This window comes from Hypomesus transpacificus, chromosome 9 (genome assembly GCF_021917145.1).
Source record: "Hypomesus transpacificus isolate Combined female chromosome 9, fHypTra1, whole genome shotgun sequence".
NCBI lineage: Eukaryota > Metazoa > Chordata > Actinopteri > Osmeriformes > Osmeridae > Hypomesus > Hypomesus transpacificus.
In genome coordinates, this window is record NC_061068.1 from 5,424,898 (window position 1) to 5,569,076 (window position 144,179).

The 144,179-nt window shown below is 45.2% G+C and overlaps 3 protein-coding genes across 3 annotated transcripts; 2 read left to right on the forward strand and 1 right to left on the reverse strand.

The window, feature by feature from the left end:
* The first annotated feature begins 15,960 nt into the window (after positions 1-15,960).
* kbtbd8 (kelch repeat and BTB (POZ) domain containing 8) lies at positions 15,961-20,036 on the forward strand. The gene is made up of 5 exons (XM_047025915.1): positions 15,961-16,007; positions 17,240-17,447; positions 17,725-18,031; positions 18,185-19,004; positions 19,127-20,036. Exons 1-5 carry the CDS (start codon positions 15,992-15,994, stop codon positions 19,588-19,590), a joined length of 1,815 nt encoding a protein of 604 aa, XP_046881871.1. The 5' UTR covers positions 15,961-15,991; the 3' UTR covers positions 19,591-20,036.
* A 2,512-nt stretch (positions 20,037-22,548) lies between these two features.
* On the forward strand, positions 22,549-30,772 carry LOC124471433 (monocarboxylate transporter 2-like). The gene is made up of 5 exons (XM_047025916.1): positions 22,549-22,613; positions 23,357-23,574; positions 25,245-25,388; positions 26,987-27,838; positions 30,448-30,772. The coding sequence occupies exons 2-5, from the start codon at positions 23,361-23,363 to the stop codon at positions 30,765-30,767; spliced, it is 1,530 nt and encodes a 509-aa protein (XP_046881872.1). The 5' UTR covers positions 22,549-22,613; positions 23,357-23,360; the 3' UTR covers positions 30,768-30,772.
* A 26,969-nt stretch (positions 30,773-57,741) lies between these two features.
* On the reverse strand, positions 57,742-118,322 carry suclg2 (succinate-CoA ligase GDP-forming subunit beta). Its single transcript, XM_047025236.1, has 11 exons — positions 118,183-118,322; positions 106,293-106,434; positions 92,016-92,115; positions 90,744-90,834; positions 89,313-89,465; positions 88,387-88,476; positions 87,206-87,302; positions 85,576-85,737; positions 82,569-82,711; positions 63,014-63,134; positions 57,742-58,772 (listed from the first exon to the last, which is right to left on the reverse strand). The coding sequence occupies exons 1-11, from the start codon at positions 118,264-118,266 to the stop codon at positions 58,660-58,662; spliced, it is 1,296 nt and encodes a 431-aa protein (XP_046881192.1). The 5' UTR covers positions 118,267-118,322; the 3' UTR covers positions 57,742-58,659.
* Between the last annotated feature and the right edge of the window lie 25,857 nt (positions 118,323-144,179).

Sequence of the window (144,179 nt, forward strand, 5' to 3'; positions counted from 1 at the left end):
TGGACCCGGCTGTGCGGGGCACCTGGCCTTGCCAGCTCCAGACAGTCACTGCGTTCTCACGAGATTGTGCCATTTCACAGCACCTGTTGGTAGAACCATCAGCAACAGATGTTCCAGCCACATACCATGGGTAAGGCATGGCTACTGATTTTGAAGGAAATGCCTGTCAGGATCCATCATCCTGTTTGCTTTGGAGAGTGAACACCCTGACTTTTTGCCTTACTCTGAAACATAATTCCCCAAAACTATGAAAGCTGTCTCCTGTACTGTATGTCATGATAAAAAATACAATAAAATACAAAAATAAACTGAATCCACACACACACAAGGCACAATACAAATATATCTCATTATTCCTGAATAACCTGGAGATGTTTTTGCCTGCATCACAGATCATGTGAAACAGAAATACCACCATCAGTAGATTTGGATCCCTGAGAGGCTATCTGATAATGGACGAGACTGTCAGAATGAAGCAGGGCTGAAAACCAAACAAGTTGGAAACTTCTAGAATAATAGAACAACACTTTCTTTTCATTCAGAGCTACCTGACAGACAGAGAGAGAGACAGTGTGTAAGAGAGAGAGAGGGGAGGGAGAGAGAGAGAGAGAGAGAGAGAGAGAGAGGTCAAGAGAAAGAAAGAGAAAGAGAATTAGAGAGTGGGTGAAAGTAGAGGTTGTGAGACTTGGCAGACAGAAAGGGGAGTGAGGGAATATAAGTGAGAGATTGAAAGAAACTGATTGACAGTGATTACACACATAGGAGAGGGAATTAAAAAGAGGTGGTGGGTAGGGTTAGTGATGGGAGGCAACTTTTCAAGCACAGACAGGGGTAAAGCTTTCCTTTCTGTGACCCTTAACTGTACATTCACCCCAATAGAGGAGACGCTACAACTGCAAAGCCCAAAGAACTTACACATGCACACTCTGGTTACCTTGGCAATGTTGTTTCTGAAAGAGGCATGTCAATTTTCAAACTCAATAATGTGAACACTAGATAAATACAAACAATAGCCTATTCACCATTGGTTTTCTTTATTTGGTTTTTCTTCCAAAAATAATGCATTCTTCCAGGGTGACTTTAAACAGAAGTGTTACAAAAACATTTTTGGGGGGTCCACAAGATCTTTTCTAGTCATTGTGAGCCATGAGTGGGGTCTGGAATGGCTGTGTGACATGTCATGCAGACTGAGGGTGAGAGAGTGTGTGTCCTCCACGCACACAGACCCCATCTGTTTGGTGGTCGGACACAGTTTGGGAAAGTGTGTGTGCAGGCGGAGAATTCACACACTGCACAAAGGTCCAATTATGAGCCCCCATTCGGAGGAGGAGAGGAGGAGGGGTGGCGGATGAGCTATGGAGCAGGGGAGGGAGGAGGGGGGGGGGGGCAGAGAAAGGATAATAGGAGCTTGTCTATCTCAGAAGGAGTATGATGGTTTCCTTGCCTCTCACCCTGATCCCTCTTGTAACCCCCCCCCCCCACACACACACACACACACACAAACACACACACACACACACACACACACACAACAACAACAAACAATAAACACATATACTAAGACCTAGTTAAGAAACAAAGAAAATTATTCTTGACAATCAAATAATGCTTTGAATGCTACATTCCCTTTTCAGCCTCAGAGCCGGAAGCCCAGTCAGTGTCTGGCGTCTATAAACCTTCACCTCCAGTCTCTCGGAACTCTCTGAAAGCTGATTAGATAGCTTCTATTGGCCAGGAATGATAGCGGTATACAGGCGTCACCTTTCATCAACCGTGGCCACAATACAGCGACAGAACCTGTGCCAACTCTCAACTTTTTACTTCTTATCTCCAAGTTAAACAACATCTGACCTTTTGTTTCTCTCTTCACGGCGTATACATTTCATCTGAATGAAATTTCAAGTGCCTTTTTTCTTTCACACTTCATTGTGTTGAGGGACTTATAAGGTTGTGCGTTCTTTCATCCCTGGACCTTGTTTAAACGGGTCAGAATGATGGGTCCCCTGCAGTGATATCAGAAGCTCAGAGTGTGCACTGCTGGCTTGGAACTAAATAAACAACTAGAGCAACATGACCAAGTTAGGCAGCACAACGGCATTGTGGATCATTTCACTGTGAAAGGCATTGTAAAAGTTTGCCTATCTGACACTGGCCCGAGTTCGGAAACTAAGTAGATCCATATATTTGACTGAAGTCTCAGTGTGTGTTTTTCCAATCTACAGTTTGTATGAACTCCCTCAGGGCAATAGTATGCAAAACACATTTCACACTTGAGACATTCCAAATGCATCTTTTTACGAGTCAGTTCAGCTGCAGAACAGGCTCCCCCCAAATGTCCCTCATGAGCACTCATATCATATCTCCGTTTTGAGCCTCATACTTTGTTGCAGTTGTGTATTGAGAATCTTCTGTTCATGCATTCTGAATGGCAAACTATCATCACAGAGAGCACATGTGTGTGTGTGTGTTGCATGTGAACAAATGTATAAGATGCATAAGTATGCCGTGCATGTGTGTGTATGTGTGTGTGTGGGTCCTGCCTCTGACATTGGAGCGTCAGCAGCTGGTGAACTCCTCTCACACACCAGGTGCAACCTGTAGCTCTCAGCGCTGTGTCAGCACATAGCCTGGCAACATGACACTGTTTGACACACACATACACACGTGCACACACACACACACACAAATACACAATCTTGCATCAGACCCCTAAGTCACATTCAGTGTGTTACCTCCTAATTCATTGATCACATGATTACAGCATCATTAGAAGGGTAAGGAATAAGGCGGAGCTCGGTAGTGTGAAGAGGAAGGTTAGGATTCTAAATACAGGGGATGATGTGTGGTAGTTCCAGCTCTGGTGGGAGCCATTATCCATAACTTAAGTGGCGGGGACACACAAGTGGCAGAGGCAGTACATGGCAATTGGTTTCATCTGTTCAGAGGCATCTGTGTGCTGTTCCTCATTCCACAACAACACAACCAGCCAGGAGATAATATTTTTTTTCCAACTGTGTTTAGTTCTTAAACCCATAGGAACATGACTGATTTGGACTGTCACACTATAATGGACAATGTTCTAAGTAGTTTACTACACCCACTAAATATTTATGTTATTGTGCTATTGTGCAAAGTGTTCAAGTAGACTATAGCCTTTACTTCACATCAAACCATTGGCTGACTGGCTCATTTGATATTTTTTTTTACCAAGACAAGGCATCAAACTTTTCTCAATTACTGGTTTAAAGTAAGTAGCCTACTTTATTGAAACCACGATAATCTGAAGAATAATCTTTTTCTTATGAAGAAAACCGCGGTAAGCGCGAGAGACTGATACGAGCGGGCGCTGACAGACGCGGTAAGGATACGACACTGCAGCCTGGGCTTTAGATCACGCTGCAGACTTCCCAATCGTCTCCAAATACACATAATCCTACCGTCCGGATTTAGAGGTTATTGCCTTGTCTGAGTGGACTGACTGGTGACCATTCGAGGTTAAGGTGACTGCGAGGTGAACTATGGAGGGCTGTAGGCTACCGCTATTATGTCGAGTTGTTGTTTAGTACAGTATCCCACTTATTTAGTTAATGGGAATCATCTGTGATGACAAGCATGTGAGGGGTGTTGTCTGCTTTGCAGTAGGCCTACTCTCTTTTTAAAAGTAAACGTACAAGTAGCCTCTTTAGCGGTCAACCACACACACAATGGGGTTTACAGCCGGTAGGAGTGCACGAGAAACTATTGTAAAGCCAGTTGTTCTCAGCGCTGAAGGTCATGGGTGACACCTGCTTCCCGTCTCATCTCCAACGTCAAGTTGAGCCTCTACAGGGGTCCTAACCCCCACCCACTCTGTCTCAAATCGTTCTGAGATCGCTTCCTGACATCCTCTGACATTAAAGCACAATGAACATGAAAGACTGTCCACTTTCTTTGTCACAGTCGGCGGTTAATTTAAAGAAAGAAGGCGGTTTAGGTTTATGGTAACGTTTGAAAAACATCAAAAGGCAAAGCGTATTTTGGTCATTTGAATTCATTCTTATTCGAATACAGCACATCTTACTGTATTACATGTCTGAATGGAGACAGTTTGCCCCCTTGTGGGCCCTGTGAAAACACTAGCTTTGGGGAACGGCGAAGCACCTACAAAGAATTATGTCCAGTTCCACAGAAATTGTTTTTTTCCCAAGAGAAAAATTCAATGAAGATCTCTACTGAAAACGTTTTTAGGCTAAGACTAAGCTTAATCCATGTCAGGGAAACTGGGCCTCAAACACAGAATAAAACAGTTTTCTACATATGCAATTTTTGATCAGCTCAATTCAGTAAATCCTTATCAAATGATCAATTATCAAAATGATCAAACTGTATTTTTCTAAAGAAGTGTAAACAACATCTGATGAAAATCGTCATGTGAATTTATTTCTACGATGTTAATTTGTATTGAAGATACCTATGTGTACTGCAAGCAGACAGAGACCCATCTGTTTTCTGTTGTCATGGTCAGAGAGTTTGACTTCTACCATATGGTCTTGTATAATGCTGTGTTGCACACCCTAAAGGCAGGTTTGTGTTGGGAACAGTCGCAGTAAAAGAGGAGAAAATCATTTGGTCCTAGTCTCTTTACTAGACCCCTGTTTCCTAGTTCAGTTCTCTGCAGGTGAGGCATGAAACTCTGCTCTGTGTTAGCCTGGGCCATGTCACAGCTGCACATTGACTCAGGGTGTAACCCTTCCTCTGACTCCTCCCCCCCCCTCCCCTCTCTCTGTCTATATCTCTAACTCTGTCTATATCTCTAACTCCTTCCGAGTTGTTTGTTACAGACCAAATCACTTATGATGTGTCAGCAGTTAAATGGGTCTCTCTCTCTCTCTCTTGCTCTCTACATGGTTTTAGAGTGCATCCATATGTAGACCAAAACTGGGTGAAAGTTTTTCATTTCATGTTCTGCTTACAATTACTTGCACAGACAGACTGACACATGTTACTAATTTTGAACATTGAAAATAGAACAGGCTTACCCATTGCATTTAAACAAACATTACTACACAGCATTGACATGTATCTCCAAGGCAAACCTCATGACTTAATAGGCATATAAACACCATTATACACGGGTCCACATCTGCAGTGTAGCACTCATCAGAGTGTCGATAATAATACCTTTGGGCAGCAGATGGCATCAGTGCACCACAATTTGAATAGGAAAAACATTAGCTACGTCTGGAAAATAACCAGAACTCACCGAAGATTGTGTTTGAGTATCGTTAAGAAGAAACATGCTAACAGAGATCCTTGTTGACAGTTGGTAAAGAAGTGTGTGTGTGATCTTCTGGAGACTTGTATTCTGTGTAAGTCATTGTCCAAATCCTGATGTTGATATTGATATTGACATTGTTTCTGCCCCCTAGTGGAACAATACTATGTCTCTACTCCTATTTCTGCAGGAAGCTCGGTGCCGCGTATGGCCCAAGTGTTGTCATACTGTAGTGTCATAGCTGTCACATGCAAAAGTGCTGGGTGGAAGAGCTTGACAGCTGTGGCAGAGTAAAGTCACTCAGCCAAGCTGGCTGCTCAGTCCTGTTTCCAGATGGATGTGTTAGCTGGGCAGTGATCAAACTTAACACCACCACAGATTACTGTGCATTTGCCATCCCTGAGCCTAGAGTACAGGCCAGCCTGTTGACTGTTAATCTATTAATGACATCACCATGAATTTATTATCACTGTTATGTCAATATTCCTTCTCAGCTACGTTGTTCCCAACACCTGCACTGAATTATAACAGAGTTTGGACAGTGTGCATTCATTTAAGTCATCTTTTTTACAAAATTCACCAAAAATATAGATAAAAGTTTCAGCAGAGTACACACCACTCAACGTATTCAGTGTCTACTGAGAAGTTGTACACAGAGGTGTCTGAGGAGTGATTTAAAGTGAGCGTTTTTTTAAATTTGTCTCTTTGCAGGAGCTTATTGATGAAGCTGCCTGGACCTAGTTTGTTTCCCACTCAGAGAAGTGTCAGATGACAGGAGGGTTGACTTTTTCTTCAGACAGAGACAACATATTAATCAGACCTCACCCTGCATCCTCCCCCCACACCCTACCCTGTGTCAACCACTCTGGGTCCCTCCAATTGAGCCTCTGCAAACGACATTGGAAATGAGCCTTGAAAGTGTAATTAATGACTCTAATGGTAAGATAATTACTGGGGACAAAAATATTGATCAGAGCCGTGAACCCCTGAGTCGCAGAAAAGGCAGCGCTTCAATCAGCAGTTACCTCATACTGACCTCAGGAAGTATGGTGTGAGGTAATGCAATGCTTCTGACCATATTTGGACATTTGTCTCCAGCGCAGGGTTTACAGTAGGGCCTGGAGGAGCGTTGATATGCAGAGAGAGTTCTCACTCTGGGACGTGATGGGCTCTGGTGAACTCTTACTTGTTTTGATTTTACAAAAAAATATCTTGGAACAAAATGATTGCTGTTTTTGAAAAGTCAACAAGCAACATTATTACTGTTTGAAAGTGCCAAAAGCCATTTGGCCAGCCTACGAGATGCCATTATAGTTTTGAAATGGCCAAATGAACATGAATAAAGAGCACTACAGTAGAGCTGTTGAGGAAGTTTTAGGGTCTGAATCTGTGGTGACCGTGGAGGGTCCTCAGTGAACTCTCTCCGTAGCTTGTGCATAACAAGCACCCAGGGTTTCCTGTTTGACTGATGAAATGTACTCTCACACTGGACACGATCAATGAGAGGAAATGCACAAACAGAGTGCAACAAACACAGGCCAACCAAACGCACTGATACTCACGTGAATCAAATGACTTCAGAAGCAACACCACTCTAATATGACCTTGTCTTAGATAGACAACTAAGATATCAGACTAAATAGCAGTAGCTATCCCAAACAATACAGAATTTCTGTCTAAAATGTATCTGAAATATTGATACAGAAAAGAATGAGAAGAACATTGATTTTGCCAACAATTAGATCAAACGTTTGGCCAGCAGACAATGATCCATGCGGCAGACTGTGTGTGTGTCTGTGTGTTTTAATGTGTGTGTATACATGTGTGTGTGCATGTATGGGTGTGTGTGTGAGAGAGTGAAAGAGATCGAGAGAAAGTGAGAGAGAGAGAGAAGGGGGGTTGGATGTGCGTGTGCAACCGTGCTTGTGTGTCCTATCCTCCTCCACCTGGCTGTGAGGTAGCTAATGAGCCTGAGAGATGATGGCCAGATGAAAGATGGTTGTAGGAGTGACAGGTTTATTTTGGAGGCATCATACAGAAGCAGGCATGAAAAATGATGTGCCAGACTAAATAATTAAACAGCTCTCAGTTCTACTGATCCCTCGTCCAGAGATCAATAGCCACCATTCAGATGGAGCACGCCATATGTCCTCTAAAGGTTCACCACAACAGCTTGGTGATCTCTTGACCTGCTGGTGCGAGATGCTTTGGGTTAAACACGTCATAAACACAAACCAATACAATTCAATTAAAGCTGTTTTTTCCTGGAATACTGTATATATATATATATATATATATATCATTTATGTTATTATATTGTTCTTATTATATTACTTGCATTTTTAACATTGACATATCGTGAGGTCATCGTCTTTCTTCTTCTCAAATGCGCGTGTCTTTATATTTTTGCGATGTAACTTTTCTTCTAGTGATATAGTTGTTTTTCCAACACCTCCATCCCAACAGTCGTCCCTGCAGCCCACACGGATCAGTACTCCTGTTATCTCTGTCTGACTGAATACCACATCCCCATGTGTGTGTGTCGAACATCAAATACGCTGCTGATTCTTGCTGTGGGATTAGAGAGCTTGTTATTTCCTCAAATGCCCCTGACCTCTGTGGCTGGCTGACAGGGCCAGGCATTAGCCCCTTGCGGTGTCATCCACGCCCCGGCCCCTCTGATGCAAATTTCATGTCACAACATCAAACGTTCAGCTGATCAAAGGTCAGCTCTTCTTTGTGTAGGTGTTTGATATAGAAATGTATATTTCATCTTCAGCTGTCAAGGACTGTTAGGATGAAGAGAGGAATAGAGGGAGAAGAACAGACCGGGGGAGAGATTTGGTGCATGGGGCAGAAAGAGAGAGATAGAGATCAATTATTTCTGGAAAGAGGGGCTAGAAAGCTTGATTAACGAAGAGTTTGATTTTAATGAAATATATATTTTTTTTACCAATGATCCTACTTCTGTTTATTGTCTCTTTCCTTCACTTGATTGTGTTATTTTCACATGTATTCCTCAAGAGCCCAGAAGCTTGCAGGGAAAGAGAGGAAGGAAGTGAGAATCGATGCATCATTCTGATTAATTAGGGGCAATATTTGCCGCTGCGGCTCTGAATCAACCGATCTGAATGTGGAATTACGATTCAGAAGAGAACAGCATGACCGGGGATCATGCAGATCTGGGACATTATGCATGAAATGACGTTGAAAAACGGAACTCTCTCTCAATTAGTTTGAGTCAGACGGATGCCAATCCGTGTGTGTTTGCTAGGTATGTCTTAGCATGTGTTCAGCAGGTGTACAGAGGGTGTACTTGTCTGAATGAATGAATGAATGAATGAAAGAGTGAGAGAAAAAGAGGGGGGTGTTGCACACATTTTGTAGTGTTCTGCAACTGAACACACACACACAACTGACAACTGCGTAATTATCTGCACCACCGGTGGTGTTCTATATTCTACCTGAGCTCTTTAGTAATATTTCACTGAGTGTGACCACTGTGAGCTACACTTCCTCCATATTAGCCTGTCCACATTGAATAAGATTCATACCAGGCACCAGTGGGACTCCAGAACCCAGAGCCAAGCAGTATTATAATTTCACTTTAAGGCAGTGCCTCAGCTCCCAATGCAAATCTACCACCTCGGTAGTGTGTGCTCAGTGCAGGCCACAGGAATAAATCCCAGCCCGCTTCATGAGCCTGGCCCACGGTGGGGTTTCAGCCGTCTGCACTTCTGACTCCCAAACAGTTTGTCAGTCAGGACAGAAGGTGCGGTACCAAACGGGTGTGTGTGTGGTGAGAGACTGACAGATTGTTCAAGTGTGCTGCAGGATCAAGAATCTAAACAAGTTCATTGTGACTAAATGGATGGGAGAGGTCGTTTATTTTTCTGTCCCTCTCTTAGTGGATGTTGAAACTGTCCCAGAGGCTTGACACAAAGCCTGCTATTGCTTTTTGTGATGATAGATGGCAATGTTGCTCTTCCATAAAACCCAGTTCACTGGTGGGGATGATGACACCTCTTAAGTCACTTTGATCATTCAAATTAGCTTTTTGGGAGAGACAATAGTTAGAGTCCCTTAAAATGTGGGATATTGTTGTGTTGAGATCAGCTCGTTACGTTACCTCGAAGAGAAAAAAATGAGTTTCAACAAGGAACGTTGCACATTGGCATAAAATGATATCACTGTCAGAATGACAACATAATGACCATTATAAGGCTGATTTAAAGGGCAATTATGTAAAAATCTAGTGTAAAATATAACTGTTCAAACACGGTCCAAAAAAGTTATTGGATTCTATCTAACAGATTGCCTCATCATCACATATACAAACCGAATCAATCAGAGAAGATACATGTTGCAGCCCTCGGTGATTTATTATCTCTTTTTCAAATGAAGTCCTGGGTCTCATTTCAGTGCAACTGAAAAGGCTTTGTTTATGACTGGGGCGCTGTGCTCAAAGGCAGCTGCATTAATCGCCTGCCAGTCCCGCACTGACCACGCTCCTAGACAGAGACGAGGGGCCCAGGATGCTGCGGACACCACAGAGACAGGACAACAGGAAATCACTCCCTGTCTTTTGTTCTCTCTCTCTCTCTTTCTCTCTCTCTCTCTCTCTCTCTCTCTCTCTCTCTCTCTCTCTCTCTCTCTCTCTCACACACACAGACACACACACATGCACACATGACCACAGCCTGTATTGTATAGATGCAGAGACAAAAACAGAGACAAATACAAAGGGACAGAGACATTGGAAAGAGAGAGAGATTGAAAGAAAGAGTGAGACTGAGAGAGAAAAAGCTAGGGGTGGGGCAATAATAAAAAGAATGCAGTGAGGAAAGAGTGAGAGAGGGAATAGACAAGCTGAAAATATGATCTCAGCACAGCTCCAGATGCTGTTCCATCCCTCCATCTCCACTGAGGAGGCTCCAGTACTTGTCCCTGGTGTGGGGGCCGCTTCTGGGGCTGAACACTTCATTACAATAACACACACACACACATGTGCATGTCTGCACATATTCATTCGCACACACACACCACACACACTCAAACACAGGAGAGACGGTTTGCCAAACACATGATCTCCACCAGGTGGGGTATTGCATCATTCCACCTGTGTCAGGGTGTGTATTGCTGTGTTGGTAAGGACTCTGCCCCCGTGCACCCCAAACCACTCTCATTAGCACCACTGGGATCGGGCGTGGGCCTAGTTTATGATTAGCCTCAGATGTTGGGGGAAAGCAATGACTGAGGTGATAGTGTTTGACATTTCCTGTCTGGTTGTGGCAGGCGCTGTCTGGCTGAACAGCTCCCTGCTACTGGGTCTGTGCTCTTTCTCTGCACCTCAGGTCAGTGACTCTGACTCACTAAGCACCCTCATTAGTATTCCAGCTAGCTCCGCAGCAGACAGCCTGAATCTGGAGGAAAAACAAAGGCTGGTGTCATTGTAAGATTCGCTTCCCAATTGTTGTGATATGATCATACCACACCACGGCAAGGGATGGAAACAGAGGGAGCAGGGAGAGAAAGTCAAATACATTTATCCTTCTAACAGTTGCCGAATAATTCCTGAAGACAATTTAGGGAGATTTATCTCTTCACATGGTCAAAATCCCAAAATGGAATAGCGCACCTCGGGGTACACGTATATACACAGACACACACAGACACACACACACATACAAACCATCGCTAAGCTGTCATGATGTCAACTGAGTGGCATTTAGCTAAATTAATGAATGTTCCGAGCTCTTAATGCCATGTTAATAGTCTCTGCATGGCTGGACATGCTCAATACACAAACCTAAATACCAATGGGTGCTTTTTCCACGCATAGAATGTGGATTTCTCCTACCTCACCAGACAAAGGACTAATGTCATGTTGGTAGGAACATAAACACATGAGTTTGTGTTTTTATATATGCCTGGAATACAGTAAATGGTCTCTTATAATAGACCATGCAAACCTCATGGTCTGTAGTTCCAGACATCCAATATCATTTTGTAGATCTAGACGACCCAGACTTTGGTCTCTACTGCTCTGTGATGGACCACACAGAGCTCTTGTCCCTACTTGAGCAATTTGTGGTGTGATGCTGATCCTGTACAACCCAGCTCTGTAGCTGACACCTGCCCATACTGACAAACATCAATGTGAGGGCTGCAAATGCTTGATTAATTCAAAACTCTGAATATCTGTTAAATGTTTCGCCATGTATTCACTTGCACGTTTTTAGCTGTGACCAGCAGCTCTGTAGCTTAGTCGGTCCACAAAATCTGCTTACGCGTACGAGGTTGCAGCTGATGCTAATTCGAGCTTGTTTACTTTATCTCTATTCTTACTGCATAATTATTTCCAGCCCATGGTCTGCATCTCTCGATCACCAACTGTATCTGGAGGAGGGCATCCTAATACACATTTCTCCCCCCAAGTTGTCTTCCAGTTTTTCTCTGAGTTTTCCTGGGAGTTTCCCTGTCTACATTGAGGGTTTAAGGTTGGCAGTTATATGGCCTTCTGTGACATTGCCTGTAAAAATAGGCTATGCAAATAAAAATGTATTTGATGGACAGGTAAACATGTCCTGCAAACTGTTTACCATTTCCCTGCAACTCAGTTCTGAAGTCGCATCTTTTTGCTGATAGTACCTTTATAACTATTTCTTACAAACTAGGTGCTGCATGGTCCTGTATAATGACCAGAAGAGCACCACAGCATGCACTATACCTTGTGGGAGGTTGTCCATTTGTCACCTTCTAAGGCCTGTGAATGAAATATGTGGTTGTCCAGCTCAAACACAGTAAACCAAGGGCACTTGCCATAAAAAAAGTATCGCCCTTGTCCAACTGGTTAGGCATCCCTGAGGCTGATTCAGACAGGTCTATTTGGAACAGTCTTGTTTGACCTCTCAGTGTGTCTTCCCCTGGAGCCAAGCATAAAGCAGATCAATCACAGGATAATACACACCTCATTATTCACGACCTCACCCCACACGCGCACACACACACACACACGGGCACACGCGCATGCACAGTCACTCCAATTTGGCTGTCCCCAAACTATATGCCATCTAGTGTTGTATCCATCCATATAAAAACTGTTTTGACTGCAAGGCCCAGCAGTCAGCCAACAGACTGTTGAATCTAAATGTTGCAGGATGTATGAAACATTACATCCAGCTAAGGTGTTTTTCCGCATGACAAACCTTTGCACCTCTAAAGAAAGGCAGTAGTGCATTGATTTTGGTGTTTCAAATAAGCCTGGGGTAAATGGAGGGGCAACATCTCTCAGACAAGCAGGGGAATACACAGCCATGCCTTGGATGAAGGATCTGGTACCATATTGTGGTGAAAATGATCACATAGACTGGTGTGGTGTGTATAGGTGAGATGATTAAGTGCTAAAGTTGCATTTTTCTCCTCAGAGCAGTCAGCCTGGGGCAGGGGAGGCTGCATGATTACCTCTGTGTGCCACATTACATTGACATGATGGAGAATACTCTCCCGGGGCCAGGAATAATGTAAAAGGAAAGGAAAAAAAAGCCCATCCCTGCTTTCTGCCGGGATCTCTGAATTCTCAGTGTGCAATCGGATTTGCTGATGGATCTCCCCGCGCCACCGCCTCAATATTGATGACAGGCAGAGCTTTCACACACGGGTGCACGGCGACGCACGCCAGGGGAGTCCTCTAATCCGATTCCGCTATTAGAGCCCCAGACCTCCCAGCTGGGTGTCTCCTGCCTGCTCTCCCTCTCACAGAGGGAACTCAGCCATGGCCTGGACCCACAAGCCTGTGAAGAAGACCCACGGAGGACGAGGACAGATAAAAGAAAACTCAAAGTGGCCAAAAACGTGTGTGTATGTGTGTGTTGGTAATTAGCGTGGGGCTAAAAAAAGACACATTTCACAAAACCGAATCCATCAGCCGGACAACTGGAACAAATGACTCGACCTCACAGTAGGAGACTGTGGCCTTATTTGTTTACTTTTACAACTTGAAGGGCAGACGGTCACTTGGACCAGTAAAATGTCCTCATATGCTAAACTGGGCTTAATCTGTGAGAACAACGGAACTCATGCTCATACATACCCATGTATCACAGAATCAGCTGCTTACTACTGTTGTGTTTGCTTCATGTGTTTAGGAGAAGCCCATGTTTGGGCAAAAAACTGTTATTTGACTGTGCCAAAAAACGAAAACAAATTATACTTAGGAATTATTTGAGCAATAACCATTATTAAGAAACGTTCATGTTAGCTGTTTTAATAGTGAGATTGTTACGGAGGCTGCTGCAGAGTAGACCCCAAGCTAGAAAGAAAGACAGAGGAAGAAAAAGAGAGGAAGTGATAGAAAGAGAACAGAAAGAGAGCAGAGAGAGACAGACAGAGAGAGAGAGAGAGAGAGAGAGAGAGAGAGAGAGAGAGAGAGAGAGAGAGAGAGAGAGAGAGAGAGAGAGAGAGAGAGAGAGAGAGAGAGAGAGAATATACTTTTCAAACATGAGGCGGGAACAATAGGTCTGTATTTACAGCTGCCTCCCATGGTGCTCCTATTTGTCTCCTCCTGGGTGGTGGAGGAGAGCAAGCAGCTCTTCACAACATCTGCAGGCATTCTTCCACAGGTCCCCAGAGGCATATAATAACCCATTACCTCCATCTTTGACAAAAACACACATTTAAACTACAATTACACCCCCTGCCTCCTCTCCCTCATGCATTCCATCACATCCTCTCTTCTCTTCTGCAATTCAATCGCCACCAACCCGAGGCTCCAACATTTATCCCCCTCTTTCTTTCATCTGCCTGGCAGACTCCTTGAGATTGTCTCACAACTGGAGAGGGTCCTTTTTGGGAATATGTGGAAATTCATTATACATCACATTCCCTTTATGTTCTGTTTGAGAATGATACACATTCTTACACACACATGCATTCATTCACACACACACACAGACCCACGGACCCACCCGTGGAAATAAATATTGATCACAAAGATAAAATAGTTGGTAGGCTGACTTGGCCTACGTTGTTCATTTCTTTCTAAATTTGATGTGTCATCCGACTGGGTCAAGTATCATTAACACTTAATTAGATGAAGGAAAAATAAATAATACAATATATATATATATTCATATATATATATATATATATATATATATGAATTTGTACAGTACAAAGTAATGTATCTCTCCATAAAAGCTTGACAGTGTACTGTACTGTATCAAGCTTACACTGTGAATTCTATAGAAACTGTTTCCTTTAGAAGAAAAAGACTGGGCAGCAATTTTAGAGTGCAATATAAGGTATAAGCAACAAAAAAATGACCCCATCCATCCCTATTTCCTCTCACTAGACATTTCCTCATATTTCACAGGTTGCAGCAATTCTTTTTGTTTTAAAGTTGAAACAGTGCAGGCTACATTTTTAAAGTGCATTGGAATAATAAATCTCCCTTTCAGTGTTGCTGTGACTAAAAACTGCCGTGCTGTATGGGAGTGTGTGTGTGTGTGTGTGTGGGGGGGGGGGGGGGGGCGGCATATAACAGGAGACTTTCTTCAATGTATCAGAAAGGGTAGCCATCATGGGGTAAACATAAGCTAAAGGTATCATTAAATAACAGAAATCCCAGGAAGCCTCTTTTCTTCATTTCAGTGCAGCTAGGCCCAATTTCACAGCCTGCTCAGCCTCTGAATGGGAAGAAATTGGGAAAGAATTGTGAAATCGATTGCCTGGATTGCAGTTCTATTTTATTTGACTCTCTCTATCATTTTACAGTGTTATGCAGTGTTAGAGTCCATTTCCTGTCTGCACTGTGCTGATAATATCTATAGGAGTAGTCAGGCTGTTACCTTTGGGATTACAGCACAGTGTCACCATGGGCAGGATATGGAGCACCGCACAGGTCAGGATGGGACTGAGAAGTGACAGCTTCTCAACCTGTGGAGAAATACCGTTTCTTGATTACTGGTGATTATAACAGGGTCAGGACCTAATTTTCTTTGTATCAATGGTGTTAATCAGTGCGCCCCTCATTAGAAGTGACAGGTGAGGTTAATGCGTAGTTTTTAGCTTGACTTGACCTCAAGGTTGTGAAAGTGGAACAATCGCAAAAACCTTCAGTGTCAAGTCCCCACTCATCCAATATTGTACTCTGCATAGTAGTGTTATTACGCCAATAAGGCTGACAACCAATTAAAAGCATTACAGATTAAATACCACAGTATGTTATTCCAAAGCAATTACCAAAGCATTCACAGTACCACCACAAATGACGACTGTCAAGACCCTTTGTACCAATCAATTTAATGAAATCAATTTAATGAAACAAATATAAATTGTCATGCATACAATAGTCATTAGGCAGGTAGCAAACCACCGATGGTCAAATGCAAATAAATCAATTTGTTTTTACCATAGGGGCCCATGGCCTCAACCCCAATCTTTCACTACGAGGCTAGATGATCTGTATACCGTACCCTATACATCCTGCACACAACCTTACGGCAGTAGTGAAATATAGTATATTGTGCTGAGTAGGTTGATTTGAGAAAACAAATAGCTGTCGATAGCTGTCCCTAGTTTATCATCAAATTCATTTGGTTGCAAAATCTCGAGAAGACTGAGAATCTCATTGGTCCGGATGACTCTTTCCCTGTGCCGGAGATTGGACGTCGCTTGTTTCCGGGGCTCTGACTATTGATGACGTTTCTTGGTCTAGTCTGATTCAGACTGGGGAGAATGGCTGCCTGTGGAGGTTAGCAACTCATGATTGTTTGTCTCAATGTTTATAACTTAAAAGATTTGCGTTTGAAATTGTACAATGAATGTGTCTAGTAATAATGATTTCCTGGGTTACCTGATTACAAAAGCGACAATTTGTACGTTGTTTTTTCTCGATAAAAAAACGTTTAGCTCAAACTAGCGAAAGCCTCTAAAGTGTGGTGTAGGCAGCTAGACTAGGCTAACAATTGATTAAGCAAGTTAGCTAGCTAGCCAGCAGTATTGTTGAAAATGTTTCATCTAGCCGGGTACTCGGGTGTGTCTAGCTAGCTACACTATGTATTTTTTTTAGTTTGTATCAAGATATTTGATTGACCCAGTAGCTAACTGACCAACTATATGTTTGTCTTTTTTTCAGTCATATGAGGCTTAGTAGCTAGCTATCGTATAAGCCAACTTGTAGACGGCTTAGTGCTAGAGCTACGTTTGTTAGCTGGTTGCTTGATAGACCGCTCTGTGTCTGGATGTAGCAAGCTAACCCTAGATTACTGTTTTGCTAGGAATACTTGCTGGCCTGTACTCGGGTGATTATAACTCAGGCATAGCTTGCTACCGGAAATTGGCTACCATAGCATACACGATTTACAGCGTACTTGGCTAACGTTACTGGCCTTTCAATAAGTTGACTAGTGTGTAACGTCACTCTAGTTGGGCAGGTGGATAGACCAGCAATATCTTGTCCGAGCAACATGTGCCACAAAGTGGCCCACATTATCTAGCTAACTACTAACTCACTTATAGCTTGCTAAGCTAGTCAAAACTCGGGTCATTGTTGTCCTGAACCCCAACTGCAACTAGTGAGTTTACGGAGGGGTATCCAGCTGAGTATCCAGCCAATTTGCTAAGCTCGTTCCATGCGCCTTTGTTCTGTTTAAAACTAATCCTGTCGAGCAAGTCTTGATGAATGGGTGTATTCTGTGACAAGTTGGTAGCTGTATCTAGCTGCCTTCAACCAAACCACTTACACCACAAGTACAATAAATACATATTCAAAGCAATGTGTCAAGTATGTTAGTCACATTCTATTTCTATCTGTTCATGTGATCACAAGTGTCAACATGTGTTTTAGTGCACAACAACATGACACATGGTCCCCATCGCACATCAATTATATATAAACATCGCACACACTTTTAAGGTGGATTTTATTTAATGTCTCTTGCTATAGATTCTTATGCTGACACACTTCTCGTTTTTGTTTTACAGAAGTAGGCAAGCTGTTACAAGTACAGAATGGGACTCCTGTAAACTCAAACTACAATGGTGTTGATGCTGTCCATGCATGTACAGTGCTTCAGCAACTCAAAGCCTTGTACGACGAAGCACAGCTCACAGACATTGTCGTAGAAGTGGACCATGGCAAGACCTTCTCCTGTCACCGGAATGTCCTTGCCGCAATCAGCCCTTACTTTAGGTAGGAAGGAAAGCCTGATGTTCAGGTTGTCTTGAAATATTACCCAATGATAGTGCTTCATGTTTGTTCTTTCTTCTATGTGATCCTTTTATTTCCTAATGTGTGTTTAATTGCAACCACTGCTGCTTCAAATGAACAAATGGCGTGGACATTTTTTTTGTGTCTTTGGGCAAGGCACTTCACCCTACTTGCCTCGGGGAAATGTCCCCGTACTTACTGTAAGTTGCTCTGGATAAGAGCGTCTGCTAAATGACTAAATGTTTCACATCTGCTCAAGGTCCATGTTCACCAGTGGCCTTACAGAGAGCAGCCAGCGCGAGGTTCGGATCGTCGGGGTGGAGTCCGAGTCCATGCAGCTGGTCCTGGACTATGCCTACACATCCAGGGTCACGCTGTCTGAGTCTAATGTCCAGGCCTTGTTCACGGCAGCCAGCATCTTCCAGATCCCAGCCCTGCAGGATCAGTGTGCCCAGTTCATGATCAGCCGGCTGGACCCTCAGAACTGCATTGGCGTGTATATGTTTGCAGATGCTTACGGCCATCAGGAACTGAGGGAACGCTCCCAGGATTACATCCGCAAGAAGGTGGGTTTCATTCGCCTATGGGAGCATGCCATCAGCAGACGAGTCATTAGAGACAACTTTTTTGTAGAACATCAGACCTGTTTAATGAGTTTTCTTTAGACCTATATGTTACACGTAAATGAAACCAGCCCCGTCTTTGTATTGCTGTTGCAGTTCCTGTGTGTGTCAAGTGAACAGGAGTTCCTCCAGCTCAACAAGGATCAGCTGGTCAGCATCTTGGACAGCGACGACCTGAACGTGGAGAAGGAGGAACATGTGTTCCAGAGCATCATCCGTTGGCTGGAACATGATCGGCCTTGCCGGGAGGCGGACCTGACCGAGGTGTTCGGCCAGTGTATCCGCCTGCCGCTCCTTGACGAGACCTTCCTCAGCGAGATCCCCCCCTCCTTCGTCTACGCGCTCACCCTATCTAGGGACCCCTCCGAGGCCAAGGCCCACGTCAACGGCACCAATGGCTGCCCCCAGCGCCTGGGCATGACGGCCTCCGAGATGGTCCTCTGCTTCGACGCTGCACCCAAACACTCAGGGAAGAAGCAGACAGTGCCTTGTCTGGACACCGCTACCGGGAAGGTGTTTAAGCTCTGCAAACCCCCTAATGACCTTCGGGAGGTGGGTATCCTGGTGTCCTCGGAAAACGACATCTACATCGCAGGAGGCTACCGCCCGAGCAACAGCGAGGTGTCCATCGACCACAGGGCAGAGAGCGACTTCTGGCAGTATGAGCATGCAGGGAACCGTTGGCTGCCCCTCTCCCCCCTACTGAGGGCCAGGATCGGCTGCAGGCTGGTGCACTGCTGTGGGAAGCTCTACGCTCTGGGTGGCCGTGTGTACGAGGGCGATGGGCGCAATGCCCTCAAGTCGGTCGAGTGCTATGACGCCAGGGACAACTGCTGGACAGCTGTCAGCCCCATGCCCGTGGCCATGGAGTTCCACAGTGCAGTGGAGTACCGAGACCGCATCTACGTTCTCCAGGGTGGGTTGGCGTGTGTTGGGAGAGCATCGGAGCCACGTGGCTTGTGTTAGGGTGTGTTGAGTGACACACATGGGTGACTTCTATACCTTTAACACCATGTTTTTTTTTATTTCTATTCTCAGGTGAATTCTTTTTCTGTTTCGATCCTCGCAAGGACTACTGGGGCCACCTGGCTCCTATGAGTGTCCCTCGGAGCCAGGGCCTGGCAGCCTTGCACAAGAGCTGCATCTACTACATTGCGGGGATCTGCAGGAACCACCAGCGCACCTTCACCGTCGAGGTCTACGACATTGAGCAGAACACCTGGAGCCGTAAGAAAGACCTGCCCTTTGAGCAGGCTACCAGCCCTTACATCAAGGCCATGCTGCTGCACGGCCGGCTGCATCTGTTTGTCCGAGCCACACAGGTCATGGTTGAAGAGCATGTGTTTCGCACCAGTCGCAAGAACTGCCTTTTCCAGTATGACGACGAGGCAGACAGCTGGACGAAGGTTTATGAGACGCCCGACCGCCTCTGGGATCTAGGCCGCCATTTTGAGTGCGTGGTGGCCAAACTGTACCCTCAATGTCTACAGAAAGTCCTCTGAGGGAGCTGGTGCTGTTTTGTGAACCCAATCCTTCCTTGTGCCTGGTGCAGCTCTGGGTTTGCGCCACAAGGACCATCTTTGGTTTAGTCTTAAAGCGTTAACTTTAAAATATGATCAAATTGGGGTGCTTTTAAAGATTGCAGTATTTTTTTTCAGTCAGTACCAAATACACTGATGCTTGTTTTACAGTACCCTACAATGAATCATAAGTGCAATTATCATCTTATTTGCTTGTTGTTGAGCCATGTTCCATTTTCTTTGAAAGGCATACATAGCTATGGATTTATTTTCAAGTTATTAGCATGCAACATTGTGCCCTCTGGAAATGGACAGCCACATGTCAGCATAAAGTGAACATTTTATATATATATATAACTATATATACTATACATCCATACGGGTATGAGCTCAGGTGCTCATTGGTGGGTGGCTCAGATTAAGTGGGTGGGGAGAGGGGTCAGTCTTCTACCCTTTTTGTAGTTTTTTTGGGGGGGGGGGGGGGGTTGGCGGGGGTTGACTTCCTTCATCTTCTATGCTTAGTGCTCCTCACAGCTTAGTTTGTGGAAGTGTTTATGAGTTTGTGTGTTAGTGATTCACATGTATTTAGTATCACTGTTAAGCTAGAAGCTTGGATGATGCTATTTTATAAAAATGACACTTCGCTAAAGGTTTAAAGTATATGCTGTGTTGGTTTGCCTCAGGGCAATTTTAAGTTTAAATTTGGACTTTGCAGTTATTTATGTAGATGCCGTTTGCTGTTGACTCTGTTTAACAATCAAGATTTTGCATCCATTTTATGGTTACAGGTGTCATATGCCATGACAACTTCAACAACGGGTTCATTATTCACTCTCCACATTGGAGAAATAAGGATGGTGTGTGTGTGTGTGTGGCCAAGTCGACTATATGTCCTGTATAACAAGTTTGGCACAGTGACATCTTTAGAGACATTGGAAAAGGAGTGAAGGTTTTTTTGTTCTCTTTTTTTCTTTCTTCAGCAGACCAGTGCGTTGATGTAGCCACAGTGAGAGTCTTACTGCAGTGTCAAGCACTGACATCTTGTTTGGCCTTCTATTACAATCTGCCTGAGAAAATAATCTAAAACAGCGTTCCTCCTAAACCTCTGGTAAACACATTTTGGTCAATCTGGAAAGTTACTTAAATTCTGCCAGCAATAACTCATGAAACTGTGATACCTCTAATTTGGATAAACTAAGACAAGCATTAACTATTGTTTATTTTTTTTAAAGCTCACTTATTATGCATTCTTTGCTAGTTCAAATTGCTAATTTTTGGTTGTGACAGTCTAGTTTATGTAGTCCAAGGAATTCTGTAGTGGGAATCTGATGTATGTTGTGCAGAGGTCCCCTGGGATGGCGTTGTGCCTATGGGTGGAAAAGGGTCATCTGAAACAATTGTTTGTACCAGTGAAAGGTAAAACAGTGTCCTTGAAGTCTTACTCATCATTGCACTGAATCACTCTTCACTTCAATGGTCTCTACCTGCAAATTATACAGAGCACCCTCCTGGAAATGCAGCTAATGAAGTGCATGTGACCCTGTGTGTGTTTGTGTTCACTCATGAATCGCATGAATCCATCTTCACATGCTATAACCTGGAGGACACAATGACTATTGGTGCTGTTTTTTTGACAATCTTGTATAGAATTAATAATAGCCATTGAGTGAAATTCCCTTTTAAACTGCAACATATTCAATGTCGTCACTAAGTTTCTCATATGCAGTTTCCTGTGTCATCTTTGCACTACATATTGCCCTCTATTTTATTTCATATTTGAAGAAAGGCGTTCCCTAAAATGAATCCGTCATGAACCATAAAGCAATCATTGGGAAATGTAGTTCTCTGTCATCAGACTTTGACTATGAAAGTAAAATGCGAACTCTTTTTTGTGGACATGATACACTTCAGCTGAGAAGATCATTTGGCTCTCATTTGACCTGGTCAGAACAGTGCCCTCCAATGCCCTGTCAGGGGGAAGGAGAAAAGGGGCTTTGCCCAAATGCCACTTGGGAACCAAGAATAGACAACTCTCAGGATTTCTATTGATAAACAGTACTGTATTTAAATGTTTTATGTGTAATATACTGTACTATAAGTTTGCTGTACTTGCACAGTTTTTTAAACTTATTTTTGTTTTATAACTTGAAAAATAGATGTGATTTTTTTGTTTTGTTTTCAATTACTGTTTTTCTATTTCTATTTACTTATTTTGTTATGGTAGTGTTATTCTGCCCTGTCAAGGACAAGTGATTATCTGCACATGAGCAATTTATTTTAATACTTGGTTTTTCTGTAGTTTTACTTTAGCAATTACCTCTCATTCAAATTGAAGTCAAGCATTACAGATAACTACATACAATGTTATATTATGTCACATACCAGTCATGTGAAATACACAAAGCTTACAGAGAATAATTCAGTCTGTGTGCAAGAGCTAATGGCCTTGGGTAATAGATTCGTTTGAATGGGCATCAGGCAGTTCTTCCTTTTTATTTTGTTGTTGTTGCTGGTTGCCTGTAATAGGGTTTGGGTGGTGGTTGAGCTCAACTGTGAAATTCACATTGCACATAATTTGAGAATAAAACTGAAAACTTAAAGTTGTGACCATTATTTATTAAACAGTTATATTCCATACACAAAGGCTATAGAATACGTACAGATGTTATATACCCGGACAAGCATGACAATGGGAAACAATGGTACTTGGGCATATTTATTGAGGATTGACATTATCTTGTAAAAAATATTTAGCTAACATGAAAACATGTATTGTTGGGTACAATTATTGTAAACAATGTTACGTACAACCCAATACGTTTAAGATATGATAATTGTGATTCAATATGCAAACAAGAAGCACGAGCGCTGAATAACGTAACACCAGGGGTAAACGAGGCAACACGTGACGTTTAAAAGTCAATAGAAAAGGCTAAAACACTACTATGTTCACAAAATCGAAAAAAACTTCCAAGGGGCAACTGGGTATAGAGGAGCTGCTTATGGTAAGTCACTAATAAAATGGCGTTCCTTAGAAATATGCTCAGGATTTCACGTGCGACACTACTCTGCGATTGTCCACGTGTAAAATGCTTTAAGAAAGAATTTTGCACTAAATTAGGTCATGTTTTTAACTGTTGGAAGTTACGAGCTACTTCTACTGGGACAACTACTGTTTGATTGAGGCTCCGATGGTTTTGTATAGTATTTGACGAAAACGTAAGGTACAGCTCACCTTTTTGTAATTTTTGTTAAATGTTTGTATTTTTCAGGTTATAGGCGACATACAGTAAGGGTAACGAGCAAAATACTGTTATCTGCAGCCTTGAAGAGCCAGTCAGCAACTGTTCTATCATTAAGACAAAACTTTTAACATTAAATACCAAGTTATAATTACAGTATAGTAAGGCATGTAGATCAATTATTTAATTTAGCAAACTACCCTACGTAAACTAATTAGACAACAACTTTAAGGGCTAAATTAGTTCCATGATGATGGTCACATGCTGTTTGAACTTTGAGGCTAGGTAATCCAATCAGTGAAGTTGCGGAGTCACACATCCAGTAGTTCTCGACATCATCACAACTAGGCTCTAAATAGGGAGCAGTATCGCTCCACACTTTCACTGCACAGAGCATGCAGTGAAACAGGAGTAAAGCATTCAGGAGCTTGGTATGATTTAAAGTGTTACAATTGTTGTTTATAGATCTGGCAGATTGTGACATGGCTGTGTCTTCTACGTTGCAGAACCATGTCCGTTCGACCACCATCTACCCAGAGGGCTTGTCCAGATGGAGGCTGGGGCTGGGTTGTGGTCTTCAGCTCCTTCATCACCATTGGCTTCTCCTTTGCTATGCCCAAAGCCATCACAGTGTTCTTCAAGGACATTCAGGACTACTACTCAGTCTCCTCCAGTGATATAGCCTGGATATCCTCCATCATGCTATCGTCTATGTATGCTGGTGGTGAGTAGACAACACCCACTAAAGCCGATCAATTATCGCCCAAAGTTTGTTTGTTGATAATGTGCGACAGCAGTTTAGTTTCTTTATTAGGGTGTGAAGAAGACACTACCTCATGTCTCATGCCGAAATGGTGGACTGGCATGACTTTTACACCAGTGATGTACATGGGTGTGGCAACATAACGGGGAAGCACTCATAGGCACCAGTCTGACTTGTTTCACTCCTTGTCATTTTTGCATGGTTATATGTTTTAATCCTGGCCCTCTCCATGCTTTCATATGACCTCCAGTGCTAAAAAGCATAGCCAGATCAAGCATACCGTGTCGTCACAGGCTCAAACAGTGGTCTGAAATGCCAAAAGTGGTGTTTTATGTCAGGAGTACATTAGTCTGATTCAATAAATTATATCTCGTATGAATTACAAAATGATATGGAGTCATTACGTTAAGAACATGCATAATATAAGATTAATGGAAATCAATCAGTGGGTGCAAGGTTACTGGACATAGCTTCCTGACTCACCTGCAGTCCCTAACACAAAGAGCCCAGCCCGTGAAATATCCCCCTACACAGAGTCAGAGGCAAGCGGCTTCATCATGTTGTCCTTGGCTTGGCTTTTGCAATGTCACCCAGTGGAGGGAGAGACAGAGAGAATATATCAGGGGGAGGGTTCACCACATTTGGACCACACACCAGGTCCCCATGGACGACATGTGACAGCCACTTCAGAAGACCTATGACTTAAGGATTCACTGTGATGGCTATAATGGGAGAGGAAATTGGGATGGGGTCTTGGATGCCACCCGACAGTGCCAGTGTCACGGGGAGGATGTGATGTATATGTGACCCTGCAAGTACAGCCTCCTCGCAAGGGGAGATGGCCTTCTACTGTGTTCAGGTTATGTCAGAGAATACCGTTGATTACTAAAGGCCCTTTGAGTGGTAGTCAGGAATGTTTGCTTTAGAATACTGGGACTTTCCGCTGTGGAACGGTGCGGTGCACATCTGCATTCAGATGATTAAGGAAACAGCATGCATTATGCATCAAGGTCATTGTCATGCTATCCACTAGACTAGTGAAATGATTTGTTTTTCCACTGTAAATGTGAAAAGCTTCCCACTTAGCTAAATATTCTGTTTAACTGTCCTGTCTTTATAATATGCATAAGTCCATATCTTTGTAAATCACCAAGAAGGATTCATAGGTTTTGCGTAAGACATGTAATCAATTTTGACTAATGGATTTTAGGCAAACAAATCCATGTTATCCTTTTTTCCCTTCATGTGTACTCAGAAATTAATCATCTTTTGTAAAGATGCTTTTGGGGAAAAAAAGGGAAAAAATGTCCGCCAACATTTGTAATCCTTTTATTGTTTACTAAGAATTTTCAATTATCACTAGCCTTGCAGAATTCCATTTCAGCGCAGCTTTGAAAGGCAACATCTTACCATTTCAATAACCATGGCATGACTGTTTGTGTGATGGATGTTTCCCAATTTTCCCATATAAATTGAGACAGAGTGATGTGCTATTCTAATGTTTGAGCTGTAGCAGGTGTGGGTTGTGTGTAACAGTGCAATGGAGCCATTCTAATCAGCCACACTCACAATGACCCTTTCTCTCTCCCCCCTCTCTCTTTCTCTCTCTTACGCATTTTCTTTTTCCACAGGACCTATTAGCAGCATGCTGGTCAACCGTTTTGGAAGCCGCCCAGTGGTTATGGTCGGCGGCTTGATGTGTAGTGTTGCCATGATAACTGCTTCTTTTGCCGACTCTATTACACATTTGTACATATGCATAGGAGTGATCGGAGGTAACCATCCACTTCTTATCCTTTCTTTTGATTTCCTGTTCTTTGTATTTATATTTATTCATTTAGCAGACACTTTTATCCAAAGCGACTTCCAAGAGAGAGCTTTATAAAGTGCATATATGTAATATATGCAATTTAACTGTTAGTAAGAACCTACAATACATTTGTTGGTTGATTAGGACACCACTAGTTAGTTCAGATAAAGGCACATGGAAATATAGTGTGTGACTAAGACCAGTAAACACCATATTATTCGTATAGGAACAAGATAAACGCTCACAAAACCTAAAGTCATATAGGATCAGATTTGAGTACCTACATACCAATTTTGTAAAATGTGAATTAACCAGTCTCCCGAGTCTCACTCAGAGCTTAGACTTGTTTACCCCACCACTGGCCCTTCCTTTCCCAGCCCAGGAGATGCTTCTCTGGGGTTACACATCCACATCCTCTGTGACATCCTCCCCTGGCTCACCTAGCATGCTATCTGGCTGGGCACAATACGTCTATCTGTGCCACTGGGCTCTGAGGGGATGAAAGGAGGACTGTAATTAAGACAGGGTAGTCTGTCCCAGTGAGGGTGGCCTTCTGTGGCCTCCGGTCCTGTCCCCTCGGCTACCACCCTGGTCCCCTCCCCGGAGTGCCCTCCACCCTACGAAGCTCATTACCTAGCCATGGACTAGTGGGGAGAATTAATATGGACAGGAGAGGACTGTTAGGCCAAGTGGGGCCATGAAGGGATCTCTGTCATCATCCCCCAGTGTCCTCTCTCTATAACATGCTGGGACAAGCCCTTCCCCTCACACTCACTGAACTGACCACTTACGTGGAAGAGTTTTTCAGTGCTGAGTTCAGATGCAACAGGACTTGTGTAGCATCTTGCCACAATTTGTTTGACTTATAACAAGAACTGCAATTCTTAAATCTGTGTTCTGAAGACCTTCAGCTATCACTTCTGTTTAGACATACAGTGTTTGAGAACTGTACCTACCTACCTAACCACCTAAATTACCAGACCTTTTTCTCAGTTAAATTCAAATTAAAAACTAATATTTTCGCCAATTGAGCAGATAGGTTTACTTTGCAAAGGTCCAATGTCTACACACAGGCCTTCTTGAAATAAAGTGAATACAATTTATAAATGTAGACTTTGATAGTATCTCAGTTGGCCTTGTTCAGTAGGGGATTGTGAACCGGAGACATTTAACAGACGTGAATGATCAAATATAGCAGTCAATCTAGCTTCCAGTAGCTCTTCATCTTCAAATGGAGACTAATTTAAAGAATAAGATGCTCATTTACAGGGTGAAATGCTATTAAATTGGATTTTTTGGAGAATGGAGGTTGTAGTGAATGAATTACCCTGAGTCTCTAATTTATTTCCACTTAAATGGAGGAATCATTTCTGAAATTATTCCAGCTTCCAGTAATGAGATTTTAGTTGGCAATGTGAAATGAGATGGAGCGTTAATGTGCACAAAGTAGAATTGGTCTTAATTTAATCCTGCAAGTACCTCCAGACGTTTAAGCTCAGAATGCTGCCTCAGAGAATGGAAAGTGTGAAACGTGACTTCTCTCCTCTACTCCATTACCCACAGGTTTTGGACTGTCCTTTAACCTCCAACCCTCACTGACCATCATTGGGAAGTACTTTGTGGTCAAAAGACCTATAGCCAATGGGGTGGCCATGACCGGAAGTCCAGTATTCCTCAGCATCCTGGCCCCCTTCAATCGGTTCCTGTTTGACCACTTTGGTTGGAGGGGGAGTTTCCTCATTCTTGGGGCTCTGATGTTGAACTGCTGTGTAGCTGGGGCCCTCATGAGGCCCCTGGGTGACCCGCGACCAAGGTGCCTTACCACACAGCCCGATGGCATCCCAGCCGGAGCAGCCCAGTACCAGAAGCAGACAGAGGCTGTTGTGATGGGACAGAGCACCACACAGCTGAAGGGAGGCTTCGTGAGGAGTGTTAACAAAGCCCTAGACCTTTCCCTCTTTAAACACAAGGGCTTCCTCATCTACATTGTGCCCAATGTATTTTTGTTCCTGGGGCTCTACGCCCCTGTGGTGTTCCTGGCACAGGCTGCTAGGAGCAAGTATGCAGATGAATACTCCTCCGCCTTCCTCCTCACCATCATGGGATTTGTGGACATGTTTGTTCGCCCAGGGACCGGGTTCATAGCCAACACTAAGTTTGTCAGGCCAAGGATCCACTATTTCTTCAGCTTTGCTATCGTCTTGAATGGTCTGTGTCACCTGCTCTACCCCCTGGCTCGTGGGTACTGGGGCCTGGTGGTCTACACTGTGTTCTTTGCCGTAGCGTTTGGCATGCTGTTTGCTCTTGTTTTTGAGTGCCTGATGGAGATGGTAGGACCCCGGCGCTTCTCCAGTGCGGTGGGACTGGTTACCATCATAGAGAGCTGCCCAATGCTGCTGGGGCCACCGTTAGGAGGTAAGACCTACCACACAAACACACACACACACACACACATACATACACACAAATAACTATCTTCCACTTCCATCCATCCTCAGTGTGCTGATCAGACCACAATGCCAATCCTGGGTTTCTAAAAAGTAGAGGGAAAAGTTCTACTGTGGAGGAACTAAGACTTTCTTAAAAGACACTGTAAATGGAATTAGTGCAGGGTGAGGCAGTGTGGGCAGTGTCCCCTCCCCTCTCAGGTCCTTGGTCACGGGTCCCGCACTGTGGAGCTGGAGCAGAACAGCTTCCCAGGGTGTCATTATTGTAAGACATTCCAGTAGAATTGGATTATCATCGGTGAGCAGGGCGGCCTGGAGCGCATGGCCAGCCCACAGAAAGGCAGTAATTGGTCACGGTTATTTACTGGTGTAAATAAGCCGGGCGCGCTTGGGTTTTCAGGGCACGCCCGCTAGAGGATTCATCCTCCACGCAAATTATGGAACGTTTTTTGGAGCTAAGAAGCCGTAAGGGTAATGAAGGTCTCTACGCGCCTCTCGTTCTCTTTATCTATTTCCCCTCGGCCTACTGCTGCTGACTGCAGCACAGGCGCTGCGTACAACACTGCAGCTTCCTGAGCACAGCAGTCCCCAATATGAGAAAAGTTAATTTCTCTACACAGCTGTTATCTGCCTTTTGGTTACTTCAACGCTTGAACACAACAATTTGTTTCTTATTTTCATGGCAGGATTGTTACTGTCACACAACTTCTTCATTGTCCTTGCAGCAATTTTCTTTTTCCATATTGCTCTTAGAATTGACTTTGTAGCCAGCCTCTGTGTCTCCCAGCACCTAATCGTTCTGCCAGAGTGTCTTGTTATAATCAAGGGAACACCAAACACTATCTCCTTTCATTCGGGCTCAAGTATCACCCCAAAGTGTAAGTACAATGGCAGACACAAGTGGAGACAGCAGGAGGGGCTCCCCTGTATGGGAATCAATTGGCAGGTAGAAATATTCCTCTTTCTCCTGCCTGACTTTTAATGAGGTGGCCCACTGGTTGTTTTTCGTGTGACCCTGTTCTGAGGCATTCGTTTTAATGGGGGTAAATAAGTACCTCCCCACACGTTGAGCGTACTTCTGGAGGGGGCAGAATCTCTACATTTCCCCTTACAAGTCTCCTCGTTACTGCACAGCACTCTGCGCCACTGCCCCAAACCTCCAGGTCAGCCCAATTAGGAGGAAGTGAGTTAATTGCCATAATTAGCCTTTTGCTTTCTGTGTTTAATGAATCTCAGTTCAGACTTCGCTCATTATAGGCTTTTACCTGGGCCATAATTAAACCATGAATATGCTAAAAAAGGAGGTGACTCTACCAGATGGACTTAATTATCGTTCAGCCAATCAAGGGCTGTCTTAATGAGGGTGATGGTCATTTGCACACGCCCACAGGACGAAGCACCATCAATCAGATGGTGCCAGCATGGTGCTGTCTTATACTGACCCATGGGCAAAGTGAACCCTCCCAGCGCACAGGCACATACACACACACACACACACAAAGGATAACACATGCCCTTATAATTATATTGGACCAACAAAAAAATAAACAGTTCATTGAGATTTAAGATTTTAATTGGCTTTCCTAACCTGAAAACAATCCCCGATGTAACTGAACCTTGGCTTCTGATGACCTTGTGTTCAGAGCAAATGGAAAAAACTCCATAAATTGTTAAAGGAAAGTTTGCAATCAACAACAGAGTGACTTAAATCACAGACACTAATCCACACAAAGGTGTTTGATATAATCTAGTGTACAAATCCCTTCATGTTCTGTTGTGAAAGTAAATGTATAGACAAAACACTCCAAATTGAGTTCTGTTTCTCATTCATTTGAAAGGGCATCGGATTCATGATACACATGCAAACAAATGACATGAACCCCAAAAACATGTTGGCAGAAAGAATGTGTATAGGAGCTAGCAGGGACCATAGATCAATCCCTGTCTTTGTGTGTGTGTGGGGGGGGGGCAGTCATGGGTGGGTGGGAAGGCCTGAAATTCTCAAATCTGATATAAACCGTATTTGTCACTTTTCTTCAGAAGCGAGCTAGATATATATCTCTCTGAGAATAGGCCACTCTCCTGATTCGTTCTAGTTGCAGTACGCCAAATTGCCTTCCCAGGGTTCCCTGGCGAGCGAGTCAGGGCATAATGGCTCCCAGTCATTTCCTACACGACTCCTACAGGATTGGCCTTTCTGGCTGGGCCGCAGTTTAAGAGGGGCACCAGAGCATCAGCCATCATACATGTCACACACCTCTGCAGTGAAAATGCGTACATACAGCACCATTACTTTTGACAGTATGTTTGTTAAAAAGTGTCGGCACTGCAGCATTGGTGGACTGTTTGTTGTACAGCAGCCATTTGCATCTATAGTATATTTTCTACTTCTTGTTGTTCTTTCATCTCCATTGCTGGGAGACACTTTACCTCTACACAGATGCGATTTGTTAAACCTCATGGAAATGTCAACAGATACCCTTCCAGAAAATGTCACCGTCCCTTAATCAGTGTGCTGGTTGTCCAGTGTTGCCTGTAACATGACTCTCTGTTTGTCTCCATCTTCTCTCTGCTCAGGAGCCCTAGTGGACATCACAGGTGACTACCAGTACCTGTACCTGACCTGTGGGGCCATCAATCTGACTGCAGGTGTTTTGTACTTCATCTTGAACATCTACTACTACAGGGTCCTGGAGAGGGAGCAGGGCCAGGGGCAGGTCCGAGATGAACAGTCCCAGGAGAAGGGCCTCATGCTGGGGGTGCAGCAGAGAGGTCAGCCCTTAGCATCTGAATCAGGACAAGTAGTAGTGGAACAGATTCAGGCCTTTGAGGAGACCAAAGAGGAGGAAATCAAAATAAAACAAAAAGCAGATGAGTCTAAGTACATTAACATTTAGTCATTTAGCAGACACTCTTATCCAGAGCGACTTACAGTAAGTACAGGGAGATTACCCCCGAGGCAAGTAGGGTGAAGTGCCTTGCCCAAGGACACAACGTAATCTGACACGGCCGGGAATCGATTCGGCAACCTTCTGATTACCAACCCGATTCCCTAACCGCTCAATAAGTAGATTATTTTATGCTTTTGTAAGGTACTGTCTACAGTCACCTCACCTACCTCACATGAATATATTTTTGATGTATATGCCTTTTAGGTGGTTGTCATTGTCATGTCATTAAATCTCAGGGAACTTCTTTCATGCATTCAGTTGTAGTCTTGGCAGACATTGTATATTGTACTGTTTTTTCCAATATTTGGTTTCATACTGAGGACCAGTGAGTCTTTTTCGAAGTGTTAAGTTAAGTCATAACTGAACGTATAGACACAGATGCATTGTAGTGGTGGGTCTCTCAAGTTAAACACTTCCTTTTTACGCAGTGTTAATATTTTTGGCATGCATTTTTTTATGAACAAACAACATCCTAAATGGATTCATATTGAAGAACATGTAAAGTCTTTAATAATACAGTTTACCCCAACAGCTCAGTTTTCTCTTTTAACTTTGGATATTTGGATGCATGATTTTGTCTAAAGTAGATGAGAAAGGTTAGGACAACTTGAATACTTTTTCAGATTTGTGCGCGTGCAATTTAGCTCCAGCAAAGACCAAGCAGTGTCTCTCTGCATCATATCCAACAGAGCGGGGAACGTAAATAGGACTCAACAAGAGAAATGGCGTCAGGTGTAGATCTGTACCATGCAGCTCTCACTTTGTGGCCGTGTCCAATTTTTCACACCAATAAGAAAACGGTGGAACAAGTTTGAAAATGTCAGCAGCTAAGGGTGTGACTACCTAATGAAGCAAGACCCGGATGTTCCAGCCCAGCACCCCCTCACACTTTTAGGAAATAAATTACACACATGCACACACATACACACACACACACACGGCGCAACCAGAACACCCCGTGTAAGGTCTTAGGACGAGCCAAGGTGGGGTAAACCCGTGAGACCAGGGGATGGTTGCAGCGTCGCCACATCTGTTTATCATTCTTATGTATTTCATATCTCCAGCTTGCTGACCTCATGTCCCCTGCCCCCTGGGTTTTCCCACAATGCCCAGTGGCCATTGTCCTTCATGGTGTCATAGAGACATTCTAGTGTTTAGGTCTGCTGAGATGGCTGTGTGACACTTCTCTCCCAACGTCAGGTCCAATATCCACCTTGCTCCTTTACACTGTTGTGATGAATCTGTTATACATAGGCTGGTATTTAATTTAATATGTTGGTGTAATCTTCACTCGCGATATTAGATTTCATTATTTTATTATTCTACACAACATTCAAATTAACACTGTCTGACTTCTGAATGATATGTCAGTTCGGCTTAAGATCCAACATGCTATGGCGAAATCGAGTCTTACTCTTTGCTAAGAATGTTATCGCCACATCCAGTACTGCTCTACTCCAGGAAAACTGCAGATCTATAATCCTAACAGTGGCCACAATGTAAGAGAATGGATCTTTATCCTTAACACGGACCTGCTGACCTCTGGAACCTGGTATATCATAACTATTTAAAAACAAAGGTTAATCGGATGAATTTTGAGTTGTCTTACTTCAACACTAGGGATATCTTAGGATAGCCCACAGTGGTCCCTGTAGGCTCACAGCTCAAAGAGCACCGTCTATCAGCCCCAGATACTCAATAGGAGGCATATCTTCAGATTAGATCCACGTGTTCAATCAGGACCTGCCGCATTGCTAACTTCACAGCAAACCTGCAAGCCTACAAAACACAGATGCATGTATGCATGACCACACACATTCTTAGTATTGGGGGTTTCAGTTTAACCTGTAGACCTTGTTATTTGTTCCAGCAGTGTGTCTCTGACCTTGCCTGGGGGATGATGACAGCCCTATGCTGTTTCCACATCAGAACCATTGTCATTTATGGTCTGTATGACTGTGGAGAGAGACGTGATGTGCAAGAGTCAATGTGTGATACACTATACTATCGTATATGTCAGAATGTTTGCCCCTACTAAATGATCTAACCCATTCAGGGAATGTACAGAACATTAAATTGCACCACAACAACTTTGTGAGGTTGCCTCAGTGGTAGATCAAAAGGCTGTGGGTTTCAAAAAGACTGAATGTCACTTTGCATAAAAGGGTATGCAAAAAATGGGAAGGAAAGCAATTTTACAAGCATTTAGAGAAACTCTGCCCCCTCCCTGTACTTTGACATGAAAATAACAGATTGGCTTAATTGACAGAAACTTTGCATATTTGAAATTTTAAATCAGCAATTAAATACAATACATGTGTTGTGAGTTGTGTGTGTAGGCTCACCAACTGTCATAAGGAAGGTCAGAGCCCAGAGGCTGAGACTCTTCTTAGATCATTATTACAGTGCTAAAGTCAGTCAAGCAGATTCTGGTGCAGAACCAACCTCGACGACAGGAGCTCCTGCAGCACAGACACGTCCTCTGAAAGCTATTTGAAATATTTTGAGTGTCAAAAATCAACACAGTACATTTGCTGCTTAGGAAAGAAGTCACATGAGCTAAATCAGCGGGAAAGAGAAAATAAATCAATGTCATTGGTGGACAGAGATATAACCTTCCAACAGTTTCTCTCTCAAAAAGTCTCTTAAAATTGGATTGGAATTATTTTTGTAACTCCTCCATTGTCAGTGTTTGTGTGGACTTGCTTCTTTTTTTAAATCCTACAGTAAAGCTGCGGCCATAATCTATCACTCTCCCTCCCACAGATCTCTCTTCATGCATTATCTATTCACACCAACATTTGACATTGCCTTTTCTCCACAGCTCTCCGAGGAATAGAAAAGAGGCACTGGTTTCACACTGTTCAGCAACCAAGCATATTGAGATCGAGTGAGCGAGCGAGCGAGGGAGAGAGCTAGGGAGCCAGGGAAGGGGGGTGTCAGAGGAAAGGAGAAGCGGAGGGAACACTACAAAGCTAGGTGGAAGGAGAAGAAACGTAGCGAAAGGGAGAGGGGGGGGGAAAGTGTGAAAGCCCCAGGAAAAAAAGAAAGTAAGAGCGCACTTACTGCTGGGGAGGTGCTGAAACCCCTTTTCATCAGTCATCCCTCGCTCTCTCTTTCCGTCCCGTCCCTGGAGCGAGGTAGGTAATGAAAGTAATTTAACGTACATCTATAATTAATTTGCTCTCTTTTGGCGTCTACTGGCGATCGGCCCATGTGGCTGGGCTGCAGCGGGTGATGGAGTGTGTTTATTATGTGTGTGTGAAGGAGCTGGCATGGAGGGGCAGAGGGCCGGTGACATGGTGATGCTGGGGCCATCACTCCAGCACTGGGCTGGGGCAGGAATATGGGCCACAGCTGGCTTCCCTCCTCCCCTTCTCTCTCCCTCCTCCTTTGCTGCAGACTCCTGGAGACACACAGCACGTAGGACCGCCCCAGGCCAATGTTCTCTCACTATGTGGCCCCTCCCCTCCCTCACTTTCTCCCTCTCTACCACTCCCTTTCTCGCTCTCCTTGTGAGCATACTGTTCTTCTCTCTATAAATCTCCTATGCATTACTCTCTCGTCCCTCTCTCGCCCATCCCCTCCTTCGTTCCCTCTTTCCACTCTTTATCTGTGTATCTTTTCATTCTTTCTTTTCTTCACATAATATTCTCCAATATTTTTGAGAAAACCCACTTAATGCACTTCAGGAATCCGTTTTTCACCCAGAGCGCTTCACACAAACACAGTTCAAACCCCACTGCCCTCAGTGCTGTCTCCTTTTGAAACTCACTGCTCTTTGAATCCAGGCTTTTTGAAGAGAATGCCCTCTGCATCTCTTTTTCAGAATGACTCACTCTACACAACCCACACACACTATCTATCTCTCTCTCTCTCTCTCTCTCTCTCTCTCTCTCTCTCTCAATCATTGCTCCCTTTTTCTCTCCATCCTCACATGCAATCTCTTTGTCCTCCATCCCTCCATATCCGGATGTGATTAAGGCTTTGTAAACAGCTGTGGACTAGGTCAGTAGGTGGTTGGACTTTGCCAGGAAGGTGCCCACATGTCCCATTTTAATGGGAAGCATATGGAGCGTATGACTGATGAATGTGGCTCATCCGATGACAGGTGCTGAGTCGTCTGTTGCACTGACCCTTACTGCACAAGAGGCCAAATCAAAGGACACCTTCTTCCCTAACTTTGACCCACATGAACACACATGCACTTTTACAGACTGACACTGGCTCCCTCATGTTTCTTTAAGCTTGTAACCCAGGGCTGCCTTTCTTAGAAACAATTTACATGAAGGTAGATTGACTACCATGTAAAGAGCAATACTTGTTGTAACAGTGGGGATCAGATGGCTGAGCGGTTAGGGAGTCGGAGTATTAATCCGAAGGTTGTTGGTTCAATTCCCGGCCTTGCCAAATGACGTTGTGTCCTTGGGCAAGGCACTTCACCCTACTTGCCTCGGGGGAAATGTCCCTGTACTTACTGTAGGTTGCTCTGGATAAGAGTGTCTGCTAAATGACTGAATGTCAATGGAACAACATTGGAGTTACAAAGGCACTGCTATGTAGTTACACTTCATCAAGTGAAAATTGGTACGGGGGAAGTTGGGTTTTCCAGGGGTAAATGGATGTTAACATTGATCTTGTTTTGGTGACAACCTTCAACTGCCTCTTTACAACATCCAGTCATCCCTTACACCATTCCCTTCTACTGTGCTTTCTTACACTTTTGCAACAACCTATACGCTAAAACTACCATTTAATTACATGGTCATTCATATGCATGGACCTTTCTATTATGCAGGAAGAACACGGTTTATAATTCTAGTTCTTCAGGGCCAGCCAACCATGTTTATCTTTTCAGATGGTTTCCAAAACTTGACTCCAAACGATGACACCACACCACTTATTTTTTATCATGTTGTCATCCACTTTGTGTGCTGGTGGTCAATGCTGCTGGGTGAAGAGATTACTTATTGTAATTGGATCTTCTAAGGTAAATGACCTTGCAACTTTCCTCCCTTGTATAAACTGGAGATGGGAGATCCAGTGTGACACAAGAGCCCAGAAGATGTATTATGATTCCATGGAAACTGCCGCCCGCAATAAGGTTGCAGAGGAGGTGTTTAATTAGTCCAGTAGCCCTGGGGAGGGGCTTTTTATTACCTCAATATGTCATAGGAGCACATCAGCTAGCGACCTGCCACTACCAACATGCCTGCAGAAGAGAGACAGAGACATAGAGACAGAGAGACAAAAAGACACAGAGACAGAGAGACAGAGAGAAAAAAAGACACAGAGACAGAGAGAGACTTAGGTGTGGTTCCTGTGCCTTCTTGCATTATTGTTCACCAGTAATAATTATTTCACTCATTATTTACTTGTGCTTTTAGGTAGATCGCCAGCTAATCTGGGGACCATTTTGGCCAGCAGAAAGGAGTGGCATCTGTTCCATCCTGCCCGCTTGTGTGTAGTGCCAGTTGGACGTGTCACTTCATCATGGGTTCACTGTGCCAGTGCTATTATCACTTGCCAACCCTGCGGATAGACACCCAGTTAGAGCATGGAGGAGTGGACATTTACACCAAACATCATTAGCTGAAGCAAAGGAATTTTGTGTGTGTGTCCATGCATTGTGTATTTGTCTGCGTGGGTCTGTGAGCTGCTTGCCTGCGAGGCAAGGAATATACTGTTGTGCTGCTGAGATAGTGCTGCTTGGACATATACAAACTGATCAATAAAGTTTGTAGAAGAGGGCAGCAGTTGTCAGTGTGTATTGTAGCCTGTGGTCTGTATGGTGTGTGTTTGTGTGTTCATGGGAGCCTCAGATGTGTGTGGGTGGTGTGTTTTTGGCAGCCCTGGCTCTTCTTGTTGGTTCCCGGTGGTTCCCCATGTAGTGACCGGTGGGGTGGCTCCCCATGTAGTGACCGGTGGGGTGGCTCCCCATGTAGTGACCGGTGGGGTGGTTCCCCACGTAGTGACCGGTGGGGTGGTTCCCCACGTAGTGACCGGTGGGGTGGTTCCCCACGTAGTGACTACGATACGTGAGCCTGTCCGAACCTGCGAGGAGCCCTGGGCCGCTACAGACACAGTCTGAGTGCTGAGAGCTGGAGATGACATCCTCAATGCCTGTCTAAACATGAAGTGGAGCATTTCAGAAGAGTGGATGGGATCTGGGTGGTGGGAGGAGGGCGGCTGCGCACCAGACCATGTTGGAGACCCGTGTTTAACACGCCCACCTCTCCAAGGTCACTAGGCGGGAGTCGGCGGTAGATGAGTTTGCGATGGTTACTGTCCCCTCATGACCGGCTGGTGATTTCGTGTGGATGGAGCAGTCTGGTCGACTACCGGGGTGGAACACACTCTGCTTTTTGGAGGTGATTCATTCGGTTTTCATACATCTGAAGTGAACGTTGGCCTGTAATTGGCACAGTGCTTTGTGTTTTTATTATTCCTCTGCAGCTTGATCTATGTTCCCTCTCACATTGTCAATGATTTAAGAAAGCAATCTGAAAGGTCCAGGAGCTATAGAGGACCGAGGGAGAGTGAGCAACAGGCAGTCACACTGTTCTTGTTTTTTTGGTCATTTTTGGGCAAACACTAGAGGTCAGTGTTGCTCCACTGTTGAGAGGGTCACTTACACGCACACACACATTTTCTGTCTTTCTCAGTCTCTGTATCACTGTGGTATGAAGCTTCTACCCGATATATCTCCGTCAGGCTGGTTAAGCAGGGGTTTGACAATACTGACAAAAGGTAGCAATGATTCTAAAAGTCAAGCTCATAATTTACACATTGTGTAAAACGTGCCAAACGCTGGATGCAAGTACTTAAAATGACAATTATGACTGTAATAAAGTATACACTTTACGTTAGAATTAAAAGCACCAGTCTTGGGTGATTTTAACAAACACGCATGAGACAACAGATTTAAATTCAGCTATAAATCCCCCCCTACTATTGATTGGTGAACGTGTTGTCAACGGTTAGATGTGATTACTGCTGACACGAAGGCCGGGGCTGAAACACAGCCTGGTAATAGCAGCGATGCGCTGTGCATATTAAATATAGAAGAGATCCTCGAGGAGTAATTAATATCGCACTGTGGTTCTGAATTTCCAGACATAAATGGCCAATCGGATTTGCATGGCTAGCACTCTGGTAATTAAGACACAGCATAGGGAGAACCGTCTTTAAATGTTTAAACGAATACCCCCTTTCTCTTTATTTTCTGTCTTCTCCCGAAGGCACAATTTTGTGGAAAAACTATGTGTTGACATTTTGCCTTTTTTGCCTTCGCACAGATCTGAGGAAATGCATCGGAGACATTTCACAGTTTGGATTGGTAATAGTACGGGGTGTCGAGGGAGAGCCAGCGTTGTTTTATAGACCCTCGACACTTGTTTCTCTCCGGAAGTGGCCTTCAGTCAGTGAACGTGTGAGTAACTCCTTGCTTTTAAAGCTCAGCATCGGGGCATCTTGCGTGCTGAAGTGTGTTCTTTCAGCTGCCCGTGTCCCGAGGGAAGACTCCTTCTTACCCCTCTCTTTCATTCCTCACTGGATTGTGTTCCCCCTGTGCTATCACTTGATGCCTCCAAAGGTTCCGTCGTGGTTTCTCTTAAATCATTCCGTCAAAAACCCGTCAGGTCAATTTCGCATCTGAGTGCTGTCAGAGGCTGGTGGAAAGTATTGACCTTGTGGTATACACGGTTATGCTAATCACTGACACCTGACATGCGATCATCTTAGAAATATTCACTGTCTAGTGTCTATAGACAGATGGCTGTTAACACGTTTTGTTTTGTGTTTTTGACATCATTTTGTGTAAAGCTTTGTGCAGCTGTGTGCAGCAGGCAAAGCAATGGACAAAGTCATTGCCATGAATAATCGTCTTTATCCCATATCGGACACTGTGGTCTCTAGCCTGACTAAGCTTAGACAAGATCAAATGTGTTCACTGTGCTGAAAGCATAACTACCTTTGCACCTGCATAATCCCTCTCTAAACCCATATTTAATATTCCCATTTTATATGTGTGTGTGTGTGTGTGTGTGTGTGTGTGTGTGTGTGTGCATTTATGCCTGGTGGTGATGCGACTTTGTCCTCCCCTTTCCTCTGCAGATGTGATGACTGATTCCCCAGTAGTGGGGCTCTTCCCTCACTCTGTGTCATTTCCAGGCCATGTGCCCCTTGGGGCCCCTCCACTGCCCCTAGGCCTGACACACATAACGCATGGGCTCAGTCTCCACAGCTTATTTTAGAGTGGCCTCCTTGGCTGAAAGAGAACTTTCACTTTATGTAAATCATATTAATACATCGGCAACCAAAGTTGCTCTGGAGGATTTCCACATGCGCTGCCCGAAGGTGAGCCACTGACAGTAATCTTTCTGTTGGGGGAAGAGACAGTGTTCGCATGGTCTGTTTGTCGTCGCGAAGGAAGGGGACTTAAAGGAGGTCACTCATATCATACTGCAGATGACCTGCTGGAGCGTGTAGAGTTCAGGATCAGGTACTGAGCTATATACTGTTTACAAGGTCGTCTTGTATTTGAATGGGAATACATCCCAAATGTCTTAAGGTCAGTTGCCATGGGGCTCCGTGTAGGGGGTCTGGTTGTAAAGAGGCAAGAAGAGGGTGATAGCATTCCCCCTTGTGATGCATCTTTATGTTTCCTCTGAAAAACCCAAGAGCAATGCATCTTGGGCATTGGACATAATTGCAACACCGGAAAAGGACGTGCACATTAACTATCTAAAGCAGGGAGAATATGGGTGAATGGGCATGCGGGTGTGTCTTCAAACCTTGAAATGGATCATGTTTAAATCCCAGTAGAAAATGGGGGGGGGGGGGGGACGACGACAACAAACAACAACAGCAATTCCGTTTTTCCATTGAGCTCCTGCTGCTTTGCTTTATTAGGTCTCTCCACTGTCTGCATCTCATCCTACCCAGCTCACACCTGGGTCCCTATTAGAGAGGGAGAAAGAGATGGGAGAGATAGAGAGAGGGAGCGACGGGGAGAGGGAGAGAGGGAGCGGGAAGATGATGACGATGATGAGAAATGACTTCCTGTGCGTTTCGCGTTAAGCACAGCTCAGTTTTGGAGCGAGCCATTGATCGCAGACTGAGGGAATGTTAATGTAATCGATACCGCCGCCCTGATGAGCATGTTCACAGGAAGTCGGGCCTGTCATCTTCCTCGTTCACCTTGCCCTGGCATACAGTGGACTGGGAGGAGGAGAAGGGATGGAGGGAGAGGATGAGGCGTGTCTGTCATTAACTCCACCATTAGTTCACCTCTTTAAGACATCAAAGAGCCTTGCAGCTGGTAGGACACACACGGTAGAATGCTGATGTCTGACTTTTCTCAGATCTGAAAGTCTCTCATCCCATTTTACACGACACTGTAAAACACAGGCGTACATTCCAGCAAATACTGGCGTAACCTCAGGCTGTTCTGAAATGAAAAGTCCAACGACAAGCTCGTTCAAAATGTAGATCTCCGCCACATCTAAGTGCTCCTCCAGTGCCCACATAAGGTGCGAGGTACCCTGGGCACTGCCCGGGTCTGCATCCCACCCTCTCAGGCCACAGATGGGCTGACTGCTCACACACACTCTCAGTCCCTGTAGCCCCATGCAGGTCTTAATAACAGCCCAGTCTGTGGCCCTCTGACTGGGGAGGAGAGCTGAGGGACAGAGACTGCAGACTCAGAAGCTTAGAAGACTGAAGGTGAATACTGATGGAGCTACAGAGGTCTGAGATGGGATTTGGGGAGAAAGTCAAATTTATTAAGCTCTATTGTTTAAAGTGTTGCTGTATGTGTGCATGTGCATCCATGCATGTGTCTGTGTCTACATGGGTGTTTTCAACTTAAAGCAAGTGGACATGAACCTGGGGCTTGATTCTTCACACACAGTAAGAGGATCAAGCTATGTCGTGATGACAAGCCCCAGCACACACACATGTTTCCTGTTTCTCCAGCAGACTGGAACACAAGCAGCATCCTGATTACTGGCTTCGCTAATCACTTATTTACCATCTGGTCTCTACTGACTGAAAACCGTCTCACAGCCCACCATTAACAACAACTGTAAACAAAAAAACATAAATGACAACTGGATTGCCTCATTTTGGGTTGAGCAGAGTAGTAAAGGCAGAAATGGCAAGTATAATGAAGTACAAATGCTTTGTTATTGTACTTACATTTACATTTACATTTATTCATTTAGCAGACGCTTTTATCCAAAGCGACTTCCAAGAGAGAGCTTTACAAAGTGCATGGGTCACTGATAATAACAACAAGATAGCCCAACAGCATTGCGGGTAGTCAAAAACAAGAAGTACATATTGTGAACAACCAAAAAATAGTGCTAAAGGGAAGAAACCAAAAGAGCATGTAGTTAAACCAGTTAAAATTACACAACATTAATCTCTAAGTGCAGGTGTACCTGTAGGAAAGCAATAAAAATAGGATTAACTAAAATAGAATACAACAGTTTAAATTAGCTACCACTAACCAACAAGAGCAACAGTCTAAGCAAGAGTCATTGTGATACTTGAGGAAACTAGCGTTGGGTTCAGCAAACCATTCCTAAGTACCATTGTACTCCCGGAACAAGTGCGTCTTGAGCCTTCTCTTGAAGGTGGAGAGACAGTCCGTGTCTCTGATGGAGGTGGGGAGTTGATTCCACCACTGGGGGGCCAGGCAGGAGAAGAGCTTGTGCTGGGACCGGGCGGTCTTGAGAGGTGGGACCACCAGGCGGTTGTCTGAAGAAGACCGTAGGTGGCGGGTGGGGGTGTAAGGCTGCAGGAGAGACTTGATGTAGTTGGGCGCAGTCCCGTTCACTGCTCGGACGGTCAGTACCTTCCGAGCAGTAGATTTTGAGTAGATTTTTTCAGGTATCAGAACTTTACTTTACAATAAATTGACAACTTTTTACTTTCAATCTTTACATTTTGTACACAAATATCTGCACCTTCTACTTCTTACATTTTAAAACAGGCTCACTTGCCATCTTGGCACTGTTGTTCCACTGGTTTTCCACTGTCATTATTTTGTTGTTACACTGTTGATACATTGTTGTTACACTGTTATTACACTATCATTATACTGTGATTACAATGTTTGTTACACTGCTGTCCCAAAGCCCCTTCCCCCCAGGTGATAAGAACAGCTGAAAGTCCCTCCAAGTCAGGAAGTCATAAAACTCCAGAAGATGACCATCCCAAATGGTCACCTGTCCTTTGTGGGGTCATCAACCTCAGAAATAGTTAATACAGATAGCCATCTGTCCTACCATGCACAATCCCCCAACAGTTTCTAAACACTTAACGATCTCCCCTTCCTGCAAACAACATAAGTTGTTCCAGAATGTTTCTTACCAATGCTTACAATTCGAATAAATTTTACACACCTACAATTCTATTACAGAAGTAACAAGTACTTATTAATTAAGTATATGTCAGAACTTCTTTTATTTAACTTAAGTGAAAAAGTGTAATCAGTACTTCAACTTTTACCCAAACTTTTTAAATGTGAGTATCTGTACTTCCACCTGAGTAAAGGATCTGTGTAGTTTTACTATCTCTGGTAATGAGTAAGTAGATTGCTCAAAGTTTCTGTAGAGCAAAAGTGGCCTCTACCTAATAATCCACAAGAGAATGATCCTGGAAGAGCCAAAGCATTCTATCATGCTCACCCTGTCACCATCAAGACAAAGAGCTGCCTCTGAGCAAGCACAGCTACACACACACACACACACACACACACACAGACACAGACACAGACACAGACACAGACACACACACACACACACACAGACACACACACAGACACACACATACACACACACACACATACACTCCTTGTCACTAGGGACAGGGCTACAGAAGTGGCTGGAGAGCGTGCCCTTGGTTTGATCTTCAGGCCTGGCCACTCCGAATGGACATGCCGGCCAAATGCCCCCCACCCTTCTCCCCCGCTGTCCTCCAGCCCCCCCACCTCAACTCCCCCGCCGTCCTGTCAGAGTGCTCAGAGATGCCCCCTACCCTCCTGCTGGGACCATGCGAGGGTGGTGGGGGTCGGGGGGGCAGTCGCCGACTCATGTTGTGAGCAAATGGAGCTCTGTAAGTGGAGAGTGAGGTGAGAGGAGGGGGTAACACATAGGCTCTCTACAGATCCACCTCTCTCTGTGATGATGGCCTACTCTCCTCTCTCTCTTCTCTCTCTCTCTCTCTCTCTCTCTCTCTCTCTCTCTCTCTCTCTCTCTCTCTCTCTCTCTCTCTCTCTCTCTAGTTCTCTCTCTCTCTAGTTCTCTCGCTCTCTCTCTCTCTAGTTCTCTCGCTCTCTCTCTAGTTCTCTCTCTCTCTAGTTCTCTCTCTCTCTAGTTCTCTCTCTCTATCTAGTTCTCTCTCTCTCTCTCTCTCTCTCTCTCTCTCTCTCTCTCTCTCTCTCTCTCTCTCCTCACCCCTCTCTGTATCTTTTTTCCCCCTTCCATCTTTCTTCTCTCTCACTCTGTCCCTCTCTCACCTCCCAGTGCGTACCCACAGGGTGAAAATCCTTCTGCTCGGGTGATATGGGGCTTGTAAGTTTGTTTAGGCTGCATAATTCATGAAGGGCAACTCTGCAGCCCTCGTCTCAGCACTCTCATGTGACAGGCGTTCTGTCACGTCACATTCTGTGTGTCTGCAGACTGACTGTGGTGAGCGGCCAGGACAGGGCAGGATGTCTTCAGAGACCCAACATTCTTCTGATGTCCAGGGGTGAGAGGCTCTGCCACTACACCATGCCCCTGTGACCCCCCAATACACCTCTGTCTGTCTGTCTGTCTGTCTGTCTGTCTGTCTGTCTGTCTGTCTGTCTGTCTGTCTGTCTGTCTGTCTGTCTGTCTGTCTCTGTCTCTCTCTGTCTCTCTCTCTCGCTCTCTCTTCTACGGCCTTCTAATCTCACCACCACTTGTGTGTAGAACTGCTTGTCTCTGCATTCCAGGCCAAAGTCACCTCTTTCCTCCCCTCTCTCTCTCTCTCTCTCTCTCTCTGGCTACATGCTTTTAGCGTGTCTGAATGGCTCCCAGGTCCCAAGCTCTTTTTCTTCACACCCTTCCGACCCCTGTTTCCGTGGTGACATCTGTCCTCTTATCCCCATCTGACCACCTTTCTCTGGTGACCTCATGTCTGAACCTACTCTGTCCCCCCGGCACCCGGCACCCCCCTCCCCCCTCCCACTACCACCCCACACATTCGTTCCAGAAGGATTGTGCTGACTCATTCAGAGTGTGAAAAAAAAGAAAAAAAAAAGCCTAAATGCACGAGTTTTTTCAACTCCAGTTTTATCCATTCAGAGAGACAGAGTTTTATACAGTCAGTACTTTAGACAGGTACATTTTTACAGATAGACGGCAGACAGACATCCCATCCAGTAAGCTTGTGTGCATGTGTGTGTGTAAGCATGTGTGTATGTTTTTGTGTGTGCTTGTGTGTGTCAGTGTGTGTGTCTGGCTCTATGTATGGAGGTATGTTATCCTGGCCAGAGAGGAGTCTCTCCAGAGCCGAGGGAACTGCTCCCTGTGCCCCCATCCTGTTCCTGCTTTGATTTCCAATATGTCCGCCCACCAGGACAGATGGCTGAAGAGGAAACACTTCCTCCGCCGTCAGTGTGCATGCGGCCCTTGGGCCCTGAAGCGGACAGGGGCAGAAATTGGAGGATAATGTAATAGAATATTTGATTGGGCTCTGATGGGCAGGATACTGGGAACGCTGCCATAATAATGTGTCTGTGCTTGGCTGGGCCAGACCGGGCAGCCCTCCCCCTCCTGCTTGTGATTTAATAACAGGCTGTTTGCAGCTCAGCGCTCGGCCCTGGGTTTGAGGCCCAGGAAACCAGAGCCATGCATTTCCCGTGCCTGTCAGAAGGTGTTAACGATTGGGCAAACATGGTGGTGATGTGGACATAACATACCGCTGGGTAAATGAATGACTCCTGCTTGGGTCATTGGGATCAGCTGGACCAATGCCACACACTGAAAGAGGACAAGTTGCACACACACACAAACACACACACACACACATGTAAAAACAGTACACACCACTGTTCCTCATGCTATGTTCTACCATCCATTCAGATATTTTGTTTCATATGTTTCTGATCCCAGCACAGCAAAATAAATGGAATAATGGGAACCCTATAAAACCACAGTTGGAAGCTTCTCCTTTGGTTTCATCATGTGATCTTCCGGACCCAGTCTTATTGACCAATTGTCTCCACAAAGAGAAACAAATCACTCCACAATAGCAGCTCAGCTGGAACTTTGAGAAAAAAACTATTGCCTTAAAGAAATCCATTTTCCGTGTGTGTCCGCCCTCACCTGCTCCCCTCTGGCCTGAGACAGGCGTCCAAGCAGCCATCCATCAGCCGGGACAGCCTGAGCCATTCACACCCCTTCAAATCAGCCAGACATTTACCCATGCTCCCCTGTGGGTGGGCGGTAATTGCCCAGCGCCACTTTGAGCTGCCAGGCAGACTTCCACGGGACGGAGGGAGAGGAGGGGGAGGACCATTGGGAGGAAAGACCGGCAGGACTGGCACAGGCCATGTGGCACGGCAAATCTGATGACTCTTCGAAAAGCGATGCCTCTAATTTCATCATTAAGGCCTCGTCTCGTGTCTTTTGGCTGGTGGTTCCCCAATAACCCGCCGCACGGTGATGCCAGCGCCCCTTGCCGCCATGCTGACAGCCAATCTGCTGCCTCAGCAGCCTGGCGCCCGCCCTGCGAGAGCGAGCGAGCGCTCCCTCCACCCTGCCGGAACACAGGGCCCCACACGCTTCCCCCACACTGGTGGAGGGGCTCAGGATGAGTGGCTAATTGAACAGGCAGAGCACCAAGCCTGCATGGCGTCCTGAAGCCCTCCCCTACAGGGCTGATGCAGGAACATCACGCTTCCACCGAGAGCTCATGCTCTCCACAGCCACTTTCATTTCATATGCGGATACTGAGGAATCCTTCTGTTCTCGGCTGAAGTATCTGTTTCATTACCCTCTTGTAAGAAGAATATACAAGGTTGTAAAACAAATATTAAACACTGTAAAGTGGCCGACTGTGCACGTGTGTGTTACATCACAGTAGTTCATTAGGAGTGTATCGTGTTAAAAATCACAATCTCTTGCAGTTTAATAGATCCACTGCTGAAATCGGTTACTTATGTAGCTTCTGTCCAACTGTGACAGTGGGCAGTTCTGTAAGCTGGAGACCTACCAGCCACTGGGCAGAGGCCCAATTCAGATGTCTGCCTGACGATTGGGCCTGTCAGGATGTCAGGTCTGGGGAAATCAGAGGCAAGCTGAGGACTTTTCTCCCAGTCATCAATCACCTGCCTGTAGCTGCCGTGCAAGCCAATCCGCCCGGGTGAAGCCGGAGAATTCATCAGACAGGACATCGTCTGACACAGAGAAAAATGAGCTCAGCGCTATAGACGTCAGGCCAGATTGGAGCCCAATGTCACTGAGTTAGTCAACACAAAGGGCTCACAGTATGAGGGGGACATGATTAGATTAAAATGCATCCAAATCTCTGTGTGAATTTCTTGGTGGAGTGAAAGGATTTTAGTGTAAGGTACAGTACATGAAATATAGGCTATTACAGTGACATCATACTATAAAACCTCGCTTTCTACCATCTTTCTATTTCTATCTTTCTAGCTGTCTGTCTTGCTCTTGCTCTCTCTTTCTCTCTTTCTCTTTCTCTCTCTCTCTCTCTCTCTCTCTCTCTCTCTCTCTCTCTCTCTCTCTCTCTCTCTCTCTCTCTCTCTCTCTCTCTCACACACACATCTCTTCCATAGAGACAGGTACATTCTGAAGGGGAGAGTCATCAAGCTGAGAATGATTAATGCTCTGTATGGTCTATCCTGGCATCTGTAGCACATCTGCCCGTGGGGACCAGACACATGGAGCTCCCGCTTCAGGGATTAAGCTGCCCTTGGCCCCCTCCTGGGGGATCCACATGGGGGACCTTCATCCTGCCCCTCCTACCCTCCAAACCCCCAGAGCTAACAAGTCCAGGCCCACCTTGGAGAGCGGATTAGACTGGGTTGATATTTATGATGTGGAAATGGCCTGGTATTTATTCAAGGCACACAGTATTGGGAACGATTCATCACGACTCCTTGCTCCCCCTCCCCTATCTCACAATACACCCCACAAAAATTCACTGAGCTGATTTTTATGGTAAGCACAACAACGCACTATGCAAAGACCTCATGAATCTAAAACATACGTTATTTATTAAGCACACAGTAAATATCAAAAATGATATCTCGATATTGTAAAAAAAAAGTAAGATATTCAATATATATCTCAATATGTTTGCATTTAAATAATAAAAAACATGATTTTATTTGAGAAAAAAACAATTTAGATAGAACAGCTATTGTTACAAAGTACAAAATGTGTGGTGCAAATTTTAAGCAGTTGCCATAACATGGTACTTGCAACTTGACAAAATGGACCTCACATGGAACAATTCATGCAGAGGTCCTTATGTGACAGGACAAAAAGAAAGCATTTTCAAATTGTAAATGGTCAAAATTATTGCGATATTATCGCTAATATTCAATATATTACCCAGCCCTAGTGTGACAGACGTGGTCTTGCAAGTTCCGTCAGAAGTAAATGGGCCACTGTCCGTTCCGACCGGGAGTTGAACTCACCACTTCTGACTTCCCAAGCGCCACCACTACCAACTACGCCAACGAAAAACTAGCAATTCACTGATGCGGGTGGCCTGTTACATACTTGAGGAGTGAGTTTCACCACACACCGGCTACACTAGCACACAGTTTAATGTAAATAACCTACATGCTGTGCATTACCCATCAAAGAGAATGAGATGCCTGTGTGTTATAGAGTAGAAGAGCCACTATATAAAAGATGAATGCTGAAGCAGTACCCATCCAAACTGTGGACATCATAATTACACAAACACGCATCAAATCAAACCGCAAGATCACATGGAATATACATTTAATACATAAATATATATATAAAACATAAAGTATACCTACTACTGTAATACCGCAAATGCATACAGAAATACAGAAATACACAAACACACACACACACCCACACGCACACACACACTAGATCCCTGCCTCAGGTCCATGGCCGGAGAGGCAGAGTGAAGGCTGAGAGTATGACAGTGGATCAATAGGAGTGTTTGTGGTGGTCTCCCTGAGGCCCAGAAGACTGTATGAAAGCCAGTACTTCTGGCTAAAGGTCCTCTCAGAACATCCCCTCTGTGTTTACTCCAGAGCCAAGGTTAAACCTAGCACAAAGACCGCCTGCTTTTTCCAGGCACCACACTTTCACAGGGAGTACCAGAATGTGTGTGTGTGTGTGTGTGGTACGTTTGAGTCCACATGGGTGTGGTGTAAGCTTCCCTGTGTATGTGTGTGGGAGGGAGAGTTTGTTTCTTATTCCTAAACAGCATTAGGACATCAGGATTGGTCCTGCAATGTCAGTAATACACCAGTGAAACGCAAACCTTGCACAAGCAGACCATGGTCATTTGTTACAACATCTGCTAATGGTATTCAGGAATGTGCTGAATAGTGATAGTATTTTTTTGTAAAACTATTATGATAATATTTAGACTATGGTGTAATAATAGTTACATAATTATTACAGTTGCTGTAATAATTTTACAGCAAACCAATGTCAGTGCAATAAATAAAGAGAAGCGGTTATTTGGCCTCACAGTAATTATCTTCTTGTTAACTTCGGTGAGTCACTGAAACATACTTGCCTACTTAATTATTGTGTTTATTAGCATCGGATATCTCTGAGGAAGCAATTACATTTTACAGCAGGGCCACATTGCTGTAAAACGTTAATGGCTAGGTACAATTTTCCTCGTTTGTGGTGAGGGAGTGCAGGATATATGAGCTTGATATTTTGCTCCTTCTCTGGCTAGCACGATAGAGTAACACCTTTGAAAACAGGTTATTTTGTTGTCTTACGGTCTAGTTGTGGAATTGGAGGAAGCTAACCAGGCTGGTGTATTACAGAGTCATCTCATCCGACTGTCAGTGTTTGTCTGCATTCCTTCACTCCCTGGTCGGGCCTGCAACATAGTGAGCTAAGCTCCGACAGGCCGTCATCGCCACGGTAGCTGATGGAATACTAATTAGCATGGGATGACTTGAATTATTCATTATTCTTAATTAGGGAGATATTTCCCATCAGGGTTTTCACTGTCACAGAGGAGCCAGGCTCCACACTCACCACACATCCAGTAGCACACGTGACACATGTAGGCGCATGTGAAGCACACACACACACAAACACACACTGAAAACCATTCAGTTTACTGACGCACACAAATATATACACAAACACAGTCATCAGTTTTATAGGTATGCAAAACTTTATTTCCTTTGTAAATGAGGAATAACTTCAGGCAGCAAACTTTTACAGGGCGACTGATAAAACATTCCCAAGACATGATCCAGCACTTCCGGGTTCACCACCCCCCTAATGTACCAGCCAATTACAGCATGCCACAGGTGTCTGAACTAGCATGGCGGCAGCATGGCTACAGCTAGTGGAGTGTGTTATCACTCCCCATCTCCATTCTTCTCCGTTAGCTCCTGCTCTGTGCTAGCACAGCACTATCCATCTGTTCAGAGTTAGCTGGACAATTAGGTACTCAATGTACCATATTTGGTAAAGTAATTGGAAAGTAATTAATAACCTGAAATTCAATAATGTGAAGAGCCATTCTAATTCCACAAGTCATTTAGAGTAAATGGTAGAGGATGTTGTCGTGTGTGTTTGACGTAGATAGGCCTGTCTCTCTCTCCCTCTCGATATCTGACAGTGTATTTTGCTCTTTCCTTCCCCCACTCTCCCTCCCTCCCTCCCTCCCTCCCTCCCTCCCTCCCTCCCTCTCTCTCTCTCTCTCTCTCTCTCTCTCTCTCTCTCTCTCTCTCTCTCTCTCTCTCTCTCTCTCTCTCTCTCTCTCTCTCTCTCCCTCCCTCCCTCCCTCCCTCCCTCCCTCCCTCCCTCCCTCCCTCCCTCTCCCTCTCCCTCTCCCTCTCCCTCTCCCTCTCCCTCCTCCCTCTCCCTCTCCCTCTCCCTCTCTCTCTCTCTCTCTCTCTCTCTCTCTCTCTCTCTCTCTCTCTCTCTCTCTCTCTCTCTCTCTCTCTCTCTCTCTCTCTCTCTCCCTCCAGCACGTTGCACCTCTTGGGGTCTGGCCTCACACTGGAGAAGAGTAAACAGCACCTCCAAAAAGAGAGGGGAAGGCAGTCCAAGGTAAGGTTTCATCAGTGCATGTTACATGACTAAACCCAGCAGCGTGCTTATTGGTGGAACAGCACCAGTTTGAGTGCAGCACTGCGGCGCAGCCTGTGTCATGCACATGGAGGATGAAGGCCAAACAGGAGCCAAAGGATTATACAGACATTAAACTTGCTTCTAATTACGCTGTTCAGAGATTGTTTTTTTATAAATATTTTATTAAATGTCATCTGCTGCGCTGAGGTGCAAGTAGTGGAAGGGGAGAGGGGAAATGAGGGATGTTGGTGGGTGGGTGAAGTTTAAACTTTTACACTTCACACACACACACACTCACACACACAGACACGCACAGGCACCTAGGAGAATGCATCAGCAGCTGCAGAAGGAGACTCCTCGGTGTAGTTAGGTGCACAGCTGAGTCGTTCATGGAGTGTTTCAGGCAGCTGAAGGACGTGTCAAGGGCAACACATCCAGGTGGGCTGGCAGGAGGGGCTCACAGGAGAACCTCACCGCTCCACCAACGTAGCAAATTGACAGCTGTTTCGTTAGTTGAGTGACTGGTTACAAAATTCATCATATTGTCTTCTCGATCTCTGCTGAACTGGAAAGAATGACTGACACAGTATTGGAATTATTAAAGGAGCATGTTGTTAATCTACAGTACGGTGCAAATATTGTTCTTTTATGATCTATCGATGCCAAATTAAAGAGATGAGAATGTTCAGTCGTTCAGAATACGTCTTCCAGGTACCATGGTCAAGAAGGAGTAGAAGGTAAATGATGCAACAGATGAGCGAAGCCTAGTTCAGGCATGGCACTGTGGCAGCGCGCCTCATCTCACTCATCAACTACACCTGTGTTACTTCAACCCCATAGGTCCATGTCCAATAAGGCGGCAAGACCAATGCAGCATGGACACACGTATCCTCTCCCCTGGTTGTTCTATGATTCTGTGCTGCTGCCGCTCTCCACCATCCCCATCTCCCCCGTGGTGTCTGCATGTTACTGTCCATCAGGTTTACACTCTGTTTGCTCCCTGCCTCATACTGTATGTATGTTGCTCGCTAATGCTAGAGGCAGGGAATGCTTCCTCTAGATACATCCACTGCACCAAAGTCAAACCTATTTCCATATCTATGGTTATCAATAATTGGTTAAAACAATACATGAGTGTCTTGACTGAACTCGATAAGAACAAAGTGTGAAATGAGAACATCACTCTGCATGTACAGGAGTCCTGAGTAGTACTCTGTACACTGTTCTCACTAACAACCATATAGTAATAAGATATGAATACGGTGTGTGTAACATAAACTCACATGAAATGTCTCCTGGCCTCAGTGTCAAAAGGCCCCTGAGGGGGACATCTGAATCGGTGTGAAATACTAATCCTTATTGATCCAGGTAAAGCAATCGACAGGCTGGATGAGATAAATATACGTACCTTATTAAAAGCAATGGCCCTGGAGCGCTGGGGAGGCCACAAGTCGTGGAGGTAGTCGTCTTCAGGTAACTCTAGTTCTTAACAAGAGGAAGTGAGGGGGTTGATGGGAGTTTGTTTTCACTGACCTCATGTCAGCAGTGTGGCTCAATAACATGGTTGGTAGAGGACACACACACACACATGTTTGACACAGTGTGGTGGAGGCACGAGAGCCTGACCTTGAGGGGAAACACTGCTCATTAAAGAGGAAAGTTGCTGTGAAAGCAGTCCGAATGTAAACCATCCACGACCCTGAGACGTTCTGGTCAACATGAAAGGACTGTATCAAATATGAAAAAACAAGAAGAGCAAGACGATGATGTCTCTCCATAAACTAGAGTTTGAACTGCATTAGCTTGCATAATTTAAGGTTAATGAGAAAACAACCCTGGATGATATCACAGCCACAGTCTACAGCCAGAACTGCCAGGAAGCCTTCATTAAAAAGGAATCAGACTTTACTTTTTAATGATTTGTAACATCATTAAAGTTTCAAGAAAATGAATACATCCCAACTCCGTAGTGTTGCACAGTTCTCAGTCTTATTGAATGCCATGTAGCCAGTCAAACAACAGATATACAACTATTAGCCCATCTGTTAATATGAGACAAATAAACCTGGATGTATCTAAAACCGAGCAAGCCGTCATGTGACCCTGAGTAAGCCGTCATGTGACCCTGAGCGAGCCTTCATGTGACCCTGAGTAAGCCGTCATGTGACCCCGAGCAAGCCGTCATGTGACCCTGAGTAAGCCGTCATGTGACCCTGAGCAAGCCGTCATGTGACCCTGAGTAAGCCGTCATGTGACCCTGAGCCTAACACTGAGACAGGGCCTGAAGTATCACAGCAGAAATATCACTGTAAACATCACTGTGTATCCCAAGTGAACACATCACACATCTGGCATACTTACAAAGTGTAAGAACAATCATACTTACATAAGGTATGTTCAAGTTTCCATTAATAAGTGAAGATACAAAATCAGGTCATTTTAAGAACATTTCCAATTAGAAATACACATTACATTTAAAAATGATTTAATAACACTCTTTTTACACATGGGATATCACTGTGCATATCAATGCAGTTCAGTTTAAACATGTTTGGACCTCTGACGACAGCATACATTACTTGTGGAGTCTTGAATCTTGTGTGTTTAGGCGTGCGCATGCGCTTGTGTGTGTGTCTGTGTGTGTGAACTGTATGTGTGCATGTGAGAAAGCTTGTCTCTAGCTGATTGGGCCAGGGCTCCTGGGTGTACTGTGAAGCACACAGTGGTAATTGGACAGAGGGACATGGCGTCCTCGGCCTTGCTGCGTCTCACCACGGCAACACCTCGTCTAATCACACCACCATTTGCATAGAGGGCCACGGAATCAGCCTCAATAAGGCCGCTCCGCTCTGAGAGATGAGTTTTTAATCTCTGGGAGGAGATGAGTTTCTGACCCGCACCTATTTGTTTTCATAGTCTGGGCTTTTTTCCCGTGGTACAAAGGACCTGCAGATAAATTTGCAGAGGCAGGCAGGCAGCCTCGCTCCCAGAGGACTGTCATTGTGAATTCATTAATATCCCAATATCTGACATGGCGGAGAAAATGGCTCCTGCAGAAAAAAGGGGTTCTTGTCACTGTGAATGAGGCCTTCTAACAGGCAATCAGAGCTCTGACAGACATGCAGTAAGACAGGAGTACAGGTGGGGCCTGGATCTCCACGAAAGACCGGGGAGTTATTCCTCCCCCATTGCCCTCTACTGACCCATGTAATGGAGAATTTTACTACTGGAAGTGTTTGAACTAACCTGTGAATATAAGTAATGGCCTCAGCAAGGAGAGCAGGCCAGACTACTGCCACAGTGCTCTGACTACTTCACACACACACAATTACTATGATGCCACTCTTTATCTGACTGTCCTGATGCTAACAAACATATTCTGGAACCTAAAGCCTGTATTTGGTGGAATATAAAGGGGACAAAACCAACTGAGTTCCCATAATACTCTGCTGTGTTATCTAAAAACTGTTCTTTTGATAACCGTCAAAAGTGAACCAATTTTCCTGCCATCAGGGCCTCAGAAATGGCAATATTCATGCTATTACACATATTTCAGACTTTTTGAAGTGCTTTTCCTGCCGTTCCCCTTCATGTGTGTGTTAAGGATTTTTATGGAGTTCATTCATTGCTTGTTCAGAAATGAACAAACACAAACAGATGAGATGCAGTAGTTGCACCGTACTGATTGAACTCTAACCAATCAGCACGCTCTCCAAATTAATAAACACCATTATAATTTCCTCGTCTAAATACAAACAAACATCTGGAACATATTTTGCAACACAAACACCTCAAGATGTCCTGCAGTTCAAAACAAACACACAGACACCCTTTATTGTCTTGCGCACACACACACAAACACACACACACACACACAAAACAGAAATATATCTAGGCTGTGATTACAGAGAATGCTTGCAATATCAAGCGAGCTAAATCAGGCCAGATCTCCACAAAAGCCAGGATGCCAAACTCCATCACCTTGTGGAGCAAGGGGTGTGTGTGCGTGTGTGAGTGTGTAGCCTTCATCTCCTCATTACTGCCCTGCTTTATCATGTCGCCAAAATCACCCATGGCAGGCCACTTTTCCAGGCACTGCGCACACGCACTCCTGACGCTGCACGCTGCAGTCAAACTCATTTGATGCCAAATAGTTCTTGACACACACAGGCTTCCTATATTCACCCTGAGTTTGAGGTAGGAGACGGAAAAGAGCCTGTTAAAGCTATTAACTACCAAAGTCACCTTAACACCAGTTTAACCTTCTCCAGGCTCACCACATTATTTACAAGTAATTCCATGTTGGACATGATTGACATCTGTCTGCTTTCATTTATTATCTTAAGCTTTCCTAACTAAACAGGTGTACTTACCTACTATGTTTAGGCCAAATTCTTTCTAAAACTAAATGCAGAAATTTTGCTGGATGAAAGCAACACAACACACTGTCAAAGTTGACGGATAACATTGTCTTGTATTCCTGCTTTGTTTTATCATCATAACAGTACATCCTTCTAAGCCTTTAGTTTCCTTTGCCAGGTGGCACACAGGGGTGCATTGTGGGACTGTGGAGTGCCGGAGCGTGTCCTAGACACACCTGCTGAGAACTCCACCAGGAAACCCAGCCGCCTAATTACCCAGCAATCTGAAACAGCATTATGTTGCTTCTGCCTCTGTTTTAATTAGGAAGGCTTTTCAGAGGTCACACCAAATGAGCTTTTAATTAGTGTCAGGTTATCAGTAGATTCCTCCGTTATTGAAGCCTGCTCTCTCGATACCTCTTTGTAGATAATTGGATCAGAGACAGCTCACAAACACACATACAAATCACTGTCAAAAGTTTGCAGAGGAGAAAGTTATAGTAATAACGGACCATTAAACGCTCATTGACAGTGAGAGTGTGTGAACTGTTAATACACACAGATGTGTGAAAAGGTACTGAAAGAGAGAGAGAAAAAGAGACAAAGAAGAAGTAAATACTATTTGTATTCTGTAGTTTTCTATTATTTTGAGTTTGTTTTTTTCCTTTTTTTCTGTTCGGTGGGTGGGAAACATGCAGACTTCATAGTTATTGTCTGGTGGTAATGTTATTTGTTTTTTTGTGTGTATATTTTGGATTTACAGAATCCCCAACTATGTCTGAAGGATGTTCTACTGTGTGTTCACACTGTTCTGTGGTTTTTCAGTAGAGTAGCATACGTTATATACATATATACATGTATACATTGTATATATATATATCTAAGTATACTTTTCTCAACATTAGTATTTTAAAGCAGTCATTTAATTGACTTGTTTGTGAAAGAGGTGAAAGGGAAAAAAGCAATAATCAGGGAAAAAAAGATTCAAGCAGACAGTCTCATCACAACTTTTAAATCTGCCTCCTCTCAACTCAGTTTTTTGTTAAAAAGGCAGAGCAGGTAATTTAGATTGATTTTTAAGACCTTCAATTGCAGAAACACTTCTAGGAGAGGGAAATTGATTTTTCTGCCCATCTGTGATCCAAGGCCAGCGTTTAGACTTGAGCACCAGGCGGTGAGACAAACACACAATCACCAGTCTCAGAACTCCCTCTCTCCCCTGGTGTTAGAACTCAGTCTTAAACCGCCTATTGTTTTCTGACCATGAAAACTGTCAAAGCCGATTCTATATGGTTTGATTTAGAAGAAAGACAATTGTGTGCAGAAGTGAAAGGGACTGTTTATGGAGTGTTTTGGGGCTATACAGTAGGTGCACTCTAAAGTGTTTGGCCTGTAATGGGACAATGGTCTAGGAAGTGAAGGACAGGACACAGCCATGAGGAATGTTTGCAGGGACTCACAACATCCAACAGACACACAATAAAGGCAAACACGACATCAACAAAAATAAATAAATAGGACACATACACCAGTCGACATCTTTGCCTTCTTGCAAGTCCATCCATCTTGTCAGTAGGCAAGACAACAGAAAATTGTAAATACTGAACAGGTCTTATCCCCGACAGAAATGGTACAATAGCTGTAGGCAATCTAAAATGTTATTGCTTTTTTATGAACTAATATATTAGTAGTTGTTTCCACCAAATTACTCAATAAATAACCAATGGTTCCTGAGAGGCCAGCTTGACCCTACTGTCTAAAGAATGGTTTTCACAAACGCTGGGCCTCAGCTCCATGTTAAACACAAAAGGCAGCTTCATAAAGTGGCAATTACCGCTTTGACATCAATTCTGAGGGATATGAAAAAAAAAAAAAAAAACCTGCAAAGCTTTTAGAAACTGAAATGGGACAATTACAGAGACAAATAAAGCGAGTCAAAGAGAGGAATGCACTCCTGGCATAATAATTCAGCTTAATTAAAGAGAGAAACTATGGTAATATCCTCTCTAACAGCTTAGCTGCTTATCTAGTGCAGGGTCTCCAGGAGAGGTGCTCACCAAGTTAAAAGCAGAGGGTAAATGATGGAAGCCAGTGGGTGACCTCCACTGCTTTTCTCCTCATCTATATTTATATGACAGAGCGCCACTAATTTTGGCGAGTAAATCAGCGCACAACATTCCCACTGACCTCCAGCTCGGTTCTGAATTAAACAATGTCAACGCCAAAGAAGGCCACTTTAACAACCTTAAATTCCACCGTCCAATCCATCAGTGAGGGTATTTCTGACACACCGGAGGAAGAGCATGAAATAAGGCAATTATTGAACCATCCAGCCCATTTGCACGGCTTGGGCTGTCGGCTGGGCGTGGGAGAACTTCCACCGTTTGTTGCCAGATGACCTAGCTGTAAGGAGGCAGAGCTTCCTCTGCCAGGTGGAGGTCAATTACTGCCTGTGACGACCAAAACACACCAGATATTCCTATATCTAAAGCCTGAGGTTGGGCCTTACTGATTGGTCTGAAAAATGACAAGAAATGAATCACACCTAGCATATATTCACAATCACAGGGTTGTTAACAGGTGTATTTTAGCTCCAGGGCAGTTGATCCATAATATATGCCGTGTCTCAGTGTATCTGCAGAGTAAGTAGTAAATCAGCTTGGGCAGTGCAAGTGTGACTGTACATGTGTGTGTGTGTGTTTTGCAAAAGTGGCAGTTGATCCAATGGGTCTAGGTGTCCTGTCAGATCCCCTGACAGATAATCTATCAGAGTCAGCCAGTCTGACAGGGATATATTTCACTGAGATCTCCCTCTCTGACACACAGGCCGACTGGCTCCATGAAGGACAGTCCCACCGCTGACCATCTCTCTTGTGACCACACTCCAGGGCTTTATTAGAGGAGTACAGACCTTAACTAAGGCTAGGGGAGGTGTTCACTCATGACGTCGTACATGATGAGGTTTGCTGCTGTATAAACAGGATTACCTCTGGCCTGGCTAACAGCCTTTCTTACTTCTAACTTCTGAAAACTCCACTTTAAGGCCAGAGCTGTGACAGACAGATAAGTGCAGAGTGCTTGCTTTCCCCCTCTCACATTATTTATTTTGCAAATGAACTCAACCTCAAAGGAACTGATAGCCTGATTCCTTGTTTCTTTCCTTCGTCCTTTACTGATATGCTAGGCACATAAAACAGGGGAAGCTGCAAATAAACAAAAGATCAATCAAAGTCAAGATTCCTGAAAGTCATTTATTTCTCTCTCAAATTATAAACACACAAAGTTAACCAGCAACATCTCAACTGGCAATATACAATCATGATTATAAAAATTGTAATTACAATGACATTTGATAAATGCATGAAGTGTTGGCTAGTTCACCTGTCAACCATTTTTCCTTCATGGAGTAGGCACAGTGTTTATCAAAGTTCCTGCTAAATCAACTTTCACTGCAGCACAATCAAATATGGAATTACAAAATAAGAGTGCAATACTGTAAGATTGCCCACTTCATACACCTGGTTTCAAATATAATAATGATAGACATTGGGTGAATAAGATCATTTCAACTGCCTTACAAACAACATGCAATTAAGGCATTGGCTTTAAGGCAAACCCAGGAAGTTTCTCCTAAAGCACCAATAACCTATTGACACTGATGATAAACAAAATAGAAAACCAGAAGAGATAAGCAAGGCCTTCTGCTCTTTGAGAGTTCTTCCAGGTTGGCTGTCAGAAGACATATTTGACAAACCGTCCTTTACAGAAATCACAGTGATGGCACACAAAAGGCATCTGCAACATGTGAATAGGATATCTCTTCCTATTTAAGTCTGATTGATATATAGTGAGTATATATTTTGTACTTAAATTCCTTGCCTTGTGAAAATGGAATGTACAATTCAAGTCTGTTGACTTGATTTCCAAAGCTGAGGCCAACACTAAAACAACACTGAAACACAAAGACCTGACAAGGACGAGGAGGAAGCACCGGGAAGATATTGCTGAATCTTCAGAGGTTGATATCAGGGCTAGGGGGCCTTGGGGAGGGGGCTAAGCCAGGAGAGGAGAGGAGGGCTGGGTGGGTCTGGGTGATGCTGGGGTGGGGGAGTGGGGCTGGACTGAACGTAGAAGCTTTGGTCTTGAGGTGATCCTCTACTTCCTGATGCTGGCCACAGCTTTCTTGGCCGCGTCATCCAGGTCACTGGCCGACGTGATAGGCAGTCCACTCTCTGACAAGATCCTTTTGGCCTCCTGTACATTGGTCCCTGGTTCACACACACACAAACATCAAACGTGAGCAACAAAGACCATCAATGACAGTGAATCCTATATGGCTTCAACTTCCTGTGTTCTGCGTAAAACAAGCGCTGACTATGGCCAACTTGGCACGACATGGCCATGCCACTGCTGCTATTCTAGTGAGAGCTTTGAGAGCTGCAGGTGTGGAAAATGGGCAGAGGTGGAGCAGGTTGGAAGGATAAGGCTCCCCTGGTGCAGCAGGCTCACAGGAAGGCATCTGTTAGGGGGATGACAGCCCTCTACAGCTGTAACCAAGCAGACACTCAGGACCCAAAGGTTCTAGTCAGCCATAAAAGGTGATGTACATCAAGCAAACTCGTATCACTGATATTAAAGTTTGTGAGGTGAAGTAGAGTGAAAAACAAAGAGGCGAGAGAGAGAGAAAGAGAGGAGCACTCGTAAATAAGGGAAACAAACAAAAAACATTGCTTAAACATAACAGAGCACAGCTGTCTGAGTGGTGTTCACTGATACAGGGATATTACAGGTGAGGAAATGACTGCAGGGACGAGGCAATTTACATAACGCAGGTGTCCCCGAATGATTCATATCTACAGAGAGTGTGCGTTGTGTGATGAGTTGAATCCCAGTGTTGTGTGTAGCATCCATGTGCTGCAACCCTATCACTCCTTTACCAAAGGTGTCAGTGGGGTGTGTGCATGTGTGTGTGTGTGTGTGTGTGTGTGAGCGTGTGTGTGGGCTCAGGTCTCCTGCCTGGCGAGTAATTAAGACAAGATATGTGAAATCTCAGGAGTCCTGAATGTTCTAATCAATAGTAGCTTCACGAGGCATTCTATTACTGCTGCCACTTAGCTCCTAATATTTCATCGCTTCTGTCCAGTGAGACAATAAGTCATTCTAAACACATTGCTGGGGCTGCTGCACCAAACAATCAATTGCATAATCTAATCAGAGTAAAAGAAGCCGATGGGTTAGGTGCACGTGTGGCAGCCAGGTGTCGGGAGTCACTTCCTAATCAAGCAGCACAGCTGTCCTCATCCCGATCTATAATCTCAAAGGGCATCTTTTCCACTCGGACAAAAGAGGAGAACTCTATGCTCGATACACTGACCTATCAATCTGATCTGGATCGACACATCCCAGATCTCCTGCTCCTAGGCAGTGGCCGGCTTTGTCCGCAGGAATGAACAACTCCCTCTCCAGTGTGCTCTGTAGCCATCTCACTGTGGAGGTAACAGCGCTCTTACCGAGGCTGGCTGGGAAAAACATAGAAAGCTACAAGGCAAAAACCCAAGATCAATAATCCATACAGCACCGCAGGACAAATGACCGGCGTAAACACTTTCTAAAAAAAACCCCCCCTCCTCATGAATATTAATGGCAGAGGAGTGTGTATGCGTGTTTGGTGGAACAGGGTGTTTCTGTTGACGGCGTTCCCCGGTGAGGTGAGCGCTGGACTGGTGCGAGGAGCAGGTACCAGAGGCTGCTAGTCCACCTGCAGCCACTAGGTGCTGCCAGAGACCTACTCTCATCCCCGACGACAGAAAACAAGGCCCCAAAGAACGGTGTCTTCATGGCCACACGACACTCACAACGAGAACACATCCTCCCCATGTTTTTACTGGGATGGACTCCTCCGTCCTGGTTCTGATGGTCATTACTGGCTGGGGGCCACATCCTCTAACCTCAGTGTCTGGACGGGGGGCCACATCCTCAAACCTCAGTGTCTGGACGGGGGGTCACATCCTCTAACCTTAGTGTCTGGACGGGGGGCCACATCCTCAAACCTCAGTGTCTGGACGGGGGGCCACATCCTCAAACCTCAGTGTCTGGACGGGGGGCCACATCCTCAAACCTCAGTGTCTGGACGGGGGGCCACATCCTCTAACCTTAGTGTCTGGACGGGGGGCCACATCCTCAAACCTCAGTGTCTGGACGGGGGGTCACATCCTCTAACCTTAGTGTCTGGATGGGGGGCCACATCCTCAAACCTCAGTGTCTGGATGGGGGGCCACATCCTCTAACCTTAGTGTCTGGACGGGGGGCCACATCCTCTAACCTTAGTGTCTGGATGGGGGGCCACATCCTCTAACCTTAGTGTCTGGATGGGGGGCCACACCCTCAAACCTCAGTGTCTGGACGGGGGGCCACACCCTCTAACCGTGTGGACAGGGGCTCCAGAGTCCAGCAGGGGAAGTGCCCAGCAGGGGGAGCCGAGCGAGACCCTGGAGGGGAGGAGCTGCTGTGGAAGCCAGAGACCCAAGCCCTCCCTGAGCCTCCATTTGCTTATGATAATGTCTCTAAATCAGGCTGGGCCCTGGGGGCCCCTGGATGATAGGGGTGGGGGCGGGGCTACTGCACCCTGGTACGGGACCTCCTGGAGGAGGGACCTGCCATCAGACACTCTCCACATCTACAATTCTAATGACTTCATTCGTGTGCATGTTTAAGCTGTATGAAAATGTTTGTGACGGGAGAGAAAGAGAGGCAAAGATAGGTTTTTGAGCACAAACATGGTAGTACTATGTTTTGTGTATGTGTGGTGTACGTTGTGTGTGTATGTTGTGTGTGTATATGTGTACATTGTGTGTGTGTGTGGATGTGTGGTGTACGTTGTGTGTGTATGTTGTGTGTGTATATGTGTACATTGTGTGTGTGTGGATGTGTGGTGTACGTTGTGTGTGTGGTGTATGGTGTGTGGCTGGAGAGTGAAGGCCTACTGAAGCAGCATTTTGCTCTATTAGGGTTGTACTGACTCTGTCAATGCCATGTGCTTGCTAGTGTGTGCGATATGTCCCTGTGCATCCAGCACGTGTGTGTGGGCAGGTGTGTGTAGTGTGCGAGTGGTCCACTGCTTGGCAGTTAGAGATGGCTTTATTTAAGCTGTAATGATTCTGTCAGGACTGAGGGAACCCTCTCTACCTCTCTCTCAAGGACTCAGCGTCCTCTTTTAATTACATTGGAAAAGCAACTACACCCCCCCAAGCCCTCACACCTGCCTGGGAGGAGGCAGCAAACAGACTGGCTTCTGAGACAGACAGTGGTGGAATGACTGTAAATCAATATGAATGGCTTTAGGGGAATATAATCACCTTATCACTGTACCCTGCAGGGTGTTTAAAGACACTCAGCACACACACACACACACACACACTCTTTCTCCAAGTGGCCAAGAGGGGCAGCAGTTTCTCAGTCATCTGCAGTTTCCTGCAAAACACATTCTAGTAACAACTGCGTGTGACTGGAAGAGTGACTGTTTGAGTGGCAACACTTACTGTACTTCAACATCTACTGTGCGTCATTTAAGGTGGTCCAGTTTCCCTATATTTACGGTGCCATCGTCCCTCAGCCACAAACCTGAGGGTCCTGCAGGGTGGAGCATTCCCTGAGCAGTCCCCCAGCCCCCTGAGTATGGACAAGCAAGCCCAAAGAATTCACAAAAAGGAGCTGCCAATTAAAAGTGTCAGGGCTAATCCCGGCCGAACCTGTGGAAGAGTGTTTGGCCATTCTGGAGGCCCGTGGTCAGGCTGGCTGCAGCCGCTGATTGATCCAGACTAATCCCTCAGAGGGCGGCCCCAGAGGTAATGACCACAGCTAAAGCGTGGCTAAGACCCGACCAGGACACACAGCCACAGCCAGCCCCATGGCTGCTCTGTCCTTCTGGGCACTGCCTACAGGACATGGAAGCAGGAAACTGTCTGATGTTCTTACGTACCAAAAAAAAAGGATGTTCCATTCCGGATTCCAGGTGTTTCGGAGCGTTCTGGCCCCCTGCTGGGGAGGTTATTTTTGAGAGCCGATACATTCACCTGTCCGTACTGCATCTGTGACCTTGATAACGTCACCCGTGGCTGAATGCACATTTTCTCATCCTGCACCGTGTCCTAGAATCGGGGCGGCTACCTGACCTAAAAAAGCGTGGGGGTGCGTGGGGACGGAGGAAGGGGCTGAGGGCTAATGGAGAGAGTCTCTCCTGCTTCCTCAGGACACGCCACTCAGCTGTTTCCTGCCAATGATCCTAATGACCAGCTGGCCCCCGCCGCGCCCAGGAGTCACCCTGCCGCCCGGCCCCGCAGCGCCTCATTAGCATACACAGGTGAGAGGGGACGCAATCGGCCAGGAGCCCGTCTGAACACCTGCACTAACAAACTCTCCCAGCAGAACGTGACGAGGAATGCCCTAGCTTTCTCACGCTACCAGGGGGAGAGACTTGGAGTGGCTCACAGGGTCAGCGTGCCATACCCACCTTCCAGCCTGACCACAAGCGGGACCTTGAGCTCCAGCTCTCGGCAGGCCTTGGTGATGCCGTTGGCGATGATGGCACAGTTGACGATGCCTCCGAAGATGTTCACCAGGACGGCCTCCACCTGGCGGGGGTGAGAGAGGACAGGAGAGGTCAGGACAGGAGGGGACAGGACAGGTCAGGAGGGGACAGGACAGGTAAGGACAGGAGGGGACAGGACAGGTCAGGACAGGAGGGGACAGGACAGGACAGGTCAGGAGGGGACAGGACCGGTCAGGAGGGGACAGGACAGGTCAGGACAGGAGGGGACAGGACAGGTCAGAACAGGAGGGGACAGGACAGGACAGGTCAGGAGGGGACAGGACAGGTCAGGAGGGGACAGGACAGGAGAGGTCAGGAGGGGACAGGACAGGTCAGGACAGGAGGGGACAGGACAGGAGAGATCAGGAGGGGACAGGACAGGTCAGGAGAGGTCAGGAGGGGACAGGACAGGTCAGGACAGGAGGGGACAGGACAGGACAGGAGAGGTCAGGAGGGGACAGGACAGGACAGGACAGGAGGGGACAGGACAGGTCAGGACAGGTCAGGAGGGGACAGGACAGGTCAGGAGGGGACAGGACAACAGGGGACAGGAAAGTGTCCACCTATGCAGTCAGAGAGCTAGATCCAGGATACTGTACAGTGGCTAATTCAGGTCTACAAGTTGCTTAAAAAAACAAAACAGGATAACTACATAGAGAAGGTTCTGGTGGCTTAGCCGCGAGCCAGTCAGTGTGTGATAGGGCCAGGGTGATTCGTCAAACACAGAGTAATTACCCTGGGCACTGCTGTGGAAAGTTGAGTGAGAGCAGACAGGATTAATCCTGCTTGTTTGTTTATAATCTCTGCTAATCTGCTGGCGCCACTGTGGATGAACTGTATGTGTGTGTGTGTGTGTGTACCAATAGAATGTGGTAATGATGTTTACACACTCAGAGGATGGGTTTAGAGAAACACTGCGTATCTCTGTCCATCTGATCTTGATCATCATGTTTCATTCAACCTAATGCAATAAATGTAACGCAGTTTAAATGTTCCAACGACAAGTCAGTTATAGAGTTCTCTCGAGAAGCCATTCATGTATGTGTCAATTTTGGCTTCAAATTGAACACCGTGTTGTTAATTTAAATTTGGTACCGCGTGTCCTTGTGATGGGACGATGTAATCGATAGGCTACATTCTGTGTGTGTGTGTGTCCCCGACTGTGACCGTCAGCCATATTAATGTGGAGCAGCTGTCAGTCTCAGAGGAGACACAGTGCTCAGGTGGCCGTGCACTTCATCACTGTCATGTGTGACTGATGCCACACAATTAGAGCTACCTGCAAACCCACGGCAGCCAGTACCTACACACACACACACACACACACACACACACACACACACACACACACACACACACACACACACACACACACACACACACACACACACACACACACACACACACACACACACACACACACACACACACACACACACACACACACACACACACACACACACACACACACACAGCTTCTCCCGCTCAGGCTGTGTGTTCCTGACAGCCTCACACACACACACTGTGGATGATGTACAGGCAGGATGGGTGGGGGGGGGGAGAGAAAGGACAGGCACCAGGTGAGATATCACCCAGTCTCGTAGTCCACACCTCCCGCTTTTGCATCGTATTGTTGGGAGAGAAGCCTGCGAGGTGTGATCTCCAGCAGGACCAGAGGAGGTCTTCCTAAAGGAGGGGGTGTGATACCCTGCTAGCACCCATTGCCTCCGGCAGACACATGGCCCTTCGCGACACAGACTCAGCCTCTAACTCCACCCAATGACGAGTGTGACAAACTGAGAAAATCCCAGGGACAGAGGAAGGCAAAGGAGATGAAGAAGAGAGGAGAGAAAAGGGCCGAGGAGAGATGAACGGAGACCAGAGGATAGAAGCGAGGGGTGAGAGAAGAGAGGATAGGAAAGACAGACATCTGTCAATCCTGTCAAGTACCTCTGAACACAGCCATGCCGCTGAGCTCTTAGGGTATTCCAAAGCACTAGTGTAGGTACGGTGACCTACCTGACAGCTTCACAAGACTGGATCAATGTTAACTACCAGCGCAGGAACCAGTACCATAGTGCGCTTTATGGACCAATTACAGCTGGAAGCTGAGAGCCCACCCAACACAAACATGAGACATTCAATTGGAGGAGAGTGTCAACATCTGCTCATGAACAGGATATACCGACAGGCAGACAGATTCAAAACAGCGTGAGTCTGCCCAGTGATTAGATCTAAGGAAAAGCAGTTGATGGACAGCCATGCTGGAGACCCTCCACTGGGGGGCAGTAGAGATTTAGAGGCTAGGTCCACAGCGGCGCACAAACGCCCTATTCTGCCCCTATCAGCAGGACATTTTTCAATCCTGTCTCTATTGAGAGCCCCAATATTTCTTCCATTCATGCGTCTCCTATTGACATCCATGTTTATTAATGATACATAAGTCATGATTTATGTATGCTTGCGCCCAAGTAAACGCAGTTTATAGAAATATGGATGAGCCAGAGCTGGTTTCACTTCAGTGGCGTTTTGTATTATTCTTAAGAGCTTTTAAGGTTTCAGGGGGTTGCACAAATGTTAGACGCATGCAGGCAAAGTTAGTTCAACTGCTACTTTTTCCCCACCAGTTGAAATTCAGAGCTCAGGTTACATTTACACTAGTACAAGGAAAAATGGTTACCAGTTGAAGCAATGTACTACGCTTATAAAAAATGTGACATTGAGTGAATAACAGTCATGCTACTAACCCAGGCCTGTGATTACATGTGAGGTGCTATAAACAAAACCACCAATAAGGAGGACACAGAGGTAGTACTTGGAAACCTTCCCCTCCTTCCAGTATGTCATGCTTTGTGTGTGTTTATCAAAGCTGGGCTCCACGTTGGTGGTGTAAATGGCTGAAAGGCTCTCCTGTATGTTCCTCACACGAGCCTCTCTTGCCCAGAGACTTTACGTGTGTCTTCTGAGAGCCAGGGCAAAACAGGAGGTAGAGTCAGGGTCAACCCTGGGCTCAATGTCTGCTCCAATGCATCCAGAGTCAAAGTTCAGCTCAATCGCAGTGCACAGTGAAATATGTTTCTCCTCAAAACGCTCAATGAGATGTGGTTCAAAATGTTGCCTGTTGTGAACTGAGTGCCTTTTTGAACACACATCTATTTTGAGGCAGGAAAAATGTTTGAAAGAGCTGTACCATCTATTGGAGCGGAACAGAAAGGCATAAAGTTTAATGTACTAAGGGCCTTTGAAAATCATTGTGTCTTTTGGCGTGTAAGGAATCGCAGAGTTATACCTGGCCCCTAGTGAATGATTCAAATTTCACATAATAGGATCATAGCAGTCATTGCTTCGAAACCCTGTCAAGCGTCTTTCCCGTCAAACTCAAAGAGGGCCTTCACTGAAGAAAGGCTTTTCTGCCTCCATTATCCACCCCACTAACTGCATTTAAGACACAATGAAATGTAGCCCAGACCATTCCCCCATGCAGACATTCACTGGCCTTATCCCCAAAGGATTTTTCCTGCATCTCATTCAACATGTTACCCTCGTGCTTTCCAGCAGTGAGGACACATTATTATTACTGTGTGAACACTGACGAGCAGGTCAGACGACAATAAATGAACAAGTTAAAGCTAAAACGGCCATCTATAAAACTGATCACCTGTATTAGGCTAGCTCAACGTACATGATTACGTTTAGAAACCCAACTGTTCCACAAGATTTGACCACCTTTAGAGGAAGTGACCTCAGTCCACACCATTATCAAAACCCAGGAGGAATCGCATTGTTTTTCCTCTCCATCCTGCCAGGCTCCCTGTGGCGCGTCCAAATTATCACCCGTACACACATTTAGCGTAGCGCTTCATGCTAGTAACGTACACGGTACCTCTGTTGACCAGTGCTTAATCTGTCTGTAGAAAGGCATCTCCTCCTTTGTTGGCGGCTAGCAGATTGTGTGGAAATGGGTGTCTCTCGGCGGCCTATTAGGGCCATTGTTGTGCTTTATCAGGAGGAGGCAGGCTGTCAGCGCCTGTCCTGGTTGGACTTGTTTATTCCTACCGGCCCCACAAGGCCCAGCTACCCAGTCCCCACAACCCTGCCCCAGGACCAAAGGTTAACACGCAGCATTTCCAAACCCAGACAGGTCTCTGGCACTAATCATCTATCTTAGATGAGCAGTTTGCTAAACAGAGGCTCCACTGACATCTCTGGTACCTGCCTTCACTTCTCGTCCCTTCATATGAATCGATGTGAACTCCTGACTGGAGATGGCAAAGAGATTAGCTGGAAGATTTAGCAAGATCCCTAAAGGCGATGAACTTCTCAACACTGCAGACTGCTTGCAGGGCTCGAAATTGGTCCCATATCATCCGGGAGAATTTTGTGCGAGTGCAAATCATCGCTATGTTGCGACCCGTTTCTTTACCAAACGCTCGCTAATTAGTCTACAGCACAGTGCCTGCTGTGAGCTGATAGTGTGACCAGTCCGCCCCCGTTCTGTACAACGGAACTTCATGTTCAGGTTCTAAACTTTAATGCAGATTTTAGATTGACGGCTAATATTACCCAATCAATCCTCGTCAATGCGCTCCATTATCAAGTGACAGGGAGCTAACTAGCGTGCAAAATCTGAAGAGCCGAAAAGACAACATGACATTTTCGGTGGGTGCTCCTACATTTTTGTTGGTGCTTCCAAGTAAAATTGGAAGTCAGATGGCTGAGCGGTGAGGGAGCCGGGCTAGTAATCAGAACTCAGTACTTCAATCAGTACTTGCCTCGGGGGGAATGTCCCTGTACTTACTGTAAGTCGCTCTGGATAAGAGCGTCTGCTAAATGACTAAATGTAAATGTAAAATGAGTTCATTTTGAGCCCTGCCTCCTCAAGAGCGAACGGAAAAGGAAAGGGCAGACAAGAAGCAAGTGAGCTGTGGCTAAGGCTCACTCGTTCTGAATACATGGAAAACCGCTTGAGATGTACGGTAATAACATCTCCAGTCACAAGTGTGTGCTCTGTGGAGAACACTCCAGGTCTGACTTCATGGAAAACCCTCAGAGCACCAACACAGTTTCACGTTTTCCAAGAACCTTTAGAAAGTTGTGAAACTTAAATTGTATAAGCTTAAAAGGTCAGGGTATGGATAATACGAGTATGGGTAGACATAGGCTACGTGAGAAACCAAGGGCGAGAGTCAGAAAGGCTTTGAGAGAGGAAAGGAGAGGACAGAGAGGGGTGGCGACACACTCCCTGACTGCTATTGAAGACTGGGATTGGGCCTGGTGTAGAGGGATAAGAGGGAAATAATTATCCAGCCTGTTGAAGCATGACAGCTCCTTCGCGGCCAAAGTAAAAGAGATGAAGCAGTGTGTCAAAGACGTCGAGTCACAAACACAGACCCATCTTGACACCGCCATCTGGAGTTTCACTTCATGTTAAGGAACCTTCCAGACCTGGCGGCTGTCTGTCAGCCTGATCGATGTGGCGGGGGTGGTTGGGAGACACAATCCAAAGAACGATAGTCTGATGGCTAACACTGTCCTTCAACGGCAGATGGCAATGGGGAAAAAAGTGGGACTGGTAGCTATTCTATAGTAGAAAACTAAAGTCTTGTGTTTGTCATCAGATGGAAAATATATCAAATTTCTATAATAGCTTAATGCTGTTCTACCAAGTAACATGACTCACCCATATCCTCAGAAGATAATTATAGCGAATCAATGCCAATTCGAAAACAACAAAGCTGTTGTTTTGTCCTGCTTCGAGTTTCCACAGTAACCTTCCACAGCCAATGTCCCTACGCCTACATGGACACCTTTGGCCTCCCAAGCTCTAACTAGGGTTCTCGCATCCCTAAAAGGACCTGACGATGTTACCGTGACGACTGTCTTGGCCCTGAGTTCTTCAGGTCTCCCGGCCACATAAATGGCCAGGAGGCTGGTCAGTGTGCAGCTAGAACATGCATGCCTCTCTCTCTCCCGGAAGAAGAATAGAAAACCAATCATGAAAAGAGATGGCTTTGCTGCCAGCCAGGAGAGGTGCAGGCGTCGAGGGAGGGAGGGGGGGGGGGGGTAGGGGGGGAGGACAATGTCCCTATGAATTGATACTGGAGAGGGTCGTTTGTGCCTCAAGGCCTGCCTCTCTTGTGAGCGAGTGACGGGGTCGTGCTCTGTGACAGCTGCCTGGCCATGTTCCTCCCAGTCCATCGCCGCCGTGTCCTTTCACTCGGAGACCGTCGCTCCATTTTCCCCCACATCACACCCTTATGTCGACAACACAAAAGCATGGCAGGAGATTGCATTTTCCAAGACCACCCACACAGACACACACCAAATTTCCAAAAATCCAAATTTCTCCAATTTGTTTGTCAGAACAAAATGGCACACGGCAATATCTGCATAAGCTGAAAGCACACAACAAATAATACCTGCACAACACAAAGGCCTCAGACATCAGAACCCAGCATGTGGGGGGGAATCTGAAACGTTTCAAAAAAAGAAATTGCTTCAGGAGAAACAAATTGGTTCACAGGTGAATGGTAGACTTGTATGGCCCCATCACACCCATCATGGTGAGACATCCACTCTTTCACACATACACATGAAATCACAACGCCCCCCAGGCCAAGTTGTTAACATTCTTACTACACCATGAGCCCCATCAGCAGTCAACAGCATGCACAACGTGTGTGTGTGTGTTTGTGAGTGTTTGAGTCACACAGTGTAGGTAACCAACAGAAGGCCCATAGGGGCCACTAGAGTTTCGAGACTTTGGAACAGGCTGTGTAGTGCACTTTGTAGCAGACTGTGAAGCACACTTCACCTCTCCCTTTGTCATGGAGATGGTGCTAGCACGGTGTGCTGGCTGGAGGCTTTGTTGTTTGGGTTTGAAGTGGCTATTAAAGCTCAGAGGCAGTGGAAGATACTGTATCTGATAGAACCTCCTGCCTGACTAGCATCGCCACGCTTTACATCCCAGGGCTGGGAATCAGACAGAAGTACAGTAGAATAACTAATCCTAAAGTCCAGTTCAGAATCACATCTGTGTTGACTCATTATGGGAACAGCACATTCATGCTAGAGGGCCTCAGTACAAAGGAAGAGATGACAGTTAGACAACTGTGTGAGTAAGAGACAAAGAGAAGAAGATAGAGACAGAAGAAGAGACAGAGAGAAGAAGAGAGAGACAGAGAGAAGAAGAGAGAGACAGAGAAGAAGAGAGAGACAGAGAAGAAGACAGATACAGAGAAGAAGAGAGAGAGAGAGAGAGAGAGAGAGAGAGAGAAAGAGAGAGAGAGAGAGAGAGAGAGAGAGAGAGAGAGAGAGAGAGAGAGAGAGAGAGAGAGAGAGAAGAAGAGTGTGTGTTCCTGTCACGGACGGAACCACTAGTGTAGCAATAAATGAAGGCCCCTAAAGAATGTAACATCTGTCCCATTTGATCTAAGCTTCGCCACGACGCATTTACTTCAGTCAGCTTTGTGTGGAGGACCTAGCGGAAGGTCGAACAGCAGCAACACCTCACTGACAAACAAACAGAGACCCACCAGGACCTGACAGGGGTCGTGTAAAACAGAGGGCTAGAACTAGGAGTGGGGAGTTGACTGCAGCTATCCAATGTGCCTCTCCAGATGCTATCAAGAGTGTGCCGTCAGGTGTCAGTCAGGGAGGTAGATCTCATCTCCTGCTGCTCTCCTCGGGATCTGGTGCATGCTCGCACGCACACACGCTGCCAGGATAACTGTACATTACAGTTGACAATGGCAGACCGTGTAGAGCTGAGATATTATTCATCCCAGGAAGGTTGCGCGTCACCCACTGACAGGCAGACATAAATATTCCTCAACCCCTTCACCAAGGGTTAATGGTTGTCCATCAGTGAGGGATGAGGCAGGACCAACAGAGACAGGCAGGGCCAGAAGAGCCCGCGGACGAGCACACCACTGCACTTCTCACAGGGATATGAGGGAGTGGAAGGATTGCTCACACACATGCGTGCACATGCACACACCTCGCTAGGAAGGAACAAAAAAGAACACGGGCTACTCAAAGAGGAAAAAAAAAAAAAGGAACATTTCTCCCCATAGCCAATTTCAGCCAGTAAACTCTTGTGGTGCTCTGCCTAGTTGTGCTCTGCTCCAAGCAATAATTTCTTTATTAAATTGAAGAAATGCATAATGGTAGGGAATGGCATACATAATCACCTCAGAGACATAACACAACAAACCGGCAGCTGAATATAAAAGACCCAACATTTCGACTTTGTTCATAATGCAACATGGCCAATCAACATTAATTTATTCTAATGTATTCACACAGAAGGTCAATTATCCAAATGATTCCAGTTCAGATTGCACCTGATCTTGGGAGCCAATGAGCCATCTAAAGGGCAGCTGGTTTTGCAAGGCAAATCATCCCCAACTTCTTTTGTCACCCCTGTTTGCATAAACGCACCCCTAGTCTTTAGTAAAGTGTATATTGCTAATGGCTGAGCAACTGGGTGTTTTAGCCTGCTTTGGCTCAGACTGGACCGACACAACAACAGGAACTTAAGAAAAATCATACGAGGCCAAATGAAGCACACAGAATCTGCAAGTAATATACACAAACAACTAAATATCAGCCTGTAATGTTCACCTCCCAAAAGACGATCTCACACAAACACGAAGTACAGACCTTTACTGCTCTCTGACTGCAGGCGTTCTAATCAGTGAACACAATTCTAAATATATAAATGCAAATTGTACGTGTTATGTACATTTATGTGTATATATATATATAGTGTGATATCACTTTGGATAAATACACAAGAACTTGACACTACACCACCATCATGGGAGACAGGCAGAGTGTGAAGCAATCTTACACAACGGCCTAGAATCCTGAAATAGTGTGAGACGCCTGAGAGACACCTCAGAGTCCCACTGGTCCCCCTCAGGCAGCACCAGAGCAGGAGCCCAGGACCTCAGCAGCAGTTTCCCTGGCTCTGTTTAGTGTCACGAGAGGTAATTTAGGCTGGGTGAAATAACCCCTGAAAGCTTTAATCTTGATAGATGGGGGGGGGGGGGGGGTATTTTGATATGGCATGTTCCCCCTTGCCACGCCCTGCTCTAAATATATAGGCCCTTTATATATGCCACTAATTTGTTATTTATCCTTGTGAATGACTGAATCGCAGCAGTTATTGAAAGGCGATGACTACTTCTATCCTCGACTCGGCTCTGGCTAAATGAGTAATTTAGAAATTGATAGAATAGACATATTGCACTCTCTCTCCCTCCCCTGCTCACCCGGTTCTGTGAGTCTGGGGAGCGGGCGTTAAATGGACAGAAACCAACAAACTAGGACAAAACAGATGGGCACAATCAGTGTCTAATTTCCAAAAAGCCAAGCACGGATACATACACTGATTGAATGTTTTAGACTGTCTTTTCTCCTCGCCCCCCCCCCCCCTCGTAGTATGTCATCTTCCCGTGTCGAGGGTGCATGTGTCATCACATGGAGACAAAAAAGGCAGAGTGGACCAGTACAGATGAGGCTGATCTTTATAAAGCCCCTGAGCTCTTTATTTCCAGGGAGGATGACCAATTGCTCGCAAGGCTGATATTTAGACCTCCCTGCTTTGATGCAGCTCTGGGGAACTGTGCAGCATATCAATCAGCCATTAAGGGTTTGCTCAGGTATTAGAAGGATCAGAGGAGCCAATAAAGCCCAGAGGGGAGAGCGGGAGGCAGGGAAGATCTGCCGTCCTCCAGGGTCTCAATTCCAGCCTGGTGGGGGCCTGGAGGGCTGCTGGGGGCCACATTAATGAACACCATATCCACCTCGACCAAAGACGGCTAACGTTTTCCCAGGCTTCATGCAACATCCTCTCTGCTCCTCTTTGGCTATGTTGCTCCCACAGCGTCAGCTGCAGCTGTGTAAGCACCCCCACTGACCCACCCACCTCAGAGACCAACCCCCAACGACCCCCTACAACCCCCACCCCCCCCCCCCCACCAACCCCAGTCCTTCAAACATGTCCTCTCAGTTTTGCTAGGCTAAACACATGGATCCCACTTCCATTATTCTAGAACTCACTCTCCTTTACAGCACTCCGTTGTGGACGGCTACGAATGAAGTGGGAAAGTGTGTGTTTATGTGTGTGTTTACAGTACTACGTTTGTGTGCACGAGTGTGTGTGTGTGTGTGTGTGTGTATGTGTCTGGGGTGGGAAGTGTGGTAGGGGAGTTGGCAAATGGAAGCTTTTCCCACCCAAAGATGAGCTCCAGTGATTACAACTTGAGACAGTTTTCTAATTATTCTGTCAAACATCAATCCTCCGGGCTGGAGCAGGTCGTCCTGGTGGCTGATGGACAGTGTAATCACTACTGGGCTTCAAATGGAGCACTTCCTCTCTCCCTCCGCCTGGCAGACAGGGTAGTGACAGAAAGTCTGAAAAATGTGAAAAGCACCTATGAACGGATCTAGTCAGGCCTGTGCTGGGCTGGAGGGCAGAGATGCCAACACTGAAATAACTCTCTGTTCACTGTGTTTCATCCAGGGTTGGCTAAATAGGGAGAGAGAGGGGAGAGAGAGGAGGAGGACGGAGAGAAAGGGGATGGATCGAGGGAGAGTGGATAAGGCATAAATCCCAGACACTAGCTGCATCCAGATCTTCTTAAAGAAAGATTAACAAGTTCATTATTTGCAAGTGCTTATTTCACATCCGATAGCTTATAGATTTGAGGGTGATTTAAATGCGTTCCACACCAGACGGGTCGGACCCTTAATCAAGCGATCTCTTCAGTGGAGGATGTGGACGTTCATTCAACAGCAAATAGAAAAGACTGTTTAAATCAGAGGCTAGCTGGACACACATGAGCCTGCTGTCCTGATCTGAGAGATAGGCCAGGCAGCCATCTCCTGCTCACTGCTGCTCTCATCTGATCTGACCAGACCAGATGCTGGGGAGGTGAGAGGACATGTAGTGTTCCTCCTCTCCAACATGGGGGATAAAGGCACCAACAGTATATTTACTTGTGGGGAAGTGCATGTGACACTAGATAAGATAGTATATTACTGTCTGACAGCTTGCAGATAGAAACCAGGGTGGTTGATATCTCGTATGTATAACGGTGTCAGAGCAGCAACGAAAGACTCGTGCAGGGAACACAAAAGGTTTGTGTTTAAATATTCAAATGTGTACAGTACTGGCTATATAGATGAACTGAAACTTTTGCACACAAAAAATAAATAAAATCAACTTACTGAACTTTCCTCAGTTGCAAGACATGTATCACAGCAGTGCACATGAACACTAAACAGTATTACGGCTCCACCAACATTCACTCCCCCACATTTCTTTTCTCTCCCGGGCAAGCTGCACTGGTAGAAATAATGCAATAACAGCAGCACATGCTCTGTGTTTTCTAACTCGACCCTGACCAGGGAAATGCGAGACGGACCGTTTCTACCGGAGATGTGATGAGGCGAACTTTTCATGTGGCCCTCGTCGTCTTTCTATTACCACGGTAAAGAGGTGGAGGGATCAGACAAGAGGCTCCTATCAAATCAGGCCTGGAAAAGCCAATTACAGTGACAATAATCTCTCTGAACTGCCGCCAGCCCGTCTCAGAATACATAGCTGCAGATCCCTCAGCAGGGGAGACAAGAGGAGGAGGAGAGATACAGGTAACGGGGAGAGATACCCTGCATGGAGATACGGCAAGCCTTAGCAAACAAGCTCTTTCTCATGTAGAATGAGACTTATTTCGAGGTTTTGGCACGATCGTTTAATACCAGTTGTGAACCGATTTCCTTTTCAGCTGCAGGTCCTGAAACTGTTCTGGCCGGTATTCAGCTAGCTGGCTAGTCCAAGTTCCAGAGAGCATGTTGCCGAACACTGATAAGTGGATTGGTCAGGGCAGAGCTGTTTCCAAGCAGGCCCTGGGGTCTCAGTTACAACAGTGCTGGGCCCAGATGGGCTTCTCCACTGGAGAGATCTTCTCCTCTGAGCCGGGCCCCTGCAGAGGACAAACCTGAAGTGACACTGAGGAGCGACCAGGCAGGGACGGCCACCTCCTCTCTCATCAGACAGGCATGAGCTCATCACAGTAATGACAGCATGGACCCTGCCCGCAGACGTAGGGGTTGAGGACCGAGTCTGGGTGCGTCTGTCCTGACGTCACGCCCAGGACCAGAGGCCCTGCTGGGGGCAGTGAGGGATCTAGACGACAACAGGATAGTGCGAGTGTTGTATATCATGTCCAACACAAACAGCCTCACCACCAAAGGACTGAGAATACTAACTGACATTAGCATGGAGGGGGAGAGTATTCACACACACACAGTTCATCTTCTGCTCACCTTGGAGTGTCGGGTAAATTAGCTTCCATGTTTTCCTCAATCTTTCCTACAAAGGGTTGCCCGCTTATTGAATTACCGGAGTCCCCATTCGTCTCCCGTGGATAGTGCGCCTCGGGATGACTCATATAGCGGCTAATGATAAACAGCATCCACCGATTCCCCCTTAGAAGAAAATCTCTCAAGGCTTTAGAGACTCAGTTCAAGTTGGCTTTAATGATTAGCGGTACATGCAAAAGCTACTTGTGCATGGCTCCGTGTCGCAATGAACCTGGGCTTCTATCATGATGACGTTGGCATCGACTGCCACCGTGGGTGGAGACAGACGGAGCTATCCATGGTCCTGCAGCCATCCACAGGAAACATTACCTACAGGAGAGTGGAGGCAGAGCTAGGCTCAGGCTCCATGCCTCATAGAGCCGGCTCTGATCTCATCAACTCCGCCCCAGTGTCTGGGTGGCCTCAGATGAGCCCCCAGCATGTGTACATGGGAAGCAGGACGTGTGAAATGAGAGGCGTTCAGCAGCCCCACCATCAGCTCCATGTTTCACAACACGCGACGCCCCAGTGCCCCTCCTCCTCCTCACGCCTCTGCTGACAAACAGGCCGGGGGAGGGGCTTGACGGGATGGAGGGCACGGCTGGGTGAACCCCTAATACCTGTCCAGATGGAGGAAATCTTCTTCCATTAAATTAAGCTGTATTGTGAAGGGTCATGAATCTCTCGGGCATGGCACGGCCAGAAGTTGACCAGAGTAGGGGTCCTTTCACCCAGGGGCTGTTTGCTCTCACCATGCCAGGACTACTGGTCTCTCACCATGCCAGGACTACTGGTCTCTCACCATGCCAGGACTACTGGTCTCTCACCATGCCAGGACTACTGGTCTCTTACCATGCCAGGACTACTGGTCTCTCACCATGCCAGGACTACTGGTCTCTTACCATGCCAGGACTACTGGTCTCTCACCATGCAAGGACTACTGGTCTCTCACCATGCCAGGACTACTGGTCTCTCACCAGGCCAGAACTACTGGTTTCTCACAATGCCAGGACTACTGGTCTCTCACCATGCCAAGACTGCTGGTCTCTCACCATGCCAGGGCTCCTGGTCTCAGCATGCCAGAGCTACTGGTCTCTCACCATGCCAGGACTACTGGTCACTCACCATGCCAGGACTACTGGTCTCACCATACCAGGACTACTGGTCTCAGCATGCCAGAGCTACTGGTCTCTCACCATGCCAGGACTCCTGGTCTCTCACCATGCCAGGACTACTGGTCTCTCACCATGCCAGGACTACTGGTCTTAGCATGCCAGAGCTACTGGTCTCTCACCATGCCAGAGCTACTGGTCTTTTCCACTTAAACGTTTTTATGTTGGCATGAACCAGAAAAACATCACCTATGCCTGAGCACCATGTAAGTTAGGGAGAAACGACCCCACAGTCTCTTGCAGTAAAGGCAAACAGATGGCACTTTTGTTTCCTCTGGACGAGTGACCACTGCCTGAACTCCTGAAGGTCAGTCAAGCAGAGGCCGCTGCCTCTGAAGGGCTTCTGTGGCTGCTGTAAAAGGCCCTGCGCAGGTTTGGCTTGGCAATGACAGAACGCTTCTCACTGCAATATGTGGGAGGAGGGCTCAATTAGCTCCAGATCCAATCCCAGTTCCTCTATTGATCTACCTTCGATGAGAAATGGCAGACAGGAGACTGTTCAATCAGACCCCCCCCAGGGGAGGTGGAGAGGAGACGGGGGGGGGGGGAGGGCAGGGGGGATGAATGGTTTTAAGACCAGGTGAATACATTACCAATCCATACAAATACATACATGAGCGTTAAGTAATAGCCCCGTCTATTGATGGTCTTGGTGAGTAAGACAAGTGCCAAGAGGTCATGTGATGAGAGCCACAGGGATCAGACAGAGGGGGAGACGCCTGGCCCCAGAAGGAAACATCAATCTGACACATGGTCAGGTCCACTGAGGAGAGAGGGGCCCGGACCATTCTACACCTCTTCAAATTAACCTTCAGCAGACTCTGGGAAAATGTATGTAGGCTGACAACTCCATTTCTCATTCGGGATAGCTTTTTATGGCATGGTGTGTGCACGTGTAAAATGTTGGCTATTGATGGTTGTTCATACTGTATGTCCCCTGTCCAGGAGAGTGTGTGTCTGTCCAGGAGAATGTGTGTCTGTCCAGGAGAGTGTCTGTCCAGGAGAGTGTGTGTCTCCTGGAGAGAGTGTGTCTGTCCAGGAGAGTGTGTGTCTGTCCAGGAGAGTGTGCGTCTGTCCAGGAGAGTGTGTGTCTGTCCAGGAGAGTGTGCGTCGGTCCAGGAGAGAGCTGGTTCCCCTGCTGTGCAGGAAGCCTCTGCCTGCATCTCAGCCTCATGAGCTGGACCTGATCTAGATTCAGACTCAGTTCAAGACAGAAATGAGAAAAGTTTGTGTGTGTCTGATAGGGGAGAGGACGGGAGGGGAAAGAGAAAAAGAACGAGAAAAACAGAACAAACCCCTCCTGCTGCAGCATGTTGCTATGGGCTACAGTAAGCAGCCGCATGTCAGAGGAACATATTGTGACTGCTTAAGACATGCTCAGTTTCAAGCTCCATTCTCTAAAACTTGCTCAAGGATATGTTAAACAATGTGACAAAATTGCCAGCGTCTACTTAGCGTTTGTAAACCTGTCTGTCATTCAGTAGTGTAATTATGCATCCCGCTAGTGCAAACAGTAAGCAAATACCAAGTTATATTTAGTGTCTTACAAAAATAGGGGAATTGTTTTTTTCTTTCAGTTTAGTACAATTTTTTCGTCTCGTGAAAACATTCTAGTCCAACTAATTAGAGTCAAGCAGCAATATAAGCAGACAAACATTCCACAATTCCTATGAAATAATCTCCAGCTACGGAGGACTGTTGAATGGCTCGCAAAACCTGACGCTAACGTTGCACCAGATCCTCTCCCTGCGTCCACGTTAGCTTGTAAAACCACTTTTATATTCTGATCTCAACTACTGCTTTGCTTCCATTAGACTGCTGGCTTTAAAATCTCGGCACACATGCGCCACGCACACTTTTTAATTTTCATGATACATGTCAAGGCCTGGCATGAGGGCAGTGCAGCTTGAAAAAACTAAAAACGCTCTGGCAGTAAAAATGGCCATAATGGCTGCAATGATCTCTTTGGCATTGGAGTGGAACAGTCACCACAATATGTGGCAGCCTGAGCCTGGCTTTATCTTTGCTGTGTAGGAATATGCTGCAGTGTAAGCAAATCCTCTGACAGGACTATTCTGTACCAAGGGCCTTGGTCTTATAATGAGAAACACACACACCAGACCAGGGTGCAAATGAGGTCCCAACAATCCCCAAGAGCCACAGTATGAGAATCCATCTGAACCTATCCAAAGACAAACATGAGTGTTAGCACAGCCAGTCCTCACGGCTGCCATTACCGTGTTCCCTCTCCCTTCTCCGCCTGTCCTCTGGTTCCCGGTCCCACTGCGCTGGTCTCAGGTGCCAGTGCCTTAAGCCCCCACCCCTCTTTAATACCCAGCTTAATACAGGGCGCTGAGGGGGATGAACTCCATTAAGGCGCAGGATCCAGGCTCTGGGCTCGCTGGCTTGCGTTGCTTGTGTTTACGACGCTGGGGACAGGCAGCTACCTGGACGGGGGGCGGCAGGGGAGGGACTTTCATTCCAGCAGCGAGCCAAGGTGTGACGTCACAGGCGCCTTGATGATCACAGGTCGTTTGAGTCCTTTGGGGACCAGGCCCTGGAGACCTCGGTATGAGGTTATGGGTGTTTGTTTTATGTGAATGGGTTTCATATTTGTGTGTACTGCTTGTGTGTGTGTGTGTATAAGAGCATGTGTGTTCACACATATATACTCCAGTGTTGAGAGGTGTGTGATTGCTTTCAGACGTGCGATGGCGGAGGCGAGGGTGAAAACAGCTCCAAGGACACACAGGAAACACGGCCGCAGGGCCCGGCTCCTCCGAGCGGCCAACGAGACGAGACGATCCGTCCGTCACCGCCAATCACCTTCCACCGTCCCGAGTCCACCGACTGGTCACAATGCGGCTTGTCCCTGGGCAGCGACTCAGCATGTCTAAACAGGCAGCGGTGACATTCGCCATGGGCTCAGACATCTCCATATGCCAACAGGGCTGAGTGACTGGACCCCGCTCCTGAGGGACTGGACCCCGCTTCTGAGGGACTGGACCCCGCTCCTGAGGGACTGGACCCCGCTCCTGAGGGACTGGGTGGATGAGGCGTGAAGCTAAAGGGGAGCTCCCCTCCTTGGCCTTAACAGGATTTGGGAGATCAAAGTCACAGGGAAGGGGAGTGTAAGAGCTGGCATGCACTGAGCTGTATCTATCCGTCCATGGTAGGTAGTGGACAATAACACCTTTCATCAGTACTCAGAGGTAATGGAGGTGATTTGGTGGGGGAGCGTGGCAGGCCTGGGAGAGGGGGGGGGGGGGGGAGGGTTCCCGTAATGCTACCAGCAAGGTGCTCCCACTTTGCCCATAAGACACACACACACGCGCTTACTTTAACACTGTGTGACCCTTCAGTCATTGTGACCCCCACACGTGTTAGGAAAACTTTACCTTATACAAAAAGAAAGGGAAACATTTAATTTTACCCGTCAGGCTGTCTCACACCCCCCACAGCGCAGGGGGTGTGAGACAGGTTAAAATAAAATAGTTTTTATTAGTTTTTGTACTGGGCAAAGTTGTCGCAGCACAACAATGGGTCGTTGTGAACCGTCGGGTCATTGTGACCCGAAGGCAGCACAAGGGTTTTAAACAACACCATTTTACAGTGTTGCTAATCAGATAAACATGTCTCGGGTGCCATTTCCACACAGACACACACAAACACAGTCGTCACAGGCTGAGCCTTGCAGCACTGCACTTTCTAAGAAATGTCCATGATTCACCTGGAAAATACAGCCTTCGGCAGCAAATGTATGAACAAATAAGGCACTACCTCCATCCACCATTTCCTCTGAGGCTTAAGTAGAAGGCAATTTGGTTGTTGGGAGCACAGCCTTACACTCACAGGTTATATGGGGTAAAAAAAAAAGACAAAAATAATACAACTATTCTGTCAAACTTATCTGTCATTTATGTGACCATGAAAAAGCAGGTTAGTACATTTTAGCATGTCAACATAGCCTGCAATCCTGCCAAATTGCCCAAGGATACTGTGATGTGTGTGTGTGTGTGTGTGTGTGTGTGCTATGCTCCGTCTCATACTGAATGGCAGTCACTGTACATAAAGGGTTCAACATGTTTTTCTGCCTCCCACTGTCCTTTGCTTTCCTTTTCATCATTTTCCTTTCATGCTTTTCATCTTCCTTGTGCCAATTTCATGTGCCTTTTTCTATTCCATCTTCTATCTTTGTCTACCCAACCAATTTACCTAATGAATGCTGCTCTCCAACTCTACATGTTAAGGTGAGGAGAAGGTAACAAAACACGAGGAAAACGTAACAGCGAAAGAGAGGGAGAGAGACAAAATACTGGACAGAAAGTATTTCAAGGGAGAAGCTCAATCTTGTTGATAATTTGTCATAACCTTCTGAGTGTTTAGCATGCTATGACAGCAATCAATTTGAGCATAACTATTCATAATTAAACATCCAAGTATTTCATATATATTATGTCCATCACTTATGCTTGTTTGCGCCTGAACCAAAGCTAGCATAAACTAAAACCCATTTAATCTTTCGGTTTAAAAACAAGTTTTAGAATTCATGAAAACCAGCCAATGCAAATGAGGGACTTTTTAGCATGCCAATAAAGTAATAATTAACATTCCCTTCACAGATGTGGGGAGTCTCTAGATCCCTGTATGAAATGCAAATGATGGTACACAGCAGTTTAATGTCAACCCCCCCCCTACCCCTACCAATCATGGTGGGTCTCCCCATCCCTTCCCCCACTGCTAGAGGGGGTGGGGGGGGAGGAACAGGTATGCTACATCCAGCCCTGTTTCCTGCACCGCAGCCAGAGCACACTGAGCCTCACTCTCCAGAGCAAGAAATCTTTTTAAAACAGTTCCCTTTACATCTCTATTAGAACCCTGTTTGACATGATAATGCACAGATTTTATTGAATAAGTCGGCCACTAAGAGATGAGGAATATTTACGTCACGCTTGTTTACAGCGTCACCGTGACAACGTCAAGTGGAGAACATGGAGTGCTAGACTTGAAACTTTTTCAACTGAATCCCTTTCAGGGGTCTCTTTACTCCTTCCTTAAGGAGGTAAAACACATCTGGAAGAAACTGTGACTCATCCCACTGAATTGTATGGTCAACACACTGCTAATCATCATTATGATCAGGAAAACAGGTCCTTTGATATATCTGTGTCACACCCTCCCTGCCTTTGATGGAGGTTGTCATTAGCCCGTACATACGACTCCATCCACACATGGGATTCAAATTCAGCCCTTTCTATACATAATACATAAAACCACAAATACTGCCAGAAAGAATGTGATCATGTAACTCCTTGGATGTGGAAGTGGCAGTGGAGGGGGAATTAGCTGTGTGTTTGTCAGCATGTAAGCAGCACTGCAGCACCGTCACCAGCTTCAGAGTGTTTAAGGTTGAGTCACTGCCAGTCTGATCACACAACTCCACACTTGTAAAAGACCCAAACTGCCACATCCTGCGACGCTCCGGGATTTTAAATACACCAGGGGACGAGAAATAACTAGTGTGTGTGTGTGTGTGTGTATGTGTATGTGCACATGGGGGAGACCGACTGCAGATACAAGTCATTAAAAGGGTGATTTCATTGTGGTTGCTGAGCTGCGATTCATCATGCCCCTGTCAATAAGAAGACGGCGTATAATCATATTCTTCAAGACCCCATGTCTCTGTGCCACAAGACTGGATGCTACAGCTACCGGTCTAATGAGTGCTGGCACTGAGACTGTCGCAGAGAGATTCATAAGCTTTGACATGGATCTCTGTAAGGATAACAAGACCAGGGATGCTTTCGAGATTTCAGGGAATGTCTGTACATTGAGTAACTGCTAGAGTACTGTCTGATTACGACTAATACTTTGACAGTTTTTTCAATAAAAGAGGCCGTCCTGGGGTTGTGTTCAGTTCTGTGCTGAGGTACCTTGGGGTCTGCTGTGAGCAGTTTAAAGGCCTGGTACACCTGGTTCTCCTTGACTCCTCCTCCCAGGTCCAGGAAGTTTGCTGGCTTCCCTCCATGTAGGTCGATGATGTCACAAGTGGCCATGGCCAGGCCGGCCCCATTCACTATATTAATGGGGGAAGGTCAGGCACAGTCAGAAAACCAGGAAGCTTTCCCCAACATAGTGACTTCATTACAACAGTTTCTCTCTCTCATCCCAGAGTTTGATGACAATTAATGATTGTGGTGCTCTACTAATGGTTTCCTGCCTGTGTAATAATGAAGCTAGATTTTCCCATTAGAATCCAAATTGAAACAGAAATCCCTAAAAGAAAAGATAAAAAAATAATATATATAGTTAGTCTGGAGTTAATTAAAATGAACATTACCAGTATCAAGGGAAAAAATACATCTAATATAAAAGTGCACACAGTAAAATCAATGAGTAAATTATCTTCTAAGGAAGTAACAAACATCCCAAAGCGTGGAGGATTTACAGCTTTAAGAGGCACACGCCGCTCTAAATGCCTCCAAATCATCTTATCGGGATATTTAACACTTGGAAGTTGAGCGGCATGGGAAAATATGATTATGAATGCATTCCTGACTTCAGAAAGGGAATGCTGATTAAAGAAAGTCTCTAGTAGCTGTTCATCTGATCAACCAGTACAGCGATAGCGACTGCTACCCCGCTGTGTGCTGAGGCAGCCAAACAATTTAGCTTGTTTTCCTGTCCGCAGCCAACGCGCCTCCCTTACGTGCCTCCCTTACACGCCTCCCTTTCACGCCTTAGCTCGTTTGGCGTGGCGGAGCTGAGGCTGGGTTCTGGCAAGTTACCCACCAGAAGTCTCAATAAAAGGAAACGCAGTATATCAGCTGTCTCTTCAATGGGTCAAAAAGCTTTGACTGGAGCTGAGCCGTTGTTGTGAGAGGAGGACTGGGTCTGGGAGGACTGGGTCTGAGAGGACTGGGTCTGAGAGGACTGGGTCTGGGAGGACTGGGTCTGGGAGGACTGGGTCTGGGAGGACTGGGTCTGACAGGACTGGATCTGAGAGGACTAGGTCTGACAGGACTGGGTCTGAGAGGACTGGGTCTGGGAGGACTGGGTCTGAGAGGACTGGGTCTGAGAGGACTGGGTCTGGGAGGACTGGGTCTGGGAGGACTGGGTCTGACAGGACTGGATCTGAGAGGACTGGGTCTGGGAGGACTGGGTCTGGGAGGACTGGGTCTGGGAGGACTGGGTCTGGTCTGGGAGGACTGAGTCTGGGAGGACTGGGTCTGGGAGGACTGGGTCTGGGAGGACTGGGTCTGGGAGGACTGGGTCTTTTCTAGGAGGACTGGGTCTGGGAGGACTGGGTCTGGGAAGACTGGGTCTTTTCTAGGAGGACTGGGTCTGGGAGGACTGGGTCTGGGAGGACTGGGTCTGGGAGGACTGGGTCTGGGAAGACTGGGTCTGGGAGGACTGGGTCTGGGAGGACTGGGTCTGGGAGGACTGGGTCTGGTCTGGGAGGACTGGGTCTGAGAGGACTGGGTCTTAGAGGACTGGGTCTGAGAGGACTGGGTCTGGGAGGACTGGGTCTGGGAGGACTGGGTCTGGTCTGGGAGGACTGGGTCTGGTCTGGGAGGACTGGGTCTGGGAGGACTGGGTCTGAGAGGACTGGGTCTTAGAGGACTGGGTCTGAGAGGACTGGGTCTGGGAGGACTGGGTCTGGGAGGACTGGGTCTGACAGGACTGGATCTGAGAGGACTAGGTCTGACAGGACTGGGTCTGAGAGGACTGGGTCTGGGAGGACTGGGTCTGGGAAGACTGGGTCTGAGAGGACTGGGTCTGAGAGGACTGGGTCTGGGAGGACTGGGTCTGGGAGGACTGGGTCTGGGAAGACTGGGTCTGAGAGGACTGGGTCTGGGAGGACTGGGTCTGGTCTGAGAGGACTGGGTCTGGGAGGACTGGGTCTGACAGGACTGGATCTGAGAGGACTAGGTCTGGGAGGACTGGGTCTGGGAGGACTGGGTCTGGTCTGGGAGGACTGAGTCTGGGAGGACTGGGTCTGGGAGGACTGGGTCTGGGAGGACTGGGTCTTTCCTAGGAGGACTGGGTCTGGGAGGACTGGGTCTGGGAGGACTGGGTCTGGGAAGACTGGGTCTGAGAGGACTGGGTCTGGGAGGACTGGGTCTGGTCTGGGAGGACTGGGTCTGAGAGGACTGGGTCTGGGAGGACTGGGTCTGGTCTGGGAGGACTGGGTCTGGGAGGACTGGGTCTGACAGGACTGGATCTGAGAGGACTGGGTCTGGGAGGACTGGGTCTGGGAGGACTGGGTCTGGTCTGGGAGGACTGAGTCTGGGAGGACTGGGTCTGGGAGGACTGGGTCTGGGAGGACTGGGTCTTTTCTAGGAGGACTGGGTCTGGGAGGACTGGGTCTGACAGGACTGGATCTGAGAGGACTAGGTCTGGGAGGACTGGGTCTGGGAGGACTGGGTCTGGTCTGGGAGGACTGAGTCTGAGAGGACTGGGTCTGGGAGGACTGGGTCTGGGAGGACTGGGTCTTTTCTAGGAGGACTGGGTCTGGGAGGACTGGGTCTGGGAGGACTGGGTCTGGGAGGGTCTAGAGCGGTAGTGTCCTCTAGCTTCACCAGGGCAACAGGGTAACTAATTTAGTGTAGCAGGTTCCCCTGCTTCTCACTGTAAAGCTGTGATTTATGACGAGAGGGGGTTTTAATGAGAATGCTAACAATCCAGCTCACTGGAGACTTTTTTGGCGGATTATGACTAATTAGAAAGCATTGGTTACGGCTGCACTCCTCCTGGAGCAGTTAGAAAGCTGGTTGGAATTTGTCCTGGACAGAAGCCCAGGCTGCCTTAGTTTGACAAAGTTAGGATTTTGTCAACATTGCAGTTATCCTATTACTGGAGGTAAACCCTCCAGCCCAACTCCAGCGAGGGTGTGCTAACATGATGTAGATTCTTTCCATTACTACATGCACCACTGACCAAAGCAGGCAATGTTTCCATCCAGTCCAATGTATTTAAGGTCCCACTTGGCTGCTTCCGTCTCAGTGGGGTCGCTCTCCGACATGTCATCCATCGCAAAGACGGCTTTCTGACGGAACTCTGCATTGTCGTCAAAGTTGATCTTGGCATCGAAACACACCACTGGAGGAGAGGAAGAGGAGAGAGAGAGATGGAGTGAGGAGCGGAGAGAGGAGAGAGCAAGCACAGGAACAAAGCAGAGAGAGGAAAGAGGCAGAGAGAAAGACGAGCAGATTAGAGGAAAGCGAAGACAGGGCGAGAGAAAGTGAACAAGAGGAGACATGAGAACTTTAAAAGGGATATGGCAATGGAAAGTAATTAACATCTATAACACCTTAAATAAATGAAATGAAGGATGTAACCTCACCCTATTAGTCTTAATTCTTTCAACGTTTGGAATATTGATGCTCATGTATATGTATTGGACTATGCCTCAGAGGCAGAAGCTGCTATGCATAATGGACACATCCTTTGCTCTGCACAAGTGCATGCGTTTCAAAGAGACTAAGCAGAGCACTACCTGCACAGCAAGTTAAGTGCATCAGTATTTACTTTGGTATTTACAGAGAGCACTCTATATAAACTGTCTGAAAACTGTCACAAACGCCAATGCTAGGCTGCTTAAATCCTTCAACTAATATTCTCTGAAAAAGACCCTTGGACCAACAACTGTAAGGAAGATATACAAAAAGAAACCTACAGGCAACTAATTAATACAATATTTGGCCTTATAATATACCTTGTCATGAAGTAGATTCAGTTTCCGAAAATAAATGACAGCGAGAAGAATAACCACAATCTCAAATATGTTAATTCACCTATGTTTCCCTGTGATCCTCAGACTATGTGATGCTGGTCCCGCTGTGTGTGTGTGTTTGTATGCTAGTCTCACCATGGCCATGTCTCACCCATGACAGGGAAACATGCATTCCTCACTACAGATCTCTCAAATGGCTTCTTCATTAATATTCATAAGCAATTATCAGACTACAAAACTTTCTTCTCTTGTCAATCTTTCGTATACCAAACCAAGAACCAGAGTTCTTACATCAAACAAGCTGTGTTCTTGTCCGGGAAGCCATTTCATCTCACGACACCAGACAACACAGAATGCATTCCATGAAATGAAAACTACAGTTTAAAAGACCGTTTCAAAATTTGCATTCAGGCTTTAGGTTCACCAGCCAAAGTAAGGGACAGTAAAACAAGTATATTGAAATAGTTCTCCATATTGTTTACATTTAGTCATTTAGCAAACGTTCTTATCCAGAGCGATTTACAATGAGATTCCCCCCCAAGCTAGTAGGGTGAAGTGCCTTGCCCAAGGACACAACGTCATTTGGCACGGCCGGGAATCGAACCAGCAACCTTCTGATTACTAACCCTAACCCGATTCCCTAACCACTCAGCCACCTGACTCCCCTATATTGTGTTCAAATACGAGGGGGCATGATTAGGGGGCCCTGTTTGAGAGAAGAACATGTAAGCATACCCATCCTAAACACACACACACACAAACGAAGACAAACACACGCAAGCAAACATTTATTCTCTACAATGGAATTATCAAAAGAGCAGAAAGCAACAGTACCTTGTCCCTCCGGAGTCTCTCCAAGAGGATTGACTTCAACTTGAGTCGCGTCGACTTTCAGGAAGAGATCATAGAGCCTCTTAATCTGATCTGCTGCCTGTGAGATCCACAGAGGGCAGTCATTATCAGACACTACAGCTCTGAGCAGCCGGCCGCCAGGGCCACTCACATGAGTTCTTACACTAAATAAAACATGGCAAATTACACGCACACACAGAATGTGTGCACAGGTGTTGGAATAAAATAATCGAATAAAAATTCGGGAAAATGTGTCTGTACTTTTGACTGGTACTGTATATGTATATATACATTATATATATGCAGAATATGCTCAGAGGTTATGTATCATTATACAGGAAGAGAGACACTTGTTTTTAAATTTTCTAGATGAATGTTTTGAAAATACACATAACATCTAAACACAAATTAAACTTCAAGAACAATATTTTTTTTTGGTGCCATATATTACAAATATAGACAAGTATTATCAGTGCAGGCATTGTGCCTTTTCTGTCTAGGTCTTCTGTTATAGAACCATTCTTATTCAGAGCGGCAGGGACAATAAAAACCCCTTCTTTAAAAGAACAAGGTCACTTAATTGATTGTTTTTTTATGCCTGCAACCAAGCCACTTGTTTTATAATACAATTCATCTGACAGAAAACATTACAAGAACTGCTCCTCACAAAGAACCCACACTTAGGCACTTTTTGTAATCTTCAGGTCTGACAAAATACTCAGAGGGAAACCTTTCAGCAAATCTTCATCCCTTCCTCCAGGCTGTTTAAATGTCCAATCAATATCCGGGAAGGCTCACATTCCAGGCAAAGTATGTTTCGTTTCATTTTTAAAAGAACATTCATTAAGTTGATTTATACTTTTTCCGCATGTTAACATTCAGAACTAATAAAATGATTTATGGTCTCTGCTCGTGGAGAGGAATTCTAATTAAAGATATGATGCTACCAGACAATCGTCTCTAAAGTTGACCCTAAAATCAAGTTAAAATCAAAATTGCAAAATGAAGTGTCTGTTTGTCTATGCCGCGTCCCTGACCTAGTTAACTAGTCGGTACAGCCCCAGACAGCCGGCTGTGCAGGGCCCATCCAGACTGGTCTGGGTTGTGTCTGCAGTGCTGCTCCTCTGCCTTGCACATCTGACAACTTCTCAAGGCCCCATTACCTGGCGCTCCAGAGGTCCTTTGAAACCCAAATTGCCAGCCATGCGCAGCGCCTGGTCATCTCGAACTCCTTCCCAAATATCTATGGCTTCCTGTGATTGGAGAGAAGAGAAAACAGGAGACTTTAACGCCAGACGGTAATGTGACAAAGTGGAGGTTCATTAAATCACCATCGCTGAGATTAAGAAGTGGCATGCTGCCAGAAGCAAGGCTATGAGAGAGAGAGACAGAGGGAGAGAGACAGAGAGAGAGAGAGAGACAGAGAGACAGAGAGAGAAACTGAACTTCTAATAACAAGCCCTCGAGTACAATTTTCTTTTTTTTTTAAAGGAGGAAACCTCTCCCTCTTTCCTAATCTCCATCATAAGAGCACCAGAAGGACCTAACTGCCACGCAGATGTGTCTGTGTAGAATGAGTCTGGTAGGAGCTGTAGGACTATACAGAATATGAGATAAACAAGGATCAAATGATGTGTAAACACCTATCAACTACCGTCAGGAAATAGAGGGCCATGTGCAGCTCCAGCATCTGTAGTCACAAGTGACTAAATCACCAGCCAGTTACTGGGCAGGATCCTCCAGTATGCTACTGTGCAGAATTGATGGAGCAGCCACCGGTGAGAGTGGAGAGAAACATCTGTACCGTTTAATAATGGAATAACATCTGCAGACAGCAGACAGGGAGGCTGTGAGCAGCCCAAAGTTCGGAGAAGCTGAGACAGAGACCGCATCCTAATGTTCTGGATCCTGCACTACACCGCAGACATTGACCCGTGAGCAAGACAAGCTGTGCTAGCTCGGACTGCCTTAGTGTGTGTGTGTGTGTATATAATTCAGACACAGGTTTTACTATGGCCCTACCATAATAAGAGTCATAACAAAATGCATACATGGAAGTCACTTTATATATAAGGAGCTTGGCGCAAACCTTGAAGATGAGCTCAGGAGTGGTGGCAGCCACCTCCTCGATGTCCACGCCTCCCTGAGGACTACCCACCATGACAGGCCCGTTACAGGCGCGGTCCATCAGGATGGCAAAGTAGGTCTCTCTGCTGATGTCCAAAGCCTCCGCCACCATCACCTGGAACCGCACAGACCCAATCAGAGCGGACCAACACCTTCACTCCTCTGACTAGCAGCCACAGACCTCAACACTGACAGGAATGTACTGCATTACAAACCCACAGAATAACTTGACTGTTTCTACTCTACAGCTAGAATTAGGACTGGGGATGAAGCGGAGCATGCGGAGCCAGCAGGGTGAATGTGTCTTAAACCCAGTCTCTCATTCCTTCTCGATCCATACAACTGTCCTCCGTGGCAGCCGACAGCATAGCTGCTATGACAGAACTCAGGGAGGAAGGCTTCAGTACGACAGGAAGACAGCTCACCTGGGGGGTTCTCATCTAGGAGAGCAGAACTTGACAATATATTCAAGCTGCTGCAGAGTGGCTTCCTCCTGTTCACTCTCTACCATCACCATCGACATCACTCTGCTCTTCTCACCTCAGACCGGACCTGCTCTCACTGTCATGTGCTGTGTTCAGGTGTGAAAGTTGTGTGCAAGTCTGGAAGTCTAACCATATCACTGAGTCAATCAAGTTAGAGAAGACAATAGGTCTTCATAGGTGAAGCTTCAATTGGATATGATGCATGTCTTCCAAACAATCACACTTTTTCGTGTCATTTTGTGTTTATTTTTATCTTGTAAACTACATTTTGTGTGTGTATGTTTGTGCTTTCCCCTGAGTGACTACGTTTTGATCGTACAGCTGTGAACTTCCTTTTCCGGGAGCGCTTAAAAAAAAAAAAAAAAAGGCAAATATGACATTCATTTGATTCTTTCCCTAAACTTTGTGGCTGTCTGGCAGGAACGAAAGCAAGCGTTAATGGGGAGCTCAAGGCAATATATCACTAAGAGGGGAAGAGAGGGAGGGCAGATAGAGAGGAAGGAAACAGTGAAAGAAAGATACACAAGCCACAGGCCAACATGGCTTCATTACCTGGAAATGAGTTTTGTCGGTATGTGTTTTTTAAATTATTTATTTTAGGAGGGGTCTGCCGTGTGAGTGAAAGAAATATTACATCTTAATAATGACACACAAATAGTTGTTTACTAACACTTTGGACTAAAGACCTTGACAAACGTATTATTTTTACAATGAAAATTAATAAAACTAAGAAAAAGGGAGCCGTCATAAATGAACAGTCGCATACCACCCAGCACTAAGACAGGAATAAGACTAGACATAGCCTATTGCAAAAATACTGTTTAACGAAACTACAATACACGGTTAAAATGACCTTGGAATAAGACACAAAGGCTAAACAGATCTGTTTCACTACAGAGGTGACTCACCGTTTTCACCTTCACCCCTTCTTTTGGTGTCTGCTTGGTTGTCAGACTAAAGCCAAGCATCTTATTGGCCAGCTCACCCACCACCAAAGGGCTACAGGAGAGAGGGGATTGGTTCAGTCCAATACATTCTTATAAAGCATCTGTAAACAGAGACTATGCACAGTAGGGGAGGAAAAGAAATGAGAATATCATCACAAATTGTGTGGGAAGGTACAAAGAGATTCATTATTTCCAGCTTTTGTTACCATTTTCATTTAAATAAGAAGGTGCTTCAGCACATTTCTTGCCAGGTTCTAACATTCAGGCAAAGGAGTTGTTTGGTGCAAATCGTTAATGTCTGCACTTCTCTTTGAATGAGTCTGCCCCTCTTTCCAAAGTTAAAAGCATTAACGTCTCTTCATCCTCCTCTCATCTCGCTCTCCTTTTAACAGAATACAAATGAAGCCTTGGGTTGTGTTACTCCCGTGATAGATGAGAGGAGAATGAACTGTGTGCACATGTCACTGTCTGGGGAGGCCAAACTTCTGATGTCTCACTTTCACCAAGTTACCCGTTATTCCAAAAATTCCTAAGTAGGGTGACAATGATGCATGTCGTGGCTGTTTGTCCTAAATCAAGCACACACCTTTCTGTTGCTCTCTGTATTGTAAAGTAGATTCGCCACAAAATATCTTGGTGGATCTTACTAACTAATGTACTTTTACAATGTACCTAGTGTCAGTCAGGGATATGCCTTTAAAGGTGGTAAGAATTGGATTGGTTAAAATAAACGAGGCGCTAACTAACATAAATGCTGCAAAACTGACAGCAAACTTCATCTGACAAACCATGCATCAAATAGAATAGACTCCCCTTCAGTAATAATGCAACATTTAAGAGTGTTTAAACAAGATGAGCTAAATGAAGAAAGTAAGGAGCATCCCAAGAGAAAACAGAATTGGCCAAAAAAAGGTACAGTTACAAAAGTATAAGTACACAAACATGACATTAACGTGGCCATTAAACGACTGAAAGTACAAAACAGTACATTCCAAGAACGCTTCCGATTGTAGAAAAAAAATATATATATAATGAAATGTATTAAGCGCTCATTTACAATAGATTTAAGGGTACCCTTATTTTTTCTTTTTTTGCTCAGGATAAGACAAGTCTGCCATCTAGTCATTTTCTCTGCAGCTCCAGCTGAAGAGGGGGAAAGCATAGTCATCTGCCTGAGAGGCCATATCCTGGTCCCAGCCCCGAGACAGCCAACCACGAACCAGGTATACTCACTCTTTAGTCAAGTGCACTCCACCTTTAAGGCCACTATCGAACAGGCCCTTCCCTCGCCCCCCTGCCAGTATCTGGGCCTTGAGAACTATCTCCTTTGCTTCTGAAAGAGAGAAAAGAAGGAAAAGAGAAGGATAAGTGCAAGAGAGGACAGAATAGCGTGTAGTTGAGGGTAGACAGCCAGGTTAAGGGAGAGCAATGAGACCTCTCCAATCAGAACATCCCATCATCATGGAGGCCTATTCTGTTCCCCAGTGTCCGGCTGAGAGCAGTGTGCTCTCTGAAACCTTGGATCCCCGTCGTGGCCCTTAGGTAGAGTGGTGGGGAGGCGGAGTAACAGGAGGACAGCATTAACATCCGGCTCTTCACAGTAGCATCTTAAATTACACAGCGATCCTACCACAGGATGGTTGCAATGTGAATCATGCCTCATCCTCCCCATCTGTCACAAACACGAGGACATGCGCCTGATGAGCCCATGTAGACAACGTCAACAAAGGGACGTCCATCCTGTCCCCCTTCCCACACCTTCACTCTGACAGGAGGAGAGAACAGCCTCCGCTCAGACAGGAGGAGAGAACAGCCTCCGCTCAGACAGGAGGAGAGAACAGCCTCCGATCAGACAGGAGGAGAGAACAGCCTCCACTCAGACAGGAAGAGAGAACAGCCTCCGCTCAGACAGGAGGAGAGAACAGCCTTCGCTCAGACAGGAAGAGAGAACAGCCTCCGCTCAGACAGGAGGAGAGAACAGCCTCCGCTCAGACAGGAGGAGAGAACAGCCTCCGCTCAGACAGGAGGAGAGAACAGCCTCCGCTCAGACAGGAGGAGAGAACAGCCTCCGCTCAGACAGGAAGAGAGAACAGCCTCCGCTCAGACAGGAGGAGAGAACAGCCTCCGCTCAGACAGGAAGAGAGAACAGCCTCCGCTCAGACAGGAGGAGAGAACAGCCTCCGCTCAGACAGGAGAGAACAGCCTCCGCTCAGACAGGAGGAGAGAACAGCCTCCGCTCAGACAGGAGGAGAGAACAGCCTCCGCTCAGACAGGAGGAGAGAACAGCCTCCGCTCAGACAGGAGGAGAGAACAGCCTCCGCTCAGACAGGAGGAGAGAACAGCCTCCGCTCAGACAGGAGAGAACAGCCTCCGCTCAGACAGGAGGAGAGAACAGCATCCGCTCAGACAGGAGGAGAGAGCAACTCAAATGCAGTGTCAGGGGCACTGGGCAGGGGTCGGACTCGGAAGTACCTTCCAAATATTATTATCCAGACGGGGAATTCAACCATTCACAATGGAGGGGTATTTTGATGTGTACAGATGGGGATGTGTGTGTGTGTGTGTGTGTGGTGTCGTGAAGGACATTTGTAGGGATTCCTCTGAAGGCGTGTGGGAAGACATCTCGACCTTGAGAGGGAGAGGAGATCAGACTGGTGTGTCTAGACAGGAGCTTGCTAGACATGGTTAAGGCTCCAGACCCCAGCTGGCTGATGATACGAGTAGTGGAACCCAAAGAAAATAAGTTCTGACAAGGTGGCGGAGATTAAACTAATAGTGTATTCTTAAGGGCAAGCAGAGATTTGTCTGGAGAAAAGGACAGAGGAGGATAAAGAAAGAGAGTGAAGGGAGAGAGTAAAGAGGAGAGAGAGAATGAGAGTGCAGAATCATAAATGAATAAATGTGTTAATATAAAAAAAACCTGCTAGTGCACAAAATTAAAAATGAGTTCAAAGCAAGATGAAGTAGAATGTCCTGTGGGCATGTGCATGAGACGGGGGGGGGACAGAACTGAACAGAGGAAATTACTTCCGTTAAAGAACTGGTTGAGGAAGGTGGGGAGTGCTGAAGAAGGGGCAGTGGCAGATGCAGTCATGCGAGGTGTGATGCCAGCCAGGGATGGGTGAGACACTGGGGATAGGGCAGTGGATGAAGAGGAGGCAGACAGGAAGAGGGACAGGGAGGTTACATTAGGAGAAGTAGGGAGGGACTGATAAGGAAGACTATGGACTGACATAGGGAGGCCTACACTTGTAGCTGGCAGAAGCTATTGTTCATTCCAGGGTATCAGGCAGAAGCATGCACAGCAGTCTTGAACACACACTAGACACGCTGGCTGCAAGGACTGCACTCCAACAGCCTTTAGAGGAGGAGGGAAGCAGCCTAGACTTCATAATGCATGGGTAATGGATAGGTATACATTCCTATTGCACGACAAAGGTGATCAAGTACGCCTAGCTAGAGCTGATAACACACTCAAAATGCAAATACTTAGCCCAGATTTATAACAGCGGGGAACTAATACCTTGACAGACTTAGGTTCCTGAACATAGGCTGGAACATATTAGGCACATTTATCAGCATAGGAGGATAAGCCTAAGCCTGTTCACGAATGAACAGTTATCCAATAAAAGCACTCTCTTGGAAAATAGCCTGTAATTATACACACACCTGACCTTTGCCATAGCTTCTTAGCAAATCTTTTTTCCTTTATTTCCATCTCTCCACTGGTAGGCCAGTCATCCACATAGATCTTACAACAGATAATGATGCATGGTGATGCGTAGACTCCGAGTTCACAGGAGCGAGCGAGCGGAGCTGATAGACAACAGTGTTGCGTGGGGAATGACACACCCCCCCCACCCCCCCCCCCCCCCCCCCACACACGGTCTGGTCACTAATAAGGGAAACAGCACCAGGAGTGGTAGGAGGACTTTGTACCCAGGCACCGCTCCATGTAAGGGAAAGCTTCCTACATCCCTTGTGAAATGAGGTGTGTCTGCAGCGCGAGTACCTCCCTGTGACTGCTTAATATGGAGGACATGCCTTCAAGAGCCTTGGAAACTGATAACTAAAAGGTATTTCTTAGGTTTAAAAGGAGACAGGGAGGTGCAACTGATATTGTTTTAGAAGCCTGACAACAATTTGATACAAAGGGTGAGATATGGTTATGGAAAGCAAAGCATGGTCTATGGTTCAGTTCCCAAGCAACCGGATAGCGTTTGATGTTTTGTGTGCTGAGCAGCCAGTAGCTGTTCTCACTGTCATTTGTGGAGCATTGACGCAGGGTTGAAAGTTACCAGTGTTCGATTTGAGGAGATAAAAGGTGATATAGTGCTCACAACAGGTACTCAAACTTACAGGAGATCCGAGGTACATTGTTGTTGACCATACTCCATTGCATTTTGACAGCTCTCTACCAGAGCTAGTCGGTGACTTGTAAACTAGTGCAAGAACCTGCTTAAAGGGAGCAGGCATACAGTATATTCGCCTCAAACATAGAAATCACAGAACACGGAACACTCCTACTGAAGGGAAAATGGAGTTGTTATTGCATAACCAGCTATCCATATCCATGTATAACTAAATCATGCCTTTGTGAAAAGGCAAGATGAGAATTTATTTTTCTCCATTTCCGTTCGTACTAGGGGACACAGGGGAGGAGTTGAACATTGTACAACATCTTCCATCGCATCAACTGTAATGTGAGTAACATGGCCATCCCCGGGCTAACTCATTTCCCCTTAATGAGCCCAAATGAACTGGAAGCGTATTTACCAATGACGGCAGTCAGCATCACAGCTGTTACTTCTGCCTCAGTCTCTCCCTCTGTCCCCTTTCCAAACCTTCCTCCTCCTCCTCCTCCTCCATGTCATCGTCTGTCCCCCTTTCTAAACAGTCCTCCTCCTCCTCCTCCTCCTCATGGACAGCCGCCGCCCAGGGCTCAACGGCAGCAGTGCTAGCGTTCGTCAGAGATCTAATGATGTGGGAAAGGTTCTGCACGGAGCGCCATGGAAGATCGAGGCTCTCTTTCTGCACGGAAAAACCTGACCAGGCCCGACTCCCGTTGGGCCTGATGTAATTCAAGTAATGTGGCGGCTAAACGTGGCAAACTAAACGACTCTCGGGAGGCAGAAAACAAACACAGAGTCGCTGTGGAAGAGGGAAGGTAGCCTGGTCCTCTGAGTGCTGTGAAACGCATACGGAAGATAAAGGACATTCTAAAATCCATGCATTGGTGTTCATCTTTAAAAGCTCACAGCGGATGCTGTGGAGGATGACACAGAACTGGGAATGAACGGGAAGCGCCAGAAGGCCTTAAAACATGTGGGGATTGATGTACACAGAGAAACAACGTGTTCATTGTTAGAAGGCTTGGCTTAGTTTAGAACAAACCCTAGAACTTGGCTGCATATTAATGATATTACAACTCACATCATAGCATGGAGATGATGTCAATTGAGCCCCTATCTGTCCATCCAATAGACTATAAAAACCAGGTCAGTCAGCTCATCTCAGTACGCTATTGGACCAGGTCTGGCCTTCTGCTCACCTCCACACTAACCTGTTGCCACAAGGTGCTGGGTTAGGTTCTGGGGATACACACAACCCTGTCAAAAAGAACGGCAAGGTGACATATCGCATTACCCAACTGTCATTTACAAATGAAAATGTCTTAACCCATCTTACAGTGTTTGATAATGTGAAAATAAGATAAACCTTATGAGGCATGATAACCCTAACCCTAATCTGTTTACTAGTCATTCATTCTACTCTGGTCATAGTCTTAACACCTGACACAAACAAACAAACAAAAAAAGCATTCAACCATTTGCTGTCACTTCTCTGTGCAGGTTGTAGGCTTGTTATAATGAAGTTGAGAACATGACATACTGTACTGTGTGCAGGAACACAGGTCACCAACTCTCAGCCACTGCAGCCCCTGGACATTCCAGAACTTCTAATGATAAACATATACCAAGGAACAGACCTGGCCCAAGACGCGTCAGACTCGTTTCATCTTGACGGCTGAGCTCCGCTCTCCCTCGCTGTGTTCTACCCACCTCCTCTGTGTGTCTTCAGCCTGTCTTTGTGGCCGTGCCTAATGATGTTGCCTTTGTGAAGCTCGGTTGGGGGTTGGGGGGGGGGGAGGGGGTTGACCACTGTGTCACATCCGTCTACCCGTCACGGTCCGCATGACAGTTGATTCCTCGTTAGACAGCCATGTCCACCTGGCGCCAGACACAGGACCACTAATGACATCCTGGGTCACCGGGGCTGAGACTGCGAGAAGGCCCTGCCCTGCCAGAGTCAGCGGTCACCTGTTTACTCCAGGCAGAGGGTCAGGATAATGGGGCAGCTCTGGGAGGGTTGGATGGTCATCTAAGTGAATATGGTTTAGTTTTCCATAACAATGTTCTCTCTAAGGGCACCGTTATCGAACAATGGTAGGACTTCTGGGAGATTCACATTACAAAAGCAACTGAATGGTTGATTTTTATCCGATTGATTTGAAATACTTAACCTTCAGTATAATTCCATGCAACAAAACCTCTTTGTCCAAAACATGTCTACATCCATGCCATGCCTGAGGAAGCACTGATGAGCAACGGCATACCCTGGATGTGTACAAGCCTCCCCTAACACACTGGATGAATGACGATGAATGATGTTTACTGGAGTGATTCATTTCCTTTCAACCATTTGACCCACTGTACACAAGAGTGTCCTAGTGTCTCCGAGCATGTTCTATTCCAGTGAAGTTTGAGGATCACAATACACATTATTCCAAGGAGCCTATTAGTGTGCTGATACGATGGTGAATAGTGGAGTCATAATACCGCGTATCACCCCACAACATGAATAGGTTAAGCAGTGTAATGAGGAGGTGGAAATACTATAAGCTGCTTAGAGAAATCAGCTCTTTGAGAGACAGTCTTTCGCCACGAAAGCCTATTTACAGCTGTTCAGACTCATTTTAGCAGCAGCTTTCCTCATACTGGTGTGACCCAAGAAGCTCAACTATGATGGCGGCAAACTGAAAGCTTAGAAAGAGAGAGCGAAAGCGGCAAGTGAGAGTGAGAATGAGAGAGAGAGAGGATGCCTAGCATTGCTACACAAAAATACAGCTAGAGAGATACAGTCATGTTGCCTGTGTTTGTATGCATACCCAGAGACACGGCTGTCCAAAAGGTGCATGCCAGTGCGAGATAACTCTGCATATTTATTCCTGTGGCCATCATACCCCATCCTGTCTGTGTTAATGACCTTGTGCTTAAATGAGTCTCTTTCCGGCCCCGTCCTCAGTTTGTTCTCCCCGGGAGCATGTCTTCTTGGCAGGTAACGGTGCCAAGAAAACTCCTCACACCATCCGTCTTTCTGTGTGACAGGTCGGTCCTCTGGGGGGCCAGAGTCAGTCTGTCCATCACCCAGAGGCATGCTGGGAGAAGGGCAGCGTGGCAGAGATACCTGCCGCTCTCCACACAAACGGGCTGCTCCCATTTATTCACCTTCTTTCTGATGGAGACACAAAAAAAGGACACTGATATACTGTGTATGATAGACATAGACAGGTAAGGAGAAACAGAGAGAGAGAGAGAGGACAGGGGGGGGGGGGTGTTGGGGACAAACCTCTGTAGGACACTGATGGTTCGAGTAAGGCATCCCTAAACATGTCAACAACAACACCACGGTTCTCAGGGACAGAACATGTTTTTACTTGTTCTAGGTCATTATAAAAGAGACAGAAGGAGTTCCTTAGCTTCCATGTCACATTCTTACTGATGAAATATAACAATCTCTGTCAATGTAGGAAAGGAATCCCACATACACACGTTTCCCCGTGCAGGGAAGTCCCATCTAAGTCTCGGGACAGTTGGAGAGTTGGGTGCACGCTGTCTGTGACCCAAAACCAAGACTGTCACAGTAGACCCTGAGGAGAGAGTACTTTACCAGCTGTCAACGTCCATGTCAATCAAAACACCCCTCTCACTCCCCCACCTGCCTGCACGCCTGCCTTACTCCCTCGCTCACTCTCCCTCCTTTTCAATTTTTCTTGGAGCAATAAACATCTCAGAAGTTTCTCAACTTGTTTAGACAGAACTGGATGCTAACAGAAGTTCAGGAATATCTCAACTGCTCTGTTATACAAGTCCCCCAGGATTGCCAATTATGTAGGCAAAAACTTCACATGGCTCCAACATCAGAGTGTATTTTCTTCTAAACACATTGAGACAAACCAAACAATTCAACAGAAATGATCTGTATACAGAATTGCCCTGTTGTCAGTCATGTTCTACCCAGAACAATGCAGAGGACATGGGGAAAGTATCCTTGAAGATCAAGGATCCATTTAATTTCCACCATTGTGACAGCAGCTGGTGCACCGCCCCACTCTTGCCTACTCCCAGCAGCTATGAGAGGCAGCCTTTGCTACAGCTGAGCCCCACATGGCTTCAGGAGCTCCTCTTATCCCCTCCACATCTCTGGCTCAGGCAGACGAGGAGTGGTCCTGAGTGAGCCAACACTCGGGCGGCTCTCAGAGCTAACTGCCACTGTCAGCACTTCTCAGAGGCGGCCTTGGCTTGTTTTCTGGATGGGGAGATGAAAGTGGGCTTATCAACGCTTGAAGTGTTGAGAAGCATGAGGCAGTGTTGGCGGAGAGAGGGTGCCTCGGGAGGAGGGTGGCGTTGGGAGAACTTGGCCCACCCTGAAGAGCGAGAAGCAGGTCTTCCTGCCCTCGTTTTCAAACTTATCCTGAATCGGACGGTTGGAAAATGGGTCTGACACTTCAGTCAACATGAAGGCTTTGTGGTGCTAGAAAAGCACGCAAGATGGGCTCAACTACTCCAGTTTTTCCTCTGTGTTTCTAGTGTTGTAGGAAACGATCCAGGCATGGTTCCTAATCAGCATGTGTTATGCCCAGGAGAAGGCCTCAATAGCAGACATACAGAATGGGGCTGGGCCTCACTGGGCACAACAGGCCAGATGTTGGGACTTCAAAACAAGGACAAAATGCACTGCAGAGAGAAAGAGATGAAACATTGTATACCTACTTACAAATTTACTACTCAATGGAGCATAGAAGAGCTCTAATAAAACATGCAATTTAGCGCTAACATTACCAAAATAATGGTGCCATACCTTCTGGCTGAACAAGTGCTGCAACGGCAAAGCAGTGGACAAAAAGTGTGAGTGACGGTAATGTGCCACCCGCGATATCAATACCATCCAGACGTCAGCAGACTGAAATTACATTTTGACTTGTGAGGTCCCTGAAACTCAACTCACACTCCACTGAATGGATTTACACAATCATTTGAGAGACATTCCAATTGTTCTACCACAGAAACAACAAGTCAGAGCTAGTAATTAGGCTCCGTTACGATCCATAAAGTCACAGATCTTTGTATTAGCGGTGGGATGTTGTTTTGCCTTTTCCCTCAAACACATGCTATTAAGATTCAGAGGCTTGGGTGTGTTTGGTTACTGTAGCTGGCTGCAGCTGCAAGCTTTATGAAAGATTGTGCGTGTTAGGCCAAACAAAAACATAGATACACAAACACACAAGCTGGGAACAAATGGAATATTCATTGGCAAACAGAAAATGAAGACAAACACACTGGCAAACATTTCGGGATTCACAAAAACATACACAGTTGGACTGCCAAGTTAAGCCTAACAGCACATGCTCTACTGTCGCTGAAAAAAGGAGAAGTTATCAGATCGGAGTCTTTTATCTCTCCACAGAGCAAACAAGAGGGACCAACCAGCTGACACCAGACAACATCTACATGGCAGCTAGATGCCTTCAAAAGATTTTGCCTTCCTCCACGAAGGAGAAATGATTTCAAAACAAGGGTGTCAATAAATATACAATGCAGGGAGAACATGCTGGTGGTTTGTACAGACGTGTTGAACATGGACCAACAGGGATGTGATTACGCGAGCGTCACGCATGGCTGACGAGGGTCTGTGAGTGCAGGGTGGCATGGAAGTTGTGGTGGTGCTAGAGGGACGTGACAGATGGTGCAGGCTCCACAGAGTGGTGGGTCGAAAGAGAAGCATATGGTCCACTCCAGCTGATGTCACACGGCAGCCCCAGTCTGGCCCAGGGTGGAAACCAAACTCCACGCCCAATCAGCCAGCCAGCCTACCAGCCAGCCAACCCGCATTTTGTTTTGTACCATACCCCAGACTATTCCAAGAAATATTATCACTGCCCCCAAGGCACTAGGATCCCAACAAACCATTTGTCATCTTTAAAAGTTACCAAGATGGCTCAGTAATATTGACTGATGCATTGTGCATCCAGGGTTCAAACACTACCTTCAAAATAGGTACTTGAGAAGGTATTTCTAGAGAGTTTTAGAGAGGCAAGCAGAATCACCAACCTCAGAAAACAGACAGGCTTCCAGAACACTGGGAACTAACCTGAGGTTAGTCAGAACCGTTTCATTCTTTAAACATGGAAGTTGTATCTGTATAAAAACACGGAACAGTGTATCTGGACCTAGCCCATCATGTAAGGACTGATGCAAACCTCACTGTGTAACTTCCTGAATCTTTCCCTTTCCCTTTAAGTAAGAATACAAGATGTTTCATGCCATGTGACGACAGTAGAGTCAAGTAACCACACTAGACAACTGGATCACCACATCAATGGCTGAGTGGGTTTAAGGATGTACACACTACACCTGCCTCATCAAAGATTTAGCTAATGTCAAGCCGTCTTTCTCGTAGGCTACACACAGACATCACACTGAGCACCCTTCTAATAAGCACACATGAGATTTACCTGGCATGCATAAACCTAGTGTGTTTACACTGAATATTCATAGACCTGTGAAAATGAATTAATAGATTCCTACCTCTGTTAATTGTGATTTTACCCCTCTGCCTGTTTAGAATAATCAAGAAAGTAAAACTGTTAGGAGTAGTGGGGAGCGGTGAGATGAAAGACAGAGAAAGATAAGTACATTAACAGAAAGAGAGAGAGAGAGAGAGAGAGAGAGAGAGAGAGAGGGAGAGAGAGAGAGAGAGAGAGAAAGCAGAAAGATAGAGAGAAAGCAAGAAAGAGATGCAGAGACGGTGCTGGAGGGCTCTTACAGGTGTCAGGATCTAGAGTGGAAGGAATGACGTTAGTGGAGACAGATGGCTGTATTCTGATATAATCTGGGCTGCTCCTGACAGAACAGGATGTGTGGGGAATCCTACCAGCAATCCACACCCTAGACCAGGGGTGTCGAGCTCCGGTCCTCGAGGGCCGCTGTCCTGCATGTTTTAGATGTTTCCCTGATCCAGCTCACCTGATTCGAATGAATGGTCGTTATAACAACCCTTTTAATTGAATCAGGTGTGTTGGAGCAGGGAAACATCTAAAACATGCAGGACAGCGGCCCTCGAGGACCGGAGTTCGACACCCCTGCCCTAGACCTTTTGATAAAGACCAAACTACATAGACCCTATGCACATGGCAGACACTTTTTTCTCTCAGAGGACAATACAATCTATCAATGAGGAGTCACCCCACACCTCACATACACATCAGATTTATGATGAATACAGATGTAGATAAAATGTCAAAAAATAATCTATGCAGTGCCGAATTAAGATGTATAGCTTATGCTGTGTTCACACTGAAAGTGAAGCAAATTATTCGTACGAATGAAGAAATGTTTTGCTTGCCGTTGATTTGTGTTTATTTGCGCGAATTGCTAGGAGCCAACCGTTTTATTTTCGTTAACCCAGGGCTCGCAACTAACTTTTTTCCCCTCACTGCCTCAGGACAGTCCCGAAGAGCAAAATTAACTGTTCCAAACTATACTTGATCTGTCAAAATGTAAATTATTGTTTTTTTGCATTGACATGGGTCTAAGTTATTTGCAACAGTATTTAAAGTAATCCAGACAGTCGTGGGGCTCAAATCAGTCTGAATTTCAATGTGAATGCATACACAATAGAATACACAATTTTCCTGGTTGATTCATGATGGGGCTGACACAATTCTTGGTGTGGCTGTTGTCAAAGTTTCTACAGGTTTGAAAAAACTTTTGAAGAAAAAAAATTCTACTTTTTTACGGTTGAAAATATATGTGAGATTTATGAGTACTTGATGAGGACTCTACTACACTCTACTATACTCTATTGTGCTCTGTTCTGCTTCTACTCATTTTTAGGATTCTCCGTCTTCCTCGTCTTCCTCTCCCCTCTCCATTCACTGTGTGTGGAAACAAAGTTTATAAAAAGTTTTGAAAGGTTCAACGTTTAAAAAAATATTTTCAAACCACGTACCGCAGAGCAGAATATAACACACAGCAGCACCTGTAATGTGAATAAATTGTTCAGAGTTTATGGAATTTTAAGATTGAGCTAAATGTGATGATATGTTTCACATGCCTTGTGTTTAAGGTGTTGAACCACTGGTGTATGCATTTTATTTTGTTATGGTCTATCGTCCCGCTGTCATCCCACAGTCTGTGTTGAACAGTCCAAGACATCCATTCATTGTCCCCAGGACAACGGGATGCCCCGCGTCAACCATGTCCGAAATGACTACCATATACAAACACAAAGTAATGTCGTTTGACAGAGGATGTCCACAGACAGCTACAATACTCTTGTACTCCATTTCTTCTAAAACGTCATTGACATCTCTTCATTGATCAACTTTTCCGACACAGCGTCACACACATTTTTCGCTTGAGTTGAAAACTTTCATTTGCGCAAATGTGTGTGTTTGCATTGATTGATGGCCGTGCAAATATTTTGCTTTGCGTTCGGTGTGAACACAGCATTAGGCTGCACTTCTCCCCACAATGAAACCGAGCTGGAATTTATGATTGGTGCAAAAAGTAATACTGTATGTTGGTGTGCGTACACATACATGTCTCATTCATTAAACAATTTGGGGGGGATATAAATCACACCATGTTCTACTTCAATCTCTGGTTTGTTGATCATTGCTCTGGGGACTGGAGCCAAGCAGCCCATGAGGTGTCTAAACTAGGCGTCTAGTTTTATTTTACAATTCTGAAGGAAAATCCATCAAGATTTACTCAATGACGCATCTGTCAACATGGTGGATATATAAAAAGTGGACTGTTTAATCACATGCTCATTGGCTGTCGGAAACAGGTGTGTGTGTGTGTGTAGATCAAGAAAAGGAGGTATACAAACAAATCTATATTTATTGCGTGACGTACGATCATATCTAAAAAATGGCAAGATATCAAATCCTGCACAGCTTTTGAATATAGCCTGTTGGAAAACACTTTTCCATTCGCGGGAAATGATAGCTCAGCCTTCCATAGAGTGGCACTGTATATCATTATCGATAGACATTTCGTCTATTGAAGCTGCCAAAAGATGACACTCTCTTTCATATTCATATGACGACATGAGCCAAACAAGCTTTCAAATGACAAACATCACCAGGTGATGCATTGCTTAAGCTGCATGAGGTGCCATATTTACCACGCCATGACAACCCTTCTGTCTGACTCATTGAGACACTTATGAGAATCTGTGAAAGTGTGCACTGTATTTTCCCAATCAGAAGGTGTCTCCTGTATGACTTGAAGCCACTCAAACTCTAAATGGCAAAACAGCGAGTTAAAGCCTCGAAAGACATGCGGCTTAAAAGTATGAGAGAAAGAGAGCCAGAGACATGGAGACAGAAAGAGCAAGACACACTGTCAGTGGGACAGTTAGTTACATCCTCTGGCTCAGCAGGGGGTGTTGGGAAGCCTCTGTTCTCCCCGCACACACAGACGGCATCGGACAGGTGTCACTGGGTCATTAGCTCGGCGCAGGCGAGAAGCTGTCTGTCCCTCACACAGACAAACAAACAGGCCTTTTAAGCGCCTGGCACTCAACACTCTCTGTATGGGGGCCATTAAGTGGCTCCACTTTATATGAGAGATTGGCTAGTTAGGAATCGGCCATCTGTGATGATATTACTCTCTACCGCAGTTGAATCAAGCAAAAAAAACAAAAGGCCGTGGGATTGATTGAAGCCAGTTGATGCTTCAGATAAAAAAAAAGCCCCTCAAAGTTACTTCTCCCGAGTGTTAATGGTCTAATCAATCAGCCTCTACTTGGAGACTCTGCTCGGCTGTGCTGGTGTGTAGAATGAACCTGTAGAACCCCCAGCACCAATTGAGCTGTCAGCTTCACGGTTAACTGAGCCCAGCAGAGGAAGTATGTGTGCGAACGTGTGTGTGTGTGTGTGTGTGTGTGTGTGGAAGGGACGGAGGGATCGCAGTGGTATATCAGCATCACACATAAATCCATTTGAGTCCCGCTTGGTCACCTCCACCCCCCCTTTGGAGCGGCAGCAGTCCTGGTTCTTTCCATAGGCGTTCCAGACGAAGCGCTTAGCCTCAGCCAGCCTGCCTCTCTCCTGCCTCTCTCCTGCCTCTCTCCTGCCTCTCTCCTGCCTCTCTCCTGCCTCTCTCCTGCCTCTCTCCTGCCTCTCTCCTGCCTCTCTCCTGCCCCTACAGGGACCTACAGGGCAACTCAGTGTTGGCTCTGGATGACATTTTAAAAGCGACATCCTTTTCTCCCTTTCTCCCGCCCCATCTCTCAACGGCATGACTGGACAGAGCAAGCCAAGCACAGGCATAGACAAATAAGGCATTGTCAGGGCCTCTCGCTATCAAACTGAGCAATCACTAGTTTCATATTGAGCAATCAGCAGTACAGAACTTTGCCACGCACAGATATTTCCACAACAAGACAGCAAGTCCCGTTTTGTGAACTCGTGCAGATAAGCAGATATAAGAGCATCCACAGGCTGAGGGTAGAGGGGAGTCTGTGGAGGACTGGAAGTGTGGCCTGAGCCGTGGCCAGCCTTCTGTCACAAGCAGGACTGTCACCGAGAGACAGTGCATCACCCCATCCTCCTCAGTTTATCTTGGCCAGCATCAGGGCCAGGGCACCGAGTGCAACACCCAGCCGGCAGCCCCTCAGAGCCCAGCATCTCATTGGGCAACAAGAAGGATTCCACCAGGCAGAGATGGTTGTTGTGAGAGCACTGAATAAAATATAAGGCTGAGGTATGTGTTGGAACACGAGGATCACTGTGTGTGTACTGTGTACGTGCGCGGAACACGAGGATCACTGTGTGTGTACTGTGTACGTGCGCGGAACACGAGGATCACTGTGTGTGTACTGTGTACGTGCGCGCACGAGCATGGCTACAATTACATCACAGGGGGAAACAGAAGCAGAGAGGGAAAGTGAAATGGAAAGAGTGTGAAACATAGTCATGTGGTTGAGTGGAGTAATGAGAAATGAGACGGGCATGGTCACAAGACCGCCCCCCCCCCAAACAAACCATATAAACACTTGATTACACTCGATAACATTTCAGCCAGGATTAGGCCCAGCCACAGCTGTTATGTGGGGGTGGAGCATTGCTACGATCACAGAACTAGGGACAGCAAATTAGCTATAAACATTGACATATATCTACTGAGCACGCTCACATGGCCGGTGTCCGGTACTCACCCAGCCTCTTGGCAGCCTCCAGAGCCTCGGAGGCTGTGTCTGCCACGTAGAAGCGCTGGACAGTCACCCCGCTCTCCTGCATCAGCTTCTTGCTCTGGTACTCCTGCAGGTTGAGCCATCGTCTGGAGCTCAGCCTCGCACACTGGAGGGGGAGGGGGGGGGGGGGATAGGTTATACAAAGACCAAAGAAGAAGAAAAAATAAAGAACTTGTTCCTAAAGAATTTGGGGATGAAGAAATGCATGTGGTAGGACCTGGACCTAAATAAAAGCTGTCAGGACAGATCTATTTCAGTTTGTCGTTCTCCGGCTTCATTTCCTCTCCCTCGTTCTCCTCCACACTTTGCTTTGGCAGTAATGAGCTCCAGTCAGACAGGCCTACAGCAGTCTGCTTTAAAGCTGTTTGCTCAGTCAGCGGACACAGTGGCTGTCAGCTCCAGCTGTTGCCACTATTAAAAAGACATTTGGTTTTAATGTGCAGTGCCTGTGTTAAGGTTAGACTCTCCCTGTGCAGTCAGGTGGGCCTATTACCTCCAGTGTGAGCGTTCACAGTGCATACTGACATCGTTAAGGAAAACAAAGCCATCACCATAAAGGAAGCAGGGAATGCAAAGTAAATAGCAGGGTTCAAGGTTGGTTTTCCCCTCAGCTATCACTCGAGATGAAGAAAAAAAATATATATATATATAAAGAAGTGGGTCTGTGTTGAGCTCATCTGTCAAAGATTAGAAAGCCTTTGAGGTGGAATACTGAAACACTGATGTAGGAGCACAATGCAGATCCAGACAGGGGAACACAGCCTGAACAGGAATTAATACAAAATAATTAAGCCAACAGTCCTCATGTATTCTCATCTCCTGGGGTGCTGTCCTTCTTAATTGTGTCTCACTTCAATAGGCTGGAGATTTCTTGGCTGGACTGTTACTCTTGTGACGTGTCCTCATAAGAAGATTAAGTCAGCTTCAGCGCTGTACAACATATAGCGGGGTGAGCCTGTGAACAATCATATTTCTTACGACTTAAAGAGGTAATTTGTGTCAATTAAAAGACATTCTAGTTACTTACAACAACACCACATAAAAGGGCCTGTGTGACACCAGCCACCTTAATCCCACTCAGATCCACTCCCACCCCCCCCCCCCCTCCACTCCCCCCCTCCCCTCCCCCGACTATGAATAATGAAGGCAAACGTCTTCAAGTGCAACTAAGACTGAGGAGCTGTTCCAACAAGTCCTGTTGCAGACGTCCCCTTTTTAAATATGAATGTTGACATGAGAAGGGGGGCTGGGGGGAGGGAGGGAGGGCAGATAGGGAGCGGGGGCGGTGGGGGCTGCAGTCTGACTTGGGGGCGCCAGGGTCTTGACAAGGCCACAACGTGCCTTTCAAACGGAGCAGGGAGGCTCTCCATCATTCATGAGGAGGAGAGAAGAGAGAGGGAGGATGAGGAAATGTAGCGCAGCTCATTGTCATCAAGGACTGGGAACTCTGACCCTGTTTAACCCCCCGGCGCTGAGGAGAGGCCAACATATAAAAACTTTCCTAATAAATGCATGCGTGGCAGTTATCCATGAATGAGTAATAATCAGTGATATGTTGTGCCTACCTCCAGGCCACACCTCCATTGGTGTAGTCCTTCTTAGAAGGAAATATTCCTCGTAATCCAGAATGCTTGCGCATCTCTGATGGTTCAACACACAGTGGGATGCATTGTGTGGTTATCCACTAATGTTGGAAACAGTCCGTCAGCCTGTTTAGCATGCTTTCCCATAACAGGCACCTCCAACTCACTCAGCACTAGAGACTTCATTAGAACCTAAATGCCCTGCTTTCTCAGAAAGGGGAGAGACTTCTTGTACAGATTGGACCTCTCTCTCTCTCGCACTAGTGAATACAGTAATGAAGGCCATCAGTGAGTAATGTTGTTTGGCCTGAGTTTGTCCTATGGCCCTGTGGAAAGACCATGTTTTGATGAACATGTTCAGTTCTCTGAGGTTTCCCAGTGCATGACTGGAGCTTTCCTAAACAGTGCCCCACGCCAGGCAACGTTTAGAACCTGCATGTCTCTTGGGAGTCTGGGGGAGTTCAATGGCAGGGCAGAAATTAAAATAGCCCCACATTAAGCATTTAAAATGAATTTCTTCAGCATGGCTTCCACTGAAATGCCGTTTTCTCTCCTCCTGAGCACAGTATTAAGACGTTCAAGCTATTCAGAGGAAAAGACAAGAGACTTGACCTCGTTGTGAGTTGGGCAAGAAACACAAAAAACATGAATTTCCCATTGAGGATTGTAAATTGGTGTTTTGAGGGTGAGGGGGCATTCTCCCTTTCAGAGGAGTGCTCCTGGGTCCTAATGTCCACCTGGTACAGATGGGTGCTACCAGGCGAGGGGGCATTCTATGGGTTGTGCTGTATGTCCATGCGTGTGTGAGTGTGTGTGTTTAATTTATTTTTAAATTTCATCTTTATTTAGCCAGGTAGGCTAGTTGAGAACAAGTTTTCATTTACAACTGCGACCTGGCCAAGATACAACATAGCAATAAGACACATACAACAGAGTTTCACATAGAATAAGCAAGTGTGTGTGTGTCTGTGTGTGTGTGTGTGTGTGTGCATCATTCTCTTCTCCTTAAACTGCACCACAGAGTATCCTCCCCTCCCTCCTTTCTGAACCCACTTGTCCACTTCACTTTAGCAGAACATATCCTACAGCTCCAAGGCCAGCAGGAACAAGTTCCCCTGTTTGTGTGCCTATTGGACCAGCCAGGGGTTATCTCTGGGCTGCTCTGTAAGTCCCTGTTCACTCTACGCCTCAATCACCTTGTAGACTGAACACTGCTGGTTGTGTTGTGGGGTGAGGGGAGGGCAGGTGAGCCCCATGATGTAGCACTTGACTGACAGGTAGAATGCCACCAGCCCAGGCCACAGGGAAGGGTCCGAACCCACCTGTTTCAAAGGCAATCCTGAAACACTACCACCACCAATGTCAAGATATTTGGGCTAAATGGAGCATTCTTTGGAAAGCAATTAGTCAGTCCCTGGTGCAGGGCAGTGAGTCCACATGAATCTGAACTGACAGCACTGCCACAGTTTGGGAGAGACGGGAAGTTAATGCTCCTTAACGTTGAAGCACCAGACTGGTTCCACAGCCATACCTACTAAACAGTTGGAGAAGAGGTGGCAGGTTACACTTAGTTCAGGCCCATCAAAGATTGCTATTCTGTCAAAGAGTATGCAGAGGGATGGAAAGGGGAGGAGAGATAAGAAAAAGCTGGGAAAATAACAGCTTCTGAATGGGAAATGGGGCTACAGGCATCCCTTCAGGCACTGACAGTTACCTTGGGCCAAACCATAGAGGACTGAGACACCCACAGCACTTTAAAACACAGTGCAGAGACCCGGATACAGCACTTCCAACTGTCACACACTCCCAGATAGCATTTGGATTAGCCTGCCTTTTCACCACGGGACCACTGCTCACCCAGCCTTTTGTATCACTGCGGCCACATGCAGACAGGTATGGTTAAAGGCACTCTGCTCGCACTAAGCTGAAAATACATTCTGGACTCACTGAAGTGACAGTGACGTCTCATGCGCTGTTAGACTAAAACAGGTCGTCGCAGGCAGCACATCTCTATTTGGCAGAGAAACGCTGGTTTTCCTAGCCCTATGTCATAAGTTTCCCTTCTTTTGACATTGTCACAATGCAGTTGAGTTGAGTGTAGACAGCAGACGGATGCGAATGCAGGAGGTTGTGGTTTTAATGGATGTCCATCGGCAAAAACAAGACAGGAAACAAACTTAGGTGTTCTTAGAAAAGAACAATAAACGTAAACAAAAATCACGCTTGTATCCAGCGGAGCTCTAAGAGACAATCCTGAAGCCCGACATGCTTTAACATATTATGAAACATAAAAACGTGACGATACCCGATAAATGACAAACACACACCTTATATACATAAACATGTGCGCGTCGTCACGCATCCCTCGCTCCCGGAGACGGAGGCTATCGAGGAACCCTAATATTTGGAGATAGGGAGCGTCGTGGCCTAGATCTCCCCGTGGGCGTAACAGAATTTTTTTTTTTTTTAAAGCAGATTGTTCACACTGTAGACCACTGTAGCACAAGACATTTACGATATTCCTGCTCATCTCAGCTCACAAACGCAAGTCGAGACTTTGACAAGACAATGCAAAAGGCAGCATGGATGCAGCGCATCACCTGCACGAAAGAGACATTCATCTTATATTTATTTGGGGAATAAAAATAACCCATGAGCTTGTCCTCGCGCCAAAATCTCTTAAGAAAGCGTACGGAGTCCCAGGATGGTAGCTAGCGGTAGTCTGCCTTGGTAGTGTTGTGTAAGTCATAAGTTCTGTGAGGCGGTGGCAGCGGAGGGATGTGCTGCAGGCGTGCCCCAGGAGGCAGTAGTAAGTGGTGGCAGGCAGGCAGCTGCTGTCCCCTGGGACTTTCACTCTACAGTAATTATCTTCATCAGCGCTCAGGAGGCAACCTAGCCAGAAACGTTAAATACCAGTCTGCAGCCGGCTTGCTGCCATACACAGGATCCTCACACAGGGACAGCCATAAACACACACAGGCAATTCTTAGGAGGGAGGGAGGGAACTGAGCTAGATTCTTCATTAAGTGGCGTGACAAAAGGGAGAGCACGGGGAGCAGGTCTCATTCATTCTGAGAATGTTCCTCTGCGGCAGAGTCATAAAACATAAAAGGCAATAACTCTGCTCCTGGAAATTACAACTGGAAGACTTAACCTCTGAGGATATGCATCAGTGAACCCATCTCCCCTCTCTCCTCTCACTACAAAACTTTGAAATGAGCTTCATTACAAATGAGAACACACAACAACAACACACATTTAATGACGATTTGTGCACCCAAAGGGGTGCACTAACCCCGAGTTACCGGGCTGCCAAGTCCAGGCATATCACTGGACTACAGAAAGAAACCCCCTTGTCTTCAGCCTTGCCACACAATCAGACAGGATCCTCCTTCTAGGACAGTCCCCATCACAAACCCCCACAGTTAGGTTTAGTGGAAGGTTTTAGTATTCAGTCATGTGTATCTGCAAAGATATTGTCACTGGGTTCCAGATAGGGTGTGAAGATGCTGAAGCATTTCATAATTCCTGTTTTCATGGGAGTGAGCTGAATGATTTGAATGTCAAGTCTGTCATCACAGAATGTTAAGAGCGTGTAATGGCAAACAACTTTATTTTTTATTTTAAAAACAAGGCTGCATCACCTGGGCCACTAATACACTTTTTGCATCCAACTGACAAAGCTTGTTGGGTTTAAGAAGTGCCTTCATCATCAACAAGCCCAATGTTGAGAAAGCATAGATGGGAAGGGGGGTCTCTCTCTCCCTCTCTCTCTCTCACCCGTCTGTGAATAGTCTCTCCGTGCTCTGAATCAATGCACGGGACGAACGGCTTTTTCCCTCAGAAAAGACGGTCAGAGAATCAACACAGATTTTACGAACGGTTAGGCCCAATCCCAATGTCCACCCTCACAGACTTGGCTTATAAGCAGTACCGGCCCTAGCACATTTTGTGCCCTAGGCAAGATTTATCACTAGCACCCCCCTAGGTTTGGGCTAAGCCTGTTTACTACATCTGGCTCCGCCCCTGCCTACCACCACAAACATAATCGAATTCTGTGGGAAACACCGTATAGATTACATTAATCTAGGAAATGTCTGTTTTAGCATCAGATACTCAGTATTTTAACAAAAGCTAGCCTCTCCAGTCATGTTCTTACCTTCAAAAGTGATAAAAAAAAGTATTCGTAGTCAACTATTGTTGAAGTAGTTGAAAGCGCTGAGTAAGGCCTGTCTTTTCGCATAGCCATACGGCCACAGAACGCTCAGAGTGTCGTACACAAAGACATGGAGAGGACAGTCAGTGCTGTGGCAGCAGCTACATCACATTGCACCGTCAGTGTCACTGATGCACCGGGTGAAGAACGTTCCCCCCCCTCCCATCTCTTAGATTTCTCTCCTCCATATGGCTTTCAGCAAAGTCAGGGTAAAAAACACCATCAGGTCTACTCTCAGGAGGCTCAGACTAGAGCTTACCATGCGCAGTATGTTTCTGTTTTGGAGGAATAGGGTCACACAATGTCAATGAGTAGTCCAAGTGTTTGCCTACTGACACACCCAGATGCAGTACAAAGTGACCATCAGAGAAAGACCCACCTTTCACAGTTTGTCCCTTTCAAGGTTTATGGAGTCAAATTATAGTCTGGAGGAGCTTGATTTATTATTAAAAGGAAGGCTCAATGTCAGAATGTCCCCCGTTTTATTTAACTCTGATAGGCTTCTCTGATTCCAAGGGACGTTTATTAGAGTCATAAGCCTTCATTTACTGAACAAGCTTACAAAGCAGCCTATCACCTTCACCGATCGGCCTTAGAACTTTAGGGCAAGGCTGCTTTGCTACTCAGGCGGTGACATTAACACAAAACAAAGGATTGACACAGAAAGAGAGTTGTGTTCAGCTCTCAGTAAGACAGAAGCTACTGCCATGGTCTGGATTGCTACCACTAATCAACAAACAGCCTAGTAAGCATCTTATCAATGTCAAATAATGCTGGCCTTGTCAAGCAGGCCTGGACAATCTGGAGATACCCCTACATAAAGCCATGGTTTTATTGAGGAAAGGGCATTCCTAATAAACCTATGGAGGATAGAGCTTACAGTTACACTGACCTATTTAACACCGAGCATTGATAGATGAAGTAAAGGAACCATGCAAAACGGCAGAGGAAAAAATCAATAGCTCGTAGAAGACCGAGACAGAAGCCAACTTCATCGCTCATTCACCCCTCACATGCAGAATTGATTCGTCAGTCATAGCAAATAACTTGAAAATACAGATGCTCTCCAACAACAGGGAAATTCCCTGTAAACAGGTGTATTCATGAAGGGTTATGCACAAATCTGTATAAACTAGGCCTTGCTTTGGGAGGAGGAGGAGAAGCTTATTGGACAACAATCAATAAATGCTGTTAAAAAACTGTCTTTTGAAAAGATACTCTACTTTCTCAATATCTCTTCGATTGGGAATGATGCTAAAAGCTAGGCTGCCCCTCAACCAACCTAGGTTTAGGTTGGTTGAGGGGCAGTTCTATGGGCGCATGTGAAGCCCTCTGTGACATGCTTGCGTGTAAAAAGGGCTATACAAATAAATTTGATTAGATTTGATTTGGGCAAGTTATGCAACAAATCTCCACTTAGCCTAGCACATTCGGTCATTTTATATATTTACCAAACACCTTAACAGATAAATTGTCTGTAGGTCTGAACTTCACCCCAATTACATAAAAGCCCATCAGCTTCCAGAGAAGTCTGAATAGCTCTTAATGGTGTATCGTCCCCATGTGTCTCAAAGGGTTAAAATCCTCATTACTAGTCATAGCCAGGCCCTAACCCCTTTGAAATGACTCCACCTAATTAGCACCGACGAACGGCCTCAGAGTTAATTAAGCGGGTTGCTCCTTAAGGGGTATTATCAAATGTTTAAGAAATTAACACATTGCCAGTTCACCGATTGTACCTAATTGATTTGTTCCCATTCAGGTTCTGAACTCATGCCTCTTTCTCCTTCCATTTAGCTAACCATCCGGCCAGAGTTTAAAGAGGACCTTAATCCGTGTCCACTTAGGCCTACACAAGCTGAGCCAGAATCATAGACTGGCACACTCCGAGATAAAAATCATTGCCATCCTGACTGCAGTAAAATGTTTTCCACTAATGAGGAGGCCGTTTGCTACTTGGTCTTGACTCATAAAGATAGGCTGCATTGTAATTAGACAGCTGCTGCATAGTTAGCAGTGATAGAGGTGACACACACACTTAAGGATATGGGAAGCAAAAAGGCAGAATTGATTTAAATTTGCAACACAAACAGGCCAATGTGAATCATCTGTAAATCTCCACAAGCATAATACATCCAAAGTAGCACTAGTATGCACCATGAAACATTTAGGTTGTTATTAAAATTAAAGTTCCAGTAATTCTGGACAAAACCAGACATTCTGCTCCTTTCAATTAATGAAGTATTTGGAAGTTGTTGACAGAACTTGCGTTCAACGCTTCTTCACATGTCTGATACCCTTATGCGCCTCCCCCGTCTGAACGGTTTCATCTGATGGCTTCATTTAAAACTTTAAGTTGGTTCAATTTGCTAATGGCACATCCCCAGTATGGCGTCTCTGCTTCTCTAGCTGTCGACTGCCTTTCTGACTGTAACCCATGGTCATACCCAGGACCCACATCATGACCTGGAGCAGATGTCCTGAGCTGATGCAATGGCCCAAACCAACCAAATCAAGGCAGGTGGAGCACCACACAGAACTCATTAGCCAAACAAGAGTTACAGTTCGTAAACACAATCTCTATGCACTGAAAGAAATTACAACCCAACAGGCAGTCCATGTATTTGGATATTTCCATATTTCTCGAGGACGGATTGCCACCGAGTGATGAATTAACTCACGTCCTGCACCTCCCATCCAATAAATGAAAGGCCCGACCCCTCACCACATTTCTGGTTGGTTATGAGCAGAAGCCAAGGTCATGCCTGAGCTCTGTCCATGACAGAGGGGGAAGCTAAGAGGCTCCATTAGAGCATGGAGGAGGGAGGGGTGACGCCTGCCTGTGGGTGCATGGCTGTGGTCAACTTAAAAGGGGAGGCAGGAGCAGTGGAGCATGGAACAAGGATTAAGATCACTGTGATTCGCATCGTCGGCAAGTCTTCGGCTGGGTGGGGCCTAATCTCAAGCAGACAGGCTTATGAGAAAAACAAACCCTGGCTGAGTCACTGACAGATAGTACCTTAGCAATTAGCATAGCTAATAGGAAAATCGTAGGAATCCCCGTATACAGGTGCCAAGTCTAGAGGAAAGATAACAGGTGGGGGAGACGAGGTGAGGTGAGAAGGCTCATTGCTAAGCACTGATATGATGGTAGTCCTAATCTTCAACTAGCTAAATTCCAGAACTAAATAGCATTTTTGCCTTTTTCTTTTAACTCAACACATTTCGATTCTGCCATTTCTTTGAGTAACTGCAGCATAATACTCAATACTTCACACATCAGAAAAATGAACAGGATTGCCAAGGTTGATGTCACTGCTTCCGCACTTTCGAAGCTGCCAAATATTCCAAATGATTATAGCCGGTCTAAATGATTGAAAAATCCTAAACATCTCTTACGAGCTACAGAAATGACTATTAACCTTGGCGAAACGATATTCAAATCCAGTTAGAGCTAACTTGGTCTACTGTATCCCTTGCGGGGAGGAAATGGAAATGTGTTCTTGCTGTAGACAGATGGGGATGCTGCCCGCCGTTTGAAGTTCCAGCAGCAGTTGTCGCAGCGCGCAGGCCCTCCACCCCCTCAGTAAAATATTCAGGACAGAGTCTCATTGAGCAGACCTCCGTTCCCGTTCACCCCCCCCCCCCTCCTCCACAACGCAGGGCTGCAGCACTATGGGGCAACAGAGCTGTGACACCTTCAAAAACGCAGCAAACATTCACAAATTCAGTACAGCGGTGAGACGAAAAACAGCCCTGAGGATTATCTTGCCGTGCAGACAAGAACTCTACAGATTTGACTTTAGGAAGAAATAAAGCAGCACATTCCATTATATGATGCACCTCATTCAGCATTCAGTTTCCATCTGAAATATTTGTCACATTGCTATTGACAAAATCGTAGCAAAAGTAATACCCTGTTGAGCAAACCTGTGACAATACGTGTCTGTCAACCAAACTAGGCTATGATAATGTGCCACAGAAAATGAATATAGACCTAACTGTCTGAAGCAGCCACAAACACGAATACGGGAAGGTGGTATCAGAAGCACATGCTTTGTCCAGAGAAGATACAATTTTAACGATTTTTGAGGTTTTGTACCAGTTCACCCCTTGGGCAAAGCGGTGGCGTAAAAGTCAAGGCGTTCGGTCACTGAGTAAGGCAATGAATTGTTTGGAGCACTGGCAGACAGCCAGGTTTCTGCAGATTGCACTGAGGATGGTATGTAGATGAAACCCATAAGCAGACATAAAACATACGGTAATTCAAAAGAAAGAGCATTGCTAAGTTACAACACTAAACCTGCAAAAATTCAACGCTACACCATGTGTTTTATATCAAGAGGTGAACCCTTAGGCTAACCAAAAGGCTACTTCTGTAACACTTTAATCTCATATGCATCCATCATCTTTAGATAAAAATGTCAACAACAAAAAAACTCCAGAGAAGATATTTTAAATAAAGATGTGTGCTGCCTAATATAACTTGGCACTGTGTGCTTTCTCATTATCTGAACTCTCTAAAAGCTAGTCCCTAGCAACTACAGTCTTATTATACCATCCAGATGAGAAAATATGCTTTGTAAGCACTCTGGACTATCTACCATACTAGGGGGTCTATGCAGACCGCAGGTGATTGTGTTACGTAAGGGATCATAGTGCAACCCATTAATTATGTAGAATTTTAAAAACTTGCTTCGTGGGCGGTCCTTATTTGAGAAATTATTCTGAGAAGTAACAAGGCTAGTTTTTTTTTTTATACGTTGTTACAACCAGAAACGTTTAACTTTTGCCTAAACTGTGCAGATCATCTTGCACAAGAACAATACACACAGTAGTCTCACAACCTGAAGTCCAACAACACACAGACATTCTGTATCTCTTCAAAACAAGGTATGTGTTTTGACTATCAACAGATAGACAGCCCTTGATTATATTGATATTTTCTGCTGCCAATGATTTATTTAGTCAGTTCAACAAGATCAAGTAGTACTGCCGGAATGTTTGCCATGTTGTATAAGTGAAATGGTAGTCTATGATTATAAAAAAGATGTTTCTTAATTAACTTGAAAACCTTTTGATGCAACTGAATAATAAAAATGCTAAAAAAAAACATTGCATGGGAGGATAGTTTCAGCTGCTGCAGTGAGCTTGTGACCTTTACTCAGTCGTTCAGCGAGTTGCGTTTTGTCCTCGGGGCCATTATCAGCAAGCTAAAATCCTACTACTCAGTTGGGTTCAAGGGTTTCATGTCTGCACTTTAACAGGAAAAAGTATATGATTTACCTACTTGAATAACATGTTAACATTGATGCTCCCTTACTTGTCACTAAGTATGTCAGTGAACCTTCATTTTTAGGACAACAGAGTTTGTCCTAAAAACAGTTGAGGAAATTATAGCCAAACTTCACTATTGGCCTTGCTAAGACTTTTGAGCCTCTGCAAACCATTGTCCTTGACACGATTAACACGCTATCTAGAGATGGAAACGCAAAGCAGAACAAGGCCAAAGTCCCCTGTCTTTCATAGCTTCCAGATTTCTGTGCAATGGCATTTACCAATCATGCAAAGGAGCACTGAGTACAGTCATTTCCAACTGTCACAACACTATACAGCACTGACTGGTGGTAGTTTACTAGCTGGAGCAGCACTCTAGTTAGACTCACAGATTGTATAAACAGAAATTAGTCAATCCAAGAGATTAAAAGTAAACCAAGTATGCAGCTAGCAAGGTAGCTACAATACTTTTGTACTCAGCTCGCTAAACTTGACCAAGAGGACAATATTAATGCATATTGTCTTACAACGCTAGCATAAAAACAAACTAGACAACAGTACAGTTTGGGTGTTCACGAACTGTTACTGTTACCTAACGTCCACGTTAGATATAGTTGCGTCACAGTTTTAACTTTGATATGTAACTAAGTGTCAAACGAAAGCAGATGGTTCTACTGGTAGTTAGCTAGCTTGCTATAATGACAGCCAACGGAAACCAAATGAACAAGCAGATATGACATGCGAATCAAAACTTGTATATTTAAAAAAGAATGTGTACCTTGAATTTGTCAAATAGTCTGTGTTTGGAGGATGTTTGACGCAGTGCTTTCACTACAGCCTGGGATGCCATGGATGCTGCCATATTAATGCCGACGAAAACAGTGGAGAAACATGTGCTACCAATTCAAAGAGCTCATAGGTCGGCTGACGGAAGTGGGTGTTTTGAATGAATTGCTCACTTCCTGTAAGAGATTTTTGCTCTCGTGCCAGGCGTGTTCCAGGTGTATACCACACAATAAAACGTTTTTATTGTTTATGGACCTAGCGGTGGCAAATAACTCCCCACAGAGCACGAGAATTTGGCTTAAGAATTTTGTTTTTCTCAATGTAGGCTAAATAAATAAAAATACAAAATGATGATGTAGGCTAAAATTACAAATGTGATATTACTGTAGATCAAACTTTGATCATTGCCATAATTTTGATGGTCAAAAGTAATTTTTATCAGCAGCCATGTGACAGAAAAACCCGAAGTTTGAGTATTGGTGAATTAAACATCTGCTCACATTTATCCAGCTCAATCCCCACAGTGACCTTGTGAGGCAGACAGACACTGATCAGTAGATGTAAGGAGTCTGGGTGTATGAGTGAATGCGTAGGATGTGTGAACTTGACTGAATAGACAAATAACCCACTCACACAGTTTCTCCAGAGCCCTCATTACACATGGCATCTTTAAAGGGCAAAGAGGGCAAAGTGATCATAAAGATCAGTGATTATGACATACAGAGAGGGAGAGAAGTGAGACACTTACACTTAGAAATCATCAGTGTCAGCAGATGATGCAGGAAGAGCAAAGGTGGGAGGAGGGAACGATAAAAACACAAGATAAATGTGTTTTCTGCAACCCTGTTTCGGTCAAATAAACAAATCTGCTGAATTGAAATCTATTCCGCATTTGACATGTGTCAGTTTGCACCATTCTGCAATGGCAAACAAGGAAGAGTTTGCCTCATGTTTATTCTATGTTTATGCACTCTTTGTGAAGCAGAGCTTTGATAGTTAGTGATCCATTATACCAAATTACATCTTCTTTTTGGGTGTAAGACTTGTTCTACCACTTAATGATGTTATGAGTCACTCTAAAGTAAAGATGCAAATTGACAATATATGAGACCATCAACAAATGGTGCTTAATGTATTATGATGCCTTTGCTTTGGCACATTGTTGTTATAAATTGGGATCTTAACTCATGGAAATTCAACAGACGTACCCAACTAGAGTGATTGACAGGTGATTCACTTGAACATTTCAGGCTTTAGGTTTTTACTTTTCACTCGGTTGGACCTGCCTGTCAGAATACCAATGCCCCTGACTGATGCAATTCAACATTTCTCATTTAGATGTTGTTCTCTCCTACAGAACAAGTCTGTGTTTCGTCCCTGGAGGGCAAAACGTCATGCTTTTCCTGACATGCTATGTTACTCACATGATGAAAATACTTTCTCATTAACAAACTAACAGTTTCCATCTATATCCTACCAGCTCAATGCTTGTTACCAGTCATAGCTGTGCAGTTTGTGAAAACGATGAGAAATTCTTTAAGTTCTTGCGCTGTCACTTGTACCAATGTTTAAGTGACACGTACAGTCAATTTGACTCTCTAATGGAATATCCAATTTAGAATAATGTGGTATTTTTTATACTGGACCCTATATGTACTATTATAATGTTGTATATATGAGAACACATTTCATATTTTTACTGATAATTACTGTATCAAAAGAAAATAAAGCAAGAAGGCAGTTACCAGTGAACGTAGAAATGAAAGAGTGCAAGGAAAAAGGGAGAATGGAATAGGGTATAGGGTTGGAGAGCATATGGCCAGTGGCCACAGCTGAACTAAATTGATGTATGTCAGCTATAGCAAACCTGTCAGCTATATTGAAGAGCATACAAGGCCATGTTTCCATTCAGTTCCTGAGTAGCACACACTTCAACAAGTTACAGTTGGTGTACAGTTAACAGCTTTTCTCACCGTGTCTTTCGAGAGCACGCTAGAAACTCCTACTTTTCCCGTTCCACCTGTGTTCCTTCCAACAGCGAGAGGGTGATAATGATGTTGCACATCCCACCTCTCCCACTCCTCATGTTCCTTCCCATGAGGAGAGTGTGAATGTGGGGGCAGCTGAAGTGCTTTGTGGTTTCCCTCAATAATCCATAGTCAGTTTCCACTCTGCAGGTTTTAAGCACTGAGAGTGCTGCAGACTGTGAGCCACAGCTCCCAGAGGACAGAGCGGTCTGCTCTCACCCCTCCCTCACACTTACGGACCAGTGGGGGGCTTCACTAACAACCCACAGGGCTCGCTGCGTGGGGTTGACACTCAGGGCCTGCCCAGTGGAGTCTGCTGTCTCTCCCTTTATCTCGCTCTTAGTTTGTCTGTCTGTCTCTCTCTCTCTCTCTCTCTCTCTCTCTCTCTCTCTCTCTCTCTCTCTCTCTCTCTCTCTCTCTCTCTCTATCTCTCTCTGTCTGTCTTTCATCCCTATATCTATCACTTTTTCAATTTGTTCTCTCTTACTGTCAATTTGATCTGTCTGTTAACCCCATTTTCTGACCCCAGGTTAAAAAAAGAGTACATAATCTTGGGTTTGAGAAAGAGAGAGAGGGCCTACCAAAAATCCTCCATCCCTCTTTGCTCCATTCTGCGGCTGGACACCATGAACCCCTCTGATCATTGCCCCTCTGCTTGTCCAAAGACTTTCTTTCCAGGGAAAGAGACTCTGCTCTCGAACTTTCACTCACCCAGTCTACAGGAAAGCGCTCAGTCTCCTCTCACTCGATGCAAATAGGTCCATTTTATTTAATTCATTCCACACTCCTGTGCCCCATCTCTGTCTCTGTGAAGAAGAGAAAACATTCAGCTTGCCAGTTGCTCTCAGTGACTTGGCTGTGCCATGATGCTTTCATGAATTTATGTATATGCTCTCCAAGCACTTCATGAGAGTTTCAAAATGGCTGCCAGAGTTGTTATGGAGCTGTTAAAACTACAGTTTCACACTATGTTTTATAATGTGTTTGCTTACAGATTTATGTGGCATTAGGCAGCCAGAGGAAAGCCTTGTTTTCTGTCCGCTTGAATACCAAATGAGTCAGGAAGACGAGGAATTAATGCACTTAACTGCTGAGTCAACAGGCAGAGAATCTAGAAGCTTAGTCACAGGGAAAGTAAACCTGCTGCCTGAAGGAAAAATTAAAATGGGAGAGCGATACCATTAAGACCTGTGATAGAGATCAGAACAGCAAAGCGCATGGTCATCCTGCTTAGCACATCTTCTGATATTCTATGACAGAAGGCATACATAATTAGTCATCGTTTTTTAGGCACTACTTTCTAGTGATCACAATGTCACAGTAGTGCACGTGTATGCACTCAAGCCCTCCTCATCCGCTCCCAACTGTGGGACCAGTTCCCCAAAGATTATGTCAAACTTTGAATTCCTTCTTTAACATTATTGTACCTATTATCACTGTTGTGCTTAGAACAGGAGGAACATGCATTGGTAAAGGGTGGGAGTGCTTTGTGAACTTCTGAGGGAAGGGTGGATCAATACCGCAGTGGTGCGTGTGCATGTCCCAGAGATGTGCTGCCCACACCCTCATGGCTCCCACAGCTCCATACTCTTTCAGCTGGGACCCCTCTGTTCACCTGTAGAATAGGATCATTTCCATGGATGGAGACTCTCGTAGTCACAGGTCTTTGTGTAAGTTGAAATCTGGCGTTGCTCAGTAATACCCTTGAATAGAGTAGGGGTAAAAAATACGGCAGACAAAAGAGTGAATAAATAAAGATGTCATTTGGGGCATTGTTTGATAGATTAGCTATGGAGGTGGATGCTAACAAGTGGGCAAAACTGGAACCATGTCCTGACTGCTGCCAAAACCTTAGAAGCAGACTGATGTTGAAATGGAGCTTATGTGACAGTAGATGTGCCAAGTGTGCTTTCTTGTCACAAGCAAAAACACCTGACAAACCCAACATTACAAGTATAAAGGTGACATCTGAAGTGTTGCTTCAAGAGTTGGATCACACATGTACATACAGCATGGCCTACTGCGGTGGGGAGCATGACATTCATGAACCAATGCCAAGCATGATACCTTGACACACACACACACACACACACACACACACACACACACACACACACACACACACACACTGCTGTGCAAACAAGCACACAGAGACACACACCAGGCCAACCGAGGCAGAGAAACTGCTTAGAAGTGCATGTAAGAAAGTCAGAAAGCCAAATTCTCTCTCAAGCTTCTCAGTGCATGCTGTTCCACCTTCATCACCAAAGGGGGACCCGGTCATACTTACTCTTACATACTCTTAGCCGCTCCTCCTCTGCTTTTCATTCCCTCACAAACCTCCACCACACCAGCTTCAGTCCTGCCTGTGACCTCAGCAGAGCAGCAGGATCTCTCTTATCCCGAGCCACCAAAGAAGAGAAGGGGAGAGAGAGAGAACGCAAGAGAAAGAGAGAGAGAGAGTGACAGGTTGGCTTCTGTGCTAAGTGACAAAATGGTAAACATGATAGGGGCACGTCAAACTTGAAGCAAATGCTTTTTACTTTTTGTACCATCTGGATTATCATGATCCATGTTGCAACCATCCCGCAATGTAAAATGGTTTACTGTATAGTTACAATACATATAAGGAAATGTCAACATATCAAAGCAGTTAGGAGTGTGCCATGGGGGATATTGCCAATATCATATTGGTGTACTAAACCGTGCTATTGCCTACCAAGATCCCAGTGGTGGTGGTGGTGATGTGCAGTCCTGTGATCCTGCAGGACACAGCTCCTTAGAGAGCAGGCAGACACACTTTATTCAAGGGGGAGACTTCAAGTGGGACATTGAATGCAAAGTCATTTGTGACATGACGACCTTTGATATTTCTCAGCACATTTCTCAGTGTGTCATTTCTTTGATTCCACTTTGGCTGCCGTCCCTGGCTGAGGAATGTTTGGGAAATACACCAGCCAGTTTGAAACGAAGTAGAAGAATGTGTGCACTGATCATTACGAGAAAAAAGCTGTTTCCCTGTAATAACTCTGATATTCCCATTTGTAATTAAGCTAGTAAAGAAGGTCCAGTTTGCCAGTTTGCTAAAGAACATCACTGTTAAAAGACTTTGACTTTGACAGCTGTGAATGTCCCCCTCATAGCTAATGTCTACGTTAACAATCCCCTGAGACATAACCTTTACACCTCGATAGCAGATGCAGGAACAGTAAGCAACACATTGTATGGTGAGGGAAATAAAGAGTTATTGGTGGGCCGATTAACCTTGTTTGCCAGTGTTGTGTAGAGGCACCTCCTCCACTATCTTAAGCCCACATCACTTGGGGAACCTCAGGGGACACTCTACTAATTAACCTTGTGGAGACACACTCTGTAGCAGGAGACTGGGGGGAGAATATTAAGGAGCCCTTCACAAGGCCATTAGCAAGAAGATTAACACATCCAACTTTCAAGTGGCTTTTTGACACAAAACCAATATTTGTCTGAACTGGCTCTAGTCCTGGATGCGGAGGCGGCAGAATTCTAAGCGACATGCGTGTTTCCCCTCTGAAACCTCACCCATCTTACAGGCTCTGTCCTGGCAGATCCATTAGAAGGATGTATGGTGTTTATTGAATATCTGTATAGGGACTCTGTATTACAAAGATATATGGTGTTTATTGAGAATCTGCTGAGAAATTGAAACCCTTTGCACACTTTATAGCAAGGTGGATAAGGTGGGTGGTGCCTCTGTGCCCTTTCTTCATGTACAAGAGTAAATAACCTGGAAGTTTACATAGCAAGACAATCAACTGTCCTGTGGTACTGAAGACTGTCATGTCAAACATAGTATGAACAGGGACTCGTTCAGCAATGAGCTAGTCAGGGAACTTGGATAATTGATACTATAAGCATTGCAAAATACTGTTCAGGTTGAGATGATGTCTATTGAATCAGAGAAAGGTGTAGGGAAACAAACTCAAATTGCATGCTCTGCTTTGAACATTTTCACACTACTTTGTGTCTGTCGCCTTTTCAGTAGTTTTTATCTACTCATCGGAGTCTGTTCACAACCGGCTTTGACTACAGCTGTAATAATATTTCCTTAAGTGACAACAAAGCTTTACCCTTCCGTATACATACCTCCAGGAACATTCACAGGGAGAAGGTTGAGCTTGAGACTGCTGTAGTCTAAGAAATGTGACAAAAGCACTTTCCTCAAACTTCAAAAGGAAACGACACATCACACCCTGTCTCCCTTTTAAACTCTCTGCATAGTTTGAATCCTAAAAAGAGAGAGAGAGAGAGGACCCTGTCATACCTCAGAGGTGACTAGCTCTAATCACACTTCAATGACTGCAAGGAAGACGAGGGAGATCATCACCTCTTAACCCCTCATTGATCCACGTTTTTCTTGTGCTATGCAGTGCTGTGTGGCAGAAAGGATGGCTGGGTGACATTGTGTTGTAGAGTAGGGTGACAGCCAGAGTGCGTGCTCACAGACCCTATGTGCTTCATGCATAATGCTCTTTGTGTTCACTGGAAGGATGGTCGAGTGGTGGAGAGGGCTGAGACCCTTTCAGAATCCCAAACGGATCTCCCTCACTCTTTCCCTGTGTTTTTTTTTTCTTCATATATTTATTCTGGAAACAGTCAACTTCATTGATGTGGCCTTTTTCTGTGTGGCACAAGAACAAAGGAATATTCTCCATATTCCCCAGGGTGCCATTGCTTCTCACACTCTCTCTCTTTCTCTCTCTTTTCCCTCCATCTTTCACATGTATGTTTCTGTCTCTCCCCACAAATTTGGGAAATGTAGTGGATACAAGTCTTGTCTTACCCAAAAAAGTAGCACATTGTTATTTTAGTTTCTTGATTTTTTATCTCTCTGGATATTGAGTAAGAGGGCTTATGCATAAGGATATGACATAAACTTGCTATGTATAGCAATTCATTCTAAATTCATTTGAACATCTTGGCTTCTATTAGAGGGTGATAAAATATTCCTAAATATCATTATTCTGTATTTTATTACGTAACACCACATAGCCTGTGTGCCTACATTTACAACCCTATGAATTATGAATCCCCTTCCTTTCATCACAGCTGGAGATTTATTCCTGACTGTTTTCCTGGTGCAAATTACATACAGGAAAACAAGAAACCTCGACCCAAAACACTTCCAGGCCACATTAAACGGTGATTGTTTGACCAAAATGTTCCTGAGCCACTGCAACACAATCAGGCTACCTCTACAATCTGAATTAACCAATGGTAAATAATCAGCCTATGATGTGTATTGGTGGTATTAAATGAGACCTGATTCAATGTGGTCCACCATGTGGATCAGAACAACCAGGCCCCACCACTGAACAGGACCACATATATTTTATATTTATTTTATTCTATATACCTGTCCCCATAGTATCAGTTAGTATTAGTTGATATGTATTATAGTATTAGTTACTTTGCACCTTTTGAATAGTATAGTTATACTTATACAAACTTACAGCACTTATTTAAGATTTACTCCTATATGTTGAATGTATGCACCCTCAATTTCGCGTCTATGCAAACTTTCATGGCGATAAAAACCCTTTCTGATTCTGATTCTGATACCAGCACTGTCTTGAAACAAACCAGCCTTCAAACACACTGTGTATGGGAGTCATCCAAACCAAGGATGTGAGGAAGATAATGGACCCCACCTGAAAGTGCTCCCCAGGGCAGAGGAGCAGCAGGTGGGGAGACACCCCCCACCCACACCCCCCTAGGAGAAGCTCATCTGCAGTGTTTCATAACAGGACACTTCGGTATCCTGGTCATGTACTACACTACAAGCTATAGGAGCAGCTTCTGTGGAGATTAGTAAAGCATAAATCAGGACAGCAAGAGAGAAATGGCCCCTGGTGTAATGCAGAGGTGATGATGAACTTAAATGTGGACTCTTTCCAATATGAGCATGATGTATGAGCCCTCTTGGGGACTGTGGAGACATTAATAGTGACTCTGTGAGTGGGTTATTGAGAGAACGATGAGGACAAGGGTGCTGTTGGATGACCTGATTCAGCTTAGCAACAAGCCACAGAGCCATGTTTAACATGATCCCAAGTCAAGATCATGGAATACAACAAGTAGGAAAACTGATGCTTTTATGTACATTTAAATTTTTATAACTATTTATTTTAATAAAACTGTAGACATTTGGTAGCAATCAGTTTTTATCATGATACCACAGTATACTGTTACTGAGAAAACAGACATAAATGATCAAACAATCAAACAAAACATGGAACACTTCATGGTCACTTGTCATTGAATAACACCCACGCCACCAAGAAGATGATATGTGTGAAATGTAATCCCTGATTCAAACCAATGAGTTCTTTGTGGTAAATAACCACATAAGATCGTCCTTTTTGTGATTTACCAAAACGGAGCAAACAATCTCAATCTTCTCCACAGAACGGCTAGAATGGTTGTGATGTGTGCACACGGAATCTTATCAGACATGCCGTTCCACTTCACCTCTGATCCTCTCTACTTTAGCACAGCGCTGATTAGCTCTAAATTGGATTCCATTTTGGTTCCATCATTTTGATGTTGTTGTGTATTTGTGCACACTCTCCTTCCATCTCTTTTACTCAATGTTTTCAGTTTCCCTTTGTGCAAGATCTGCATGTGTGCCATAAAGTGCTGACATTTCGCTCAAACTAGGCTAATTAGTTTAATGTGACATGACACACAGTAAAAGATATAGATATGTATGAGTTTGTTTGCTGTGTAAACTGTGCTGTTCAATGCTGGGTGAAAACTAGCTGTACATGTAGCCTGCAGTATGTGTATGTACACATATTATGGTTACCAAAAGAAGAAAAAAAAGATACTTTAAACAAGTAGCGCAGTCCATTTTCAGAAAGAGAGAGTAGAACATGTATTTCCAGAGCGTCTGCAGCCTGGCAAGACAAAATGGCCAATTGTTTTTGAGGAAAGAGCCTGGAGGTAGATGGTGTGTGGGCAGAGCGTGGGTACTCCGAGGTCACCAGTGGAACAAGCCATGCGTGCTGTCATCGTGCCCTCGCCTCCGCCTCTGATGTGGAACAGCATGTGTCTCCCATGCCCTGGCACCATCCCAGCCAGACATGTGCAACCCAGCTGGAAAAAAACACTCCAACAAAGGAGAGTGAGGAGGATACCGTCACACGGTTATGGATAATGTGGCCGTTGATCAAGTTACTCCTCCAAAACCTTACTGGTTAATCATTGAATGGGATCCAGTCGGTTCTGAGGCAGAGGGCCTGTCTGAGAGGTCTTTAAGTGACGGACATAAAAGCCTGAAGGAGAGTATGATGAGAATTATAAAGATTCCCAATTACAAATCCCATTTGTGAGATTTATGGCGGCTCTCTATAATACAACCTGAGATTCTTAAAAACAGCTCCTCCATCATTATGATTCTTTGGGAGTCAACACACATTTATTCTGTGTTTTAATGATGTTCACTGATTGGTGAAGAGTTCTCCAGGTGTGTAATTGGCATTCTTTTCCCCTCAAAAAACCTGAGGGGAGTTTGACTCAAAAGAGAACCCATTTTACATAAAAAGAATTGCTAGATATTTTCTCTGTTTAATCATGTTTAATTAAAATCATTTAGGCTATGCCTGCCGTTTTTCAATTATTTTCTTTGGGACACAAACAGGCCAGCTGCATTGCAGGATGCACTTTTCTATCTATTTATTTTACAAGAAATAAAACTGCTCCTCAGGACCTCTAGCAACACAGCACAGGGCACTCTTCCTGTCTATAACAGATTCTCCCAGGAGAACAAAACTCATTTTAGTGTGGTGGAAAGAGGAGGCTGCTGCCCACTCATTCTACCCTCACGGTAAACCACACACCAGGGCCGCAGTGGCAAGCACCTCACCTCCAAATGACCTCTGTTGGACTGAGGTGCTCTGGGTAGTCAATGCCACTGAATAGCACTGGAGGGAATCCTAAGTGATCACTAGGACAGGGTGGATGTCCGAAGTAGCTAACAGGTTATTTTGCTGCTACTCAACAACAAAAACGGAGATAACCAGAGTCGCGGAAAGTCGCTAGATAAGATTTATTTTGTCGCTAGGGAAGGTGAAAAATCGCTACATCTAGCAACAAATATGCTTAATTGGCAACATTGGTAGGCATCACAGATTAAGGGTGTGACGGTAAGAAGAGTCTTCGTTCCATGGATCTCTCAGTCAGAAGAGCTTGCGAACGGCCAAAGCAATGCAATTATTCCACCACGTAGTCAAGTCGGTTTTGTGTAAATTGTGTAAGCGAGATAATGGTGCCTCTGTGGACGGTTCAAACATTTCGGCCATTGTCTGTTATTAGCTTGATAAGAAGCCAGAACGTCCCACTACTAAGGTCTGAGGGCTGAGTTAACCTGAGGCATTCATTTTCTCTCTCAGATAATGATTCTCTTAGAATCTCCTGAGCCAAACCTAGTAAGAGAGTGTTTAATTAATTGACTGAATATACTGTTCCTTGCTCAAGAATTTATAATGGAGCAAAGGGCTGTCCCACAGGACTGTGTCAAGGCAATGTTCCAAAGTAAATCCACCAAAGCTATTTATCAAATGAGCCGAGCCCTGATTTACAGTGTCAATCTACTTTCAGTCTCCAGCTGTTTGGAAATGCTGACTGACTGTTGTATCCAGATATGGACCTTGATCACTGAGCTGATCCATGTATGATCCTTGATCCACATAGTAAGACACATTTCTCTTATGCTGGGAAATCTCTGTTGCATCAAATCAATGATGGCCTTTTCCTATACATGTATTCACTTATACACAATGTGTTATGCATCGTAACATAGCAAAAACATTTGAACTGTTGTGCATAAAAAATTATATACATTTAAAAAAACTAGCATTAGAAATGCCACAAAAGAAATTAAATGATGAGAGGTTAAAAATAGATAATTGAAAGATATTACCCACAAGTTGGAGGAGTGGAATAGGATATTTCCATCTGTGACGGGTATGTAATAGACGTGGTTTTGCAAGTTCCGTCAGAGTTTTCCGGACCGTGTTCATCCTTCACCGAGGATCCAACACGCCATCTCTGACTTCCCAAACGCCACGACTACCAGCTACGCCAAAGAAAAGCTAGCTATTCAATGACGCGGGTGGCCTGTCACATACTTAAAGAGTGAGTTTCACCGATTCACACTGGTTACACATGCTTTGTTATGTTACATTTACATTTAGTCATTTAGCCAATGCTCTTATCCAGAGAGACTTACAGTAAGTACAGGGACATTCCCCCGAGGCAAGTAGGGTGAAGTGCTTTGCCCAAGGACACAACGTCATTTTGCACAGCCTGGAATCGAACCGGCAACCTTCTGATTACCAGCCCGATTCCCTAACCGCTCAGCCACCTGACTCCCCTGTAAGCAGACCTTTGAGGTGTATCGAGTAGGGACAGTGTGCAGGTGTAGATGAACTCTTCCGTTTAACCATCTTTAATTCCATAGGCAGGCTGTCTCCCTGGGAATCTCCTGGTGTCTGCTCCAGTGGGTAGGGAGCAGCGTGAGAGAGCAACAAAGCTGTGGGGAAGCCATAGCATGCAAAGAACATCAGTGGCAGAACCTGGAAGGCTTAGTGTCGCAGATGTGTCTCTCATGTACCGTGATACAGCATGCCCCCACACCACTGCATCCCTGGGTTGGGATTATCTTGGGAGAATATGGAAGATCTGCTTGAGAAAGACAAATAGGAAATGGGAACTTTATTTTAGAAATGTTATAGAAACTGTATATGAATAAATGCATGAGGGTGGATAACTGTACTGGACATTTAAATACAAGGCTCTCAAGTTTGCTGTGCTCTGTAAATACAAAAGTTGGCCTTTGGTTGTGTATACGTGACAGAATCTTTGGGACAGTTATTGTGCGCATTGAAAGAATAGACAGTCTTGTAAGAGAGCAAGCATTTTGGTAAAGGCATTGGCCACGTTTCCCAGATTCGTTAAGAAGCTCTTAACGCTAAGAACCTCTTAGGAACGTTCTAACAGTGCTCTAGAATGCTCTTAGAACGTTCCTAAAAAGCTCTTAGCATTAAGAGCTTCTTAACGAATCTGGGAAATGCGGCCATTAACATTTACCTTGATTTATCCCTTGCTAAAGTGAAATGGAGCAAAAAAGCTAAAGTTTTACAACTAATATTTCGTTTTGTCTCTGTGATCAGAGTTTTCTGTGGATGTTCCGTAGAGAACTCTTCTTGACTCTCTGGCCTCCTTGTAGCCATGCCTTGATGCACGCAAATGAGTGAGATCCATAACTAATTCATACCTGTGTCCTCATGATGTATCATTACACTCCATTGTGTTGTTGAATGACAAACGCGAGCTTATGACAGACGTCAATAATTGATATCCAATTCCGCCGAGCCAAGAGCAAAATGAAAAAATGTGTTGTATGTGAGTTTGTGCATTTTGACTGTTGGGAACCTGTGTAGTAGGTTCATCTGTAATGCTCTGTGTGCCTCCTCTCTCAGATTCACTACTCTCTCTCTCCCGTGGGTGTTCACGTCAGTGACAGTGTGTGGATACTAGTCTTGTACTTTGTTAGTGTGATTTTCCTAATAGGCGGCGTTGCTGGCAGTAAGAATGCTCTGTGGGTTGTTTCAGAAGGCTTATAACCCAGACTGCCAGTAGTGACAGGGACTCTGGGAATCATAACTGAATTTTAGAGTCAATGGCAGATGCTCCTCTGTCTCTGCCAAACGGGCTTTAGAGGAGAGGGGGGCTGAGCTCAGATTAGGGTGGCATGTCATTTGACTGCTATTAGAGTCATTCAGCTACTGTAGCTACTCTGCTTTCCTCAAAGGCCTTTCTCATCCTACATCCACATCTCCCCCTAGCCCCATTCTGAGCCCAGTCCTTTCCCTGTCCCCAGTCCCAGCCAGTTCAATCAGGCTGTCAGACTGATTCAAGGATAAGTGGACCTGAGTGTCTACAATGGTTGTAATTTCATGAGGAGAGAAGAGTTGTGTCTCTTATTCAGCTAACCTGATTACCGGCATTTTCCCTGCTTGTGTGAGCACACAGTGTAATCTAAAAGCTACACCTGGGCCGCTCTGTGATGCAAATAGACACAGTAACAGAGCACTGGCACACCATCAAGATGAATTAAGGAGGGATATTCAGGGCTTCTGTGACCTTGGGGAGTCCGTGGTTCCATCCCCCTTCTCTGACAGTCAACTGAATATTGCTCCACGTTACACAATCACTGTGAAATGTGTAATGTAGTTAATCCAGGAGGGATTTTGAGGTAGAGTCAGATACTGTGCAGTGTGGACAAAATGGGATTGTTGAGAAAGAATGAAAAACGCCAATGTTATGGGCCACAATTAGGATATTGTAAAAAAAAAATAGAAAGAGAGAAGGGAGGTTTAGAAACCGACGGACGGACGTAGTAAGTAAAGGTAAATAGACAGATAACCAGACCAGGCCAGACAAACAGAGGTCTGGTCATGTGCCCTCTTCTCCTGTCTGCTTGTATCGAGTGAGAGAAGGAGAGGCGCCTTGTCTTCACCAGAGGCTGTGGGATCAGATGTCTACAGCCCAGCCGGGCCATCCGATCCTGCCACCTCCTCCTCTTCTGACACCAACTGCTCCACCTGACTATGTACGCCGTTAGACTGTCAAGACGTGCCGGCGAGAGAGTCTGCTATGATGACATTGAGGAGTGCAGTCGTTACCTCCTCCCACCCTCCATTCCCACTGTCCCGGGCCGTAATCCAGGAGCTGTCTGCGCTGAGAGTTATGCCTTGACCAGGGAGAGTGCACTCAGTCATACAGATGAAAGGAGAGGAAAAGGAGTGTGGGCAGGAGTGTACCATAAACTTGTTTTATGACGTGGCAGAGAGGCACTTCTACAGAGCACATGCTTTTAATTAATGATACCCCCACTCTGAGCTGTGCTGTGGCCTGCAGTACACTAGGCACCCAGTAGACCTGAGCTGGAACCGGTTCTACTCATGCTGTCACAATTATCTATGTCATGCTTACATCTCAATCCTACATGGACGTGTACAATTATTCATTCATCAATTTTTTTATATTATTCTTTTTCAAATTAAACAGTAAAGAAATGTTAAGGCATTCATGTCGTGTTCTCCCAGGATAAGGTGGAGCTTTTGTGTCATCATCGTAAGTCTGTAATGTATAGTATTCCAAGAGTACAGAACATATAACCATTTCTATCATGTAAAAATATCCCATATTACCATGTACTGTATCCTTACATTTCACAATACAACGGTAATGTAGATGTTCTTAAGAATAACTGGTTTCAGAGAATATAAAAAATACATGATGTTCAGGTAGTGGATATGCAGGCAGACATCAAAGCCATCACACAAAGATAGGAGGACAGTCACATAAAACATTGATGAGGCACTTAAAACTTAGATTAAAAAAGTATGGGAAAAACAAAAAGAATCCTTTAGTTGGGATAACTCGTGATACAGAACAGAGGACCAAGCTTTGGGTAGAAAACGTAGAAAACTGAAATATAGATGACCAGATTATGACCTGAAACGACCGCCCAGTCAGGTCTGCGCTTTCTCCAGTGTCACTCCTAGAAAGTGGACCATGTATTATGGATGACAAAACACAAGTGTGGAAAAGCACCCTTCCTGTAAAAAAAAGAAAATACATTTTCCAACATTTGGTCGATCGTTTATGACTGGAGTTCTATTTGCAGACTGCTCTGAGAGGTTAAGTAGTACGTGGGTTGATATATGACGCTGCACTGTCAAATGCAATAGATCTGCACATGGAAGTGAACAATTAGGCCTGAGAGCCATTGATTGGGGAGCACGGGTGCCTCTGCAGAGTCTTAATTGCTGCAAAGGTTTTTTTCTTGGAGCATTCAGACAGTTTGGTGCCAGGATTGGAAAGTTATACTATAGTTATCAATGCTGGATCTTACGTGTCAGAGGCCCTGAACACAGTCATAGGCTGTGCATCTTGTTCATAGTTTCATTTAGCTAAGTACATTTGTTTAATTATATATATTTTACTCTATATTATATATATATATACATAATATATTTCTTTTTGAAGTTTATTTTCCTATTTTACAGTAAAGAAAATCCAGAAATAACTGTAACTTATTTGTGTCATTTAGTTTGTTCACTGTGTGCAGTTTATGCAAATCTGGTTTGAGTGAAGCTTAGTTATAGTTATAAGGAGACTTTTTAATTCCCTCACCATTGAAGAGAGGGAAACGGTTACCCAAGAATCCATAGCCTGGAATGGGATCATACATTTTTAATGAAACAAGGATAGAGCTAAACATCTGTGGGATATTTTGTTTCCCTGAAAGCCACAAATGAAAAGAACAAATGTTTGTGTGTGTGTGTACAGAAGATTTAGCATGCCATGTCTCAGTCTACCCCCCCCCCCCCCAAACACACACACCCTCACACGTACACGCTAATCATTGTATGTACAAGAAGGAGATTGCCCAATTAGTGACATCCATTCGATTTTCCCTATGTGCAATTCATTTGATTAAATAAATGCAAATGCCATATAAATCAAGAAAGTTAATCAATAATTAACTATTTTGTGTCAGTTGTATATTTTTGAGTGAATCTAATTTGATGAAATTACTTGATAAGTTTTTATGTTGTGTTTGTGTTAGTGTGTATCAGTGTATGTGTGTGTGTGGGGGGGGAGGGTTTAAGTGTGGACGCATGCTAAATTGAATGAATGAATGACTCAATCGATCCTTCATAAATCATTAAATGTGTCACAAACCGCAAAACTGGGAAAACAAAACATCTGGACTAAACACTAAACACAGCAGACATTAATATGAATCTCACATCAGAGTCAAAAGGCAACAGAACAACAACTGAACAAGCATGGGAAGGAGATATACTCAACACAGAGGAATCTCATGGCAGCAAGCAGGAAATAATGAAGAGCCGTTAGACAGGACCAGGTGACTGCTATATATACTCTTGAGGACTTGATGGTATGGATCTGTTCATGATGTGTGTGCATAGGTAAATAAATGTATTGTGTGTGCCGCTATGCCTGCTGACTGTATTGTGGAGGTGCCCTCACAGGAAAAGAACTGAAAATGGTGCTTATGGTGTAATGAGTTGCTGGCTGCTTCTCCCACACATCTGAGGCTGCTATAAGAAAGGCAGAGATGGCTAAACCAGAACTTAAACCAGCCTTAAACCAGAGATGGGGAAATTGGATTAGTAAGAGAGAGAAAAAGAGACCTCAAGAATCTGTTTGTTCATTCCAGTCTTTCATACTTCTAAAGAGCGCTACGTTGAGCTCTGTGCTATTTGTGTTCCCCGGTGTTTCATGCATGGGTGTTATTAAAAAGTATCTGTCTCTTGAGATGCATCCCCATTCAGACTGGACTGAACTCATTGTCTTTCTGGCCATGGACTGGATAAGATACAGCCAACAGGATTCTCTTGCAAATCTTTATCCCATGAGAGGTTGTCCTGAATATTGGTCATCGTAGACTGTCTTTAAAGAAGATCCGTATAGGTTTATTGTTTGCACCTTCTGGCCACGGTAAATTCCGTGTTTGTATAAACCTACATGGTGAATAAAAACACATTGTGATTTTGATTCTCTAAAGGCCTGATGCTAAAACAACCAATAGGAACAACACCTGTACAACTGGAACTAGTTGTATTTTCTTATTCTTGGACAGAATCGGCATCCTGGGAGTTACTATGTGAGCCACTGGTCATGGTATTAACTGAAGCACTGTACGTCATTTTGTTAGGTTACATTTAAAGAGGTTGCTACGATGCATGCCGTTCTGCTTACAAAAAACATGCGTGCTCAAGCATAACCTTTGAAACAAAGACACACTTGTAATGCCTTGGGCAGAACCTGCATGTTAGTCTTTTTCTAAACAAAACAAAAAAGAAGACGTTCAGTCAGGCGAGGAGCCAGAAGTAAAAAAGTCAATATTTGACAGACAGCTGTTGAGGGCTGATATCCTCCTCTTCACGAGCCTGGAACGCACATTTACACTTCAAACATTCCTGTGTTTGTCTAGAACATAAAAATGCCACTGTGTTTATCTCAGAATATAACAAGAAAGGATCAAATCAAACAAATCAGATGTTCATGAGTGAGCTGTCCAATAACATGCAGATTTCTCAACAGTCAAGAAAGAAACTGCTCACAAGTCAGACAGAAAATGACATTTTCTGGTGCTCTTCAGGTGGCATAAGCTGCTAAATCCCATAGAAAGAGGTTGTAGATGCTGTGAGCTCACAGATAACAGGGAAATAGCCACTCTGTGTGCCTACCTGGTCTGTATAGAGACCATCCATTCACGACTAGTAATTATAGCTATGCCCCCGTAGACAGATATAGCCCCACACTCAGAATGGATCTGTCCCTTCAGGGCTGTTACAGTATGTTGGAAAGCCGTCTGCATCAGCCCCCTGTCTGTCTCTGACCATGCTGAGACCTGGATACTAGCAACACGAGGCTCTAGATCATATCCTACTTGTGCCCCACTTAAAGGGGTCATATAATGATTTTATAGGGTATTTCACATTGTTCCTTAAGGTCTCCAAATAGGATATGTAACATTGGTTGGGCTGAAAATGTCCCGGGTGCTGTTTATGCGCCCTAATGCAACCCCTGTGAAATAGCTCTATAATTAAACGAGAGGTTTTCTCCCCTTTATTGTGTGCTCATGAATATTTAGAGGAGCTGCACACTGATTGGTTGGTTTATAACGAGCAAAGCTGCGAAGAACAGACGCAACATAGCCAAAAATGCATTGTGAATTGTAGATTTACATGACAACACAGGTTATTTATTCGAATGAAACAGTCAGGAAAATGAAATAACTTCAGCCCTATTGCCAATAAACTAAATCATCACACATTCTACCTATGCTAGATACAAGATCTGTTAGCATTGCTAATAACTGTTAGCAACAAAATCATACTTACAGCTTGCGGTTGTGATAAACATATGGTCGGATGTGAATGTACATTTTGGGGCGTGACAAAGGTACAGACCAGAGCCAAATAAAGTGGAGCTGGCTTTTTGGATACCGCCCGTTTTAGAGCGGCAGTTTGAGATTTGCATAGGAAAGAGGTGTCAATGGACTCTGAGGTCCATTTTACCCACCGAACTGTTGTTATTCAACGATGACAAGGTAAACTCGGTTTTGCAGTCAATGACCCCTTTAATAGAGTAACACTTAGATTTCTCAGGGTAGATCACTTGAAGTGATTATTTGAAATCAATTCGTCAAAGTTATCATGACTGCTTTTTCCTCGAAGGGCTTTAATAATTCCAGTCAAGCATGTGTCCAGTTCACATCCATCAACATCAGCTCCAGAGAAGGTGGAAGGGATTCGGTAAATCCTTACTGTATCTAACTGAGGAGCAGCAGTTTGAACCAAGTTACCTTTTTTTCTGCTAGGTCATACAATCCATACTGAAGGTGGAGGCACTTTGCACTGTGCTGTGCTGAAGTGTTATATACCAAACCTCTCTCCAGTGAAGTGATATTTAAGTTCCAATCATGTCAATTTATGGTTGCTGTTTTGAAGATAGAAAGACCTTCCCAATTATAACGATCTTCCAGTTATCATGAAGCACTGGTCTGGGGCACTTGCGTGGAAAAATGTGCTTCCAGTTTGAATAGATTATTGACTGTTACTGTTTTCTTGACCATGAGCAGGATGCAGCATAGAAACTCAATGAGCTTGAGTGACACTGCACAGCATCTCAGCAGGCCACAGTAGTCCTGCCCTGTGGCAGTTAAACTAGACATACCTTTGGTCTGGGGACAAGTGGGATTTCTGCCCTGAACTTTCTAAAGTGACATCTCGCTTGTGAGGGAATATGACGAGAACATCAGCGGTCGATTACTTAGCCTTGCCTCGTGGGTATAAAGTCTTTATGATGAACCACTCATGTCATTAGCTGTCTTTATAGTATGAACAGTACGGGAAAACATGCCTGAAAACCATTGATCCATCCTTCCGGAGACAGAAATGTCTTTATTGTATTTCTGCTAAGCAGCTCCTTCATCTTATTTACTGTATTGGCAGGAGGCAAGCAGGTATCAGAGAGAGAAGGAGAGAGCGAGAGAGACCACTGAAATACTGAAGAACTATGCCCTTCTGATCCTTGATCTTCTGCCGTACTTTCCATATGCACTATTTGCATGTCGCTTTGGATGAAGCATCAGCTAAATGAACAAAATGTCAAATGTGATGAGAGAGAGAGATACAGAGGGGGAGTGAAAGAGAGAGAGAGAGTATGAGAGAGCTTTTTCCATTGTGGCTGATGACCCATAAATCACATGTTTAAACACTTCTACTGTACTCCAGTCCTTCCTCAGACAGAGCTTAAGAGAGCGTATGTGTGTCCCTGTGAAGGCTACAGTGAGAAACCTGGCGCTTATGCCGACTGTGTTTCTTTGCATGAGGAGAGAAAATCACTTGGCAGCTGTTGTCAAAGACATTGAAGAAGAAGAAAGAGAGAGAGAGAGTGAGGAATGGAGGGAGGGAAATAGCGAGAGATGAAGATAGAGAGAGAGAGACCAAATAGATGTTTTATTGCACCACATCCAAACATATCTGAGCGATGCTTTGCCAAATATGTGGGACCTATTTATGTCAGTGAGCATTAGTGCACTCCCCTTCTTGGCTGAAAGAGCAGCATGAACCTCTGTGTTTGGAGACAGTGATACAATGCTCACAGCATACCCAATAAGACAGGCCGAGTATGGAATGGGGGGTGTCAGCGGGGATCTAGTTGTTGATATCTTCAACAATGGGACCTGGCTGAGAGAGACCTATCTAGCTAACCAAACCCAGATGTAAACAAAGAGATCGGGTAGTGGAGTGGTAGAAAAAGCCTTCATTTGAATATCATGTAAATTGTATTGAGAATTTACCATGAATTTACCATGAACCTTAAATTGAATCCAAGGTTTGTCAAGAAACTTGGTATAGTATAGTTTTAGCTAATGTTCTCCCCGAGCATAGAAAGAATGTACACATTGTACTTTCTGCATTCTAGCTCACAGGAATGCCCTGAGGGCTAGAACAAAGGCAGGTTAGGAACACAGAGATGTCTGTGACAGTAGATGTTAATCACTGTTGTCAAGGTGGGTGACTGACTCCTCCCACCCCATGAATCTGGTGCTCCACCCCTCTGGAGAGGAAATGTGATTGAAATGTAAATGGAGGAAGTGAGAAAGGGAGACGATTCTATTTGTCCCTACCTCTGCTCCGCAGGTCTGTCAGTCTGTCTTCCTGCCGTCCATCTGTCTGTGTATCCGTCTGGGTGCCCATCTGTCTTTTTAGCTGTCTTCCTATCTTTCTGTGTTTATCCCATGGCAAGCCATTAACACCACATTCCTTTTAGATTAGTCAGCATCATGTGATGGTACAACGTAATCAATCATAGCCTCTCTCACAACATGAGCCGGGCACAGCTCCCAGATTTAATTGATATCACTCTAAAGAGGATTTCTCCACCAGTGTTTGCTGTGGAAATGTTTGTGTTTACATCTACACTTTCACGGGCTGTTCTTGTTTATTTTCTGTGGATTTCATATAGTGAAACGTTACTGATCAATAGAAACAGCAGCAGTGTGTAACACATGGTCAATGTTGCTGTGTGTAACACATGGTCAATGTTGCAGTGTGTAACACATGGTCAATGTTACAGTGTGTAACACAAGGTCAATGTTGCTGTGTGTAACACATGGTCAATGTTGCAGTGTGTAACACATGGTCAATGTTGCAGTGTGTATACGTTTTTTATGTATAGAGGTGGATATTGGGGGATGACAAAGTGAGTGAAAATATACTGGTTGTAATACAAGATTCTCATCCACAGTTCAAGACCAGCTAATTATGTCCTGGTCTGTTGTGCTACTGTTTTGGTTACGTATCACCGTAGCCCTAACCCTAACCACACAAGTGTGTGCGTTCACAAGAGCTCACCCAAACTATTTATTTGTCCTATGCTGACCACTTATATGTCATCTAAAGCATAGAATAGCTTGTCTTTATTAGTACAGAAACTACACATTTATTAGCACGCACTAGTTAACAGTTAGGTTTTATTTTATTTACAATGGCTCAGAGGATTTGGCCTCAGTAGTCACTACTAGTTTATGCCAAGTACACAACAAGAAGATTATCTTGCTTATGTCAGTCCCTTAAGAAATCCCATAAATGTTTATGACATGCTAAATCATTTATGCACTGTCTGCACCAGTTTTATTTACAGTGAAAAGCAATACAACTAGTGGGTCATTGCTGTCTCTTATCATGAGCACAGATACTTTAGATCTTCATCATCATATTATAGTTTCATCATATGAACATCTGAATATTTTCCCTCTAACTTCCGGTTGTGCCTAGTTGTTCCTCCTTCTTGCTTGTTTTCGATCTATTCGTTTCAGTCCTCTTTTCAGTTGAGATTTCTACAATACAGTCCCCGCTTAAAAAGGTCATTAATGGTGGGCGCAGCATCTCCACATCCAAATATGTCTTGATCTAGACTTGGCGTTGGGGGAGGGAGGGCCTGAGCAATCTGCTTTCAGCCTCTGCTGCGTCTCTCTGTCGGCCCTGTTTGCATCACTTTGCACGCAAGAACAAACAAGCCCAGGACTGTCATCTCTCATCCAGAGTCTCCCTGTGTCCAAACACCAAATACTTGTTCTCCCTCTGGAAGAACAGCATGCAAGCAAACTGAATAAGCGACTGTAGACGAGCGAGGATAGAGAGACGTGAAAGTGAAGAAAAGAGTGAAATAATTGATATAACTTGTGGCCTTGTGGTTGCCTCCTGACCACATCATTCTGAGGGAGGCTCTTAAACACCTACTCCGCGTTGGTGTATCCTGAGAGATACCATGGCAGGATCTGAGGAGGTGTAGGAGGAAGGCGAGGAGGACGTGGCAGCAGTTATGAGCTTTCTGTCACAGTAACAGTGGATAGGAGAAGAGAGGGGGATCAGGTACCTTGCTCACTGGAAAATGTAGGGAACAACTAGGATGTGTGTGTAAGAAAGAGACAGAGAGAGAGAGAGAGAAAGAGAGAGAGAGAGAGGGTAAGGGGGGGAGAGAGAGTGTGTTTGACCGATAGCCTTGACTCTGGCTCCTGAGTGTTTTGTGTTTACGGCCTCATCAATAACAAGCTCATTAAGTGTGTGTGTGCATCTGTACACAGCATTATGGGGTGTGTGTTATTGGATAACACAGAGCCTTGAACAGTATATTCTAATGCATCCTCCCGTCCCAGATAAAGATGGTCAAATTGATGTTGATAATGTTGATGATAGGTGGAGGGGAAAAGGAAAAGGAGGAGGAGAATGATGAGAAAGAGGATAGTGATGAGGAAGAGGAGAAGTGTGTGGAGGGAAAGAAAGGAGGGGAGGAGGATCGTTATTCAATGTTAGACATAAGGGAGCTCACCTTTTTTGACTATAGAAACACATACAAAATATCCCACCTGGAAACCGGCTGTGCCAGAAGTCAGTGAACCACCTAGGTGTTGCTCATCATCTCTGCGTGTAAATGAATGAACAGAGGATCGTGGAAACGATAGGCTGAAGAAGAGCATGGGAAATGACACAACTGACAGAAAAAAGTGAGAACGGAACAGACAGATCAAAGAGAGGGAGCTGGTTAGTGGAGAGATGAAAAAACAGCATTTCAATTACATGATAGCAATTGTTTTTCTTTATCTTTGAGACAGGTTAATGAAAATAATTAGTCTTCACAGCATAAGCCCCTTCCAGCTCATCTGATAATTGCCGCAGGCTCCGATAGTGCCAGTCAATTGCTACCTAAAGCAGTGGAGGGGGACAACAAACACTGGTGTTCATCAGTCCTCTGGACATTACAGCAAAGGTTAAACACCAACCTCAAGTTCTCTCTTCCTGTCCAGCAGACACTGCAGGCACCCCATTCAAATCGACATCCACGATGCTGCAGCCTCTCATTCTGTTCCACTCACAGGGCCCACTTGAGATCAAGGATAGGACTGGAGAAGGACTGCTTTAGTGAATGAGGGTTTTCATGTTCAGAACGGGAAATTAGGAAATGTGTTATTCATAGATAGAGCCGTGAAGTGTTGTGAGGGCGAATTGGTGCATGATCTCTAAGAGGACATTGATGATTTGAGTCAACTCAAACTGGTTTTCCTTCCCTAATGCCATGACATACAGGAGGAGTACAATGTCCTCAAGTAGCTGACACAAGCTTAGAGCTGTCCAAGGTCTTGAAGCGGCTGACTGAACTGTCCATGGTCCTGAAGTATCTGACTGAGGCTAAATTCTATCCATGGTCCTGTAGTATCATTCACTGATCAGAGCTGTCTATGGGCCTCCAGTATTAGAGCTGTCCATGGTGCTGACCTGTTTGCAACATGGTGAAAAGTTCTCCATGGGCCCATGGGCCCATCTACAATCCCAGCTGTTGAATGAAGATGAACAGTAAACAACTGAGCTACCTTTCTGATTATATTTATTGAAGTTTTACTTGTGTTGTTTTAGCTGTGTCAAACTTTCTCAAGATATGTCGTTTAAGTATGTTTTTCAAGTCTCAACTGAATTTATTCAAACCTTTAAATAGAACTTTAATGGTGCAAAAACCTGCTTATTTTTTTGGAACAGCAACATTTGTGAAATTTGTTTTAATCAAAGAGAAGGTTTAAAAGCTGAGTGAAAGGTCAAAACTTGAGTTTCAGGTCTAGATTGTTAGCACATCGATTTTACAAAGCATCACCTTGTGTTGGTTGTTTTAATACTGCAGATTGATTGCGAGTTGACCTTCATCTATATAAATGGAGAAAGCCCTCAATGGGGCATACATGGATTATATCCACTTCTATCTGTTTGTCAGAGCTTTCAGAACCCCGAGTATGTCAATCGATACACAGAACTGCTGCTGAGGGGCTTCCATTCACATCAAAACATTATGGACAACAACACGGTAAGCTTTATGCTTTTCAATCTAAACTTGGTGCATAACAGAAAACCATTCACACATGTTTGAATGAAATACATGCTTTATGTAATTTCTTTGAAACTGTCCCACAAAGGTGTGCCATTATCAATCATTTGCTTATATAGGCACGTTTGGCTACACAGTTCTTTCTATCTTAGATGAATGAATCACAATGCTTTACTGTGACTCAACTTACTTTCGAGACACAGTCTATGAAAAATGAGAGCTTGTTAGAGATGACAGGAAGATTTACGGTGTAAAGTTGGTAGGCGTGCTTAGCTCCACCATCTTTGGCATCAGAACCCTGAATCTAGAATAAGATAGAAGTTGATGGCGGACTGCAGAGCTCCAACTAGGTCAGAACTATTTCTGGTCTCCCGCCATATGCTAAGAGGTGCTCCAACACACTTGCAGAGGCTGGTGGCAGAATATCAATCTAGCTGCAAATGAACCAGCTGGCACTGTGGATATACAAAACTCCTGGCGCTGGACTCGTGGTCAGATCAGCCAGGTTCAGGAACCCTCGCTGGCCAGCCAGATCTCAGACTGGGCCTGGGTCACATGAAACAGCGTCACACAGCCTGGAGAAAGAACCGTTAGAGTGTTGTATATCCTTCACAGTGTAAGGATTGCTTTCTAACCCCAGTGGGGGGTGGGGGGTGGGGGGAATGCACAGCAGGTCACATCATCCAAAACCGCCCATGTACAGCATGTGGTATGCAATTTGGATTCAACAGTCTGAATGGTGTGTGACAAGGCCTCCGGCTACAGTAACACAAGTAGATAAAACACACATTGACCTTCCATCCAAACTCTAGTTTGTCTACTGGGCCACTGCTTGCCCGTGGTGTTGGAAACTTGACTTCAGCTGTGTGAGAGGCAAACACTGCAGCATTAGTCACCTACGGTAAAGTGAAAATTAGAAAATAGAAATCTAATAACCTGGAAGCAAACAGAGTTGACTGTGCCTGTCGAGGAGATGGAGGCGCTTTGGGCCCCTGGTGCACTGAAGAGTGTGCGGAGCAGGCATGACGAGAAGAGTCCTCCTTCGGAGGCTTCCATCAGCAGGGAGCTGCTTTGATTAGTTTGGAAATCTCGACTCGAATATCTCATGATAGAGAAATGTGACTATGAGATACTAGTTCTCTCCGCAGTACAATGTGCATATGATTTCCATGCCACTTGTTAGATTGAAATGCAGCTGGAACCACATGTTCTATGTTTTATTGGACATATACTCTGGCACAGTCTGTACTGTGTTGGAAAGGGGTTGTCCACAGCACATCATTAGTTTGACAATTTGCCTTCTTTAATAACTTTGCATTGTCATTCTGTTTCCCAGACAACACCAAAGGTGTTGAACATTTTATTCCGGACGATTAATAAACAAAACAAAACAGGATCTTTTAATGAAGTCAAAGCTGTCAGAAGGAAAGGCTGCAGTACTCCACTGACATTTCAGCTGCACTGAAACAGAAACCACGAGTCCACAGAACCCCTTAAGTGTGCAGGGTGTGGTGTGTTGGATGGAATGGGGAGGGGGGGCCCCCACCAGACCCCTAAAATGACTCTTTTGGGATTCTGTTAAATTCTCTCTGTGAGAGAAACCAATTTGGACTCTATACAACAAACTCTGCAGAGTCTTATCTGTGATATAGTTCAGAGTTTCTATTTGAACAGTTGTATAATGTCCAAGTTGTGCGCGAGTGAGTAGGAGACAAATTGCATTTGTTTTGAATTTCTCTAACATTTTTAAATAAACCTGCTGCCCAACCATGGCAGCCAATTTCAGAGTCTGTTCACAAGACTGCTTTTCGAGAGGCTGTGAGACCCACACCTGAGTGAACTCTTAGTCCTTTATAATCCTGCTCAACTGCCTCTTGATAAAATGGCTCCACTTTCATTTTAAAAGCCTTTAAATCTTCAACGAGTCAACATGCTT

Excerpts from the sequence above, each read along its gene's own strand:
- kbtbd8 (XM_047025915.1), top strand. Across the intron at positions 17,448-17,724 it reads GCAATCAGCCCTTACTTTAG|GTCCATGTTCACCAGTGGCC; the intron begins GTAGGAAGGAAA and ends CATCTGCTCAAG. Across the intron at positions 18,032-18,184 it reads AGGATTACATCCGCAAGAAG|TTCCTGTGTGTGTCAAGTGA; the intron begins GTGGGTTTCATT and ends TTGCTGTTGCAG.
- LOC124471433 (XM_047025916.1), top strand. The coding sequence starts at position 23,361 with ATGTCCGTTCGACCACCATCTACCCAGAGGGCTTGTCCAGATGGAGGC. Across the intron at positions 23,575-25,244 it reads ATCGTCTATGTATGCTGGTG|GACCTATTAGCAGCATGCTG; the intron begins GTGAGTAGACAA and ends CTTTTTCCACAG. Across the intron at positions 27,839-30,447 it reads GCTGGGGCCACCGTTAGGAG|GAGCCCTAGTGGACATCACA; the intron begins GTAAGACCTACC and ends CTCTCTGCTCAG.
- suclg2 (XM_047025236.1), bottom strand. The coding sequence starts at position 118,266 with ATGGCAGCATCCATGGCATCCCAGGCTGTAGTGAAAGCACTGCGTCAA. Across the intron at positions 90,835-92,015 it reads GGAGTGCACTTGACTAAAGA|CCCTTTGGTGGTGGGTGAGC; the intron begins GTGAGTATACCT and ends TCTCTCCTGTAG. Across the intron at positions 82,712-85,575 it reads TGGAAACATTGCCTGCTTTG|TGAATGGGGCCGGCCTGGCC; the intron begins GTCAGTGGTGCA and ends CCATTAATATAG.